The 118401-nt window shown below is 44.1% G+C and overlaps 5 protein-coding genes across 8 annotated transcripts in view; 1 reads left to right on the forward strand and 4 right to left on the reverse strand.

Annotated features, from left to right (window-relative positions):
- Positions 1–2887, reverse strand: part of srsf4 (serine and arginine rich splicing factor 4) — a 6131-nt gene extending 3244 nt beyond the window's left edge. Inside the window, exons 1-2 of the mRNA XM_062962319.1 lie at positions 2730–2887; positions 654–796 (exon numbers count right to left, since the gene is read on the reverse strand). Of these exons, the coding sequence (XP_062818389.1) occupies positions 654–796; positions 2730–2836 (250 nt within the window). The 5' untranslated portion in view covers positions 2837–2887. The remainder of the gene's footprint in view (positions 1–653; positions 797–2729) is intronic.
- A 1485-nt stretch (positions 2888–4372) lies between these two features.
- Positions 4373–11038, reverse strand: mecr (mitochondrial trans-2-enoyl-CoA reductase). The gene is made up of 10 exons (XM_008121490.3): positions 10845–11038; positions 10625–10722; positions 9816–9947; positions 9073–9216; positions 8222–8324; positions 7829–7931; positions 6912–6985; positions 6639–6699; positions 6310–6382; positions 4373–5161 (listed from the first exon to the last, which is right to left on the reverse strand). The coding sequence occupies exons 1-10, from the start codon at positions 11003–11005 to the stop codon at positions 4998–5000; spliced, it is 1113 nt and encodes a 370-aa protein (XP_008119697.2). The 5' UTR covers positions 11006–11038; the 3' UTR covers positions 4373–4997.
- A 5128-nt stretch (positions 11039–16166) lies between these two features.
- Positions 16167–62729, forward strand: ptpru (protein tyrosine phosphatase receptor type U). 4 transcript variants are annotated; one of them, XM_062962320.1, is made up of 31 exons: positions 16167–16424; positions 22222–22350; positions 27322–27593; positions 27936–28017; positions 29081–29196; positions 30608–30782; positions 31176–31469; positions 35561–35869; positions 38291–38400; positions 40681–40882; positions 42547–42649; positions 43343–43616; positions 44861–44897; positions 46522–46663; positions 49414–49571; positions 50494–50675; positions 50830–50902; positions 51573–51649; positions 52630–52647; positions 53243–53279; positions 53817–53914; positions 54026–54142; positions 54746–54900; positions 56305–56440; positions 56537–56686; positions 57338–57514; positions 57677–57817; positions 57902–58027; positions 58678–58838; positions 59120–59255; positions 59587–62729. In XM_062962320.1, the coding sequence occupies exons 1-31, from the start codon at positions 16337–16339 to the stop codon at positions 59647–59649; spliced, it is 4338 nt and encodes a 1445-aa protein (XP_062818390.1). In that variant the 5' UTR covers positions 16167–16336; the 3' UTR covers positions 59650–62729. The 4 variants fall into 4 exon arrangements, with proteins under 4 accessions (XP_062818390.1, XP_062818391.1, XP_062818393.1 ...); XM_062962321.1 differs by having other exon boundaries at positions 57341–57514; XM_062962323.1 differs by lacking the exon at positions 52630–52647.
- Positions 62730–63258: 529 nt separating this feature from the next.
- On the reverse strand, positions 63259–74100 carry matn1 (matrilin 1). Its single transcript, XM_003228025.4, has 8 exons — positions 73779–74100; positions 71727–72073; positions 70192–70414; positions 69694–69819; positions 67721–68128; positions 66403–66555; positions 66142–66222; positions 63259–64631 (listed from the first exon to the last, which is right to left on the reverse strand). The coding sequence occupies exons 1-8, from the start codon at positions 74080–74082 to the stop codon at positions 64579–64581; spliced, it is 1695 nt and encodes a 564-aa protein (XP_003228073.3). The 5' UTR covers positions 74083–74100; the 3' UTR covers positions 63259–64578.
- Positions 74101–85387: 11287 nt separating this feature from the next.
- On the reverse strand, positions 85388–114913 carry sdc3 (syndecan 3). The gene is made up of 5 exons (XM_008121494.3): positions 114503–114913; positions 98695–98821; positions 95879–96399; positions 93342–93609; positions 85388–91455 (listed from the first exon to the last, which is right to left on the reverse strand). The coding sequence occupies exons 1-5, from the start codon at positions 114620–114622 to the stop codon at positions 91289–91291; spliced, it is 1203 nt and encodes a 400-aa protein (XP_008119701.2). The 5' UTR covers positions 114623–114913; the 3' UTR covers positions 85388–91288.
- Between the last annotated feature and the right edge of the window lie 3488 nt (positions 114914–118401).

Raw genomic sequence — 118401 nt, forward strand, 5'->3', positions numbered from 1 at the left:
CAAATTATAAATTTATTTATTATTAAAACTGAGCATGCAACTATGTTAAAGTTACAACAAATTAGCAGTTCTGAAAAACATAAGAACAACCAAATCACTATTATCAGTTACTAATGTTACTTACATTGATTTAAACTTTTTCTGAATATCTGACATGAATAAAGGTTTTGCAGGCACCTATTTCAGTTTAATCACATCTGTCTCTAACCCTTGGGGTCCTCACCACCCAGGTCTAATGGGAAAAGGTTGCGATCGTCACATGGCTTCCTTTTTGGGTCAGCCAAGGGCCACAAAGGTCAAAGAGCCACTCATGGAAAGGCAACCCAGGGTCAGCAAATGGAACAGGCAGTCAGTCATCTTAGCCTCAAAGGACTCTTAATTAAAACATTGAGTCTTTGTTAAGTCTATGTTAAACAATCACATTGCAAATAAACCATTCATCATATATTTCCAAAACAAAATAATGAAAATTAAAGCTCAGTTAATTATGTTTTAAAATTCTGAATATAATTTAACAATGTTACTTTAAATTAAAAATAGCAGTAGTCACATTGCATGTACATACAATATATGCTTTTTCTTTAAATTACAGTTTAAAGTCATACATTTTATATAGACAAAAGTCACCGATAGAAGGGTATGTTAGTGCTTACTGCGTCCAGAACCATAACTGCTGTCGCGACGAGGGCCCCGGGCATGCTCAACAATTACACGCTCCCCACAAAGATCTTTGCCATTTAGCTCATAAACAGCATCATCAGCATCACGCACATCATCAAACTCAACAAAGCCATACCTAGAGGGAGACAAAAGCTGCTCGAGAATCAACTGCGTTAACAATCACCTCTGAAATTCACTCTTGGCAGCGGCATGTACCTTGGCAAACCAGACAGGGCAGAAATAAGTTACGACAATTATCTATTTTCATATGCAACTTCGGAAGATCCGTAACAACAAAACCGATACGGCAAAGGGGAATCTGCCACAGTTTCTCAAAAGTATTCGACATAGAATAGCAGGTTATTTATTAGTAGCTTAATAAATTAGTCACTCAAGCTGACCTACCTTCCAGTCCCCTTTGAGGAGATAAAGCAGGGTATAAATTATAATAATAATAGTATATTTTAAATGCTTATGCTAATGCTTTTACATCAAGTCCTTTGGGAGAGATAAAGCGGGGCATAAACAAATATTATTACAATAGTATATTTTAAATTGTATGCTGACTTAATAAATATAATAACAATAAGGGAGAGATAAAAGTAGGGTATAAATAAATATTATTATTACAATAGTAGATTTTAAATTGTATGCTGATGCTTTTATGTGAAGCCACTTAAGAAATATAACAACAACAATAATAATATTTGTATATTGTAAATTGGAAGCCAATGCTTTTGTCAAGCTGTTTTGCATCTCCTTTGGGAGAGATAAAGCGGGGTATAAGTAAGTATAATAACAATAACATACGTCAATAGTAATATTTTAAATTGTATGTTGATGTTTTTATGTCAAGCCATTTTGAGTGCCCTTTAGGAGAGATAAAGTGGGGTATAAATAAATATAATTATAATAAATATAATAATAAATATATTATAATAATATTTGAAATTGTATACTGATGCTTTTATGTCAACTCGCTTTGAGTCCCCTTTGGGGAGATGAAGTGGGATATAAATAAACACAATAAGATTATAAAATAGTATAATATAACATAATATATATAATAATCGTTTATTTATATTCCACCCAGTAATAATAATAATAATAATAATGTTGTATGCTGATGCTTTTTTGTCAAGCCGCTTTGTGTGCCCTTTGGAGGAGATGAAGCGAGGTGGGGTATAAATAAATACAATAAGATTTTAAAATAGAATAATATAACATAATATATATATATAATAATAGTTTATTTATATCCCGCCCAATAATAATAATAATAATAATAATAATAATAATAATAATAATAATAATGTTGTATGCTGATGCTTTTTTGTCAAGCCATTTTGAGTGTCCTTTGGAGATGAAGTGAGGTGGGGTATAAATAAATACAATAAGATTATAAAATAGAATAATATAACATAATATATATAATAATAGTTTATTTATATCCCGCCCAATAATAATAATAATAATAATAATAATAATAATAATAATAATAATAATAATAATGTTGTATGCTGATGCTTTTTTGTCAAGCCATTTTGAGTGTCCTTTGGAGATGAAGTGAGGTGGGGTATAAATAAATACAATAAGATTATAAAATAGAATAATATAACATAATATATATAATAATAGTTTATTTATATCCCGCCCAATATAATAATAATAATAATAAAAAATCACACAGTCCTAGACACTTGGGAAGTGTCCGACTTGTGATTTTGTGATATGAAATCCAGCATATCTATCTTGTTTGCTGTGTCATAATAAAATAATAATAATAATAATATGTTGTATGCTGATGCTTTTTTGGCAAGCCGCTTTGTGTGCCCTTTGGAGGAGATGAAGCGAGGTGTAAACAAATATAATAACAACGATATTTGCATATTCTAAATGGTAGGCTGATGATGCTTTCCTGTCAAGCCTCTTGGAGTGAGAAAGCGGGAAAGGCGTGCGTTCGCGCATGCGCGGTGGGGCGGGCGAGCGGGCCGCGCTGAGGGGAGGAAGCCGGGCCTAGCGGGCCTTTGCCGGGGAAGCGAGCGAGCGAGCGTGCGGGCGGGCCTCACCCGTTCTTGAGGTCGACCTCGACGATCTTCCCGTAGCCCTTGAAGAAGCGCTCCACGTCCCGCTCGCGGGCCTGGTAGCTGAGGCGCCCGATGTAGACGCGCGGCATCGCTCCCTCCCGCACAGACGCGCCGGCGCCCTGACGTCACGCGTCACGCCGAGGGGGCGGGGCCCCGCACGTCACGGGGCGGGCCTACTCGAGAGCGCCTCTGGGAAGGCCTAAAGAAGACTAGGCCTCAAGGCAGCCAAGGCAGGAGACTCCAATCCACATCAGCAGTGGAACTCCCTGCCTCAGAGTCTGGTGGAAGCTCTGAAACCAGGTATGGGCCAAGTTGGGCCTTCTCTTCAGGTGTTTTGGACTCCAACTCCCACCATTCCCAACAGCCTCAGGCCCCTTCCTTTTCCCCCTCAACCGCTTAAGCGGTTGAGGGGGAAAAGGAAAGGGCCTGAGGCTGTTGGGAATGGTGGGAGTTGGAGTCCAAAACACCTGAAGGGAGGGAAGGCCCAACTTGGTCTAGGCCTGCTTTAAACACAAGCTGAATGGCCATCTGTTGGGGGTGCTTTGATTGTGCTTCTCCTGCATGAAGGTAGCAGGTTGGACTACATTCCCCATATAGTCTCTTCCAAGTCAATTATTATTATTCATTAATATTATTGAGACTGGATGGCCATCTGTCAGGGGGGCTTTGATTGTGCTTTTCCTGCATGAAGACAGGTTGGACTAGATTCCCCATGTGGTCTCCAACTCTATTACTATTATTAATATTGAGACTGGATGGACATCTATCCTGGGGGCTTTGATTGTGCTTTTCCTGCATTTTGGGAAAAAGAGTTGGACTAGATTCCCCATGTGGTCTCTTCCAACTCTACTATTATTATCAATATTATTATTATTATATTATTATTATTTATTGTATTGTTAAATTATGTTATGATATGTTGTTTTATATTTTGTCATATTGTATGGTTTTGGGCATGGCCCCATGTAAGCTGCCCCGAGTCCCTGTTGGGGAGATGGTGGCGGGGTATAAATAAAGTATTATTATTATTATTATTATTGAGACTAAATGGCCATCGGTCGGGGGGCTTTGATTGTGCTTTTCCTGCATTTCAGCAGAAGGGGGTTGGACTAGATAATAATAATAATAATAATAATAATAATAATAATTTATTTTTCTACCCCGCCACCATCTCCCGGCAGGGACTCGGGGTGGCTACACGGGTCAGAAGCCCAAAATACAAAACAATAAATCAGTTAAAACACATTAAAATACAAAAACAGTTAAAACCAGCAGTTATACAAACAGTTACCTTAACCAAAACAATATAGTAAATCATAAAAACTCAACATATAAATCAGTTAAAAATTAAAACAGTTAAAATAAAGTAAGATAAAATGGACCATTAGGTTGGTGGAGGGGATGGCATGACGGAGCTACCTAAACTAAAGTGCAATGACATAGTTCTAAAGTGCTTTGGGTCAAAGGACAAAATGATGGCCCATGGGGTCTCTTCTAACTCTATTACCAAGTCGTCAGTGCTGGTTAGGATTAGATCTACAATAGTGGATCCCCATTATACCTTCAGTTCTGCGTTTTGTATATTTTCTGTTTCTTGTATACAGAGAGTCCTTGACATCAGCAACTTCCAAAAAAAGTATTTTAATGGAGGAATAAATAGCAACCCACTTCCAAACAATTCCTGAGATGTTTAACACCAAAAATGTGGAAACCCAATCACAACATTTAGTGGTAGGTACTTTGAATGCACACACGTTGCAAATCAGGGTGCAGAACTATTGGAAGTCGTTGTCCAAGGGCACATCGTCATTACCATTTTGACACAAGACTTATGAGTATTCCTTGATTGTGTAGAACAGAACTTTTCTCTCCAATACCATCAACTACTATTGAATAGGCACATTAATCTGGATTAGAGCAAAGAGATCTTATAACACCTTTGAGAGTAAACCTTTGTAGGCTGGCTCAACTTCATCTGTGCAATTACAATAATAGACCCAGTCAATGAAAGGTTATGCCAGGTCCCTTTCCACACTTTTAAACAGGATCATCATCATTATTGATAAGTTTACATATTCAAGGTCTACAGGCAAGATCATTTCTGTATCTGTAGTCCACCTCTCCCTCTCAAGCCACAGGCCACTCGGTCTGTGAAACAGTCCAGTTTTCTAGACTCAATAGCACTTAGGGCAGCGGGGATTGAATTCCATTGGAACCAGTTATGTATGTTTTTTTTCTGTAGCACACATTTCACAGACGGAGGATCTGCTTGGCTGATACATATGGCTCCATGGAGGCTTTCAAAGCTGCCTGGTAATCTTCCAGCGGGACCTCTTGGCAGGCTGGAGATGCAAGCTGACCCCTACGAATGAGCTTGCACAAATCTGTGATCATGCCTTCCAGTTTCTCCTTGTCTATATTGCAGGAAACAAAACAGAAGTGACAGGTGACACCTGTTCTCATTTATGAAATATTGAGCTTAGAAAAAAGAAGTTCTAATATGACTAAGAGAAGGAAACTGTGCCATAACAAGAAGGAAAGATATGATTTTGGCTATCTAGAAACATGCAAAAGTGACACAAGATGTTTAGAGCATGAAACCAGAGCTATGATATTCTAGTCAGTTTATATTTTGGTATAGGACAAATTGATGTACAGATCCCAAGCAGGTGAAATCAGCTCTATAGTTTTTGAACAACCTTATGTTCATGAACAATAATCAGATGCAAGGTAGTGGCTAGGAAAGTCAGAGCCAAATGCACGTAGGTGATGGAGCCAATAATAATAACAACAACAACAACAACAACAACAACAACTTTATTCTTATATCCTGCCACCATCTCCCCGAAGGGACTTGGGGAGGCTCACATGGGGACAAGCCCAACAATAACATAAGTTAAAACACAATCCATGAGTCAAAACAATATAAATATCAATAAAAACAACATAAAACACATCAATATTTTTTTAAAAAAACTGACCATAGATACTGCATATGCGGAGGGAGGCTTGTGCAAGACTCTTGAGCAGGGTTCGTGAATAGTATAGGGACATTACTTACTACAACCCATGATATTGCAGTACAGTGGTATAGCACAATATAGTAATATATAATGCTTATATTATGATATGCTAATAATATCATATATTGTATGTACATATAACTTGTAAGCCGCCCTGAGTCCCCTTCGGGGTGAGAAGGATGGGGTATGAATGTCGCAATTAAATAAATAAGGGGTTGGTTATCTGAATTTGCCCATTCCTGAACTATTACTGGGACAGCCTGCATGTAAAAGTACAACTTTATACATGCATTAATGCAGTCCAGGCTTTCTAATACAAACGTCTTAAGCAGAGACATGCAAAGATAAGATCACAGTCAACCAAATGCAGCCACTTGGAAGTGATTGAGCATCTCAGGCAGAGGTCTTACCCACTGACTGACTATGGGTATATCTGAAGAACTAAACCCAGGATCTTTTCCACGCATGGTCTTCCACTGCCCTCTTTCCTTTTCTTTTCTCCCCAACCCTTTCTTGCTGCTGCATGTGCTGTCACTTACTCGAGCTGTGATCTCTTTTCCACTGGGTCATCCAAAAGCCACAGAGTTTCACGTCCTTAAAGATCAACGAGCTCTGCAGAAATGCAAAGGGTTATAATTCATAAATGTTTGGCAATTCCTTTTTTATTAAAGATACTACAGCACAGATTTTAAGAGACTAGGTGCATCTCCACATAGGCTGCCCTAAGAATTGGCTATTTTACTAAGAAGAAAGATTGGTGACTGTCAGGAAAGCATAATGGATATATCTAACAGGAACTAGACTATTGACAAAAGGAAGCATTGAAAGGAAATAATTCAAGTAGACCAGAAGTCACACAACTACTCACCACAGGAACTGTCAGGGGCTGCTTTGACATCCCACCATAGGTAACCATAGTTCCTTTATGCCTATAGGAAGAAGCCATTATAGATCAGGAGGATCAACACTCCTGCTCAAGAATGAATAATACTTGTGCAGGGCAGCTCTTGTAGTCTCTATTTTACTTCTAACGGCAGCATGGCAGTTAAAGTTGTATCAGACTGCATTAATACTACAGTGCCTTGATTCTCAGAAAATGAAACTTAAAAATCTTTGAATACCCAACAAAATCTAAACTTACTGCAAATGACGCAGCAACTCAGTAGCACTTTTCCCTCCTACGCCATTCAAAGCCAAAACCGGCTTAGGAATTGTCTGGAGAAGCAAATGTACCCGTGTTAAGTCATGTTGCATAACCTCATTCAAAACCTTTGCTCAAACTTAATTTATTTACTAACATTTGCAAACTACTTGTATCCAAACTTAATTTATTTACTAACATTTATAAGCTACTTGTATTCAAATTTTATTTACTAACATTTATAAACTACTTGTATCCAAACTGAATTTATTTACTAACATTTATAGACTACTTGTATCCAATAATGTCAACATTGAATACAATCATCGCAAACCATACAATGGAAACAATATGTAGTGATAATACATTTGCATTGCAGTACTTTTACAAATAGAAAGTAAACCACACAAGGACTGATTAAAGCGCTGCCCACTGTTGTATTTACCAATATAGAATCATAGAGTTGGAAGGAACCTTGTGGGCTATCCAGTCCAACCCCATTCTGCCAAGAAGCAATAAAATCACATTCAAAGCACCCCCGACAGATGGCCATAAAGCCTCCAAAGAAGGAGCTTCCACACACTCTGGGGCAGAGAGCTGGCTGATAATAATAATATTAATAATAATAATAACTTTATTCTTGTATCTCGCCTCCATTTTCTCGAAGGGACTCGGGGCGGCTTACATAAGAAAAACAGTCCAAAATTAAAACATAACACAATAACAGATTATAAAACAACATAACATGACAATTATTATGTTAGTAATTGTGGGAGATGAAATCCAAAACACCTGGAGGGCCGAGGTTTGCCCATACCTGGGTATTTTTGGAAAGACGGTTACCCTATAACAATATGTAGCCCTTGTTTATATCCCTTCAATCTCTTAAACTACCAGAAAATAATAGTAATCTCTACCTTAAAGAGTTCTTTCATTTCTGGCTTTCTCAGCATGTCCTCTGTGATGACGTGGTCAGCTCCAAGGGACTTTAACCTGGTTACTAGTTCCTGGAGATTGGGCCTAGGAAGTAGGATGGGGCAGTATGGCAGAAATGAAAGGGATCAAGTCAAAAGGTGCATGCTGTATTACTGCAGAAGGCTGTTTGACACCGTTTGAACTGCCATGGTTCCATGCTATGGAATCCTGGGAGTTGTAGTTCTTCTTTGTAGTCTATGTCAATCACACAAATAACAACAACAACAACAATTTTATTTTTCTATCCCGCCTCCATCTCCCTGTAGGGACTCAGGGCAGCTAACAAAGGGCGAAGCCTGAAAGCAATAAAACAAAGTAAAACATTGTAAACTCACCTATCTCTGACCACATTTATTGTTTTGATACCTTTGGCTGCTGCAATCTGGATAACAGCCTGTCCCACTCCACTGTTGGCAGCATTTTGGATGACAGAGTCTCCTGCAGACAAACAGATGCATCTCGGGTTTTTTAATAGTCCTTATGTGCTAATCTGTTAGAAGATGCTGGATTTCATTCCTATCTGTTAGTCAAGACAGGCTACTCTGGGAGGTCTACAAAAGAAGAGTGTAAAGTGACATTTTGTTGGGAGAATGTCCAGCAAATATTTTAACGCCTCTTTCAGAAAGTCCTGCATTTTAGGCCAGTGTAAATGGCCATGCTGCTTCCCAAATAAGAAGTCTGGGACTCCGACATCCCGCTTTCCCAAGCCGTCTATGGACAGGATGGCACCGACTTTGCTCCATTGTTGTGGCCTTTGCAATACACCCCATGCATGAAAATGGTGCTGCTTGTTGCTTAGTTCCTGTAAGGATGACAGCTGGAACAATGAGGTGATTAGAAAATAGGGGCAGGGGGCTGATTCCTTCTTTCTCCCCTCTCTTGAATCACTGTTGCTCGATTTGTCATCACTACAGGCACCAAGCAGTGAACACCCATCTTTGTGCCATGTGAGCACTGCAAAGGCTAGAAGAACAGGGGCAAGGTAAGTGCGGCACCATATGGATGGCCATGTGAATGCCATCTGACTGGTTTGGGGGCATGTAATGTGGACAACTGCCAGCTCGACCAAGCTCAGCACAGCAAAAAAATATTTGTTATTTCAAGCACCACAGGTTGAGGACCATTAAACTAGAGGAAACAATCTTGTGGAGAATGCTGTTCTACTACCCTGGCAAACTGTACACACCTGGTTTTAAGACTTCGAAATCAGACAACATTCGATAAGCTGTGCAGGGGTTTACACTCAAGGTGGCTGCGCATGTCAGTGGGATATCGGGCGGTAATTTCAGCAATTTTTCTGCAACAAATACTGCCTCTGTTCGCCATGTTCCTAATTTGAGGGGAGGAGGGAAAAGATAGAATTCAGACTAAAAGTAGCTATAAACAGAAATATCAACTCAAGTAACAGAAATGGTCAGTAAACAAAAAACTAAACTTCCAGTAGAGTCAAAACTTTGTCCACTGTGTTTATGTCAATAAATATTGGAGCCCTTCCTGTTTGCTATGTTCTCAGCATTTTCCAAATTAGAGAAATAAGGTTGTCAGATGAGTTCTGTCACCTGATTGATTTTTTCTTTCTTTTCTACTGCAGTCTCTATGTTACAAGTTTTTAATTGTTGGTATTAATAAAAGGATTAGGAGCCCCTGATGGCGTAGTGTACTAAAGCCTCGTGACTTGAAGGTTGGGTTGCTGACCTGAAGGCTGCCAGGTTCGAATCCCAACCGGGGAGGGTGCGGATGAGCTCCCTCTATCAGCTCCAGCTCCATGCGGGGACATGAGAGAAGCCTCCCACAAGGATGGTAAAAGCATCAAAACATCCGGGCATCCCCTGGGCAACATCCTTGCAGACGGCCAATTCTCTCACTTCAGAAGCGACTCAAGTTGCTCCAAACACGAATAAATAAATAAATAAAATGATTCAGACTCACCAAGTCCTGCATCAGCTGGAATCACCAAGTCACCTGTCTTCAGAGATGTCACATTATGCCCCGTACTCATCACTTCTCCAACCCCTTCATTTCCACCCACGGCAGGCAAGTCAGCCAGGGTAGCATATGTTCCTGCAACGTCAACAGCAGGATGGCTGTCTTTCACTTAAAAGTTTTGAAAACAGCAAGTGCATGGCCGCTTTTGAGGATTTCTTTGGCAGTTGATTTTCTGCACGAGTGAGAGGCCAGACTAGATGGCTCTTGAGAAGCCAACCCCACAATTGTATAACCAGTCAGCTTTAGTTATAATGGTTTTGGGATGGTTGAGAATGAATTTAGCTGGAATAAGTAGTTTAGCTTTTTGTTCCTATCATTGCAAGTAGTTGATTTTGGCGTCAACAAGGAGAATGTCCATTTTTAAAGTAAAAAACATAAAGAAATTAAAGTGAAATTAATTAGCAGTATCTATTGCCATTGGATGAGTGTTTGACATGGATAATGTAGCTGACAGAACATCTGGTGCAGGAGGTGGAACAAAGAAGCAGTGTGCAATCTCAGGACACCCCTCCCCCACTTGTGGGTACCAAAATTCTGTTTATATTGTTTCATATTGGTTTAAATTATGTTTTAATGTATGTTGATGTTGGGCTTGTCCCCATGTAAGCCGCCCTGAGTCCCCTTGGGGAGATGGGAATGGGATATAGAAATAAAGTTGTTATTATTATTATTATTATTACTACTATTACTATTACTATTATTATAATAAAAGCCATGGTGTCCCTGATCTAAAATGGCAAAATTAAGATTACCTTGAATCATATTGATATCTGAGGGATTGATAGGAGCTGCAAGCATTTTCACATGGACCCCAAAATCTCCCACTTCTGGCAGGTCAAGGTCTCTCAGCCTGCAGTAAAAGGCACGCAAAATATAATATTACTCCTGAGGTTTTCTCCCTCTCAGCCCGACGGTAATTCCCAAAGTATCTCAGAGGAGGCAAGTCCGGCCGGGCCTCCTTGACCGACCTACCGCAGCACCCGCACCGGCTCCCCGTGCTCTTCGTAGACCAGGCCCCGCGGCCCTGCTTCCGCCGAAGAAGAAGGAGAAGAAGCAGCAGGACGAAGGCCGAGGAGCCGCAAACCAGGCCGGGCCCAGCGCCTCCGCAAGGCCCCGGCCGCCATCATTGCCATGGCAACCGGCACGGAGTTCTGCGGCGCCCTCTCGTCGCGGGCGATAGACGTCACTTCCAAGCCCCGCCCCCCATTCCATAGTCTGCCCTGGTTTGTTTGGATCAAAGCCACACTGAACCGGATTATAGGGCAGTGTGGACTCAGGGCCCTTCCACACAGCCATAGAACCCAGAATCACCCACACTCTCTGCTTTGATCTGGGTTACCTGAGTCCACACTGCCATAGGATCCGGTTCAAAGCAGACAATGTGCACTATACGGTGATGTAAACTCATATAATCCGGTTCAAAGCATATAATTGGATTATACGGTGATGTAAACTCATATAATCTGGTTTGAAGCAGATAATGAAGATTATATGGCAGTGTGGACCCATATAATCCGGTTCAAAGTGGATAATGTGGATTATACGGTGATGTAAACTCATATAATCCGGTTCAAAGCATATAATTGGATTATATGGTGATGTAAACTCATATAATCCGGTTCGAAGCAGATAATGAAGATTATATGGCAGTGTGGAGTCATATAATCCGGTTCAAATATGATAATGTGGATTATACGGTGATGTAAACTCATATAATCCGGTTCGAAGCAGATAATGAAGATTATATGGCAGTATGGAGTCATATAATCCGGTTCAAAGTGGATAATGTGGATTATACGGTGATGTAAACTCATATAGTCCGGTTCGAAGCAGATAATGAAGATTATATGGCAGTGTGGACTCATATAATCCGGTTCAAATATGATAATGTGGATTATATGGTAGTGTAGACCAGGCATGGACAAACTTCAGCCCTCCAGGTGTTTTGTTCTTCCAACTCCCACAATTCCTAAATTCAGAACTTCTGAAGATGCCATTAGCCACACATGCAGGCGAAACATCAGGAGAGAATGCTTCTGGAATGCCTTACAACCCGGAAAACTCACAGCAACTGCAACCCAATCAAGTGCCAGTGAACACCGCCCAAACCGAAGGTGCCTCCAGGCAACAGAGGCCAGGTCACCTCTATGAAGAGACCCTCACTGATTGACTTTGCAAACATCATGGCTACTCAATGCTATTCAAGCTTGCTCACTGCAACATCCACACTTGCTTTACACAGACAAGGGTTCTTTCTCCCACCCTGGGAGAAAGGTACGTATATATACACTCGACTACATATACACTCTGAGGATGCCATTGGTCACAGATGCAGGCGAAACGTCAGGAGAGAATGCTACTGGGCATGGCTATACAGCCCGGAAAAGTCACAGCAGCCCAGAAACCAGACCTATTCATACATTATCCCTTGTGTATATAGGACCCACCGTTGCCTCGTGATTGTCTGTGGCATGCAATCTTCAGGGACACAAAAAGGTTGCACGGCACATGTGACCGAGATCGATCGATCCATTGATTGAGAGAGAGAGAGAGAGAGAGAGAGAGAGAGCGTGCACGAGGGCCTATTTTTAAAGCATCAGACACCAAGAGCAGTTCAATCAAGTCCAAACTGGGTCCCAGAAGAGGTCATATGTTCATCAAAATATAGATCAACCCCACTTACCTCAAAAACTCTGAGGATGCCTGCCACAGCTGGGGGTGAGACATCAGTAGAGAGTGCTTCCGGAATGTGGCCACACAGCCCGGAAAACTCACAGCAACCCACTGTTGTTCTTTATTTACTGGTTTACTGGTTTCTTTATTTACTTTATTTACTGGTTTTAAGTTTCCCAACAAAGGATTCCCCTGCTGGCAGGAAGCAGCCAGGCTTTGCAGCTGCAAGGCCATTCAATGCTAATCAGGGTGGCCAATTGCAACATCCACACTTGCCTCAGGCAGGGAAGAGTTCTTTCTTTCTCGACAAAAATGACTTGGATAATCCAGAAGCTTGGGTAAGCGAGGCTTGGATAAGTGAGACTCTACTGTATGTGTGTATATGTACGTGTATATATACACATATAAATACATGTACATATACACACATATATACAGTAGAGTCTCACTTATCCAAGCCTCACTTATCCAAGGTTCTGCATTATCCAGGGCATTTTTGTAGTCAATGTTTTCAATGCATTGTGATATTTTGGTGATAAATTCATAAATACAGTAATTACAACATAACATTACTGCGTATTGAACTGCTTTATATATACACACTGAACTACTGTATATATATATATACACACACATACATATATATACATATACACACATCTATACAAACAGTAGAGTCTCACTTATCCAAGCTAAACGGACCGGCAGAACATTGGATAAGCGAATATGTTGGATAATAAGGAGAAATTAGGAAAAAGCCTATTAAACATCAAAATAGGTTATGATTTTACAAATTAAGCACCAAAACATGATGTTATACAACAAATTTGACAGAAAAAGTAGTTCATTGCGCATGAATGCTATGTAGTAATTACTGTATTTACGAATTTAGCACCAAAATATCACAATGCATTGAAAACATTGACTACAAAAATGTGTTGGATAATCCAGAAACTTGGATAAGCGAGACTCTACTGTATGTGTGTATATGTACGTATATATATATACACACACATATATATACACAGTACACACATATATATACATATATACATACATATAAATATACATATACACATTTATATACACACACATATATACAAACATACGTATATATAAATATACATTATATACATACACATAAACACACACATACTAGCTGTGCCCGGCCACGCATTGCTGTGGCGAAGTATGTGGCCCCTTCTTCACAGCTGTATAAAATGCACACTGAAGTGGATTAATTGGCGGTGTGGAATCAAGATAACCCAGTTCAAAGCAGATAATATAAGATTACAAATGGGTTATATAGCTGCGTGGAAGGGCTTTGAGTCTACACTGCCATATAATCCAGTGCAAATTAGATAATCTGTGGAAGAGGCTACGGCCTAAGTCTGCCTGTCCCCTGGGCTGAGTTGGTTGCTAGGAGACCAAGTGGGCAGAGATTAGTCCTCTAACTGGCAGCAATTGGATAAAAACAATTATTCCTCTCTCTCTAATTAGGACTTTATTTTTCTTTTCTTTTTGTTGTATGAACGTAGAGGCATGGATGAGGGGTTGTGCTGCCAAGTTTGAGACCAAGTGGGCAGAGCTTAGCCTTCTAACTGGCAGCAATTGAATAAAAGCAATTATTGCTCTCTCTCTAATTAGGACTTTATTTTTCTTTTCTTTTTGTTGTATCAACCTAGAGGCGTGGATGATGGGTTGTGTTGTCAAATTTCGAGGTTGGGGGGGGCTGTAGTTTTGTTGTTTTGTGGGTCGCCGTGATGCCATCACTCTTTTATATATATATATATATATATATATATATATATATATATATATATATATCTTTTATATATAGATATGAAAACATTGACTACAAAAATGCACTGGATAATCCAGAACGTTGGATAAGCGAGACTCTACTGTACACACATATATATACATATATACATACATATAAATATACATATACTGTATACATTTATATACACACACATATATACAAACATATATACATACATATAAATATACATATATACATACACATAAACACACACACATCTATATATATAAAAGAGTGATGGCATCACGGCGACCCACAAAACAACAAAACTACAGGCCCCCCAAACCTCGACATTTGACAGCACAACCCATCATCCACGCCTCTAGGTTGATACAACAAAAAGAAAAGAAAAATATAGTCCTAATTAGAGGGAGAGGAATAATTGCTTTTATCCAATTGCTGCCAGTTAGAAGGCTAAGCTCCTCCAACTTGGTCTCCTAGCAACCCAATAAAAAATAATAAAAAACACTAAAAAATAATTAAAAACACTAAAAGATTAATACAATAAAATACTATAATAACAGAAAATAACTACAAATAATACAAGAAAATAATAAAATATAATAAATAAAAAGATAACTTACAATAAAATATTAATACAATAAAATACTATAACAGAAAATAACTAAAAATAATACAAGAAAATAATAAAATATAATAAATAAAAAGATAACTTACAATAAAATTAATAAAAAATGCAAATAACGTCAAATAAAAATTACACAACCATTTTTAACCAATACCACCACCACTTTGCCACAGCAACGCGTGGCCGGGCACAGCTAGTATAATATATATGTGTGTGTTTATGTGTATGTATATGTGTATATTTATATGTATGTACAGTAGAGTCTCATTTATCCAAGCTAAACAGGCCGGCAGAAGCTTGGATAAGCGAATATCTTGGATAATAAGGAGGGATTAAGGAAAAGCCTATTAAACATCAAATTAGGTTATGATTTTACACATTAAGCACTAAAACATCATGTTTTACAGCAAATTTGACAGAAAAAGCCGTTCAAAACACAGTAATGTTATGTTGTAATTACTGTACTTACAAATTTAGCACCAAAATATCACGATATATTGAAAACATTGACTACAAAAATGGCTTGGATAATCCAGAAACTTGGATAAGCAAGGCTTGGATAAGTGAGACTCTACTGTATATAGAAGATAGATATACATACACATACATACAAACATATATACATTACATACATATAAATATACATATATACATACACATAAACACACACACATATATTATATACAGTAGAGTCTCACTTATCCAACACTCGCTTATCCAACGTTCTGGATTATCCAACACATTTTTGTAGTCAATGTTTTCAATACATCGTGATATTTTAGTGCTAAATTCGTAAATACAGTAATTACTACATAGCATTATTGCGTATTGAACTACTTTTTCTGTCAAATTTGTTGTATAACACGATGTTTTGGTGCTTAATTTGTAAAATCATAACCTAATTCGATGTTTAATAGGCTTTTCCTTAATGCCTCCTTATTATCCAACATATTCGCTTATCCAACATTCTGCCGGCCCGTTTATGTTGGATAAGTGAGACTCTACTGTATATAGTTTCCAGCAGACCTCCCAACCTCTGCCTGCCGCAGATGCGGGCGAAACGTCAGGAGAGCATGCTTCCGGGGCTGGGCCAGCAGGGGGCGCCTGGTCCCTCCTTCCCAGCCCTCCCCTCCCCTTCCCCAAAAAGGCTCGCCCACCCCTCCCTCCCCCCCCTCCCCTCCCTCCCCGCCCCTTTTGGCTTGGGAAGCCTGACGTCACTCCTCGGCTGGGTGTTGTGTTGTGTGGTGTTGTGTGGTGTGTTGTGTGCTCACGGAGAAGCCCGGCCCGCGTTTGTCCGCTTGGCTGGAGAGTCCGGAGAGGGTCCGAGAAGGAAGGAAGGAAGGAAGAACTTTCTTGGCGCTGAAGGGTGGGCTCGGCATGCCAAGCCAGACCCCCGCCCGCGCCCTGCTCCTGGTGGTCGCCTTCCTCCAGGTCTGCTCCTTGGAGACCGAGGCTCCTGCGGGAGGTCAGTCCGGCCTTGGGGAGGGGTCGCGGGGCTCGGGAAAGGGACTGGCCAGACTTCGGCCATCCTTCCAGGGGGTTTGGACTGCAACTCCCACCATTCCTCACAGCCTCAGGCCCCTTCCGCTTAAGCGGCTGAGGAATGGTGGGAGTTGCAGTCCAAAACCCCTGCAAGGAAGGAGGAGCCGTACCTATTGATCTACTCGCCCTCTCCTCCATCTATCGCCCTTTCCTTTTAAACCCGACCAAAGTCGGGTTTCCCACCCGCAAGCCCTACACGCGTGGATTCCCTTCCTTTGGCCCCCGAGTGGGGCTCGGGGTGGACGGCAAAGCCAAGCCCAGACCTGCCCCGACCCCCAGCCCCCTTTATTTGGACCCCTTTCCATCCCATCCCTGCCTCCCGCACCATTTGCATTGAGAGGAGGGGTCTTTCCAAGGCTCGCCCACACAGCCATATCAACCCAGAAGAGGTCAAGGTCCGTAGACACCTCCAAGGTTGTGTGGCGGCATGGAGCGCCGTTACCTTCCCGCCAGCAGGAGCCGTACCTATTGATCTACTCACATTTGCATGTTTTCCAAACTACTAGCTTGGTAGAAGCTGGGGCTAACAGCGGGAGCTCACTCCGCTCCTCGGATTAAAACCGCCAATTTTTTGGTCAGCAAGTTCAGCAGCTCATGCGCATGATGGTTACCTTCCCACAGGGGCGGTACCTATTGATCTACTCACATTTGCCTGTTTTCGAACTGCTAGGTTGGCAGAAGCTGGGGCTAACAGCGGGAGCTCACCCCACTCTCCAGATTAAAACCGCCAATTTTTTGGTCAGCAAGTTCAGCAGCTCATGCGCATGATGGTTACCTTCCCACAGGGGCGGGTACCTATTGATCTACTCACATTTGCATGTTTTCGAACTGCTATGTTGGCAGAAGCTGGGGCTAACAGCGGGAGCTCACCCCACTCTCCAGATTAAAACCGCCAATTTTTTGGTCAGCAAGTTCAGCAGCTCATGCGCATGATGGTTACCTTCCCACAGGAGCGGTACCCATTGATCTACTCACATTTGCCTGTTTTAAAATTTCTGGGTTGGCAGAAGCTGGGGCTAACAGTGGAAGCTCACCCCGCTCCCCGGGTTCGAACCACCAACTTTTCGGTCAGCAGGTTCAGCAGCTGAGCGGTTTTATCCGCTGCACCACCAGGGGCTCCAATGTTGACGCATACATGAGTCAATATGGACAAGTCTTGGGATGGAAGTCATAGAACCGTGAGCCCTGTTTGTCCTTCTGAAGAGCCAAAGGAAGAGCCTGGCAACCAGGGCAAACTTGGCCTCCCCAATAATAATAATAATAATAATAATAACTGGAATCACAGCATTGGGCGCTCAAACTCCTGTGGCGCTTGGGGCGAGAGCGGCCTTGCTGGGGGCGGCCGGTGTGAGTGGCATCGGTTCCCTTGGGATTAGAGCAGAGACCCAAATCTCGCCTGCTTTCCAGGCCACCAAAGCGTCACTAATGCCCATTGATGGGGGATCATGTTGTGTTTTCCCCTTGGCTGCCTCTTGGGCCAGGTCAGAGGCAAACGGTTTTCTTTCCCCAACGGCTGAGCCTCCTGCAGATCAGAACCTCCATCACAAAGGGAAGGAGCAAAGGGCAGCCCGCCCTCGCCCCCCCCCCCCGGCTCCCCACACGCAAAACAGGCCTGGAAGTGGCTTATTATTATTATTATCATTATTGTTATTATTATTGACACAAAGACAGAGTATGGCACAGCAAATGAAATATATATGCTGGATTTCATATTATTATTATTGACACAAAGACTGAGTATGGCACAGCAAATGAAATATATATGCTGGATTTCATATTATTATTACTGACACAAAGACTGAGTATGGCACAGCAAATGAAATATATATGCTGGATTTCATATTATTATTATTATTGACACAAAGACAGAGTATGGCACAGCAAATGAAATATATATGCTGGATTTCATATTATTATTATTATTATTATTGACACAAAGACAGAGTATGGCACAGCAAATGGGATATATATGCTGGATTTCTTCTTCTTCTTATTGACACAAAGACAGAGTAAGGCAATGCAAATGGGATATATATGCTGGATTTCATATTATTATTAGTATTATTATTGGCACAAAGACAGAGTATGGCACAGCAAATGAGATATATATGCTGGATTTCGTATTATTGTTATTATTATTATTGACACAAAAACAGTATGGCAACGCAAATGGGATATATATACTGGATTTCATATTATTATTGTTATTATTGACACAAAGACAGAGTATGGCACAGCAAATGAAATATATATGCTGAATTTCATATTATTATTATTATTATTATTATTAATTATTATTATTGACACAAAGACAGAGCATGACACAGCAAATGAGATATATATGCTGGATTTTGTATTATTATTATTATTGTTGTTATTATTATATTTATACCCCAAAGGGAACTCCAAGCTGCTTGACATGAAAGCATTAACACACAATTAAAAATATGCCAATATGCAGACATTAAAATAGTATTAAACACAAGCTGTGGCAGGCAAGCTGAGCAGCTTGGTTTTTATTTTATTTATCGTGGCAGAAGATGGAGGGGGATATAAAAATATAATAATAATAATAATAATAATAATAATAATAATAATAATAATAATAATGTGTTTTTAGCTGTGTTATAAACCCGACGAGCCATGAGGAGAGGTGGGAAAGAAATAAAATAATAATAATAATTTTATTTTAATGTAATAATATTTTATTATTATTATTATTATTTTATGACTATAGCTCCATTACTAGCTTGGGAACTGTGTGAGATATTTTCTGTGTCAGGAGTGACTTGAGAAACTGCAAGTCGCTTCTGGTGTGAGAGAATTGACCATCTGCAAGGACGTTGCCCAGGGGACGTTGCCCGGATGTTTGGATGTTTTTCCCATCCTTGTGGGAAGCTTCTCTCCAGCATGGGAAGCTAGAGCTGACAGAGGGAGCTCATCTGTGCTCTCCCTGGATTTGAACTGGCAACCTTCAGGTCAGCAGTCCTGCTGGCACAAGGGTTTAACCCACTGAGCCACCACACGGTGTGAGATGATGCACATCAAAGTAACTTTTCTAAGCTTTGTACAAGGGGAAATAATTAAACAATGGAACTGGGAAGAAATGCACTTAATAATCTTCAGGAAATCCTCTGTTCTGGGCCGAGCCCATTTGCATATTTAAATGATCAGGTCCCCAGGGATCGGTGACTTACTATGCAAATCCTTTGTCTTTAATTCTCCCAACGGGAATCAAATTGGCCGCACACTGTGCGCGCCTTGAAAGGGGAAATGCTTCCCAATTTGCTTCTTTGGCTTAACATGTGCTACTTCCAAGGAGCAAGTGGAGCATTAAATCCCGTATTTAAAAGGGCTTAGAAGTTGCCAAACAACTGATATTTTAAATATATCCCCATATTCAAGTTAGATCAGCTGCCGGAGACCGATGGATAATGGCTTTTAAGAGCCCTTTTCATTGGGGCCAACTTCGGCCCTCCCTCCCTCCGGGTGTTTGACTCCGACTCCCACCATCCCCGCCTCGGGCCCCTTCCGCACTTTCCGAACGTGGCAGCGATTCCGCGACAAGCGCAATGTGTGGAGACCGGCCTTTTCTCGCCCGCCCGCCCGCCCGCCCGGCCGGGGTGTCACGGCGGCTCAGCATCTCCGCTTCCCACAGCGGCCGATATGGCCAAATAATGACAATAATGGCCTTCAAGATTGACAGAATGAGGCTGAGTGCCCGCGTCCCCGTGTCCGGAAGCGACACGCATTGGTCAAGCTGGCCACGCTCTCCTTTGCCTTTCTATACAGGATCTTCTGGGATGTCTTCTATGGAGCTACCTACCTGGCATACCGTATATACTCGAGTATAAGCCGACCTGAATATAAGCCGAGGCACCTAATTTTATCACAAAACTGGGAAAACCTATTGACTCGAGTATAAGACGAGGGAGGGAAATGCAGCAGCTACTGGCAAATTTCAAAAATAAATATAAATATAGATACAGTAGAGTCTCACTTATCCAACATAAACGGGCCGGCAGAATGTTGGATAAGCGAATATGTTGGATAATAAGGAGGGATTAAGGAGAAGCCTATTAAACATCAAATTAGGTTATGATTTTACAAATTAAGCTCCAAAACATCATGATATACAACAAATTTGACAGAAAAAGTAGTTCAATATGCAGTAATGCTATGTACTAATTACTATATTTACGATTTTAGCACCAAAATATCACGATATATTGAAAACATTGACTACAAAAATGCATTGGATAATCCAGAACGTTGGATAAGCGAGTGTTGGATAAGTGAGACTCTACTGTACTAATAAAATTACATTATTTGAGACATCAATAGGTTAAATGGTTTTGAATGTTTACAAAAATTGTAATTTATGATGATAATAATAATGAGACTTTAATAAGATAAGACTGTCTGAGTCTGATTACCTATATACTTGGGTATAAGCCGACCCGAACATAAGCCAGCCAGGATCCTCACTCGAGTATAAGCCGAGGGGAGCTTTTTCAGCCCTAAGAAAGGGTTGAAAAACTAGGCTTATACTCGAGTATATACAGTATTTATTTATTTACTTATTTATTTACATTCCACCTTCTTTCTCTCCCCAAAGAGGACTCAGGGCGGATTACAATGCACATATATATGGCAAATATTCAATGCCATTATTAGACATACGATATATATAGACGGAAGCAATTTAACATTTTTCCAGCTTCCGGCTTCATGAGGGTATGCTCAATTCTGGACACAGGGGGCGCTGCCACTTCATCATTCACTGGTGACACCGAGTCCTTGATGGAGTACTTCCTCATTTCTTTTCACACGCTGCTGGCAGTTTTTTTATGGTGTCGTAAATTAGCAGTTCGAAAACATGCAAATGTGAGTAGACTAATAGGTACCGCTCCAGCGGGAAGGTAATGGCGCTCCATGCAGTCATGCCAGTGGCCACATGACCTTGGAGGTGTCTATGGACAACGCCGGCTCTTCGGCTTAGAAATGGAGATGAGCCCCAACCCCCAGAGTCAGACATGACTGGACTTAACGTCAGGGGAAACCTTTACCTTTACCTTAAATTAGTTATATTAGCCTCCCCTCATAAAGCGGTACCTATACTTTTCTGCTTGACAGATGCAACTGTTTTTCGAGCTGCTTAGGTGGGCAGCGAGCTAGGTTATTAACAGTTGGGAGCTCAATCCGACCCGAGCTTCAATTGGTCAGTAGTGATTTATTCCACAATTCCTAACAGCCTCAGGCCCCTTCCTTTTCTCCCTCAATCACTTAAGCCCGTGTCCCTTAGTGATGACCTATCAATGGGTGGCTACATAGATAAGGAGGACGAAAGCATCCATCTTCCTCTCTCCCGAGTGACTCAGTCCGAGCATTTGCCTGTGTTGTATGTGAGTATCTCATCACTTAATCATCTGAGGGGGAAAAGGAAGGGGCCTGAGGCTGTTGGGAATGATGGGAGTTGGAGTCCCAAACACCTGGAGGGCCGAAGTTCGCCCATGCCTTGTGTAGTCGATCATGTACGATGCCCTTTGACCATTGTGATCTGTGGCTCTAGGAGACGTTAGGAGAAGACTCAGAAACTGGCAAAAATGTTACGGGTTGCTTCCATGACATTGCTTTTTGCAAAACCTTTCCTGAATCCTGTTGGAATTCATTGACTTTTCAGGCAAAGATGTTGATGCTTCTTTCCTGTTTTTTCACAGTTGGCTGTACGTTTGAGGAAGACGAGGATTTGAATCGCTGCGAATACACCCAAAGCGTGGACGATGAGTTTGAATGGGAGCTGGTCCAGAGTCACCTTGTGCCGCACCTGACCCCTGATCTTCCTCATGGTGGGTATGAAACACAAATAACAACAACAACAACAATAACAATAACAATAATAATAATAATAATAATAATAATAGTGTTGTCGAAGGCTTTCATGGCCGGGATCACAGGGTTGTTGTATGTCTTTCGGGCTGTGTGGCCATGTTCCAGAAGTATTCTCTCCTGACGTTTCGCCCACATCTATGGCAGGCATCCTGAGGATGCCTGCCATAGATGTGGGCGAAACGTCAGGAGAGAATACTTCTGGAACATGGCCACACAGCCCGAAAGACATACAACAACCCAATAATAATTATTATATACCGCCCTATCATCTCAGGGGACTCAGGGCGGCTTCCAACATGATAAAAACAATACAATAAAATACACATACAGTAGAGTCTCGCTTATCCAACATAAATGGGCTGGCAGAACGTTGGATAAGCGAAAATGTTGGATAATAAGGTGGGATTATGGACAAGCCTATTAAATGTCAAATTACATTATAATTTTACAAATCATGTTTTACAACAAATCGACTGAAAAAAGCAGTTCAATACACGGTAACATTATATAGTAATTACTGTATTTACGAATTTAGCATCAAAACATTGCAATGTATTGAAAACATTGACTACAAAAACATTGACTACTAAAAGGCAGACTGTGTTGGATAATCCAGGAAGTTGGATAAGCAAGACTCTACTGTAATAAAAACAGAACCATACAACAATTTAAAAATAATACAAGTAATAAACATAAATACACAACATACAATCCAACAATGAAAAATAAAACTAGTAACAATATTCCATTTATGGGTGACCCAGAGTTAGAATGGCCAACTATAAAGTGCTTTTCAACCACAAAGAGTTGTTTTTATTGTGCAGACTGAGAAATGTATTTGTGGCACAAGCCTTGACTGTGATTTTGTTGCTTTGCACAGTGAGATTGTCATTTCAGACAACAGATGCTGGGCATCAGCAAGGTGTTATCGGAAGGAGATGCATATTACGTGGTTTATTCCGTGTCCATGAGTGTTGGGGAGGATTCTCTCCCAGTTGCCAGTCCAGTTGGTACCAGTCCATAGAACAAAAACATGACAACAGTGAATGCGCATCAAACCAACGAAGCAATGGATTGTAATTTGAACCAAGCAGAATTATTTCTATTACCTTGAATGTCTATACAATAGCAATGCCTGTCAACATAAGACCCGTCAGGTCTGGGGTTCTTGCCGGCCTCCTTCCTCGATCACCAAAGCAGGTGAAGGTGACCTTCTGCATGTTCTAATTGGAACCCGTTGCGGTTATTACACCGGGATCAGACCCGGGATTCTGGGTAACAGCGTGAATGTTCTTCCAGCACTTGCTTAGATGCAGAAAGTGTCGCATTTGAGCCAGGCTTGGCACGTGAACTCGTCTTGTCGGTGGGAAATCTCTGCCGCGTCGGCATCCTGAAGATTACGTTGTGCTCCTTCCGAGTCTTGACGAAGGAGACTTTTATGGTTCTAATTCCTTCCCTGAGAAGGAGAAAGAAACCCATCGGGAGAAGCTTCTCCATCAGGATAACCGGAGGAAGGGATTCTTTGCCCTTCACTAAGGCATCGTCTCACGCCGGGAGAGAAAAGCGGTACCTATTGAAACGTGTGCGGGAAGATAATTATGTTGCACAGCGTGATACGTTATTACACATTCATAATGAAATTGAGGAGGAGGAGGACACACTGGATTAAGTTCTTACTTGTCTGAAACTCTTAAAGGCTCAAGTACAGCTAGATATCCATAGCACTCGTTTAACAATGGCTGGGGATGATGGCATTGTGGCACAGCTGGCTAGTGGCGCAGCTGGCTAGTAACCAGCTGCTATAAATCACTACTGACTGAGAGGTCATGAGTTCGAAGCCCGGGTCGGGTTAAGCCTCCGACCATTAATAGCCCCGGCTTGCTGTTGACCTATGCAGCCCCGAAAGACAGTTGCACCTGTCAATTAGGGAAATTTAGGCACGCTTTATGCGGGAGGCTAATTTACAACACCATAAAACTGCCAGCAAAACACGAGGAAAGGAATGAGGAAGTACAGCCACTACTGGATGGTGAAGCAACAGCTCCCCTTGTGGCCGGAATCGTGAAGCTGGAAAAATGTTAAAAATGCCTCTGAGTCTGTCTAATGTATGTTGTTTGTCTGTTGGCATTGAATGTTTGCCATATATGTGTTCATTGTAATCCGCCCTGAGTCCCCTTCGGGGTGAGAAAGAAGGGCGGAAAATTAATACTGTAAATAAATAAATAAATTTATGGAGTCCGTTCACATCATGCAACTGATGCCATTGTGGTGTGAGCACCGATCTAGCTGTAACTGGAGCAAATCTGAAGATAGATAGTTGGACTTCTTGATGTCCTTCCAGATGAATGTTCCTTCGGTATAATTCAGGAGCAGTTTCTGTAGTTGGACTGCAATTCCCTTGACCTCACGCTATTGACTATGCTCGCTGGATGGGTACTACCGTGGTCTAATGCAAAAAATATATTAAAATGTCCACATCTGGTCTTGTTGCACACCAGGCCTGGAAACACCTATGACCACAGCACCACACAAGAGTCCAGGAATATAAGCAAACAGTTTATTGTAAAACAGATAAAAAGCAGGAATAAGAAAAGAAGATATATAATCTCAAAGGGTTCAGCAAGTTCCAGAGGTGACAAAATCCAAGGACAGTCATAAATCCCATGACCGGCGTAAGTCCACAAGCAAGAAGGTGTAACTAGTAAAAGCTTGAACAGAGGTACGTGAACAGGAACATGGAAAACTTCCAGGATATTCAAATCCAAAACCAAGGTTAGACTTGAACCAAGGACAAGAGGACGCAGGCTTAGCTTCTCACTCTTATGCAGCGTTGCCTGAACTGAGTTTAAGGTAAACGACTTGCTGTTTAATAGCCACCCATGAAAGCATGACGTCTCCCGTGAACATTCTCCTCAACTTTCCCAATTGAGGCAGGAACAGCCGTGTACTTGGAGCATGCTTCTTCTTGCCGCCTGGTTCCTGCCTCTGTCTTACGTTCTTTCCCCCAAATGTGCTTGAAGAGTTGATCCTCGAGATGTTTTGTGGAGGAAGCCCTTTGGCTTTGCGGCAGCTGCATCTCCTTTTGCTAAACCAAAATGCAGAGTCTGCATCGATATTTTTTTGCCGGTGAGGCAGGATATCATCGCTGTGGGATCCCCTGCCGCAGTTTAATTTTAGCCTCACCCATGATATTCCGAGAGAAGGTTAGGCAGTCTCTTTAGGGGTGACCTCTGGCAAATGGACTCGTGCAAAGTGACAAGAAACGTCTCTAAGGTCCATTCTACATAGTAGTAAAGTTAAAGGTTTTCCCCTGGCATGAAGTCTGTTCGTGTCCGACTCTGGGGGTTGGTGCTCATCTCCATTTCTAAGCCCAAGAGCCGGCGTTGAGCCTAGAAACCTCCAAGATCATGTGGCTGGCATGACTGCCCAGAGTGCTGTTACCTTCCCACCAGAGCAGTACCTATTGATCTACTCACATTTGTATGTTTTCAAACCGCTAGGTTGACAAAAACTGGGGCTAACACCACTCCCCGGATTTGAACTGCCGACCTTTCAGTTTGCAAGTTTAACTACTTGCAGTACCTATTGATCTACTCACATTTGCATGTTTCTGAACTGCTAGGTTGACAGAAGCTGGGGCTGACACTGGGAGCTCACCCCACTCCCCGGATTTGAACTGCTGACCTTTCGGTCTGCAAGTTCAACTACTTGCAGTACCTATTGATCTACTCACATTTGCATGTTTTCAAACTGCTAGGTTGTCAGAAGCTGGGACTAACACCGGGAGCTCACCCCTGCTCCCCAGATTCAAACCGCTGACCTTTCGGTCCGCAAATTCAGCATCTCAGCGGTTTAATCCGCTGCGCCACCAGGGTCTCCCTAAAATCCAGATGATCTGCTTGAACTGGGTAATGTGGCAGTATATGGAGATATGGAGTAGGTTAAGGAGATGCTATTGCTTGAAGACGAAATGCGCACGAGCGGCCATACATGTGCATGCGAATTATGTTTCCCAGTTTGCGAAGCCTCAGTGCACAAGGTACCTCTTGGGCAGAGCAGAGCGGGTGGTTGGTGAAGTATTAATAGTGCCGAGATTTCCTCCAAGACCACAACGAGCAGGGCTGTGCCGCCGTCAGAAAGTGCAGACAAAGAGCGGCTTTGTGTTACCAGGTCAGTGGATTCTCCCTTTAGTGCCAATGGGTGAGCCCACATAATGGGATGTTCGGATACGAAGTCTCCGTTTCCAGCTCTGAAAGGAAAGGAAAGCTTTCAGGTTCCATCCACCCCACAAGATAGGATTTGTGCCGGAATCCTGAGTCTCCTTTGTAGGCTGTATTTATTTTATGTTTTGCCAAACTATACCAAACAAAGTGTGTTTAATAATAATAATAATAATAATAATATTTTTCTATCCTGCCACCATCTCCCCGAAGGGACTCAGGACAGCTAACATCAGGCCAAGCCCAAAACAAAAACAATTATAACAGTTAATATCAATATAAGTAAGTAAAAACAATATCAACATAACATTCAGATATAATAAACAAATTAAAAACACCAAATACAACAAACAACCAATTTGGCCAAATAGGGAAGGTAATAATAGGGCTGCGGTGATGTTGTGATGCCATTTTATTATACAGCCCAGAAAACTCACAGCAACGCAATAATAATAATATTTCACATTATTTTCTGAGCCACTCTCCTTGTCCTGCAGGTGAAACATTTTCTGTTAAGCAGAGGTGCACTAATACGGATAAAGTGCAAGATACTTTGTGCTGCTTGAAACTGGAAAACTGAGCAGAATTGTTATGAAAAAGGGCTTTGTTTCCCAATGGGACCATGCGTGTTTAGCAATTCAGAAGGCCAGCTCTGTTGAGCATGCTTGGCCTTCTGCATCAAGTGCATTCTCCTTTTCTTGGCCGTAGGCTCCTACCTGATGGTCAACTCTTCCCAGCATGCCGAAGGGCAAAGAGCGCATCTGCTCTTCCAGGCGCTGAGCGAGAACGACACCCACTGCCTCCAGTTCAGCTTCTTCATGTTCAGCCGCGACGGCCACAGCCCCGGGACGCTGAACGCCTACGTGAAGGTGAACGGGGGCCCGCTGGGCAGCGTGGTCTGGAGCGCCTCCGGATCCCACGGGCGCCAGTGGCACCAAGTGGAGCTGGCCGTGAGCATGTTCTGGCCCAACGAGTATCAGGTGAGCAGTGGTGACGCCCAAGCTTAGGAAGGGAACAACGATAAAGAAAAGGGGCCGTACGTAAAGTTGTAGTACACAGAAAGGGAAGAAAGATACACATAGAGAGAGCTGGAAACGAAACTGAGCAAAACATTTCTAGACCTCAGGTCACGAGATCGGGAGAGGCTGCTTTGTGGGGCACAGTTGCTCTCCTGTTGCCAAGGCTGTTGTCGGAGATTCCAAGATCTTTGGGATTCCATTCTCCCCGCTGCTGTGAAAACACATTTCCAGGCATGCGAGGGATCTCACCTGGCGTGCAAAGTTATCCGAGGCATGACAAGACATGTGTCTGGATTCCCACAGGTGCTGTTTGAGGCTGTGGTTTCCAGCGAACGCCGAGGATACCTAGGAATGGATGACATTCTGCTCTTGAATTACCCCTGCTGTAAGTCTTCCACCGGTTCCTTAAGCAGTTCCCAAAATCCCTGGCTGTTGGCCAAGCTAGTTTTGTCCCCAGGCATTAAAATCCAAAGTTGGGGAACCACCGGAATAGAGGAACGTGTCCTATAAAGTAGGATAAATTGAGACATCACGAGTCAGGGTGCTTCCAGGCAGCACCAAAATCCACGTTTTATAGCTGAGTCCAATAATCCCGGGATCTGACACCGGGTTCCTACACAGACCCATCGGTCCCCGGATTGGGCCGTCCAAACAGGTTTCCTCTGTATTGGTAATAACTAAACACAGCTGTCTATTCTAAACAATATCTGAAAAATATGCACCATGATAAAGGTTCAAAACATAGAACACAATATGTATATTAGGGCATCATATACATAATAATGTTAACAATAATACAAATAATAATACAACTGATAACCAAATTCTGGCACACAGTCGTAACTTACTTATTTATAGACTGCAATATCCAGATTTAAATGCTACACAGAGCAGTTTTCAGTATAAAACATATACCAAACATATATCAACAAGACTCCAACTAAAGTTTGTTAGCGACACAGTATGTGTATATTCAGTCTCTCCAAAATGGCATGTAATATGCTGTAAAATTAAATATATCCGTGTGCAAATCAGTTGGCTCAAACCTGGCTTGGAGTCAAAACAAATCAAAGTCTCTGTAGTCTTGGAGCAGTTCTGTAGGACTCCTCAGGTTGTAAATGCAGTCAATTAGCCGTAACTTCAGTTTGTTGACAATAAATGGTCAAATAGATGTTATTCTATTTGACATTGGACGGAAGGTTGGTTTTTTAAAACTCACTCCGTTATGCGCTGGATCGTAGTTGTGCACATGCAAACGGGAACCGAGTTCTAAACAGTTGCCAGCTCATGTCTAGTTGAGTTAATGAGTTCAGAATTTTGGTCCCAAGGCCTGCTGTCACCATCCTTAACTTTTGTCCCAAACTTACACACAACGTTAACACTAACACGAGATATGCACTGTATATCAATGTGTGTTTATTTATTTATTTGGCTCCGTATTCCTGCAGCCAAAGCTCCTCATTTTTCCCGCCTGGGCGACGTGGAGGTGAATGCCGGGCAGAATGCCTCCTTCCTCTGCGTTGCTGCCGGAAAAGCTTCCGAAGCAGAGAAGTTCCTCATGCAGGTCGGTGTCGCATGGTCATGCCTCCTTAACTTAACGTGGTCACTCCTATTCCTCTGCCCAGGTGGTTTCTGCTCCAGTATGGACTCTATATTCCCCTATATGTCCTTTCAGCATGGCATTTGTTTCTCGAAACAATTACCGCATTTCTAAGGCTCACCTTTTGGGACTAAATTGCCTTCCCAAAAATTAGGGTGCGCATTAGATTCATGTAATATGGCAAATACTTTTTGGATTTCGGGGCTTTGAAATTTGATGTGCGCATTCGATTCAGGAAGAGGAGGAGGTGGCGGGAAGCAGCCAAATAAACCAGATGTTCTCTTACCACTTCATTCATAAGATTTTGGGAAATGGTTCCTGTGTTTTGTAATTTGTAGTCCAAAAGGCATTCGTAATTTGAAATCCGAAAGGCATTCGTAATTTGCAATCCGAAAGGCATTCGTAATATGTAAATGATAAAGACGACCCAGACTGTTATATGGATAAAGTAGGAGGATATTGGACGAAAGGATTTTAAGCATATGTTTTATGTTTTATATTTTATACAGTATTTAACTGGTTGTAATACATTTTTATATGTTGCTGTTTTAATGATGTGTCGGCATCAAATTGTTGCCAATTGTACGCCGCCCTGAGTCCCTTCGGGTGAGAAGGGCGGGATAGAAATATTGGAAATAAAATAAATAAAAATAAATAAATATGTAGTCCGAAAGGCATTCGTAATTTGAAATCCGAAAGGCATTAGTAATTTGCAATCCGAAAGGCATTTGTAATTTGTAGTCCGAAAAGCATTCGTAATATGTAGTCCGAAAAGCATTTGTAATTTGTAGTCCAAAAGGCATTCGTAATTTGAAATCCGAAAGGCATTCGTAATTTGTAGTCCGAAAAGCATTCGTAATTTGTAGTCCAAAAGGCATTCGTAATTTGAAATCCGAAAAGCATTCGTAATTTGTAGTCTGAAAGGCATTTGTAATTTGTAGTCCGAAAAGCATTTGTAATTTGTAGTCCGAAAAGCATTCGTAATATGTAGTCCGAAAGGCATTTGTAATTTGAAATCCGAAAAGCATTCGTAATTTGTAGTCCGAAAAGCATTTGTAATTTGTAGTCCGAAAAGCATTCGTAATTTGTAGTCTGAAAGGCATTCGTAATTTGAAATCCGAAAGGCATTCGTAATTTGTAGTCCGAAAAGCATTCGTAATTTGTAGTCCGAAAGGCATTTGTAATATGTAGTCCGAAAGGCATTCGTAATTTGTAGTCCGAAAGGCATCCGTAATTTGTAGTCTGAAAGGCATTCATAAGATTTTGGGAAATGGTTCCTGCGTTTTGTAATCCAAAGGGCACAATTACAGCCGTTTTATACTCGTCCCTTTCGTTAATCCTTCCCCGATAATAAACCCAACATTTGGGCCGGCAGAGGCAGAATGGAGAGCTGATCCTTGCTGCTTCCGTGAAGCCCATCAGCCACCGGAGATTCCTGGCGGCCTTCCAGCTGGAGGAGGTTTCCAAGGGAGAGCAGGGCTTCTACCGCTGCGTCACCCAGTCCGGCAAGGGATCCGGCGTCTCCAACTTTGCGGAACTGATCGTGAAAGGTATGACTCGGTGTTCATTGGGACTTGGTGTTGCCAAAGGCTTTCGTGGCCACAATCCCTGGGTGGCTGTGACCACCTTTCAAACAGAGGGGGTGCCTCCAGGCAACAGAGGCCAGGCTACATCTATGCAGATGCTCTCACTAATTGACTTTGCAGCTGCATGGCTACTCCATATACTCTGAAGGACTGTTATTTTGATGCAATGCCACAAACTTATTTTGCTATTTTGAACTCCACTGAACAAGAGTAAATTTACATTTACTTTTCCTATGTTGCTACAGTGTTTTTGATGAACAGGCTTCTATGTTAACCACAACAAACCTTGCCTCCGAATGCACTTTGTGATAAGATAACCCCTCCCGCTCATGGCTCGCCTGCCTTCTTCTTCCCCAGAGCCCCCCACGCCCATTGCCCCGCCGCAGCTCCTGAGAGCCGGCTCGACCTACCTGATCGTCCAGCTCAACACCAACTCCATCACGGGGGACGGGCCCATCGTAAGGAAGGAAATCGAGTACCGCATCACCTCCGGACCGTGGTCAGAAGTCCACGCGGTCAATATGCAGACCTACAAGTTGTGGCACCTGGATCCCGACACGGAATACGAAGTCAGCGTCCTGCTCACTCGTCCCGGGGAAGGCGGCACGGGCAAAGCGGGGCCGGCCCTCGTCAGCAGGACAAAGTGCGCAGGTAGGAGTGCCGGCATGGGCCAACCTTGGCCCTCCGGGTGTTTTGTGTTGGAAAAATGTCACCCTGTACTGCTAAAGTCTCTGTGGTTAGACAGGAAGCCTAGAAAAGAGTTAGGGACACCTCCCCCAGTTCCTTGCATGCTCTGATTAGGCTTTGCTATTGTTTCCTCCTCCCCGTCCTATTTAGGTCAGCCCACCCTTTGATGTTCCTAGAAATGTGATCTCTCCTAGGGCTTTGACGTAACTTCCCCAATTTGGTCCTTTGGAATGTTTATGGCCCTAGAGAAGAAGAGACCCATGAGGTCTGGTCGCCATTCCAATCTTCCTGCTTTGTTCCAGAGAGGACGCACCTCTATCCTCTATTAGTCAAGATGTAGCTATTTAGATCTTTGTTATTTTAATCCGTCTATGTGTATTAGAACAGGATAGATTAGCTAGTTAGCTCCAAACTTTTTCTATCCATCAATGGACTTCTTTTTACCTCAATAAATGCTTTTAAACTTTAAAAGCTAACTTTGCATCCCTTTTGCCTTCCTGAATACACAGAGGCCTTCCACTCACACCAAGTAAGTCTCACGCTGCTGCAATTCTTTACTTTGCTATTTTAATGGGAATTTGCCTCATAAAAGAGGGTGATTAGAGCTTAACGGCTCTTCCATTCCCAACATTTTGGACTTCATATTATAATAATAATAATAATAATACTAATAATAATAATAATAATAATAATAATAATAATCTGAGGATGCCTGCCATAGATGTAGGCAAAATGTCAGGCGAGAATCCTTCTGGAACATGGCCACACAGCCCAAAAGACATACAACAACCCAATAATAAGTTTATTTATATCCCGCCTCCATCTCCCCCGAAGGGGACTTGGGGTGGCTTACAGCAAAATCAGATACAAAACAATGATAAAATAAAATATGAAAAATCAAAGAACAATAACAAAAATCAGTAGTAATATACACAGCAACCGAAAAAATACAATGCGGTATTAAAACATCGAATTAAAAACTGAGGTTGCAATAGTGGATAAGCACAATGTTTACAACATTATTGTCTTCCTAGCAGCGTCTCAACATGGAAGGAAACACGCTGCGTTCAGAAGGCTTCCGTCCATCCTTTACCGTTGAGGACTTCATCAGACGGGCTTCAGGCTCCGTTTCTATGTGCTTTGGGAACGGAGCCCCACGGGAGCCGTCACACGACCCACATAAGGGCATTTCCAGTGGGACTCTGTTTCCGCAGCGCATGGAAAAGGAGCCAAAGTCCACCTTCAGGTGTCAGGTGCGACTCCAAAACTGAGAAAGCAGGTAAAAGGCAGGGAAAGGACTTGGGATGGCCGGCTATCTAGCTATATCGGATTCGTCCATCTGATGAAGTCCTAGGTGGAAAACACATTCGTGGCGTTGGGAAAGTGCACATCATTTTGTCCATTTGTTGTTCCAAAAAGCCAAGGCCTTCAAATGCATTAATGTTGTGATCCATGCTCGTATCCGCGAGTCTCCGCAGCTCAGAGACGTTCGTGCTCGGGTGGTTAATAATAGACTTTTGTGAGCTGATGATGATAGGCATGCTCTCCTCTTTCCTCAGGCCACACATTCCGGTTGCTTTGAGCAAAATATGCTCTCCGTTAGGTAGCTGTGTCAATGGGAGCCGAGAGATCTCTCTGCTGCACGCGATGGCAAATGCTGCCAGGGGTCCGGGGTGTTCGGTGGCCACAAACTGCATCAGATAAAGCCCTCTGTTAAAGTCTCCTCGTCCCAAATGCAGATCCAGCCACTTCCTTGTCCTTCCAGGCTCATCCATTCGTTTTGAGCCGGCCAATGTGAGTCCTCGTGCCCAACAAAAATGGAAGTGAAGCTTGTGTATTAATAGCTTTGAAAGGAACGATGTCTGGGCTGCTGGATTGCAAAAGGAGCCATCAAAATAGTCACTTATGAAAAGCAGTCTAACTGCAGAGATTGAATATTATAATTGCAAATGAGAGGCACAAATCTCTCTGAATTTGCATGTGGTGACTATATTATAGAGAAAGGGGCAAAATTAAACATTGTATTTATAATTTCATTTTACTTGCAAAGAAAAGAATGACCCAGCTCCACCTTCTCTTGCTCAACCTCTTGTCCATTGTTCCAAGACACCCGTGACATCATGCCTCTCACACCTGGATCTCTGGGCCTTATCTTGAAGCCTCCGAGAAAACCTAGTTTGGCGGCTTTTCACACCCTGCGTTCTCAGGCCTAATCTGTTCTCCCTTGAAAACTCCTCATCTTCCAAGGCCGTTTCTCAAGGGAACGGGTACTTTCATTTCCCCTGTTGCCTGGGAACGAGCTGAAGAACCCAAAACATCCGCCTCGTCTGCCCGCAATTCCCTCTGATCACTCCAGACTCTTCACTTTGAAACCCATCATCCCCGGCGGACTCATCCTCTGAACATTCAGAAAAATCCTCTGTTGCTTGCCCGATTACAACAGATCCTTCGCCATCAACTCTGCTGGACCGAAAGCAACGTTGTCTGAATGCCCAAAAATCACCATCTCCCAAAGCAACTCAAAAATGGAAAATGTCAGAGGACAGCAAAAATGATTTAAAGATGGGCTTAAATCTAAACTTTTAAAATGTGGTATGCGCATGGAGACCTGGGAAGACCTGACCTGGAGGTCAGCTGTCACCAAGAGTGCTGTGGATTTTGAAGAGGCACGAACCGAGGGCATCCGTCCGTCCGTCCGTCCATCCGTGCATGTGGGCCTCTCTCTGCCTGAATGGCTAACCTTAAGGGAAATGTGGGTGATTGCCTGACATAATGCATTGCCTCGCTGCTCCATGTGAACGTCGTGACAACATCCAGTGCTCCAAGGTCGCCCTAATTGCCTCTTTGGAGGTCAGGGATGCGCTCTGTGCGCTCCCTTTTGCTCCTTTCTTCCCGCGTGAACTAGTCGAGTGGCTAACAGAGGCAGCCCAGGTTATTTGCAGAGCCTGGAAATATTGCTCTGCTCCTTACAGTGATCAAATATCGCAGATTCTTTACAAAGGCGAGACTAAATGTTTTTTCCTCAGAGCTACGAAGAAGCAAACTGTCTGGAATCCCTTACTTCCAAAGACTATGTCCCTGTGAGGGAAAAGAAATAGAAACGATAGAACACATTTTATTGCAGTGTCGATATTACACAGTGCGACGTAACCAACTTCTGTTTCCAGTTTTGTCTAGTATGACCAACCATCCTCCATATGCAGGGGATTGTGGGATATGTTTTACAGGACATGTGCCACAGCGTGACCCTCATAGCGGCAGCATTCCTCGCAGTAGCAGCAAGGATGAGAAAGAAACTATCACGTGAAACCATGTATATTAATTAATCTTGGACTTCTCCTGAGATGGGAGGATTTATAAATGGGAGGAAATATAAATACTGCAAATAAATAAATAAATAAATAAATAAATAAATAAATAAATAAATGTATTATTAATAATAAAAATAGAGTAAAATAAATGTAAAAGTTACAACAGTAATAGAGTAAAATAATAAATGTAATAATAATAATAATAATTAATAGAGTAAAATAATAAATGTAACAATACCAATAATAATAGAGAAAAATAATAAATATACCATATATACTTGAGTATAAGCCGACCTGAATATAAGCCGACCAGGACCCTCACCCGAATATAAGCCCTAAAAAAGGGCTGAAAAACTAGGCTTATACTCAAGTATATACAGTATATTAATTAATCTTGGACTTCTGAGATGGGAGGATTTATTCATGACCGTTTGTTGAAGACTTCCATGGCCGGAATCACTGGGTTGTTGTGTACTTTCCATGCTCCCGAAGCATTCTCTCCTGATGTTTCGCCCACATCTATGGCAGGCATCCTCAGAGGTTGTGAGGTTGTTTGTTCACTGGTGGGTCTATGGACTGTGATAAAACTGCATATGTATTGTGATGCTCATGGCCAGAACCTTTGGGCTGGAAATGTGAGTGATGGCCAGTGTTCCCGTCCGGACCGTGCTTGACCCGTCCGAGTGAGTGATGTTTGCGTGGTCGTTGTTCTGATGGTTCTGTTGTCTTTCCGCCCCGCGACAGAGCCCGTGAGGGCCCCGCAAGGGCTGGCCTTTGCCGAGATCCAGTCCCGGCAGCTGACGCTCCAGTGGGAGCCCCTGGGCTACAACGTGACTCGCTGCCACACGTTCACCGTCACCCTCTGCTACCGCTGTGCGGCCAGGGCCGGCCTCAACCAGACGCGGCGGGAGTGCGCGGAGGTGGCGCGCGGGGCCCACCGGCACACCATCGAGGGGCTCCAGCCGTACGGGAAGGTCCACGTCAAGCTCATCCTCGGGAACCCCGAGGGCCGGAAGGAGGGCAAAGAGGTGACCTTCCAGACCAGCGAGGAGAGTGAGTCCTGGGAAAGCGCGGGGCTGCTGCTAGGAATTGTGGGACTTGAAGTCCAAAACTCCTGGAAGGGACAAAGTTAAACCAACCTCTTCTAAAAGTTCCATAAGCTGAACTGGTACTGCTTTATGCGGGGAGGCTAATTTAACTACTGTATATACTCGAGTATAAGCCAACCCAAATATAAGCCGAGGCACTTAATTTAACCACACAAAAAAACTGGGAAAACATTGACTCCAGTATAAGCCGTGATACCAATAAAATTACTGTATATACTCGAGTATAAGCCGACCCGAATATAAGCCGAGGCACTTAATTTAACCAAAAAAACCTGGGAAAACATTGACTCCAGTATAAGCCGTGATACCAATAAAATTACTGTATATACTCGAGTATAAGCCGACCCGAAAATAAGCCGAGGCACTTAATTTAACCAAAAAAACCTGGGAAAACATTGACTCCAGTATAAGCCGTGATACCAATAAAATTACTGTATATACTCGAGTATAAGCCGACCCGAAAATAAGCCGAGGCATCTCATTTTACCACAGAAAAACTGGGAAAACATTGACTCCAGTATAAGCCGTGATACCAATAAAATTACTGTATATACTCGAGTATAAGCCGACCCAAAAATAAGCCGAGGCACTTAATTTAACCAAAAAAAACCTGGGAAAACATTGACTCCAGTATAAGCCATGATACCAATAAAATTACTGTATATACTCGAGTATAAGCCGCCCCGAAAATAAGCCGAGGCACTTAATTTAACCAAAAAAACCTGGGAAAACATTGACTCCAGTATAAGCCGTGATACCAATAAAATTACTGTGTATACTCGAGTATAAGCCGACCCGAATATAACCCGAGGCACTTAATTTAACCACAAAAAAAAAAAAATCTGGGAAAACATTGACTCCAGTATAAGCCGTGATACCAATAAAATTACTGTATATACTCGAGTATAAGCCGACCCGAATATAACCCGAGGCACTTAATTTAACCACAAAAAAAAAAAAAAACTGGGAAAACATTGACTCCAGTATAAGCCGAGGGTGGTAAATTTCAGAAATAATAATAATAATAATAATAATAATAATAATAATAATAATAATAATACTTTATTTATACCCCGCCACCATCTCCCTGTGGGGACTCAGGGCGGCTTACATGGGGCAGAGGCCCAAACAACACAAAAACAAAATATAAGCAACATAATACAATCACAATATAAAACAGATAAAACAGCAATGCAATATATCAATTAAAACAACAATACAGGATAAAAAATTATATTAAAAACACATAAAAGGCAAGACCGTAATAAAAACAGGATAGATTATTAAAAACCCTCTGGGGCTGATTAATTAATGACTGTATCTCCGAAAGCCTGCTGAAATAAAAATACTGTAAATACCAATAACATTACATTAATTGAGGCATCAGTAGATTAAATGTTTTCGAATATTTACATAAAGCTCAAATTTAAGATAAGACTGTCCAACTCTGATCAAATCATTATTCTCATCTTCTTCAATGTAAATGGGCTTATGTATCCTTTTAATAATAGTAGAGTAAAATAATACATGTAATAATAATAACTGCAAAAGGCCACCCTACTGGGATCTGCACGCATCATCTGAAAATATATCACACAGTCCTAGACACTTGGGAAATGTTCGACTTGTGATTTTGTGATATGAAATCCAGCATGTCTATCTTGTTTGCTGTGTCATACAATATAATAATAATAGTAATAATAATAATAATGGAAAATAATACATGTAATAATAAATAGAGTAAAATAATAAATGCAATAATAATAATAATAATAAGATCAGAGTGAAATAATAAATGTATTAATAATAATAAAAATAGGGTAAAATAAATGTAGTAGTAGCAACAATAATAGAGAAAAATAATAAATGTAATAATACCAATAATAATAGAGAAAAATAATAAATGTACCATATATTCTCGAGTATAAGCTGACCCAAATATAAGCCAACCAGGACCCTCACCCGAGTATAAGCCGAGGGGGGCTTTTTCAATCTTAAAAACAGTGCTGAAAAACTATGCTTATACGCGAGTATAGACAGTAATTTAAAACTCCATTTTAAAAAAGTACAGAAGCATTCAGAAAAATGAGGAAATACTCCATCAAGGACTTGGTGTCACAGTGGATGATGAAACGGCCGCTCCCCCTGTGGCCGGAATCGACCATAACCCTCGTGAAGCCGGAAGCTGGAAAATGCTAAATGGCCTCTGTGTCTGTCTATATATGGCGTATGTCTAATAATGGCATTGAACGTTTGCCATGTCTATGTGCATTGTGATCCGCCTTGAGAAAGAAGGGCGGAATAGAAATACTGTAAATAAATAGAGAAATAAATACATTTTCTCCCCCGTCTTTTCCCATTCCAGTCCCTGGAGGCATTGCTACGGAGTCGCTCATATTCACGCTGCTGGAAGACGTGGTTTTCCTGAAATGGGAGGAACCAGCGGAGCCCAACGGGATCATCACTCAGTACGAGGTGCGTCGCTCGGCCTCGTGTCGGGTGGGAGAGGGTTCTGGTCGGGAAAGACCAGAGTGGGGCCTTTGGTTTGCTCCCTTCCATCATCATCATCACCATCATCATCTAATTACTTATTAATCGCCCTCCATCCAAGATGCTCTAGGCGATTTACAAGATAAAATTGTAAAGGATAAAAATACATACATGCAAATACAGTAGAGTCTCACTTATCCAACACTCACTTATACAACGTTCTGGATTATCCAACGCATTTTTGTAGTCAATGTTTTCAATGCATTGTGATATTTTGGTGATAAATTCATAAATACAGTAATTACTACATAGCATTAATGCGTAATGAACTACTTTTTCTGTCAAATTTGTTGTATAACATGATGTTTTGGTGCTTAATTTGTAAAATCATAACCTATTTTGATGTTTAATAGGCTTTTTCTTAATCTCTCCTTATTATCCAACATATTCGCTTATCCAACATTCTGCCGGCCCGTTTATGTTGGATAAGTGAGACTCTACTGTATTGATAGAATTAACATAGATTGAAAGCTCTAGTAAAGAGCCAGGTCTTGAGTGCGAGGGTCACAGGCCCTAACTCACGCATGGCTCTCATATGAATCACTCTGACCAGGAGGTCATGAGTTCGAGGCCCGCTCGGAGCCATGTTTGTCATTAAAAGGCGTTGAATGTTTGCCTATATGTGTCATGTGATCTGCCCTGAGTCCTCTTCGGGGTGAGAAAGAAGGGCGGAATAGAAATGCTGTAAATAAATAAAATAAATATAGGGCGGCAAGGCGTTCCATAAGGCAGGGGCAGAAATAGAAAAAGCTCTTCCAAAGAATATATTGTAATGGCAATAACCTGTGTGTGTTTTGCACACGTGTTTATGGTTTCTGCCGCACCTTTTCTCCCAAGCGAACGAGCAGAGACCTCTCTTGCCTTGTTCCTCTCCTCACTCACCCGTGGTGTCAAATGCAAAAATGGCCAGACGAGAGGCCGGATTTGATCCGTCAGGCTGAGAGCCGACGGCTGCCTCCCAGAAAGAGACATTATAATTCCAGAGACAGCGTTTGGCGCTCGAGGAGATTAAGGGTGACTTCAGACTTCCTCCAAACTCACGCCTGGAATGCAAAATCCGGGCTGCTTTTCATCTCTTATATAAAAATCCTCAGGTTGGCACAGTTTCCAAATGGGCGCCTGCCTGAACCAAATGTAACACTGACAATCTATATCTATATAGAAAAGGGTAATGAAATTTCGGCCTTGGATAAAACAACAAAACTACACACCCCAGAAACACTAAACTTGGCAGCACAACCCCTCACCCATGCCTCTATGTTCAAACAACAAAAAGAAAAGAAAAAAAAAGTCATAATTAGAGGGAGAGGAATAATTGTTTTTATCCAATTGCTGCCCGTTAGAAGGCTAAGCTCTGCCCACTTGGTCTCCTAGCAACCCACTCAGCCCAGGGCACAGGCAGAGTTAGGCCTCACTTAGACCTCTTCCACACTGCCTATAAAATACAGATTATCTGATTTGAACTGGATTATATGGCAGTGTAGACTCAAGGCCCTTCCGCACAGCTAATAAGTAATTAAATGATGATGATGATGATGATGATGTACTAGAGCTTTTAATCTATATTAATTTAATCACTATTTGTATGTATATATTTTTATCCTTTACAGTTTTATCTTGTAAATCGCCTAGAGCATCGTGGATGGAGGGCGATTAATAAGTAATTAAATCATGATGATGATGAAATGATGATATAACCCATTTATAATGGACTTAATGTAAGGTAAAACCTTTACCCTTTACCTTAACTACCACCAATTCCTCAAAACTTTATTTCCCAGACCACCAGACTTTGCCACAGCAACGCGTGGCCGGGCACAGCTAGTATAAAAGGGTAATGAAATTTCGGCCTAGGACAAAACAACAAAACTACACATCCCAGAAACACTAAACTTGGCAACACAACCCCTCATCCATGCCTCTACATTCATACAACAAACAGCTCCAGCTACTCCAGAAAACAGCCAGGCTTTGAGGCTGCAAGGCTATTCACTGCTATTCCACCTGGCCAACAAAAGATTCCCATAAGCCACAGCAACGCGTGGCCGGGCAAAGCTAGTTGGCTATATATAATTGTAACTGATTCATTTCCCAAATGCTGACACAATTTCATATCTTCAATATAGATCCTTCCATGTTCTGAAAAACAACCTATTACAGAATCCATTTCCTATCTGTTCCTAACACGCCTGATCCTTTTTCCAGATCAGCTACCAGAGCATTGAATCTTCCGACCCTGCCGTCAACGTGCCGGGCCCTCGGCGCACCGTCTCCAAGCTCCGGAACGAGACCTACCACGTCTTCTCCAACCTGCATCCGGGCACAACGTACCTCTTCTCGGTCCGGGCACGCAACGGCAAGGGCTTCGGCCAGACGGCCATGACCGAGATCACCACCAACATCTCAGGTGGGCCTGGGGGGCGAAGAGGCAGAACGCTGGGGCCCTTTTGTGGATGATTTTGGCCCCGGAGTCTTGGGAGGTTTCTGGCTGCGTGGCCATGTTCTAGCCCAGGCATGGGCAGACTTTGGCCCTCCCTCCAGATGTTATGCACTTCGACTCCTACCATTCCTAACACACAATGCAGTCGCTGTTGCCCGTTTTGGGTCTAAAACTATTTAGCAGCTTGTGATCCCTTTGATTTTATCAGTTTTAAATGTATCTATTTATTAAATGCTTTTGACACAAAGTCAATAAAATAATAATATAGTAATATAATATAATAATATCAAAACAATAATAATATGATACTCTGGGGGGTGGGGCTCATCTGCATTTCTAAGCCCAAGAGCTGGAATTATCCGTAGACACCTCCAATAATAATAATAATAATAATAATAATAATAATAATAAAAATAAAAAAATAAAACTTTATTTATATACCGTCCTATCTCCCGGATGGGACTCAGGGCGGTTTCCAATCATAAAAACAACACATACATTACATAGCAACATAATAACACATTATTAAGCAAGGTAAAACAATACAATTATATAGCAATAAATAACACGTACACAACCTGATCAAGGGGACAGGAACCATAAACCCAGTATATTAAAGTGTATCATTTTAGGCTAGATAAATCTTTTGCAATATATTCAGGCCCAGAGATCGGCGGTATTCCAATGTAATCCAAGGTCATGTGGCCACTGGCATGACTGCATGGAGAGACGTTACCTTCCTGCCGGAGGAGCAGTACCTATTGATCTACTCACATTTGCATGTTTTCGAACTGCTAGGTTGGCAGAAGCTGGGGCTAACGATGGGAGCTCACCCTGCTCCCTGGATTCAAACCGCCAACCATTTGGTCAGCAACCTCATCAGCTCAGCAGTTTAACCCACTGCACTACTGGGGGCAACTGGTTAAGCTATTTGGCCAGAAATGGAAAAAGAAAGCACAAGATCATATACGAGGGCTATCCACAAAGTAGGTTACGTTTTGGATTTTAAAAAGGACAAAGTATAGGAGAAATCATTTACCATATGCAACTGAAAGACACATTCCAATACTACAATCTCACGTAATCCCCATTGAAATCTAGGCACGTCTCAGATAGATAAATGAGTTTGAAAAGGTCTGCCCCAATAAATTTGCAGCCTCTCTCCGTTTCCAGCAATGGGGGCATGGCTGGCAGCGCGGCGATTTGGCCGTGGAGAAGGGGGAAGAGCTGAGGACAGAAGCAGGGAATTTACTGGAGCAGTACTTTTCAAACTCATTTATCTATATGAGACGTACCTAGATTTCAGTGGGAATTACGTGAGATTGTAGTATTGGAATGTGTCTTTCAGCTGCATATGGTAAATGGTTTCTCCTATACTTTGTCCTTTCTAAAATCCAAAACGTAACCTACTTTGTGGATAGCCCTTGTATATTTGGCAAAGGGTAGATTTACGTGAAGCCCAAAGGAGTGGATCAATGACAAGCTGGATAGGATAAGAATCTAATATATAAGCATCTGAAAAAGGTTGACAAGCCCTGATCTCTCCGATTCGGGGTCCTCACAGCCGGATGGGTCTTCAGTGCTTTGTAAATCTGTCCCGTTTGACCGCTGCTCGTTGGGTTTGCTTCCAGCTCCCAGTTTCCATTACGGAGACCTGCCGTCCCCTCTTGAAGAGTCCGAGACCACCATCACCGTCCTGCTGAAGCCGGCACAAGGCAGAGGAGCCCCAATCAGGTGCGAGAAACCTCCGCTAGGATCAATACTCGATGTGTTTATTCTCTTTCCTGTTTTACAAATACGGATTGTGGTTGTGGGAGTGGGAGGAACTGAGGTTGGAACTGCATACATAGCAAGTCACCCATTTGCCTTCCTTGTGTCGTTGTTCTGCGGAGGAAAGTATTTTCATTTTGGAACACCTTTTCTCCATTAGTTCTCACCCTGGTGCTATCAAATACAAGGAGTGTGTGTTAATTAATCTATTGGAAAAATAGCATGAAGTGTAAATTAAAGTGTCAACCTTCTGTGCTCCCCTAAAAACCAGCTCACCCTTTAAGAAGATGGGAAATAATTCATGAGTTTGGGGCTCAGATCTTTCATGGCCGGAATCACTGGGTGGCTGTGATTTTTTTCACGATGCATGACCATGTTCCAGCAGCATTCTCTCCTGATGTTTCACCTACATCTAATGGCATCTTTAGAGGTTCTGTTGGAAGTGAGGCAAGCGGAGTGTATATATCCTTGTGGAATGATGTCCAAAGTGCAGGTGAAACATCAGGAGAGAGTGCTGCTGGAGCATGGCCATATAGCCTGAAAAGACTCACAGTAACCCAGGGATTCTGGCCACGAAAGCCTTGTGCAGCACAATAGCTCTGATATTTTTTTTCCTCTTCCTTCCTTTCCCCCAACCCGTTGCTGTCGTCTTCCCAGCGCGTACCAAGTGATCGTGGAGGAAGACCGACCCAAGAAGCTCAAGCGGGACGCGGGGGTCCCTGAGTGCTTCCCGGTGCCGCTCACCTTCTCCGAGGCCTCGTCTCGCGGCTCCGTCCACTACTTCGGGGCTGAGCTCCTGCCCGGCAGCCTCCCGGATGCCAAACCCTTCACGGTCGGCGACAACCAAACCTACGGTGGTTACTGGAACCCCCCTCTGGACCCCAAGAAGGCCTTTCTCATCCACCTCCAGGCCGTGAGCAGGCTCCAGGGAGTGAGTGCTCGCCCCTCGCCTCGCGGGGGGATCCTGGGAGTTGTCGTTCTCTCGTAGTAGTAGTAATAATAATAATAATAATAATAATAATAATAATAATAATAATAATAATGATGCCTCTAATATCCCAGTCCATTGGGAAGAGCTTAGTGTTCAGAGATGGACCCCAGACACTTGGACCTCATGTGCATATGTGTTGTGTTGTTATGCACATAGAAAACAACAACAACAACAAGAACAATAATATATCTCTAATAATAATACACCACACAGCCCTAGACACTTGGGAGTGTCCGGCGTGTGATCCAGTACAACAGCCAGCAGAGTGTCTGCTGTGGACTCATCTTGTTGTGTTTCTAATAATAATAATAATAATAATAATAATAATAATAATAATAATAATACCTCTAATATCCCAGGCCATTGAGAAGAGCTCAGTATTCAGAGACAGACCCCAGACACTTGGACCTCATGTGCATGTGTGTTGTGTTGTTATGTACATAGAAAACAACAACAACAACAATAATATATCTCTAATAATACAGTAGAGTCTCACTAATCCAAACCTCGCTTATCCAAGCCTCTGGATAATCCAAGCCATTTTTGTAGTCAATGTTTCCAATATATCGTGATATTTTGGTGCTAAATTCGTAAATACAGTAATTACAACATAACATTACTGCATATTGAACTACTTTTTCTGTCAAATTTGTTGTATAACATGAAGTTTTGGTGCTTAATTTGTAAAATCATAACCTAATTTGATGTTTAATAGGCTTCTCCTTAATCCCTCCTTATTATCCAAGATATTCGCTTATCCAAGCTTCTGCCGGCCCGTTTAGCTTGGATTAGTGAGACTCTACTGTAATAATAATAATAATAGCTCTAATATCCCAGGCCATTGGGAAGAGCTCGATATTCAGAGACAGACCCCTGACACTTGGACCTCATGTGCATGTGTGCTGTGTTGTTATGCACATAGAAAATGACAACGACAACAATAACAATAATATATCTTTAATAATAATAATGATAATGATAATAATAATACCGCTAATATCCCAGGCCCTTGGGAAGAGCTCGGCATTCAGAAACGGACCCCAGACACTTGGGCCTCATGTGCATGTGTGCTGTGTTGTTATGTTCAGGCAAAATAAATAATAACAACTATTGTTTTCCCCTCCTGCTTTTGCAATATATCCCCTTGCCATGTAAACCTGACAGTCTGTTTTCTTCTCTGTTAGGAAACAAGGCTGAATTGTATCCGGATAGCCCGGAAAGGTAAACCGTCTTCTTTTTTGAACTTGCTTGTCACTGCTTTTGCTGCAATTTGTGGAAGGAGCCGAAATGCCCCGTTTTGAGAAGCTCTGTCGTTGTTATTACCTTTTCCTCGCTTTCTTACTAATTGGGCCACATCTCTGGACAACTCCAAAGATGAAGGTGGAATGCTCAGAACGATAAAAATCATGAATCCATAAGGTTTTTTTAAACAAGAGAGAGAAGAAGGAATTGTTTCTATGCCGGAAAGAAATGAGCTGAGTTGCACTTTTTGCTTTCCGGTTCGAACTTGGGAGGAATGTGTTGTGGAAATTTCATGGCGTTCTGACCTCTAGCGGTGAAAGGGGAGTTGTGCCCACTTTCTCTCCTCTTGCATTTTGCTCATTGCATGTCATACGAATTGATATCAGAACCAACAGCAGTCCAAAAGTGGCATCCATCTTCTTCCATCATTATTTTGCTGTTTCTCCTTCGTGGTGTCTGATGAAATGCGCACGTGTGGTCGTTGATGCACCTGTGCAGCAACTACCACGTGTGCTCATTTCACTAATCACCATGCGAAGAAACATGGTTACAGGTAAGCAACCATCATTTATGGAAAAAAGAATACCAAAAGATGTCAAACAAAAGGTATCACGTGAATGCTTATGAGATGGATAAAGTGACCCAGATTTCCCTGTTGTAATTGCAATTCAAGGGAGAACTGTATCACATGGCAAGGAGAATTAAACAAGGCTGAACTGGGGCACAGCTGGTTAGTAGACAGCTGCAATAAATCAGTACTAATCGAGAGGCCATGAGATCGAAGGCCAGGTCAGATTGAGTTCCTGACCGTTAATAGCCTAGCTCACTGTTGACCTAAGCAGCTCAATAGACAGTTGCATCTGTCAAGTAGAAAATTTAGGTACCACTTTATGCGGGGAGGCTAATTTAACTAATTTACTACACCATAAAAACTGCCAAGGGGCCCCTGGTGGCACAGTGTGTTAAAGCGCTGAGCTGCTGAACTTTTGGACCAAAAGATCGCAGGTTCAAATCCCGGGAGCGGAATGAGTGCCCACTGTTAGCCTCAGCTCCTGCCAACCAAGCAGTTTGAAAACATGCAAATGTGAGTAGATAAATAGGTATTGCTCCAGCGGGAAGGTAACGGCGCTCCATGCAGTCATGCCAGTGGTCACATGACCTTGGAGGTGTCTACGGCTCTTCGGCTTAGAAATGGAGATGAGCACCAACCCCCAGAGTCGGTTATGACTGGACTTAACGTCAGGGGAAACTTTTACCTTTACCTTAAAAACTGCCAGCAGCGTGTGGAAAGGAATGAGGAAGTAGTCCATCAAGGACTTGGTGTCACAAGTGGACGGTGAAGCAACAGCTCCTCTTGTGGCCAGAATCAAGCATACCGTCATGAAGCTGGAAGCTGGAAAATCTTAAATTGCCTCTGTGTCTGTCTATATATGTTGTATGTCTAATAATGGCCTTGAATGTTTTCCATGTCTATGTGCATGGTGATCCGCCCATAAATAAACAAAGCAAGGCCTTCAAGCCCACCCTTCGGAGGAGGTCGGCCACGGTATCGGTCGGAGCTCTGCCTGGGCTGACGGGTCCCTTCTGCCTCTGTCTCCTCCAGCCGCCTGCAAAGAGAGCAAGCGTCCTGCGCTGGAGGTGTCCCAGCCGTCGGAGGAGATGGGCCTCATCCTGGGCGTCTGCGCCGGAGGCCTCCTGGCCCTGATCCTCCTCCTGGGCGCCGTCATTGTCGTCCTTCAGAAGGGGTAAGGAGACATGGCTCTCCCTGTGCACTTGCAACACGTTTTAAACTTTTCACGGTGATAAGATCGTCCTCTTTTATTGTATGTAAATACAATAATATTATTATATATTGTTGTATATTATATTATGCTAGCTGTGCCCAGCCACGCGTTGCTGTGGCGTTGTCTGGTGGTGTTGGTGAGAACTTGTTGAGGCTGGATGGCCATCTGTCAGGAGTGCTTGGATTGTGTCCTCCTGTGTGGTAGAAGGAAGTTGATCTGGATGATCCTTAGGGGTCACTCTAAACCTTAGGATTGTATGATGATGATGATGTTGTTATTATTATTATTATTATTATTATTATTATTAGTAGTAGTAGTAGTAGTAGTAGTATTGAGAGGCTGGTGGCCATCTGTTGGGAGTGCTTGGATTGTGTCCTGCATGGCAAAATTGGGTTGGACTGGATGGCCTTTAGGGGTGTCTTCTAACTGTCTGATGCTATGATTCAATGTGTATTATTATTGTGCAGATATTGGATGGCCATCTGTGAGGAGTGGTTGGATTGTGTCCTCCTGCATAAGGAAGTTGAACTGGATGATCCTTAGGGGTATCTGCTAACCTTAAGATTGTATTATTAATTATTATTATTATTATCATTATTATTATTATTATTGAGAGGCTGGGTGGCCTGAGTTGGGCTGAGTAGGTTGCTAGGAGACCAAGTGGGCGGAGCTTAGCCTTCTAACTGGCAGCAATTGGATAAAAACAATTATTCCTCTCCCTCTAATTAGGAGTTTATTTTTCTTTTCTTTTTGTTGTATGAACGTAGAGGCATGGATGAAGGGTTGTGTTGCCAAGTTTAGTGTTTCTGGGATGTGTAGTTTTGTTGTTTTGTCCTAGGCCGAAATTTCATTACCCTTTTATATCTATAGATAATGGCCTGAGAGCATCAGTTGGTAGAGAATTGTGTAGAACTCTGCATAGGGCTCCTACTGTAGGAGGCATCAGGTCTTATGCAATGTTTTCCCTTTGTTTGCCTGTTTGCCGGGAGGAACTGCTCTTCCTCTTACCCGTGAGTAATCCCCATTCACTCGTTCTCGCTCGGCTGCACCGTGTTCCCAGTGGGTTCTTTTCCTCGTCGCATAAATGTTCCCTTTCTGAGTGTTTCTCGGAGGCAGTGCTGCTTCAGACAAACGAAGAGACCTCAGAACAAAAGGTGGGAACGTTCGGCTTAGAGCTGCAGGGGACCGGCCACCCAAATCCTCTTTAGAGCACCCGGATACATCCACAGTCAACACAACACACTCGGGGACTGTTCCTAAGCTGGCCTTAAGAAACAAACCCCGGAGACCTGCTGCCCGTCAGTTATTCTTTTCTGCCTTGGATCGTAATCCAAGCTCGAAAGGCTCACCTTCCTTTTGGGGCCACGTTTTGTGAGCTTCTTACATTCTTCTCCGAGGCCACAAAAGGATAAGAAGAAAAAGGAACTCCAGCAAGAAGATTGCTCCTGAGCCAAATGCCGTCGATTTTCAGAGGTTTAGATATACCAAATATAAGCCGAGGCACCTAATTTTACCACAAAAACTGGGAAAACTTATTGACGCGAGTATAAGACGAGGGTGGGAAACGCAGCAGCTACGGGTCAGTTTCAAAAATAAAAATAGATATTAATAACATTGCATTATTTGAGGCATGAGTAGGTTAAATGTTTTTGAATATTGATATATAAAACTGTAATTTAAGATAATAATAAGACTTTAATAAGATAAGACTGTCTAAGTCTGATTACCTATATAATTGGATATAAGCCGACCTGAACATAAGCCGGCCAGGACCCTCACTCGAGTATAAGCCGAGGGGAGCTTTTTCAGCCCTAAAAAAGGGCTGAAAAACTAGGCTTATACTCGAGTATATACAGTATTTGGTGCAGAATGACAAACCTCTGGTTTTTCTTTGGGCTTTGGATATAATCAGAGCAGTTTTTTCACCAGGATGATGAGAACAGGGCATGGACATGTATGTGTAAGACAAAGAGCAGAGTACGAGTCAAACAGATAAAGGCTGTAGACCAATCAAGACAAAAACCAAATGTAAACTCCCAAAAACACGGCAGAGCATCTGAAATATGCAAAAGCTGGATACTTTTGGTTGAGGATTCAGCTCACAGCAAGCAGAGCGTGAAGTGCCATGTGGCTGTAAAGAATTTGGAGCTTAGGAGGCAAACATCCAGACTCCAATATTTAAAATCACGAAAGGTTTATTTACATTTCATAATGGTAAATAACTAGGTCTGAGCGACACTAACTAACCCCATCTCTTCTAAAGTTTGAAAGACTGGAAAAAATCTCCAAGCACACATCTCTCCTGACACACAAGCAGAGAGAGATCTCAGTACACACAGGAGACACACAGACTGGGCCCATAACCCTTTGTTAGGATTTTCTGTTAGGGAAAACTCCCCAAAACACGGCAGAACATCCAAAATATGCAAAAGCTGGATACTTTTGGTTGAGCATTCAGCTCACAGCAAGCAGAGCATGAAGTGCCATGTGGCTGTAAAGAATCTGGAGCTTAAGAGGCAAAGATCCAGAGTTCAATCTACCTATTTCATTTCAGCTTACTGTAATATACAAATTCATGACAGGAGAAAAAATTTTACTAAATATGCCTCTGAGTTTAGCTTCATTTGTTTTCTTTCTCTTATTCTTGCAGGGATGCCCCAAAGTTAATGACTTGCTGTAACGTATTCCCGTTGTGTGTCATTTTGCACTAGGAAACCGGTCAACATGGCCAAAGCTACAATCAACTACCACAATGAGAAGACGCACATGATGAGTGCGAACGAGAGGAGCTTCACCGATCAGAGCACGCTGCAGGAAGACGAACGGCTGGGCTTGTCCTTCATGGATGCACACAAGTACGGCCACAGAGGTAACTTTGAACAGGTTTCAATGGTTTTTAACTGGGAATGGTTTTTAATGCTGTTTATATTTAATTCTGTTTGAATGTTTGCATATTCGTATGCAAACGAGGTCAGTGGGAATCCTATTGCAAGGGGTCTTTTAGGGGTCAGGTTCTGACTTAGACTTAGAACCATTGTCTAAGCAAAGTTCTTCCACAACTTATAATAATAATTTATAATAATAATAATTTTATTCTTATACCCCGCCCCATCTCCCCGAAGGGACTCGGGGCGGCTTACATGGGGCCAAGCCCGGACACAATATAAAAGCAAAACAATAATACAGATCAATCAACAATAAAAACATCAATCAGCAGTAAAAACAGTCATAAAAACTTATGCTGGTGAGCCTGGTTTGACTGACTTCTCCTCCAAATCTGTTCACTGGAAGCTCAAGGTTGGTGGTCACGACCATTCAGGAGCTGAATCTAGTGAAAGCGTTTTGGAGCATTTCGCTCCCATCCAAGTTGTTTTCTCTAACATATGCAGTGCTTTATTTTTCTGGATTCCCAGCCCAGGTGTCCATCATGCCAGTCTGAGCCTGGTCGGCCTGACCCTGAACCTGCAGACATTGTGCATACCGGGGAAAGTGAAACTGGACTTTCCCTGGATAATAGACCTTGGGTGGGCGCAGAGGTCTCAAGGGAGTGTAGATTAGATCTCAGGACTCAAGGTGTGAAAAGCAGGCAATTAAGACATTCCCTGAGAATTAGAGAGAGGGATTTCAGGTCCAGGTGCAGCAAGGATGATGCCATGAGTTCCTTGGTGGGTTTAAATTAGGTGTTTGATTCTCAGCAATTCAGAGAAGACAACTCTTCTGCTCACGTTACCAAGTTTCTAATAGTGCAACACCTTCTTTCTTTCTATCACATGTAATTCTGCCATTCCCAGGTGAGCAGCATAACAGTGTCGTCAGTGAGTCAAGCAGCTTGTTAGGAGGTTCTCCTCGGAGGCGCAAAGGCTCTCCCTACCACACCGGGCAGCTCCACCCGGCCGTCCGAGTGGCCGACCTCCTCCAGCACATCAACCAGATGAAGACCGCGGAAGGCTATGGTTTCAAGCAGGAATATGAGGTGAGAACATCAGCCTGGTAGTGGTGCGGGAGGCCCACTGGCTCCCTGTTCGTCTCAGACTGTGCTCGTCAAAGGCCATGGCAAAGAGCCATGAAATGTGCAGATTCTCCAGATATTCCTCATACACATAAAAGATGTCTTTTCTTCTCCCCAGAGTTTCTTTGACTGTTGGGATGCTTCAAAGAAGAAAGACAAGGCCAAGGGGAGACAGGATCACGTTCCAACCTGTAAGTTTCTTTCAGAAGTTTTCATTAAAAATAAATATATATCCCTTTCTTTTGTTCTTTGGGTTTCAGAATGTCTTGGAAACTCTCATTGCCCATAAAATACGTGCATTTGCAAAGCAGTTTTTGAGTTGGTCAACGTGGTGTAGAGGGTCTTCCACTTTCAATATTTTTTGAACATCCTTTCTGCGTTCAGAGAGACATCCCAATGAACCGTCTTTTGAGGGAGGCATGCGCGACCTGTAGTTGTTCCGAGAGAGGCTTCGTCATTGTCCACGTCTCCGCATGTGCCATAGCATAGGGCAGGTAGGACAATTGCCCTCGTAGAGATGGACTTCCATTGAGTCCGAATTGTAAGCAGCCCATCCTGCTTTCCTGACTCTGTTCAGTTTCAGTTCATTCTTTGATGTTAACAGCCTTTCCATGTAGACATATTCTACACTTTCGAGGTCGGAGTCATCTACGGTCACTGCAATATCATCTGCGAAGCTGTTTCTAAACAAATGTGAAACTATTTCTCCTTCTCTCTCAAGCATATCCAAACACTGTTGTTGAGCTATTTCAATATTAAGTCCTCCTCCTTCTCTCGTTGCAGGTGTTCCTCCCAGTATCTTTGTTTGTCTGCATTTGCATGTGCTGTGAACTCACGGTTGTGTCGCATTTTTCTCCCCAGACGACCGGCACCGAGTGAAGTTGCATCCGCTTCTTGGCGACCCTAACTCGGACTATATCAATGCCAACTACATCGACGTAAGTGCATCTGTGCCGGGAACCATTCCCCTGTTTGACCTCACGTCATGAGGTCCAACCCTTTCATTTTCGGTTTGCTTTTGTCTCTTCTGTGCCTTCTTGGTTTGTGATGCACTCTTTGTGTCTTTGCATCTCTCTTGCAACATCTCCCAATTTCTGTCCCTTGCTCTTCCAAATGTCACACGCTTTATTTTCTCTTTGCAATTCTCCTCGGCTCCATAGGCTAACATTTCCCTGCATTTTCCGTGTTCCTAGTCCAGTCACAGAGCATAACATTATGTTTTTGTTTACTCTATTTTAATTGTGTCGTTGGGCTTGGCCCCATGTAAGCCGTCCCGAGTCCCTGCGGGACAAAAATAAAGTAGTTGTTGTTGTTGTTGTTGTTGTTGATAATAATAATAATAATAATAATAATAATAATATAACAATGAAAAAGTAGCTCAGGATTGGAATAGCCTAAATTTTGCAAAACTGTATGCAACGTCCCGGCAATCGGTCCTACATACTACATTGGTTTCCATATTTTGTCATGTTATTCTGAGACCAGGGCAATGAACTAAAATTATTGGAAAATATTGGAAACCGATTTGACTAGTCCAGAAGGCTGCCCAGGCCAAAGCCATGAAGCAATAAAGAAACAAGGCAAAGCACTTGCCTCTCACATAGAGAGATACCTGAATGCGTTGATCTCTGCAAATGATGCCACAAAGTGAGCTACTCTCCTTAGTATGCAGATCAGAACATGATTCTCAGTCCAGGGCTGGAGTTCTCCAAATACTTGTAATTTCTGCCCAAGGAGATATTAAAGGCTTGCTTCAGTGTCCTTTGCTGCTTTGTTTCTGCTTATCTGTGTTTGCTTGTTCCTCTCTAATTTCCTCTCTCTACTATATATGGTCTAGTCTTTCTTGGATTATGTTTCAATAATCTGTCTGTCTCTGATCTTTCCTTCTCTTCAACTTATGTCCACTTGGACTTCTAAGATTCGGATAAACCGAGAAGTAAGTATCCGTCGCATCCCTCGTTTCTTCCGGCTTTGCTCCATTTATGACTCTAAGTCAGGCACGGGCCAACTTGCGTCTTCTGTCCAGGTGTTTTGGACTCCAACTCCCACCATTCCCAGTAGCCTCAGGCCCCTTCCTTTCCCCCTCAGCCGCTTAAGTGATCAGATAATCACATACGACACAGGCAGATGCTCGGACTGAGTCACACAGGAGAGAGGAAGATGGATTCTTTCATCCTCCTTATATATGTAGCCACCTGCTGATAGCTCATCAGTAAGAGATTCTAGGATGCCAATGATGTTAAGACGAGTCTAAGCGCATCTTAGAATGGTTGAAATATGGTTATCATGGGAAGACTTGGGATGAAATTAAAACTGACTTCCAAAGTTGTCCATGTTGGGAAAGACTGCAGTGAGAAAAATCCATGTTCTATTAAGAATTGTGTTTTTTGTTTCAGGCAACTTCATGAATGATATATGATTTAAAGTTTGTGCCCAAAGCACTCATCTGTTTTGTATTATTTAGGACTAATTGTTGAACCGAGCAGTTTTTCTTTCATAGGTCCATAACACACCATCTTCTTATTTCACAGGGTTATCACCGATCTAACCACTTCATCGCAACACAAGGTAAATCATTGCCATCGTATTTATTTATTTACAGCATTTATATTCCGCCCTTCTCACCCCGAAGGGGACTCAGGGCGGATCGCAGAACATGTACACGGCAAACATTCAGTGCCATTAGACATATAGAACAGGCAACAGATAAAGGTATTGTGTTGGCATTTTTCCAACTTCGGCATCTTGGAGGTTGTGCTCGTTTCCGGCCACAAGGGGGCGCTGTCGCTCCATCCGTTGATCATAAACATTTCCTCCTTGTTCTTTGATCGCCGGCATTTCTGGTATTTCCTTTTATGGTGCCGTAAAATACCTCTCCGCTTAAGCAGTGTCTAATTTCTCTACTCACCGCTGTTTTCGAACTGCTTAGGTGGACAGTGAGCTGGGCTAGAGGTTGGGTGCTCACCCCGACCCAGGCTTCGAACTGCCAACATTTTAGTCGGTAGAGATCTGTTGCTGCTGGTGATTAGCCAGCTGTGCTCAAGCCCCCTCCTGCCCTTGCCCATCACATGCCCTTGACCTTCTCTCTCCCATTTCTTTCTTCAGGCCCCAAACAGGAGATGGTTTACGATTTTTGGAGGATGGTATGGCAAGAGCACTGTTGTAGCATCGTAATGATAACAAAGCTGGTGGAAGTGGGAAGGGTAAGAGATTTGTTCTGCTCTCTTCTTTAATAAGTGGCTTCAGACGCTTCTTCTTGTCTCTTGACCACAACGCACACAGATCATGATATGTTTTCTTGTTATGTTATGCAGGTAAAGTGCTCCAAATACTGGCCGGATGACTCAGAGATGTACGGAGACATTAAAATTGTCCAGGTGAAGTCAGAAACACTGGCGGAATATGTGGTGAGGACGTTCACTCTGGAGCGGGTAAGCACTCCACGCTTCCAATTAGGGACCATTGCTGTGACTATATTGTCATCCGTGTTATACGTATAAGTCTTGTTTATAAAATATTATATTATAAAAATTAACACACAGAACACCCCTGCTAGGTAGGTACGTGAATCAACCCTCTCACGTTCTCCTTAAGCTGCCCATGGGACTGAATGTCTCAAGGCAAGCAGTTAATTCTGATCCAAAACACTGCAGAGTCTTTATCACAGTCGGCAGAGATTTATAGTACAGCCTCTGACCTTGTTTTGTAGCTCACTGTCTTAACAAGCACACTTGAGCTGTGGCTTTCATCCAAACTCCTTTGGAGGTTTTATTCTTTAGTCATCGCTCTATGTACAGCTATGGACAGGCCTGTCTGTTATCAGTATATATGGAGATATACTCACAACCATAGCAAGATGACCATAGCAAGACAGCACATGGCATGATGACAACGGATTACCGATACAACAATCCAAAGAGTTCTAGATGGCAAGAATGTCTCGTAGCAAAGAGAAAACGCTGGTGTCTGCCACCCTGCAGAAATGGGTGCTGGCTACGCAACGTCTTTCCCACCCACTCCCCATATTTTTTCAGAGGGGCTACTCGGCAAGGCACGAGGTCCAGCAGTTCCACTTCACGTCCTGGCCTGAACACGGGGTGCCTCACCATGCGACGGGGCTCCTGGCATTCATTCGCAGGGTGAAGGCTTCTACACCTCCGGATGCAGGACCCATTGTTATTCACTGCAGGTAACCATCGAGCATACGATCCCACTATTTGTTGTAATGGTAGTTAATAAGCATCACTTTTTCATTAAAGCTATGACAAAAATATCCGTAAATAGGCATGTCCGATCGATGAAAAAAATGTTTCAATTCTCGTTTCTAAAGTAGGGGGCACTGGCACTTCAACATAGAAAGTATTTCTGATTTTTTCACCCAAAAATTTCAGATATTTCCAAAATTTCGTAATGATTCTAAATGTTTCTAAAATGGCGGACGCGCATCCGCAGTCGCTACACACCAGGCTTGTATGGCAATCTTCCATGTGAACGCAGAGGATGTTAGCCCCCACCTTTGCGTCCATCATGGAAGCTTCTCATTGGCCGGGGAGCGGCAGCCATGTTAGGCTGCGCTAAGCTCCCATTCAAGGTAGGTTGCAGAAACAATTTTTTAAAAATATTTTTAAAAATATATTTAAAAAAATTAGGGGGGGGGGAATTAACGAACCATTAAGAGACAATTAGAGAATGGGCCAACAATGGTTCGAATTACATTGCTGGTTGCGTTGTGAGACAATGTCTCGGAATGCGTATCAAAAAGTGAGAACAATCCGAAATAATTCCGATATACGATTCAAAACAATTTTTTGGACATGTCTAGTAAATAGGATCAAAATCCTCAGCCAATGGTAGAAATTTCTTAATCATAGTATCATAGAAAGATAAAGTTGGAAGAAAACACATGGGCCATCTAGTCCAACCCTTGTTCAGTATCTGAGAGGAGAAAGAAGGAGCCTGAGGCTGTTAGGAATGGTGGGAGTTGAAGTCCACAACACCTGGAGGGAGAGCTCAAGTTTGCCCATGCCTGAGCTAGATCCATGTTCAGGAGGACAGGTAGATGAAGAAGCAGCACTTGGGGATTTGGGGCTAAGTGGTGAGGAAGAAGAAGAAGGAGGAGGAGAGATGGCAGACATATCACAGATACCTACATTTCAGGAATGTCAAAGGGAGGAAGAAGTCAGAAGATCAGCTAAGTGAAAATGCTGAGCAATCAGACCGTGCCCTAGAGACAGCTTTGCTGGGAGCTCAGGGCTATAAATTGGCAGCAAAGTCTGGGGCCCGGTGCTGGCAGCAACTGTTCCAAACAAGGTGTTTCCGTTCCAGTGTCGGATCTTGCTGAAGGCTCTTGTCTATTGACGTTTGCTTTTGCAACCTGTAAGCCTGTTTATCAAAGACTCTAGTTTCTGTCTGATATGAAGACTTCTGTTTCACCTTTGCTTGAAGACCTTTCCATTGGGATTGAACTTTCTGTTTCGCTTCTTGCATTGTATCTTTATTTTGGCTGAAGTAAAGCCTTTTTATTTACTTTCACAATGAATAAAACTCAAGGGTTACTTGCCCTTCTTTCCCTTTTACCTCTACGTGTCCGTAGTGCCGGGACCGGGAGGACAGGCTGCTATATTGTTCTGGATGTGATGCTGGACATGGCCGAGTGTGAGGGCGTTGTGGACATTTACAATTGTGTGAAGACGCTGTGCTCAAGGAGAATCAACATGATTCAGACTGAGGTAACGTGTATTATGGATTATGGTGACTTTTTTGGGAAACTAAATATTGTAAATACATCATGCGTTGATATGTTTTTTCCTCCACTTCTGGTAAAGGAGCAATATGTCTTCATCCATGACGCCATCTTGGAGGCTTGCCTGTGTGGAGAAACCAGCATCCCAATTGGTGAATTCAGATCCACATTCAAAGAAATGGTGAGGATCGATCCACAGAGCAACTCGTCACAGCTGCGGGAAGAGTTCCAGGTGAGGGAACGAAAGATGGGAGTTCTTCTAAACCTAGGAAATAATCTCAAAGCATACGTTTAAGATGAGCCCGTTGAGCCAAAATAAAAATGGAAAAGGCCTAATATGGTAATTGGCATATGGTTTAAACCAGGCAAACTTTGACCCTCCAGGTGTAAACAGTGATATTATTGCAGGTAGATTTTTAACTGATTGATGGATTAAACCCAAAGAGTGGGTTACTCTTCATCTTTTATGCTCAGAGGCATACAGAGAGTACATATAAACCAAGAATTAAAAACCTGGAATACCTTGTGTGCAAAACGTAATCTGCCACCTCTGTTGTCTGTTGTAGCTCAGACTGAGGATTTCTCTAATTTTTCTGACCTGTCGGAGGACAAGGGACTGGCTGGATTTCAAAGCGCCGAGTCTGTTAGTGCTAGGAGATATGATGTTTTGCATTCCTGTGATCATTCCCAAATAATCGGGGATAGTGAAACCAGTTCCCTTGGGAATCGACTTTCAGCCAATGGGGAGTTTTCCTGAGAAGCCAGATTAGGTTTGAGAACGGAGGGAGTGAAAAATAGACTAACGTGACCAATTTATATGAATCTCTCCTCTCCATGGGATTATGAAATGCTGCCTATTCTAACCTGGTTTCTTTGTGTCCAGCAGACTCTGAATTCTGTGACACCCCACCTGGATTTGGAGGAGTACAGCATCGCCCTTTTGCCACGCAACCGGGAAAAGAATCGCAGCATGGATGTGTTGCCTCCCGACCGGTGCCTCCCCTTCTTGATCTCTATGGACGGGGAGAGCAACAATTACATCAATGCAGCCTTAATTGATGTAAGTGTATTCTTTAAGGCTGGCATGGGTGAAACTTCGGCCCTCCCTCCAGGTGGTTTGGACCTCAGCGTTGCTTTAAATCCCATCCATGGGAGAAACGCAGAATATAAATAAATGAATAAATAATGCCTCTAATGTGCTGCTCTTTTTGTTTTCCTTCAGAGCTACACAAAGAGTGCTGCCTTCATCGTGACCTTGCACCCACTTCAGAGCACAACCACAGACTTCTGGAGGCTGGTGTACGACTATGGCTGCACCTCCATCGTGATGCTCAACCAGCTCAACCAGTCCAATTCTGCCTGGGTGAGTGACAAGGAGCCCAACTCTTGTAGTGGAATCAGTTAACTGTATTCTAGTTCCCATAATGCTTTGTTTCTCTCCTTGCAGCCTTGTGTGCAGTATTGGCCCGAGTCAGGGCTGGAACAGTACGGACCAATGGAAGTGGAGTACGTTTCTAGAGCAGTTGATGAAGATGTTATAACTCGTCTTTTCCGAGTACAAAACGTAACACGGGTGAGAAACTCTTGTACCCTTCTCCATTCCTCATATATTGTGCAGTAAAAAAATAGGTTGGGGGGGAGATAGAGAAAAGGAAGCAGTGTTTATCTTCCTAGATACTGAAAAAGCCTTTGATAAATTGAACTGGAGATTCTTTATATCCATAATCTGATCTGATGATAATCTTGGAACAGTATAGAACCATTATTGATAGTTACAAGAATATGCTGGTAGAGAAGTGGCAGTATTCAAAATAAACAAACAAAAGCAAGGATAATAACTAAAAACAGTAGGAAGGAAGGAAAAGCAAAACTGACAATTATCAGGGTTTGTAGTAGAGAATGAAACATATTTTGCCACTTACTGTCTCACTTGGATAAAGGATTGGATAATGTTGAAAGAAAAAACAATGAAAAGTTGTTAAATTTAGAGGGACATAATCTGAGATTTGGCTGGCACGCATACCCATGGTATGACAAAGCTAAAATAAATGCAGACTTTGCAAATCATTATGATAGGAAAGCTTTGATGAGACTCTAGAGTAACTTCTGCATTTTGTTGTATAACCAGACACCTGACATATGCCTTACTTGTATCCTACACAGTTCTCGTTTCTGTTTCTTTAAGCAAACTTCTGAAAAGAAATCATTATGGGATTTGTTTAGTTACAGGAAGGCCATCTGATGATCCGACACTTTCAGTACCTGCGGTGGTCTGCCTACCGAGACACTCCTGACTCCAAGGAATCCTTCCTGCATTTATTGGCCCAAGTGGAGAAATGGCAGGAGAAGAGTGCCGGCGGCGGAAGGACAATCGTGCATTGCTTGTAAGTGTCGCCTGCCCAATACCTGGCCTTTTCAGGCAAAGAGGTGCTATTCTCCTTTCCTTCAACCAACAATATCGTTTATCATGAGAATTCAATCCAAAGACTTTGAGATTTAAGTATGTGTAAAAAATGAGGATGTGAAAATCTTTCAGTTTTGATTTTGTAACATTTCTCTAGATTCCATCATGTCCTGTCTTTGGTTCATATCAGGAGGGAAGGCTTATGAGAGACGGGACGTTTCTGTGTGTTGATAATCCCCACGCATTTTGTCTTCCCTGCAGAAACGGGGGCGGCCGGAGCGGCACTTTCTGCGCCTGCACCATGATCCTCGAAATGATCAAGTGCCACAAACTGGTGGACGTTTTCTTTTCTGCAAAGATCCTGAGAAACTACAAGCCAAACATGGTGGAGACTTTTGTAAGTGGCTGTGTTTCTCTGGTCTGATCTTGAAAATGCCCCGAACAAGTATAATTCAGTTAACACGAAACCCATAAGCAATGTACCTGTATGCTAAATACATGAAGTTTGTGAGTACATCAACTATGTTCACTTCTTTTCCAATAACCCAGGCATCGCTGGCTACCCAAGCTAGTTTTAAATAATACAAAAAATAAGACCCTTGATTTCATTTATTATTTATTATTTACTTCTTTATTTGCTGTTAATTTCTTTATTTACGTTCTACTAATTTGGAGGAACACGAAATCAACCGTTTACCTGTCTTTCCTTTCTCCTCCTCCTTTTTTAGGAACAGTACCACTTCTGCTATGAGATCGCCTTGGAATATCTGGACTCCTTGGAGACAAGATAGCAATTCACCGAGAACACGGAAGAAGGCCGTGCATTTGTTGCAGAGTTTGGGGTCAATATGCTGTAACCCCCCCCCCCCCCCAGATGTTCTCATATGAGCAAGAGAAAGGGGGGAAACAAAAGAAAGAAGAAAAGGGAAAGAACGAGAAATCCATAAGCAAGGCATTGGGCGTGTCAACCATCTCTTCCCTTCGTTTTTTCCTTGGCTTCCTTTGCTCTCCAGAACCTACACAAGCTCATCCCAAATGTATCTTGGTGTGTATCTCCTGGCCAGGAGTTTGGCCAACTCTACGATTCTATGATTCTATGATTTGTATGTTATTGTATGGGTGCCGGTGTGCGGGAAGAGCGCCAAGCTCCTTGTGAGATACCACAACCTGAAATGGCACAGTCCATGGACCAAAGAACATGAGCAGAAAGACCACGATCTTTTCAAGTGACTGACGGGGTCTTTCGGTGTTCGAAAAGTGAAGCTTTATGAAGAGAGAGAGAGAGACTCTACGAACTTCATAGTCATCTTCATTTGGGAAATTATACGCACTTAGAAGCACAGAATGGGTCTTGTACATTTCTCTCTCTCTATATATATATATCCATATGTTTCCTGTTTCTAGACTTCTTGTCTACCTCTCAAGAGAGTTTTTGATTTTTTTACTTGCACCAATTGCTGTCACCAACATTGATGCAATCCTGGTGGTCTCCTAATAGGTAGGAACTAAAGCATGCTTGCTGGAAGGGTGTATTTACAGATTGGATTTTCCTAGAAACCATTATATTTTTCTATATGTATTTTCCACTCTAAACTTCCGTTGTTTAGATAGCGGCTGCTTTTTCATAGTGCGGGCTGAAGCCTTCCATCTTTTCCAGCCACTTTCTAATGGACTTCCCAAACAGTAAAGCATCCTGAGTGTCATACTTCTCTTCGAAATTTTAGCTGCTAAAGCAGGCATGGGCAAACTTAGGCCCTCAAGGTGTTTTGGACTCCCACTATTCCTAACAGCCTCAGGCCCCTTCCTTTTACCCTTCTCAGCCGCTTAAGGACCATCGTCGGGCTTTGCTTTTTTGTACTTTTAATTTTCTCATCTGCATTTTTTCTCTTTTTTCTGTATTTTTGAATACAAACTATTTCCAAAAAAAAGGGAAGAGAGAGACCACGAGGACTATCCAGTCCAGTCCCCCGCAAAGCAGGAATACACAATCAAAGCACTCCTGACTGATGGCCACCCAACTTCCCCAAAGAAGAAGACTCCGCCTCACTTCTGAGGCATCGTATTGCACTGCCTAAACAACTCTCAATGCCAGAAAGTTCTTCCTGGTGTTTAACTGGAATCCCCTTTCCTGTCATTTGCCTTGAATTACTCAAAGAGGTAATGTTTGTTACAAAAACAATGGCTGCCCATAAGATATTGTGTCTGATCGAGGGTATGTGTTTGCGACTAAATTTTGGGAAACCTTTAACCGATTGTTGGGAGGAAAACAAGCCCTCAGTTACAGCCCAACATCCTCAGGCTGACGGGAAGTTGGAATCCAGTTAATTAGGGTTTGGAGCAATATTTGTGGTGCTATGTTAATTTTCAGCAGGATGACTGGTTAGAGTTGTTACCATTTGCAGAAATGGCCTACAAGAACTCTGTACGCACAAGCACCGGTCACTTGCCTTTTGAGATTGTATATGGACAGAATATCCATTCCTTGCAGACTTCTAAGATCATCAGCCTCATGCCTTTGATAGAATGGATGGCTTGGATCAAAGATGTTTGGCTGGTGATTTACCAGGGAATTAAAGACGCCAAAGCCTCTTATTTTAAAAAAATAGGCAAAAAACAGGGCTACTGGTTGGGATATTAAACCCAGGAGAAAGATTGTATCCAGCCACAAAATATATTAAAAGTAGATAGCCTGCTCAAAAAATTAGCACCAACATATATTGTCCCCAAAGACTGATACATGAAGTAATGGCTGGACTGGACTTACCTAAGACTTAGAAGAAGTTGCACCTAACTTTCCATTTCAGTTTACTAATGCTAGCACCCGAGGATAATCTGTGGCAGTCCCACCAAACCGACACTGACAATAGATGGACGCCAGCATTTTGTGGCGCATGATATTTTGGACTTAAGAATTCATCAAAAGTCTTGTAAAATGGAAACATTTTTCCTTTCAGTGTCAATGGGTCAATACCAATGATATTAAGGTGCCTATGTTAATTGGGGCTTTTCATGCCAAATACCCAGATAAGCCCAAACTATAACAAGTATTGATAACTGGGTTTTTTTTAGGGGGGGGGGATGTTCTGATTATGTGGGAATGTAATGCCATGACTCCTTAGAACAGTGGTTCCCAATCTGTGGTCCGTGGAGCATCAGTGGTCCGCAATAACAAAAACATGGTCCATGGCATCACCATTACTACACTGTTGCCTCGAAACCACGTGGCAACGAGAGTGACTGGTCTTGTGAAACCCTCTTATAGTGCCGGGGATGTCGGGAGCCTGGCTACCCGCAAAAGATTACAAATACCACATCAACTCTAGATGATTAAATACGGTTTTTTGTGGGCGAGCAGATGGCAACTACTGGATGGCATATGTTCTGTATCAGAAACTGGAGCTGATGTGACCAAAAACTGATTCGTAACCCTTTGGGTACTTAAGTTGGAGAGTGGTCCCTGATCAAAAAAAGGTTGGGAACCACTGCCTTAGAAGTTATGTCATCAACATGGACATACAACCATTGTGTATAAAGTATATAGAAACGTAGAGGAGATCATTTGACCAAAACATGTTGGCTGGAACTATCAAAGAATGAGGGTAGCAATAAAAGACTGTTTATATTTAGGGCGGATGAGCTCAAGGAGGTGGAATATTTTATTATAGATAGGCATTAGAATAAAGGACAGAGATCTATGAGTGATGAAACAACAAACAGGTTGTGTTTCTTTTTCTTTTTTACCTGAACGGGAATTTTGCATGCGGGACTTTTATAAAACTAGTACTGTCTACATTGCTCGGTTCTCACAACGAATGTCATATGTAGGTTGTTTTTAGTGTCTGTTGACAAATAAAGTGCTATCTGCAAGATAGTGAGATTTTTCTTTGGAAGTAATGTTTAGGCTACAATAAAATCTGATATATGTATATATGCACGCATCTATATATATAAAAGGGTAATGACGTTTCGGCCTAGGACAAAACAAAACTACATATCCCAGAAACACTAAACTTGGCAGCACAACCCCTCGTCCATGCCTCTACGTTCATACAACAAACAGCTCCAGCTACTCCAGAAAATGGCCAGGCTTTGAGGCTGCAAGGCTATTCACTGCTATTCCACCTGGCCAACAAAGGATTCCCATAAGCCATAGCAACGCGTGGCTGGGCAAAGCTAGTATATATATAAGAAAACATTAGTGGCAATGCAATATTGAATGCAAAGATATTAATTTCATGGTCATTGAAGACTGAAGAGATATTGGTTCCTTTTATTGGTTCCATGTTCAGGTGTTGCTGTGTTGGCCCTGCGGCAAAATACAACAATATCCAAAGTCCACGAAACAGTGTTATGGAAATTCGTTTGGACATGGGTGAAGGAAACAGACGGACATCAGAAGCTGATTTCAAGATAGTTTACTATTGGCCAAGAGCAGGTGACAGTCCAGCTGCGACAGAGAATAAACTGCCACGCGTTCCTGTTGGGGTGGTCCTCCAATTATAGCATTTTACAAGCATGCGCAGAAGGCTAACAAACAATGAGATTTTACTGATTAATTCAATCTTTCCACATGCACAGTTTCCTCCAACTTACATAAATCATTAGTCATTAAATCAGTTAAACAGTCCACATCATGTAAATGCTAGCCAAATGCCATAGCTGTTATTTTTATTGAACTTTATTTCTTCTACGCACAAAAATATATATTTTACTATGGAATTTTTGAATATTCTGCTATTCCAAAAACTCCTTTACATATTTGCAAGTATAAATAGTCTGTTATAAACCCTTACCAAATGAAGCAAAGGCGAACGGCGTATGACGACGTCTTGAGGGTTGTTCCCCACAATCAGGGGATTTTCATTGTGAATGTTGGAGATCCTGGATTGTGTCTATGCTGACCCAGGACTTCAGTATAATCTAAATACAGACGGCCTTAATCTATGACCAAAAAAGGATGTATCTGTGGTTCCATTCTAAGGACGACGACCAGAGTCTCCTTCACTAGTCGGTAGTGACCTGCACTGTGTGTCTTGTTTACGAAGCCTTTGGTCATTTTAGATTTGGTTGCTGATAACATTGGGCACGGATTTAAAAAGGAATGAAATCCCAAGAGTCCATGAGTATGTTCATTGTACAAAACCCGACTTGAGCCTTGTTGATGAGCAGAAAACTTGACCATGATTTTTGGAGATATACGCACCTCTTACCCTGTACGCGGCACTTGTTTTATTCTACTTATTGACAAAATTATCCATAATTATTTGATCTACTTATTGATAAATGCTCTAGCATAAATTATATATTGTGTTGATCTTAGGAAAGAAATATTCACTTCTAAGTCATATGAGTCCAATTCAGTTCCTTAAAAAAAACAATGAGGGTATACACGGAAAAATGCAAAAGAACCGAGCGAACATTCATAGAACTCACAAAAAGACGTTATTGAAACATTCTCGGTCTCTATGTGAGGTTTTACTTTAAACCCATTCTCCGGGCATTTAACATATGCATATCCTATGATGCAAAGTATTTTCAGTATAGTTTGGTACACAACCTCTAGTGCTTTACTGTTACATTACTACTATTATACATTTCCCCCTCGCAAAACAACGGCGGTTGGAACAGCCAAGGGTAACAGCACCGAAGAAGAGCTGCCACAGTCAGAGTCTCCTGGTCGGTGTATTTTAGGTGGCAAAGGAATCAAAGTGTCCTGTGTTTCAGACCGTGATCCTGTTTTCTAATGCCGCAAGCTTTTTTGTCACAGCTTCCAGTGAGCAAGGATTAAGGAAAATACTGGACAACATCGGAGCAGAGAGGCGAAAGTTGAGAGCTGAGTCCATCTTGGGAGAATCTGAAAGAAGCCTTGAGACCCACACAGACACACACACAAACACACACACGTGGCTTTAGTACTGCGAGCTGCAGAAAAAGTTTGCCTATCGAAAGGTTGGCAGTTCGAGCCTGAGTCGGGGTGAGCACCCACCATTAGCCCCAGCTCCCTGCCCATATAGCAGATTGAATGCAGAAATGTGAGTAGATAAATTGGTACTGCTTTTGGCAGGGAGGTAATAAAGGTGCCCTTAAGGATATCGATTGAGTGGGATGTCTAAGGATGACAAAGCTCCTCGGCATGGAAAATGGAGTGACAGCAACCTACCCCCCGACTGTGGCCGGAGTCGAGCACAGCCTCCAAGGTGCCGGAAATAAGATGGGAAAAGCCTTTACCTCTGTCTATATTGTCTGTCCTTGTTAATTGTATAACGGCATTAAATGCTTGCTGTATGTGTGTTCTGTAATCCGCCCTCAGGGAGATAGAGTAGAATATAAATAAACATTATTATTATTATTGACACAACGACATTGTATGACACAGCAAACAAGATAGATATGCTGGATTTCATATCACAAAATCACAAGTCGAACACTTCCCAAGTGTCTAGGACTGTGTGATGTTGTTGTTGTTGTTGTTGTTGTTGTTATTATTATTGTTATTATTATTATTATTATTATTATTATGTCACAGCAAACAAGATAGACATGCTGGATTTCATATCACAAAATCACAAGTCGAACATTTCCCAAGTGTCTAGGACTGTGTGATTTATTATTATTATTATTATTATTATTATTATTATTATTATTATTATTATTATTATTGTATGACACAGCAAACAAGATAGACATGCTGGATTTCGTATCACAAAATCACAAGTCGAACACTTCCAAGTGTCTAGGACTGTGTGAAGTATTTTCGGATGATGCGTGCAGATCCCAGTCGGGTGGCCTTTTGCATATTATTATTATTATTATTATTATTATTATTATTATTATTATTATTATTATCAACCAGTGTATCTTACTGATGAGGTATCAGCAGGTAAAAAGGGGGATGCAAAGTTCCACCTTCCTCTCTCCTGTGTGACTCAGTCCGAGTATCTGCCTGTTCTGTATATGACTATCTGATGACTCCGATTGTTTGCAAGTACAAGGAATGAGGATCTGCGAATCCTGATTGTATGTTTGTATATATTGCAACGGTGAAGATTAAAGCCTCTGGATATTTTGGATGAACCTGAATCCGTGAGTTTACTAAACCGTGTGGCGAACATGCAGGCGAGCCTGGCCAGACAGCCTGGAAAACTCACAGCAACCCAATGATATCTTTGTTTCTTTGCATTTGCTTTCCAAACATACTGGACAAATCACTCATCCCGTCAAGTGTTTCCTTCTAACCCTACATTCTCTCTCACACATCATTTCAAATACTTCCCAAAGGATATATTTCCGTGTCAGTGCCTTTATGAGGTTGTCTACCTTCGTCTGGAACTTCACAATGGCTTTGCATTCACAGGGATCTTCTTCTGTGGAGGGAAACACAAGGCGCCATACACTGAGAAATATCCTTTGCAGTCCGGCCTGTCCCACCCACGTATGATATGAATTTGCAAGATTACTAAATTGCAATGGAGGTAATATTTGTCTTAGCAGCAGATAATACAGGCTGTGCAACTTAAACACCCCAAGCTATTCGTATTACTCACCAACACAGATCTTATTTTGTAGTTTCTTCCCAATTTGGTTGATGGTTCTGAAATCAGCGGTGTAGAAATAATGCTCTGCCACCGGTTCGGAGGCAATTTCTTTAAGCTCATCCTCGACCGCATTGCCTACTCCGACAGCAAACATTTTGTAACCTGAAAACAAACAAAAATTGCTAATCTGCCTGTTACCATTTCTACCCTCTTTACACTAAGATATGACTGGGAAATAAATGCTGTGTACAACACTCCTGTTATGTGTTCCAGGCATCTGATCCTACATTACTGAGCCTTTTCATCCAGTTTTCTACCCGACACCCTCACCCACAACTACTTTATTAACATCCTATAACCAATGTGTATGTTCAGTTCTCATGTTCCCTCTACATATAAGGCTGGGCTGTGGTGCAGCTGGTTAGTAGCCAGCTGCAATAAATCACTACTGACCGAGAGGTCATGAGTTTGAAGCCAGCCCAGGTTGTATTGAGCTCCCGACCATTAACTAGCCTAGTTTGCTGTTGACCTAACCAACCCGAAAGACAGTTGCATCTGTCGAGTAGGAAATTTAGGTACCGCTTTATGTGAGGAGGCTAATTTAACTAATTTACGAGAACATAAAAAAGTCTAGCAGGGTGCAGAAGAAGGAGGAAGTAATCCATCAAGGACTTATGGGCCGGGCTGTGGTGCAGCTGGCTAGTAACCAGCTGCAATAAATCACTACTGACCGGGAGGTCATGAATTCGAAGCCCGGGTTGGGTTAATTAAATAGCCTGGCTTGCTGTTGACCTATGCAGCCCCAAAGGACAGTTGCATCTGTCAAGTAGGGAAATTTAGGTATGCTTTATGCGGGAGGCTAATTTAACTAATTTACAACATCATAAAACTGCCAGCAAAACACGAGGAAAGGAATGAGGAAGTACAGCCACTAGTGGACGGTGAAGCAACAGCTCCCCCTGTGGCCGGAATCATGAAGCTGGAAAAAAAGATTAAATGCCTCTGTATCTGTCTATATATGTTGTTTGTTGGCATTGAATGTTTGCCATATATGTGTTCATTGTAATCCGCCCTGAGTCCCCTTCGGGGTGAGAAAGAAGGGCGGAATGTAAATACTGTAAATAAATATGGCCGGTTCACGTGTCCTCGGAGCATCCTGTCCTCCCTTTTGCCCATAGTTGCATAGCAGGAGTCACCATGGATCACAGAATCATAGAATCAGAATAGTAGAGTTGGAAGAGACCTCATGGGCCATCCAGTCCAACCCCATTCTGCTAAGAAGCAGGACTCTAATACGACGGGATAACACTGAGTTCTGCAAGCCTACCTAGTTCCTTGGCTTTCTTGGCAGAGTCATTGATGTAATCTTGAGACCGCCCGTCGGTGAACACAATGGCGACCTTGGGGACCCCGGGCCTGGCTCCGCTGGAGATGGCAAAGGAGCTGTCCACCAGGTACTGCAGGGCCTGCCCGGTCATGGTGCCCTTCTCCATGTAGGACATCCTCCTCACGGCCGCCTTGATGTCCTTCTTGTCCTTATACTGCCCGAGGGGGAACTCTTGCCTGACGGAGCTAGAATACTGGACCAGGCCCACGTGCGCATTTCTGTCCGACACGTCCAGAGAATCCACAATCTGGTTGATGAACTTCTTCACCAGCTCAAAGTTCTCCGGCCTCACGCTCTTCGATCCGTCAATCAGGAACACAAGGTCGGTGGGAGCCCCTCCGCTGCAGGCTGAACACGAGCAAGGCAAACAAACATCAGCACGAATTGAGGCAATCCCCTCTTTACAATAATAATAAGAATAATTTTGGAAAGACTATAGTTAGCACACATCTGGATTTAGTTTTACAGAGAGGTCTTGACTTGAAGGTCTCTCACGGATGAGGTTACCATAGGTCAAGGCCACCAACAAATTCCGATCAGTAAAATTGGAACTTCTAGGTCACCCAATAATCAGAGTTTTCTAAGTAGCAAAACATCCATCTATATACAGTAGAGTCTCACTTATCCAACACTCGCTTATCCAACGTTCTGGATTATCCAACGCATTTTTGTAGTCAATGTTTTCAATACATCGTGATATTTTGGTGCTAAATTCATAAGTACAGTAATTACTATGTAACATTACTGCATATTGAACTACTTTTTCTGTCAAATTTGTTGTATAACATGATGTTTTGGTGCTTAATTTATAAAATCATAACCTAATTTGATGTTTAATAGGCTTCTCCTTAATCTCTCCTTATTATCCAACAAATTCGCTTATCCAACGTTCTGCTGGCCCGTTTATGTTGGATAAGTGAGACTCTACTGTATATATAAATGAGTGATGGCATAATGGCAACCGACAAAACAACAAAACTACAGGCCCCCCAACCTCGAAAATTGACAACACAACCCATCACACATGCCTCTAGGTTGATACAACAAAAAGAAAAGAAAAATAAAGTCCTAATTAGAGGGAGAGCGATAATTGTTTTTATCCAATTGCTGCCAGTTTAGAGGGCTAATCTTTGCCCACTTGGTCTCCTAGCAACCAACTCAGCCAAGGGACAGCCAGGGTTCAGTTAGGGGACAGGCAGACTAAGGCGTCACTTAGGCCTCTTCCACAGATTATCTAGTACACAATAAAAGCATTCCTGACAAATTGTCATCTAAAGAATGAGATCCCACCACACTCTGAAGCAGCATATTTCACTGTCAAACAACTCATAAAGTTTTTCCTAATGCTTAGGTACAATTTCTTTCCCTGTAGGATGAATACGTTGCTCCATGTTCTAGTTAAAATATAAAAATGCAGAAAACGGGGAGAGTGTAATGCCAGCATGTAATGAAACCCACAGAAAACCAACAGCAGAGAGTAAAAATATTACTGCACATAAAACCATAGTCAAGGTAAGTGTGACTGGATAGCAAACATTTCAACAGATGCTCTTATTAGAGAGTGGAACAACTGGTCTGTGCCCCGTTTCTTCATATTGTTCATAATCATATGCATTTCTATCAAGTCCCCCTCTCCTTGTAGTTTTCTTTCTCACCAGAACAAGAAGATCTCAATGTGTTAGTGTTTTCTTCACATTTTTATGATTTATATTTTTTGTTGTTGCCTTGAATCTTCAACAACCAAAAAATTCCATATTTCATCACATAATAGTCGCCATTGCATAACAGTCACACCGTTATTTTGGGTGTCCTAGTTTGGGCATGTATGTTTTCTTCACATAATAGTCGCACACCCTGCCCATGCGCCAGCCCCGTGGAGCATGATTTGGAGCAAGCCTTCCTCATGCGCTTACCATTGCAGGTCTTCCCGTCACTGTTGAGCGTGAACCCCTCTCTGCAAGCACAGCTGTACGAAGCCCCGGCACTGACACAGACTTGTGCGCAGTCGTGATCTCCAGTGGCACACAGGTCCGAGACAGCTGGAAATAACAACAAATAATACATCCCATATTGTAAAGGATCCCATGACAACTTTCCTTTTTCAGGTCTCAAAGGGATACAACAACATTTTCCTAGCTCAGGCCTGGGCAAACTGCGGCCCTCCTTCCTGGTGTTTTGGACATGCCTAGCTTCCAACAGACCTCACAATCTCTGAGGATGCCTGGCACAGATGTGGGTGAAACGTCAGGAGAGAATGCTTCTGGAACATGGCCAGTAAACCCACAGCACCTCAGTGATTTCGGCCATGAAGCCTTCAACCACACGTTATACTGATGCCTTTGCCTCACTGCGACCACTTTTGAATCACCCGGCCAAGGCCCCGATCCATTGAATTTCCCTTGAGGTCTTACCGCAGAAGGCTTCTTGGAATTTTTTGGTCAGCTTCTCAATGACGCTGTAGCTTTCCACGTAGTCCACGTGCTCCTCCAGAGGTGGGCTGGCTATCAGCCGCAAAGTGTGCATATCCACACGGCCCACGCCGATCGCAAAGATTTCGATTCCAAGAGCCCTCGCCCGTGCCGCGACGTCCTTCACCGCATCCTGGGGACGCCCGTCCGTCACGATGATAGCCACCTAAGCACAAGAGAGACAAGACTCAGAGGACCGACACATCCCGTGTCGTTTTCCAATTCCACTTTCACTCCATTCGTGTCCAACATTATTATTATTATTATTATTATTATTATTATTATTATTATTATTATTATTCAAACTTATATGCCGCCACTCCCCTAGGGCTCGGAGCGGCTTACAAGAACCTGCTAAAATCTACAATTTAAAGAACATCTTTAAAACATCTTTAAAAACATCTTAAAAACATCCTAAAAGCACCTTTTAAAACATCAACAACAGAACTCAAAAGCCTAACAAAAAGCATTAATATGATATTAGAGGAGGCCTGCTGTTACTTATTCATCACATAAACGTGTCATTTTTGCCTTTTTTGTTAGGAAAGGGGGTGCGACTATTACATGATGAAAAAAATTATTCCTATTTGTATGGAATTGATCATTTATATAAATGTTGGTACTAGACAAAATTCTATAAATGTTGTGCAAGCCCATACTACTACTGGTAGGAATCATTAGTACTGTTGATAATAATAAATAAGATACTTTATTTATATTCTGTTCTATCTCCCCAAGGGAACTCAGAGTGGATTACAGAATACATACAAGGCAAGCATTCAATACTGTCAGTTAATAACACGGACAAACAATACATAGAGGCAAATCTTATCTCTTTTTTTATCTCCGGCATCTGAAGGCTGTGCTCGACTCAGTCATGGGGAGGTGCTATTATTCCATTTTTCCATTCCATTCCATTATTCTATTATTCCATTCTCCGTGCCAAGGACGCTGATGTCCACAGACACCTTCCTGGTTGAATTTTGCCGGCATGTTTTCAGGGGCAACTTCTACCTCCCCGCCGAAGCGGTACCTATTTATCTACTCACATTGCTGTTTTCAATCTGCTAGGTACGCAGAGGCTAGGGCTATGGCAGGAGCTCACCCCGACCCATGGCTCGAACTGCTGACCATCAGGTCGATGAGATTTTCAGCAGCTTGGCAGTTTAACCCGCTGTGAAGTTTAGCTGCAGCCTTGAGATGTCCTCAAGGTAGAATCCTTTAATTGGAGCATTTACTGAGATTCTGCATTGGGCATGGGCAAATTTGAGCCCTCCCTCCAGGTGTTTTGGACTTCAACTCCCACAATTCCTAACAGAAGACTAATATCATAGAATTGTAGAGTTCAAAGAGACCCCAAGGGCCATCCAGTCCAACCTGCCTGCCATGCAAAACACGCCGCCAAAGCCCTCCGACTGGGCCTCTGCTTGGAAACCACCAGAGAAGGAGTAAGCCGGCCCCCCAAGTCCTCCTCCTACCTTGTTAATCTCCGGCACTCGCACCCGGGCTCCTTCGCCCTCGCTGAAGGCCCTGTTGATGGCAAACTGGATGGCCAGGCCGGTCATGGTGCCGGTGGAGAGGGGCTCGATCCGGCGCACGGCTTGCAGGAGGGAGGCCTTTGTCCGGTGCGTCTTGAGGGAGAATTCGCTCTTGACCGCACTGGCGTAGTTGACCACGCCCACGCGAGTGGCGTTCGGACCCACGTCCAGGGACTCGATGACCTGGGACAAGAAGACCTTGACTTGCTCGAACTCGTTGGGGCGCACGCTCCGGGAGCTGTCGATGAGGAACACCAGGTCCGTGGGTCTGGTCCTGCAGTGGACGCCTGGCCGAGACACAAGAGAAGAAGAGCATCCCCCAAATTTCAGAACAGCTACGATACTATTCACACGTACAAAGACCCATTCGTGACTATTTAGCATCCTGCATACGACCCTTTGGGAAAATGGACATCTACATAACCTTTTGGAGATTTTGTGACCTTTGGAAAAGCATGACCTTGTTAGAAGTCACCATCTTCTGAAAAAAGTGATGCCATAACCTTTTGGGAAAATGGCTTATTCATGCAAGGCAATTAGGTTTCTCATTTGTTAAAATGATGCACCTACCTAGATATCTCTTTGAACTGTTAGGGACAAAGATATGCCAATGTACAAAACACACACACATATCTCTATCATATTCACATATATATATATATATATATATATATATATATATATATATATATAGATATCTATATATATATATATATATATATATATATATATATATATAGATATATATATATATATATATAGATATATATATATATATATATAGATAGATAGATAGATAGATAGATATAGATAGATAGATAGATAGATAGATAGATATATATATATATATATATATATATATATATATATATATATATACACACACACACACACACACACACACACACACACACACATACATACATACACATACACACATACACTAGCTGTGTCCAACCACACGTTGCTGTGGCTAGGACTTTATTTTTGTTTTCTTTTTGTTGTATGAACGTAGAAGCGTGGATGAGAGGTTGTGCTGTCAATTTTCAAGGTTTTGGGGCATTTAGTTTAGTTGTTTTGTCCGGTGCCATGATTCCATTACCCATATACACACACACACACACACACACATACAAACAGTAGAGTCTCACTTATCCAACATAAACGGGCTAGCAGAACGTTGGATAAGCGAATATGTTGGATAATAAGGAGGGGTTAAGGAAAAGCCTATTAAACATCAAATTAGGTTATGATTTTACAAATTAAGCACCAAAACATCATGTTTTACAACAAATTTGACAGAAAAAGTAGTTCAATACGTAGTAATGTTATGTAGTAATTACTGTTTTTACGAATTTAGCACTAAAATGTCATGATGTATTGAAAACATTGACTACAAAAATGCGTTGGATAATCCGGAACGTCGGATAAGTGAGTGTTGGATAAGTGAGACTCTACTGTACGTATGTATGTGTGTATATATATATATACACACATACACACACACACACACACACACACACACACAAGGAAATCTGTGTAATTCCCATGGAGTAAACAACAAAACCACTGGACCAAATCACACCATATTTGCCCACAAAAGACATGGTCAAAGTGGTCCCTGGTCAAAAAAAGAAAGGCTGGGAATGGGATCCACGATTGTAGAGAATCAGCAAAATAGAGGAGATGGCTACAAATACGTTATCCCTTTGAGAGACTGAATCCATTCCAAAGCAAAGGTTACCGGAGCTGTTGAAGAATGAAGCCCTTGTTCGAGGATGCTGAAGCCGGAACATTGAGATCCAGGTGTACGTACATGCTAATAAGAGGTATTAGTATGTAGGTACACCTTGATCTCAACTGCTGTTCCTTGGTTTTGCACCAACGATTTACGATTTCCTCCCAGTTATCATTCCCTCTGGTTTCTTTGCAATGTTATCCCAGCACGTGGGCCCGAATGGAGGGCAGAGGCGGATGTACCTCTCCACTTACCCCTCTGCTGTGGGGAGGCCCCGTCCACCGCGTGTCCCTGAACGAGGAGCATCACCGAGAGCAGCATCAGCGGCATCAGCGGCGCAGAGGAGGGAATCGTTGCCATGTTTGCCGGGATGGAGTGGTCCTCTCTGGCCTTGCCTTGGGGCATGAATGGGTCACTCCTTAGGAAAGCAACCGGCCAGCCTATAACAGGGGTGCCCGGTGGGGTGGAGTCGGAGGGAGGAGACTGGGCCAAAGCGGGACATTGACCAGGAAGGTCCCCTGGCCTTTCCGTTGCCTGGATCTGGGACAAGACTTCCATTGCGGGCCGAGGAAGTGGGAAGTAGTAAAAAGTGACCCGCAAGAGCCTGGAATGCCAGGCATTTCTGATCTGAACAGGGAGCCAGTCATGTCAAGCGGAGAAAGGAGCCTACCTGCCACTCAGGAGCTTTCATCTGGCCTGGGTCTGCCCCACTCAGTCAACACCCCCCCCCCCCCCGGCGTCCCCTCCCCACCTGGGACCCCCAGGGTATCGGGACAGGAGGCTTTGGGTTGGGCTGTGTCAACAAGCTCACCAGGCATTTAAAAATAGCAGGTTTCTTATGGATTTAGTTGGGTCGATTGCCACCAGTGGCCTTAGAGCAGGCATGGGCAAACTTGGGCCCTCCCTCCAGATGTTTTGGACTGCAACGCCCACAATTCCTATCAGCCTACCCACCTTACAGAGAGATATAAACCCCTCTTGCCAAGTTTCCATCAGACCTCACAACCTCTGAGGATGCCTGCCACAGATGTGGGCGAAACGTTAGGAGGGAATGCTTCTGGAACATGGCCACACAGCCTGAAAGACTGTATATATGTTTGTGTGTGCGTAAATACATATATATATACTAGCTGTGCCCGGCCACGCGTTGCTGTGGCATTGTCTGGTGGTGTCTGTATTTTATAGGCAGTGTGGAAGAGGCCTAAGTGAGGCCTAACTCTGCCTGTCCCCTGGGCTGAGTGGGTTGCTAGGAGACCAAGTGGGCAGAGCTTAGCCTTCTAACTGGCAGCAATTGGATAAAAATAATTATTCCTCTCCCTCTAATTAGGACTTTCTTTTTCTTTTCTTTTTGTTGTATCAACCTAGAGGCATGGATGAGGGGTTGTGCTGCCAAGTTTAGTGTTTCTGGGATGTGTAGTTTTGTTGTTTTGTCCTAGGCTGAAATTTCATTACCCTTTTATATATATACTAGCTATGCCCGGCCACGCGTTGCTGTGGCTTATGGGAATCTTAGGAGTTTATTTTTCTTTTCTTTTTGTTGTATCAACCTAGAGGCTTGGATGAGGGGTTGTGCTGTCAATTTTCGAGGTTGGGGGGCCTGTAGTTTTGTTGTTTTGTGGGTCGCTGTGATGCCATCACTCTCATATATATATATATATATATATATATATATATATATATATATATATATATATATATTGAATATTTGGTGAATTCCCAGTGTCCTGTCCTGGTACCAAGAGTACTCCCTTGCTAGTACAACCTCTTACCCCTTTGCTAGTACATACTCTGCCTTTCAGATCAGGGGACAAAGTGATCTCCCAACGTACACAACGGCCCTTATTCCAAAGTCGCGAGGATCCCCCCCCCCCCCCCCCCCGGCCACGGCCGCCACGCACAGAAAGCCCTTTGGGTGCGGATAGGACGCGTGGCCATGAAAAGGGTCCATTCACGTCCTGCTATAAATGAAGTCTCTATGGCTGTTCTTACTGTGAAAAACCCCCCTGCGTTTCCTGTGTCATTTTTCTGCAAACGAGGAAAGAAAGATAAATACCTTTCTGGGAGCGGGGATGGGTTTTTCTTCTCCTCTGAAACGCCGTTTGTCATGTGGAAGAAACTTTGAAGGTTTTGACAACAGGTCCATCCAAGAGCCGAGAAGGAGCAGGAGAGGCCCCAGTTGTGTGCGTCTGTATTGACAGCTGTGTAAAGGGAAAACACAGGCTTGCTTAAGCATCAAAATAGAAAACATGATTTCCCACAAGGCTTCAAAGAGAAGGGACATTATGTTCAATGTACTTTATGAAGGCATGTTTGGGGGCTGGCGGCGAAAGAACAGGCCTCGCCGTCCTGCAGGAAGGAAAGTGGGCCCCTGAGAACGTCACCCCACGAGCCCCTTCACCTGGCATGCGCCCCAAGACGGGTCTCGGGCATGGCTTAACATGCGTGTTCCAGTTTGGGACCTGGAAGCGCCTCCAGAAGACCATGACTGATGCCAGCGGAAAACAAGAGAACGGCACGGAATTTTCCTTGACGGACTTTTCTTTAATGCACAGCAAACATCTGCATCCAGTCCAGGTTACTATGCCCAACACCATGACCATATATCTATATCTATATCTATCTATCTATCTATCTATCTATCTATCTATCTATCTATCTATCTATCCACACATATATACACATACATACATATATATATACACACATACACACACACATACAGTAGAGTCTCACTTATCCAAGCCTTGGTTATCCAAACCTCTGGATAATCCAAGCCATTTTTGTCGTCAATGTTTTCAATATATCGTGATATTTTGGTGCTAAATTCCTAAATACGGTAATTACAACATAACATTACTGTGTATTGAATTGCTTTTTCTGTAAAACATGATGTTTTGGTGCTTAATTTGTAAAAACATAATGTAATTTTATGTTTAATAGGCTTTTTTCTTAATCCCTCCTTATTATCCAAGATATTCACTTATCCAAGCTTCTGCCGGCCCGTTTAGCTTGGATCAGTGAGACCCTACTGTATATATAAAATCCAGATTATCTGCTTTGAACTAGACTATATATTAGTGTAGACTCATATAATCCACTTCGAAGAAGATAACGTGGATCATCCTCTTTGATAATCTGGACTATCTGGCAGTGTAAAACGGTTTCATAGGATACTATTGTCACGATATCATCTTTGTATGACCGGCAAGTCATCATATGTGCAAATAAACTAACGGATACAATCGTAACATCATAATCATATTTTGAGCGCATGGACTACCTATCCTAAGCAATCCTAAAAACACTTAAGTAGGTAAGATATGTTTACCCAGAACACAATTCTAGGTAAACATCTCTAGGCTCTGCATTCATTAGACTACTTCATGGATCCATCACTTTGTAAGGCATCCATCATTAACTATCTACTAGGCTTACGCTTTCGGGATAAACTTTGACCTCTTTCATGTCCTGGCTTTCAGTGGGGGCCCCAATCTGTTTTTTGGGAGTCTCCCAAAATCAGGAGGGCACTCTGGGGTGCAGAAAGATCAGCTCTCCTTCCCATCATTTTAGACATTGAAGCTGTTTTGCTCTAGAGGAGAGGCGCTCAGCAGTAGGCAGGCAGGCGCTTTAAGCAGATTTCTTACCGGTTTACTCTAGAGGAGAGGCGCTCGGCTGCACTGCCTGGATCTGCATGCCACACACACACACTCTCTCTCTTTCCTAGGCAAGGAGGCAAGTTCCCATTAGAGGAGGTGCTTGGCTGCAGGTAGGCATTCACATTTCTGGGCCTGAACACCACACACACACACTCTACCAGGCAAGGAGGCAAGTTCCCATTCTTACTCTAGAGGAGGTGCTCGGCTGCAGGTAGGCATGCACATTTCTGGGTCTGAGCACCACACACACACTCTCCCAGGCAAGGAGGCAAGTTCCCATTCTTACTCTAGAGGAGGTGCTCGGCTGCAGGTAGGCATGCACATTTCTGGGCCTGAGCACCACACACACACTCTCTCTTTCCCAGGCAAGGAGGCAAGTTCCCATTAGAGGAGGTGCTCGGCTGCAGGTAGGCATTCACATTTCTGGGCCTGAACACCACACACACACACTCTCCCAGGCAAGGAGGCAAGTTCCCATTCTTACTCTAGAGGAGGTGCTCGGCTGCAGGTAGGCATGCACATTTCTGGGCCTGAGCACCACACACACACTCTCCCAGGCAAGGAGGCAAGTTCTCATTCTTATTCTAGAGGAGGTGCTCGGCTGCAGGTAGGCATGCACATTTCTGGGCCTGAGCACCACACACACACTCTCCCAGGCAAGGAGGCAAGTTCCCATTCTTACTCTAGAGGAGGTGCTCGGCTGCAGGTAGGCATGCACATTTCTGGGCCTGAGCACCACACACACACTCTCTCTTTCCCAGGCAAGGAGGCAAGTTCCCATTAGAGGAGGTGCTCGGCTGCAGGTAGACATTCACATTTCTGGGCCTGAACACCACACACACACACTCTCCCAGGCAAGGAGGCAAGTTCCCATTCTTACTCTAGAGGAGGTGCTCGGCTGCAGGAAGGCATGCACATTTCTGGGCCTGAACACCACACACACACACTCTCCCAGGCAAGGAGGCAAGTTCCCATTCTTACTCTAGAGGAGGTGCTCGGCTGCAGGTAGGCATGCACATTTCTGGGCCTGAGCACCACACACACACTCTCCCAGGCAAGGAGGCAAGTTCCCATTCTTACTCTAGAGGAGGTGTTCGGCTGCAGGAAGGCATGCACATTTCTGGGCCTGCACACCACTCTCTCTCTCTCTCTCTCTCTCTCTCTCTCTCTCTCTCTCTCTCTCTCTCTCTCTTCCAAGGCAAGGAGGCATGGAGTGCCGTGCATGCGCGAAAAGCAGGCGAGGAGCCGGGACCTGCTCCCACTTGCTTTCATGTCGAGCTGATTTTCCTACCGGGAGGGGGCTTCCCGTTACGTGGCCCCCAGGGGGGGGGGATTGAGGGGCTTCGCCCCCCCCCCCAAAATTCTCAGGGTGGTCCACGAGAAGGCCTTTCATTTATTATTTAAACTGGTGAAACAAAGGAAGACGGTTCTGTGCACAACTCTACTATCTACATTGTTGATCTGAACATTTAAAAAGTCACAACGCTGTTCTTTTCCAAAGATTTGGGATGAATCAATAACCAGACAGGTAACAGGAAGGCCCTTCAAAGCGACTTTCCTCCACTTTTTCTGAATCTGACTTGAGTTTTTCTAAGTGTCACCACTGCAAATGGGACTGAGCGATGACCTTTGAAGCCTGAAGCTGTTAATTTTATGTCCCGACTCATCTCTCGCAGGACATACCACGGCCTGTGCCTTCAGCCAAGCAAAATAAATACCTTTGAAGAGGAATGCCGAGATGTGGTCGGGTCATGCTAATTGGCCACCAAGGTGGAATAGAAATAATTGATTCTCCGCAGCTGAATCAACGCTTGTTTGCTTTTATAGATATAGATATATATATATAAATTTATAGCGGCATTACCAAATAGTAAACATAGTTTCCTTTCCCTCAAACCGCTCCGAGTCTTTCAAGATTTGGCAGAATGTGTAACATTTTCTCCAACGCTTGAATTCGGAAGGATTCCTAAATTCCTATTGTGATGACAACATTGTGTGTGCAGAGTGAGTTGCTCCATGCAAACAACCACACGGCATGAGAACACTGGACTAACAATGGCCATGCATTGGCGCTATTGATTGGCTCCTGTCATGGATGGGAAATTTAATAAATTGTCATTGTTCAATTTGAAGTGTAGTGGCTGTTGTTGGGAAAGGTGTGTGGAGGAACTGAATGGGGCTGCGTCAGGGCATAATGGGATTACATAGCCCTGTTCTTGTCCAGCTGGAAAATGACAATGGGTTTTGATTGGCTATACAATGGGTGCTAAGGGTGTTGGCACGTTCTGAATGGGATCCCAAGAGAGAGGGTCCGATTTGACAATCGGCATGAGGAAATGTTCCAAGGAATATATTAAGACAAAATCTGGAATTAACCCCATGGCTCTCATTATGTGTGTATCTCATTGTGACGGGAATAGGGTTATTCCTGAACCAAATGTTGGACCATACTCTGAGGTATGGGGTTCCCTGAAACTGGGGGAAAGATCATTGCAGGTTTCATTGCTGGCACTTGTGGGACCGCAAATTATGGGGTCCAGTTTGGGGTCCTGGTGTTTTATTTATTTATTTTATTTATTTCTCACATTTATATCCTGCCCTTCTCACTCAAAGGGACTCAAGGCGGCTTACAACAGTGGCAACAATTAGATGCCCATACAAACCAATATGTTTTGGTAACAGTGAGATGCTATGCTCAAAGAGATTATTTTTTCTTTGCCATTTCAGCTTGTTTTTGCTTGATATCTATAGTTTCTTAGAAAATCAATTGTATACTTTCTTTCTGATTTCATTTTCGAAGCTGAAGGTGCAATGATATCCCATAGCGGGCTATTCCCTCTTTTATTTTCTGCCTTATTGGAGAACCGGATAGCTCTGCTACAAGCTGTCCCTTCAGTAAATCAGATCCGAAAGCAAAATAGCTCAACTGTAGCGCTCTGGAGAGGGACCTTTTTATCAAGCTGAAAAAGAGCATTGATACTGCCGTCGTTTGACTTACTATTAGCAGATGCATGTCAGCTTGCTTTTAGTTTGGATTGGCCAAACCATCCAACCTTTCGTGAAACCAAAGTCATTTCCTGCCTCGCATTAATCCCCTGACCCAACGGGAGAATGTACAATACATCCATACATTTCTGAGACAGCTGTGTATGAGGAACTATTTTCAGTCCCGGGTCTAAAATAATATTAGGCGTGAAGCAATCACAGGGATTCATAAGTCCACAGAACATGAAGTCCATTTATAAAGCCAAATGTACAGGGCGGAACTACTGCGCAATCTTAGGCTCAGAAACCCCAAATGCATCTTTGTGCATAGGGTGCCGCTTAATTCTCCATGGCATATTAATTCGATAAAGGATTCAATATCTGAAATAGCTGGTTAAGTTCAATTAGTATATGAAATTAATTCTATCGGCCTCACCAGACATGGTTGTTTAAAGGCTGGGTACTTGTTTATAAGATGGTGAGAGAGTTGTTAAGGCTTTGTGGTTGTTCCGGTGTCTAAGGAACTAATATCTGTGCTTGAGGCCGCATGTCTGAGGCTGCACACCTGATGCTGCATGTCTGAGGCTGCATGCCTGAGGCTGCATGTCTGAGGCCGCATGTCTGAGGCTGCACACCTGAAGCTGTGTGCCTGAGGCTGCATGTCTGAGGCTGCACACCTGAAGCTGTGTGCCTGAGGCTGCATGTCTGAGGCCGCATGTCTGAGGCTGCACACCTGAAGCTGTGTGCCTGAGGCTGCATGTCTGAGGCCGCATGTCTGAGGCTGCATGCCTGAAGCTGTGTGCCTGAGGCTGCATGTCTGAGGCCGCATGTCTGAGGCTGCACGCCTGAAGCTGTGTGCCTGATGCTGCATGTCTGAGGCTGCATGCCTGAGGCTGCATGTCTGAGGCCGCATGTCTGAGGCTGCACACCTGAAGCTGCATGTCTGAGGCTGCATGTCTGAGGCCATGCACCAGAGTGGGGTGGAGATTAGGCTCTGCACTTGAGAAGTGGAGCTTCTGCCATGTGATCAAGGGGCAGCTAGACCAGGCATGGGCAAGCAGCTGAGGGGGAAAAGGAAGGGGCCTAAAGCTGTTAGAAATTGGAGTCCAAAAATTGGAAAATTGGGCTTGAAGCTGTTCGAAATTGGAGTTGGAGTCCAAAACACCTGGAGGGAGGGTCGAAGGTTGCCCTTGCCTGATCTAGACACTATACTTTCTTTGATGCGGCCCAACATTCCATTGGCCTTTTGTGCTGCTGCATCACGTTCTTGGCTCATGTTGAACTTGAAGATGTCCTTCTCCGGAGGTTGACCAGCCACCTACCTGCTGGGGATGCTCTAGCTGACTGTTCTGCATTTAGCCAGAGGTTCAACTCAATGCCCTATGAGCAATTGCCTGTTCCAACTCTGTGATTCTATTATATGCCAGTAGAACTGTTAATGCAACTCATAACATAGAGAGACTATTAACAAAACATTTGCTCAACTTGAAAAAATCAGCGGGGTTCAGTTAAGCACTGTTTCCCTCTGCTAACATTACATTGGATCCAAGCCACTGTGATGTTGACCAACAGATCATAAAAACGTCCTTGTTTGCATGGCGTTAATATTGTGTCGTCTATGGAAGTACCTTGCGCAACATTTCATCCATCAGGAAACTGATCTTGGCCGGGGCTGTCTTGTCCTCACTTCAACTGAGCATGCCATCACAGATATATGCAAACGAGCGCTGAAGCTCCGAGGGGAAAGCGAAGCTTTGATAGCCTTCTGCCAGACCAAACATTCTGGCAATGCTTAGCTGGTGTGTGTTGCCCTCTTTCCAACCACAGAGAGCAGGCTGGGTAAATACAAACGCCTCACCAAGAATGTTGGAGGTTGAGTCACACCAGTGAAGAGGGTGGAAATACACCAAGGAGTTCATTAAATGAAGGAGTGGTGAGGGATCAGTCCCACCTCCCTTGGGTTTTGGCCCAGGATTGTGGGAAGTTTCTTTAGTCTAGGGCAGCTCTTGCTGCTCCTGCTATCGTTATCCTGCTCTATCATTATTATTATTATTATTATTATTATATTATGACTCAGCAAACAAGATAGATATGCTGGATTTCATATCACAAAATCACAAGTCAAACACTTCCCAAGTGTCTAGGACTGTGTGATGTATTTTCGGATATTATTATTATTATTATTATTATTATTATTATTATTATTATTATTATTACTACTACTACTACTATTATTATTTTATTATGACACAGCAAACAATGCTGGATTTCGTATCACAAAATCATAAGTCGAACACTTCCCAAGTGTCTAGGACTGTGTGATGTATTTTCGGATGATGCGTGCAAATCCCAGTAGGGTGGCCTTTTGCAGTTGGCAGATCGTAATTTTGTCAATGTCTATTGTTTCCAAATGCCGGCTGAGATCTTTCGGCACGGCACCCAATGTGCCGATCACCACCGGGACCACCTGTACTTGTTTCTGCCAGAGTCTTTGCAGTTCGATCTTGAGGTCCTGATATCGGCTGAGTATTATTATTATTATTATTATTATTATTATTATTATTATTATATTATGACACAGCAAACAAGATAGATATGCTGGATTTCGTATCACAAAATCACAAGTCGAACACTTCCCAAGTGTCTAGGACTGTGTGATGTATTTTCGGATGATGCATGCAGATCCCAATAGGGTGGCCTTTTGCAATTGGATTATTATTATTATTGTTATTATTATTGACACAAAGACATAGTATGACACAGCATGTGGTTGATATATATATAGCCAATAATAATAATAATAATAATAATAATAATAATAATAATAATAATAATAATAGGCATAAAACTATTTCCCATCAGCTGCTGGACTTTAATATGCTTACCTGTGCATTTCCGAACTACCCGTTGATTATAAATAGTAGGCACATCAAGCCTTTGCTTTTCCTTTTGCGACACTCCTCCAACCATTTGCATTTCAAAGAATCGACTGAATAAATTTCAGACAAAATGTAAATAAGGCACCTGGATTCCAATCAAGCGAGTCAACAGCAATCCGATTCTTCGCGGACAGAGCGGCATTTTCGGGGATCCTGGCAGGACTTCCCGAGGAGTGGGCAACCTCACAGGGCTCTTTCATGCGCACGATGCCTCCTGAAGCAGAAGGACAAAAAGGGACAGAAAGGAACCCGGCACCTTTGAGGCTCCTTAGGAATAATGCATTGCTGACTTTGGAGGACACCAAAGCCCACTCTGGACACGAAAGACGCCTTCTTCCCACTCAGTCTCATATATATGTGTGTGTGTATATATATATACAGTAGAGTCTCAGTTATCCAACAGAAACGGGCCGGCGGAATGTTGGATAAGCAAATATGTTGGATAATAAGGAGGCATTAAGGAAAAGCCTATTAAACATCAAATTAGGTTATGATTTTACAAATTAAGCACCAAAACATCATGTTATACAACAAATTTGACAGAAAAAGTAGTTCAATATGCAGTAATGTTATGTAGTAATTACTGTGTTTACAAATTTAGCACTAAAATATGACGACATATTGAAAACATTGACTACAAAAATGCGTTGGATTATCCAGAACGTTGGATAAGTGAGACTCTACTGTATATACATATATATATATACATATATATAAAACTAGCATAGCATGTTATTGCGGGGAGGGGCCTCCAGCTGATGATTATCTGCTTTGAACTGGATTATTTGGCAATGTAGATGCATATAATCCAGTTCAAAGCAGAGAACGTGGTCTATCTGCTTTGATAATCTGGATTATAGGGCAGTGTAGAAGGGGCCTCAGTGGTTTCACAGATTTCCAGAAGGAACAGTTCAACCCAAACTTTGTCACCCGCTTATTCCAATTCCTAAGATTTCCAGTCACTTGTATCGGTGGCTAAACTGTTCCCTCTGCTGATGGAACCAAGGAATGGCTGTCATTCCCCAACAGAACGGTTTTGGGTGACACAGGATTGGAATTCTTCAGCAGAGAAGGCTAAGGTCCCTGCCTTGTGTGGATGGAACACGGTGCTTCTTGTCTACAGCAAGAACATCAGAGGCAAGAATGTTTTGAGACTAGAATGTTTGACATGGAACAAACTAAATTCTTAAGTCAAGGTGTCACGGGATTTCTACTCGCGTGGAATGAAGTGACCAGTCCAAGAGGCCACAATTGTGTTTGACTCTCTGAACCTTCAACCAACATATTAACCAACCTCTTTCACTGGTTTTACATGGCAAGAAACCTGCGTCTTTCGGACTCAGACCCTTGGACTCAGTGTGCAGAAGGCGAGAACAGTGAGGGCGAGACGGCAGGGCCGAGAGGAACAAGCATGGCCGTGCTCTCCTCCTCCTCCTCCTCCTCCTCCTCCTCCTCCTCCTCCTCCTCCTCCTCCTCCTCCTGACACGGCTGGAACTGCGTGAAGAACGAGGCTCCAGGAAGGGAGCACATTCTGCTTCCTCCTATTTCCAGAAAGAGCGGCTAAGATACTACGATGTAAGAGGCAAAAACTGGAATAGCACTCAACAGGGGATACTTGTTTATAAGGGGCTGGGCGAACACAGGAGTTTAAACAGCCTGCTATAGAAGATCCTGTTCAAGCCTGGGTCGGGGTGATGTCCCGCCGTCAGCCCAGCTTCTGTTCACCTAGCAGTTCGAAAACAACAATGTAAGTAGATAAATAGGTACCACTTTGGCAGGGAGGTAACAGACTCCCCATGGACAACAGGCTCCTCGATGTGGAAAATGAAACAACAGCACCTCCCCATGGCCGCGTCGAGCACAGCCGGATGCCGGAGATGGAAAGAGGGAAGCCTTGCCTCTGTTTGTGTTACTGTCTGTCTCTGTCAATTGTATAACGCCATTGAATGCTTGCCATATATATACCCTGTAATCTGCTCTGAGTCCCCTCGGGGAGGCAGAGCGGAATATAAATGGATTTTAATCATATGTTTTATATTTTTATATTGTTTTAATTGTTTTAATTGGATTTTCATTGCTGTTTTAATTATGTGTAAGCATTGAATTGTTGCCAATTTTGTACGCCGCCCTGAGTCCCTTCGGGTGAGAAGGGCGGGATATAAATGTTGGAAATAAATAAATAAATAAATAAATAAAGCATATTATATTATTATTGTTGTTGGAAAACCCAGTGAATCGTCTTTGCCGTCCCCTGAAGCAATCTACAAAATGCTCGAGCAACACTTCCGATGTCAACATTTGCGTTTATTCTGTTCCTTCTTATAAATGAGCACAACACAGCAGGAATAAAAAAAAAAATAGACGTTAACATTACAATGCTACACGGGCAAAAGGTTTCTTTAAAAACATGATATGAACCTTTTGTCCGTGGACAAAAAAAACAAAACCCAAAAAACATTTGTTAAAAACCTTTGACCTCCGACTTCCATTTTTCGACACACTAAATAGCAATTTGGGTACTAATTTCTAGAAGAGTTATATACACATACCAAAAAGGACTGTTTGAAGACACATTTAAAAATATGTACATGCATCGCTCTCCTGTGTTTGCAGAACAGGATCCCGCTTAATACTTAACTAACCTAACAGGTTTCCCATCGTCCTGGCGGTTTTTCAAATAACTTTCACCATGTATGTACATTTCGCGATTAAAATTATTCTAGTTCCTTGGTTTTTCTGAAGTTATATATATATATATATTTATATGATATTCTTATTTACAAAAAAATGGTTATATTTTTGCTTTGGAGGTACAAAAGCAGCGAAGTTGTTCAAGTGACAGGGTTTTTGTTGTTGGTGCGTGTTTAGAAATCAGTTTTATAAAACAGTGTAAACAAGTGGATTTGGGGAGGGTTATTTTTTTGCTTCTCATGTGAATTGATTGTCGGTTGTAAATATGATGATCCACACATATTGAGGCAATGGGACCTGAATGGTGGAGGCCTTCAGAAGAATGTGTGGAAGTGCGCAACGGATCTCAGGGCAATGCAAACATCGGAAAGAGTCAGCGTCAAGTTCACTAGCTCTGCGTTGTGTTCAAAATGTGTGTCCTGACAGGAGGGATATTTAAGTTGCAATTCCTTTCTCATATGGAAGAACAATTCCAGCAAAGCAAAGAGAATGAGATACTGGTCAGAAGGACATAGTCAGAAGGACCTTCCCTGGATTCCAAAACTTGTGACGATGGCTGCACTGACACTCGTGTATAATGAAGTATAGGAATTGCATTAACCTGAGGCATCCAAATAACACACCAAGCTGGGCTGATAAATCACCAGCAGTCGTAAGATCTACCAACTGAAAGGTGGCCAGTTCGAAGCCCGGCCGGGGTGAGCACTCAACCATCAAGCCCAGCTCACAGTTTACCTAAGCAGTTCGAAAACAGCTTATAAGCTGTAAGTAGAGATATTAGGTACCACTAAAAAGAGGGGGAGGCATTTTACGACGCCATAAAGAACAAGACCAGAAATGCCGGCGACCAAAAGGAAAGCGGAAGGAGGAAGTCCTGAAGGTTCTTCGTCATAGAGAATGAGCAACAGCACCCCCTGTGGCTGAATCTGAGCACAACCTCAACCTCCAAAGCACCAAAAACACTGGACTTCAAGACTACATGCCTCCTTCTGTCTGTCTTGTTCTGTCCTGTCTCCAAACGACACTGAATGTTTGCCGTGTATGTGTACTGTGATAGGCCATGAGTCCCCTTGGAGAGATAGGGCAAAATATAAATAAAGTGGTGTTAATAATAACAATAATAATAATAATCTGAGGTCAACCTTTCAAGCCAGTTTGACCACAGGTTAAACCAGGCATGGTCAAACCTCAGCCCTCCAGGTGTTCTGGACTTCAACTCCCACAATTCCTAACAGCCCACAATAAGGATCATCGGTCTCATTTATGTACATGTTAAAATCGATATTGAATGCACATACATGTCCCAATCTATGCATGTTGTCTCCAAACAGACCTTGTTCTTATACATTCTGCAAGCTGTAGTTCACTCCAACACACGCCAAAAATGTATAGTAGGGACCTTTCTCTAGAAACCAAAAGCCTTTTGAACTCTCATGTTGGAAAAATCTAATGTTGTTGAGTCAAGCAACATTTCTAAATAGCTTTCACTAGGAAGTGAGAGGAGATCACACGTTTGGGAAGAAGAGGAATGACAGAAAAGGAGAGAAGAAATGACAACATGGCAGCCATGTTGACAGGATACATCACCTTGTGAGAATCTGTTAGAACCAACAAGAGCAGTGCAAAAGTGGTAAGTCTGTCCTTACGTAAATGCCATTGGTTCAACTGGTGTACTTAAATGGAGACTACCAATTGGATTGAAGCCTAGCTTGCTAGCACAGTGGAGCAGTGGTTCTCAATCTTTAGTCCTCCGGGTGTTTCGGACTTCAGCTCCCACAATTCCTAACAGCTAGTAAGTTGGCCGGGACTTCTGGCTGCGGGTCGGGGTGAGCCTTAGCTTCTGCTTACCTAGCAGTCTGAAAATAGCAATGTGAGTAGATCAATAGGTACCGTTTCAGCGGAAAGGTAAAAAGCGCCCCTGAAAAAACATGTGGCAGATTCGATCAGGAAAGTATCAATGAGGAAAGTGGAACAAGAGCACCTCCTCATGGCCGAGTCAAGCACAGCCTCCAGATGCCAGAGATGAAAAAGTGAGAAGCCTTGCCTCTGTTTGTGTATTGTCTGTCTTTGTTATTCATTGTGTAGTGGCATTGCATTTTTGCCACATACAACAACAATAACATTCATTACGGCCCACAGACTCATTGGTTTGCCATGTATGTATTCTGTAATCTGCTCTGAGTCCCCCCGGAGAGATAGAGCGGACTATAAATGAAGTTTATTATTATATATTATTATTCTGGGAGTTGGAGTACAAAACACCTGGAGGACCAAAGGTTGAGAACAACTGCAATGGAGAGCTTATTGCCAAGAATAATGTAGTTGCTTTACCACCAGGCATGGGCCAACTTCGGCCCTCCCTCCAGGTGTTTTGGACTTCAACTCACACAATTCCGAACAGCCGGTAGGCTGTTCGGAATTGTGCGAGTTGAAGTCCAAAACACCTGGAGGGAGGGCCGAAGTTGGCCCATGCCTACTTTACAACCTCAAGGAAGCAGCAAGACTCCTTGCATGGAGAATTAGCAGGTCAAGGCAGAGAAGAGAACTTCAGGCACCGGCTGTGGAGCACCGTTGAATGAGACACTCAATAGGCTGATCTCTGAGGGAAAACATTGCTAGAAATCAGGGGTAAAAGGGGTCGATATGGCCTACATATGTGGCTATTTTCACCCCTCTAGCCCTAAAACTGAGGGGGGGGGGAGCCTCGGAAGCCCTCCCATTGCTGCCAATGGTTAAAAAAAAATCAGTTTTTTTCGGACATGAGACAAAAATCCCATTCGGGTAGGCGCCCCGTTTTCAGAAGCGGAGACGAAAACAAAAACGGGCCGAAATGAATAGAACAAAATGAAATGAATTGCGATGCCATACGAATGCACAAGACTAATTTCTAGTCTCTGCCGTCAGGCCATTCCCTGGACCCGGCAGGGAAGAAACTTCTAAACACAATTAAAAACAAAGATCTTTTGTCGAGGCCAACTCCTTCCGCCTCGCCTTTCAATCCATTGGTCTGTCTTTGAAAAACATGAACATGGCTTGTCTGCACATTCCCTCCTCCTCCTCCTTCTGAGTTAACTAAGGTCCCGAGCTCCCCATTGTGCATCATGTGTGCCAAGCTCATTACCTCCTTTCGAATTCAACACCCAACCCTCTCCCAGTTGTTGACACGCCATTGAAATGTGACCAGAGAGGGTCAACAGCACTCTAACCAGACGTTACGCATACAGTGCTCAGCCGTTGCTGATGAATAGACATTTGCCAGGAGCAACAGATGCTTCGCAACAGCGTCCGACTAGGAGGCATTCCATAAAACATGATTGTTTTTTCATAAGTTAGCCAATTTCTTTTCTCATGCTGCATTTCCTTTGTGTTGTTTTTGGTTCTACGCTTGGCATGACTGTAAGATAATTCATAGTTACGGTAACGGCACATAGCATGACTTTAACACATGTCACAGTTACGTAACTGCGCATAACATGAATTTAAGATATGTCATAGTTACGGCAACTGCGCATAACATGACTTTAAGATATGTCACACTTACAGTAACTGCGCATAGCATGACTTTAAGATATGTCACAGTTACGGTAACTGCGCATAACATGAATTTAAGATATGTTATAGTTACGACAACTGCACATAGCATGACTTTAAGATATTTCACAGTTACAGTAACTGCGCATAACATGACTGTAAAATATGTCACAGTTACGGTAACTGCGCATAACATGACTTTAAGATATGTCACACGGTAACTGCGCATAGCATGACTTTAACATATGTCACAGTTACGGTAACTGAACATAATATGACTTTAAGATATGTCACAGTTACGGGTACTGCGCATAACATGAATTTAAGATATGTCATAGTTACGGCAAGTGCGCATAGCATGACTTTAAGATATGTCACAGTTATGTAACTGCGCATAACATGAATTTAAGATATGTCATAATTACAGCAACAGCGCATAGCATGACTTTAAGATATGTCAAGTTATGGTAACTGCGCATAACATGACTTTAAGACATGCCACACTTACGGTAACTGCACATAGCATGACTTTAAGATATGTCATAATTAACTGCACACAATCCAATGTTCCAATTGATCCAATCCTTTCTTTGGGGCTTAATATACTGCCTGCAAATCCGCCCGTCAGCCTCATCCATTGCTCACCCAAGTTACCAACAAAAATGCTAATTTGCTTAAATAAAAGTTTGAAAGCCCTGTTAGTCACGTAAATATTTAATCACCTTCTGGGCACTAATTTCTTTTTGCAATCATATAGGATCAAACATTTGTAGAAGTGAGTTGCTGTGGGTTTTGCGGGCTGCCTGGCCATGTTCCAGAGGCATTCTCTCCTGACGTTTCGCCCACATCTATGGCAGGCGTCCTCAGATTCTGGTACGAATAGATGCAGGCGAAACGTCAGGAGAGAATGCTTCTGGAACATGGCCAGACAGCAAACAAAACTCACAGCAACCCAGTGATTGAACACATTTGCAGAAGTGCTTTGCACCACTTTGTCCTCACTCCCTGGCGAAGAAGGAAAGGACTTGTTGATATGTACGTAGTTACGAACTATTTGTACAGATTGAGAAGACAGCTGGCCCTCCTCCCGCCCACACATCGATCCCCGTACTCCTATTAGTAACAGCCTAGAAAAGTGTCCCTTAATCAACTTCCTTCCAATACGACTGAGTTTCCAATGTTGAGGCACGGCTGGACAAAATACCAAACGAGAGACTGCGGGAAGCCCGGGACAATCCTGCCATAGACCTCACAACCTCTGAGGATGCCTGCCATAGATGTGGGCGGAACGTCAGGAGAGAATGCTCCTGGAAGATGGCCACACAGCCCAGAAAACACATAACAACCCTATGATTCTGGCCATGAATGCCTTCGACAACAAATCCTGCAATGCCCGGTGGTGAGCAGGAAGTGCCACCCGAGAGAGAGCCATGCGCAATGCTCACATGTTCGCTCTCTGGTGCAGCAACGCAAGGCTCGGTTCGATTTGGGAGCCGGTGTTGGAAGGCTTTGACTCCTCCTTGCCCTCGAAATCCAAACCTTGTTACAAAGAGTAGTAGTCCTACAAAGTGCCGGAAAAAGCAAAAGTGTCCGTCGCGGTAAAAAACAAAACCAAGACCAAGTCTCTAGTCCTGAGCGTGATCTGAATCCAGGACGTTTCTGGCAAACTTACCAGTTCAGACATTCATCCAAGGAAGCGGGACGGAATCGGCCACAGGAAGGCCAGCGCTCCTTCTTTTCCATGCTTTCTCCTCCGGAACAATGTTTACCTTTTAAAGACGTGCAATACTTTTTTGAAAAACGGCCTCTTTCTTGCAAAGAACGATGGAAAGCCTCCTTCTCTCCTCCTGGTGAAAGTTCACACGCCTGGTTGGAACGAGTCTGCGCAAACAGCGAGGGAGAGCCTTTAAAAAAGGGCGGCATCGAGACAGGAAGGGAAAGTGAGGCACGCGAGGCTCCAGTCTACGCATAGAACTCCTCCTGCTTGTCGGGTTTTTGGTACGTGACGCTGGCCTGCTTGGGCTCCTCCAGCGTGTAGCTCCCCTCGTCCTTCTTCTTCATCCGGTAGATGAGCAGCATCACCAGGAAGGCCGCAAACAGGGCGCCGACCACCCCGCCCACGATCACCGCTGCAGGACGAGAGAAGAGGGGGCGACAGTCAGCAACAAGGCCCCAGGGGTGGGGGCAAATGGGAGGTTTTGTGATCTTTGGAAAGGCATGGCCTTGTTAGAAGCCACAACAACCTTTTGGAAAATGTTTCCATAACCTCTTGGTAAAAAGCATGACCCATTAGAGTCATAACCTTTTGGGAAAATGCTATTCATGCAAGGCAACTAGGTTTCTCAGTTGTTAGACTGATGAACCTACCCAGTTTCCCCGAAAATAAGACATACCCAGAAAATAAGCCCTAGTAGAGGTTTTGCTGAATTGCTAAGTATAAGGCCTCCCCCTAAAATAAGACATACCCAGAAAATAAGACCTAGTAGAGGTTTTGCTGAATTGCTAAATATAAGGCCTCCCCTTAAAATAAGACATACCCAGAAAATAAGACCTAGTAGAGGTTTTTTAGCTGAATTGCTAAATATAAGGCCTCCCCCTAAAATAAGACCTAGCAAAGTTTGTGTTTGGAAGCATGCCCGCCGAACAGAACACCAGAGCATACAGGATCCGTAAATGTACATACCATAGAGTGTTGTACATGGAAATAATGGTAGTAACAAGAAATTCTTGATAGGATTCACAGTTTGTCTGGTTATGCTGGTTTATGATGACAACTACTGTACAGTATATAATAAATGTTCATTTTTTTGTTCAACAATAAATGTGAATTCTTCATGGAAAAATAAGACATCCCCTGAAAATAAGACCTAGAGCATCTTTGGCAGCAAAAATTAATATAAGACACTGTTTTATTTTCGGGGAAACATGGAAGATATCGCTTTGAACTGTTAGGGACAAAGATATGCCAATGCACAAAAAAACACACACACACACACACACACACACACATATATACAGTATACACACACACACAGAGTAGAGTCTCACTTATCCAACCTTTGCTCATCCAACATTCTGTATTATCCAACGCAATCTGCCTCCCGCCAGAATATGCAGCCGTTTCTCTAGGCAGCAATACGCAGCAGGACAACACACCCAACAACAACACAAGTGCAACCACACTCCCAAACAAGTGGCAGACTCGTTGTAAACCATTATGTTTTGGTGCTTAATTTCTAAAATCATATGTAATTTGACGTTTAATAGGCTCTTACTTAATTCTTCCTTATTATCCAACATTTTCGCTTATCCAACATTCTGCCGGCCCGTTTATATTGGATAAGTGAGACTCTACTATATGTGTGTAACACAGCAGAGTTTCAGAAGCCCAAAAAAGCATCTACTCTCCCTTAAAATAAATTTGCCTTTAAATCATGTTCTCAATAATAATAATAATAATAATAATAATTAATATTAATATTATTATTATTATTATTGACACAATGACATAGTCTGACATAGCAGCATATCTATCTTGTTTGCTGTGTCAGACTATGTGGTTGTGTCAATAATAATAATAATCATTATCATCATCATCATCATCTTTATTTGTACCGCACCACCATCTCTCCAAGGGGACTTGGGGTGGCTCAACAATACACAAGTATAAAATACATGACAAAAGCATAAAAACAACAAATGATGTAAAATCCCAGTAAAATTAGAAGAATGATAAAACTTCCTAAAATGCAGTAGAATCTGCGAATAAGCTGGCTATGTACAATAACAAAGTCAAGAGACAAAAATAAGCAGACTTCTTCAAAAGTAACATGGTTGGTTTACTCACAAACTTCATCTATTCAGCATATAAGTATTTTACTTATCAACCCAGTTACAAATAGGATTTGAAGTAGTGTATGCAACACGGGGCATAATTTTTGTAATCCATAGTCTAAAGCACTATACACACTGTCACACACACGCCTATTATTCCCACGCCCTGCACATGGCTCACCTATGAGGACTTCTTTTCTCTCGAGGATATTTTTCTGGGGAAGCTGCGCAGCCGAGTTTCCAGACTCGATGGTATTGTCGATGAGCCCCGTCTCCACGTTCTTCCTCAGCACCGGTCCGGCCGCCGGAGTGACCAGGGGGGCCACTTCATTGCTGAGCTCGGTTGGAGCCACGTCCTCCTCCTCGCGGATTTCAAAGTCCCCGCTGACGGGCGGCTCTGGGTCGCGACTCGTTATTGCTGTGGAAAGGCCCACATCGAGGGGGTCCGTCTGCGGAAGAGAACGGGGAGGGTTCAGAGAGCAGGAAGGAGAAAGGAGTATCTATAGAGGCATGAAGACCAACAAGGAGCGATGATGTTCTTGGATGCAGAGAAGGCATTTGATAACCTTCATTGGACTTTTATCGATAAGCTATTAGGAATGGTGGGAGTTAGAGTCCAAAACACCTGGAGGGAAGGCCTAAGTTGGCCCTTACTGGATGCTACAGAATATCTATAGAGGCATGAAGACCAACAAGGAGCGATGATGTTCTTGGATGCAGAGAAGGCATTTGATAACCTCCATTGGACTTTTATAGCTAGTTTCCCCATGCCTGGTCTAGACAGTCAATAAATAGCTAGCCTTTGAGATAATAATGCTAACTTTCTGTGCTAATTTTAAGGGCTCGGTTCTGTGGTTCCGTGAGAAAGTATCCCAAGGAAGGTAACATTGGATAACACGGAATTCCCTTTCCATGGGGAGAGAGTATCCATGACAATCTGTACCAAAGCTGCTCTTATGCCGTGAGGACCTCAGGTAATGAAAAGAGGCATATTATCTAGCTCAGTGGTCCTCAACCTGTGGGTCCCTCCCCAGATGTTTTTGGACTTCAACTCCCAGAAATCCTAACAGCTGGTAAACTGGGATTTCTGGGAGTTGTAGGCTCCCATACGGGTTGAGAACCACTGACCTAGTTGATCCAAAACCAAATAAGTACCAGACATGGAGGGAGAACAAGACTCCTTCAGAGCTCTCCTGCTTGACATTCTCTGGACTGAGAAGATCATATATCAACCACACTACTGTTTATGGGTCAGATTCCACACTCTGGAGAAAGCAGTTTCACGTTCTTTATCCCAATCCCGATCCCTTTCTTCTGATTTATTCGCTTGGCCAACGCAGGCCATGCATGGTCGTGGAAGAGACACCCATCACGGGGAACATTATCTTCTGACCGGCCTTGTGCAGCAACTCTTTTGCCTGTTAGGTCAACTGGCCAGGAGAGGGAGGCAGAGACTAGGACGCATTGTGATGTCCACCCACACAGCCCTGAATCGGGTCTGGACAGGACTCCAGAATCCCCAGTGAGAAAGGAAGCTGCTCCGTGGGATTGTCTGGGAGCAGAGAGAATGTGAGCACGACAGCAGAGGGGGAAAAATAAACAGTATTAAAAGTATGTTGTCAAAGGCTTTCATGGCCGGGATCACTGGGTTGCTGTGAGCTTTCTGGGCTGTTCCAGAAGCATTCTCTCCTGACGTTTCGCCCACATCTATGGAAGGCAACCTCAGAGGTGTGAAGTCTGTTGGAAACTAGGCAAGTGGGGTTTATATCCCTGTGGAATGATGCCCACGGTGGGAGAAAGAAAGAACTCTTGTCTGTTTGAGGGAAGTGTGAATGTTGCAATTGGTTAGCACTGCGTAGCTTTGGACTGGATGGCCCATGAGGTCTCTTCCAACTCTATGATTCTATAATAATAATAATAATAATAATAATAATAATAATAATAATAATAATAACAACAACAACTTTATTTTTATACCTCGCCTCTATCTCCCCAAAGGGGACTCAGGGCGGCTTACATGGGGCCAAGCCCAAATAAAAGCCATAAGAATATAAAACACAACAATAGACAAGAAACATGCACAATTAAAAATTTAAACATTAACCAATAAAGTAAATGACAAAAACTTAATAAAAACATGGATTAAAAAGGAGAGGATGTAAAATTGACTGGATAAAGTAAACCACATAAATATTGTAAACGCGAGGTAACTGATAAAGTGCTGCAAATTCTTGGAAGTGCAAATTGGGATGGGAGTAGACCCTGTGTTTATGATTCAAAGCCTGTCTGCTTGCTACCTGGGGGAATCCTTTGTTGGGAGGCATTAGCTCCAAAATGGTGTCCAACAAAGGATTCCCCCAGGCAGGAAGCAGCCAGGCTTTGAAGCAAGGCCATTCGATGCTAATAGTAACATTCACGCTTGCCTCCAACAGACAAGAGCACCATGTGATAAGAGTCAGGATACAGCACTTGCATTGACCCGTGGATAAGCCTACCCAAGTTGGTTGGGTTGATTTTGCAACTAGAATGGTCTAGACTTAGATACAAGTACTGTACATGCAGTGATGCAATTCCAGCCTCGTGTAATTCCTTCTGCATGTATTAGACTCAATGAGCTATGATGTCAGCTCGGCTGTACCTGATGCAGGTTAGCACAGAGAGGCAAACGTTTTGATGGAAATGCTAAATAAACCCTCTTCTGCGGATACATTTCCTCACCTGGACGGATTCGGTGGATGCCGTGGGGCTCAAAGGCGGCAGCGGCGTGGTGCTTTCCTCGCTGACCTCTGGCTCCTGTGATGTGCTGAGTGTTGGCATCAGTCTGACCTTTGTGACGCTGGTGGTCACTGGAAGAGACGTGGTGGCTTCCGTCTTAGTGACGACAACAGCCGTTGGTGTTTCGAGTGTGACGGGTTGCGTTGTGGCGAGGACGGTGATGAAGGGCACCAAGACCCTGGACACCGTTGTGGGCTTGGTGCTGGCCGGGGTCGTGGGGGCCATGGTGGGAGCGCCACTTGCTTTCTGGACGGTGACCGCCGGCGCCTCGGACATCCTGGGGGTCAAGGGGTCGCCTGTGGTTGGCCCGGCGGTGGCTTCCTCCGTGGGGAAGGGCACAAAGGGGATGCCGACCGGCTGCACCGACGTGACGGGCAGGACTGCGGCCGTTGTCGTCGTGAGGACGATGGGCACCTCCGTGGTGACCGGCAAGACGGCCTTGATGCCAGAGTCCTGCTCAAAATCTGCAAGAGAAGTCAAGGCATCAATTGTGAGCATTCCTGAAGAAAACAGCAGACTGACCCATTTGGCTCCAAGACAACTAGAGCTCAGAAGTAACTGGTTACATCAAAGCCAGATGATAAAATACAACACTAAATGCACCAATAATAATAATAATAATAATAATAATAATAATAATAATAATAATAATCTTTATTTATACCCTGCCACCATCTCTCCATGGGGACTCAGGGTGGCTCACAATGTTACAAAAGCAACAGCGCAAATACATTAACAATATACACAGTTTAAAACACAAGAAGATGATAAAACGGAAGTTAAAACAAACGTCTATACAACAGTAATAATATCAAACAACCACCAATGCAATTCAGTCAACTTCAAAGGTGGGGGGGACTATAGCAGCAATATAAGATAAAATCATTAGATTAAAATATCCCAATGAAAGGAACCTAATAACATTCAAAATAGAATTATAATAAATTAAATTATAAATTATATAATTAAAATATTACCTAAGCCATTAAGGTGCTACATAAATCAATGGCGAGATGCCCTCTTAGAATACTACATAAAATGCTTATGTAGAACAGTAAGGTTCTCCAACCCAACATACAAATCTATGGATGACTGTTTCTCATCCATAGAGAATGGAAACATTCTTTCCCAGCTGAAATGTTGACATGAATTTATCTTTTTTTTTTTTTTTTTTGCTCCACTATATAATGAACCGAAACAGAGTTGCATTTTGATATCTGTACTGTTGCAAATTTTGCAATGTATTTGCCAAGCAAACAAGGAAATGTACACAGATACATATGTTACCAAAAACCGCGTACAAAACTGTGTGTGCTAGTGAAAATAACCAACAAAAATGCACTACTTGCAAGTAAAATCCTTGCAAAAGTGCATTGATGGGACCCACACATGGAAACGCATAATATTTCCATGCATGTTTTTAACATCCTCAGGTTGCCCTCCAGGCATAAGTACGGGGCTGCCCCAATGCTCCTCCCCAAGCCTCATGCTGTCCTCTTACCATCATGCCAGGAGGAGGGCGGGACAGGCAGCTGAGAGCGCTCTGGAGGGCTCTCAGCTGCCACGTGCCTTCCTTGAGCTGTCCTCCCCACATAAGGATGGGGTTGTTTGCACCATCCTTATGCTGGGAGGAGGACAAGACAGGCAGCTGAGCGCTCTGGAGGGCTCTCAGCTGCCACGTGCCTTCCTTGGGCTGTCCTCCCTGCATAAGGATGACACTGCTCACACTGGTCCTTATGTCAGAAGGAGGACGAAACATACAGTGGCTGAGAGCGCTCCATAGGGCTCTCAGCTGCCAAGTGCCTTCCTTGGGCTGTCCTCCCTGCATAAGGATGACACTGCTCACACTGGTCCTTATGTCAGAAGGAGGACGAAACATACAGTGGCTGAGAGCGCTCCATAGGGCTCTCAGCTGCCAAGTGCCTTCCTTGGGCTGTCCTCCCTGCATAAGGATGACGCTGCTCACACTTGTCCTTATGTCAGAAGGAGGATGAAACATACAGTGGCTGAGAGCGCTCCATAGGGCTCTCAGCTGCCAAGTGCCTTCCTTGGGCTGTCCTCCCTGCATAAGGATGACACTGCTCACACTGGTCCTTATGTCAGAAGGAGGACGAAACATACAGTGGCTGAGAGCGCTCCATAGGGCTCTCAGCTGCCAAGTGCCTTCCTTGGGCTGTCCTCCCTGCATAAGGATGACGCTGCTCACACTTGTCCTTATGTCAGAAGGAGGATGAAACATACAGTGGCTGAGAGCGCTCCATAGGGCTCTCAGCTGCCACGTGCCTTCCTTGGGCTGTCCTCCCTGCATAAGGATGACACTGCTCACACTGGTCCTTATGTCAGAAGGAGGACGAAACATACAGTGGCTGAGAGCGCTCCATAGGGCTCTCAGCTGCCAAGTGCCTTCCTTGGGCTGTCCTCCCTGCATAAGGATGACGCTGCTCACACTTGTCCTTATGTCAGAAGGAGGATGAAACATACAGTGGCTGAGAGCACTCCAGAGAGCTCTCAGCTGCTGCGTGTCTTCCTCCCACATCTTTTTGGCATAAAGACACATCGAGCCGCCATGTCCTTATGCCAAGAGGATGGGGAAAATTAGGGGAGGGCCTGAGGTACGCACCTAGGGGTCTGCATCTGGCCCCAGGGCCTCAGTTTGCCCACGCCTGTACTAAGAGTTCTGGGGCTCTTTTCTACCCGGTCACATTCCGTGCATCAGGCTTCTTCTTCCGCCTTAAGTGCTTAGATGCCTGCATACTCACACCCTGAGCCAGAGCCTGAATATAGATCCTCCGTTTCTTCCATTTCTTCATCTTCAAAGGAGTCGTCATCTCCAGAGGCTTCTAGGTCAATGGGCCGCTCAAAATTTTCATTCCGCCAGTTTTGAGCCTGAGAAGAAAGGTTTGGGAAAAGACATTTACTACTCATGAGGACTCTGGAGCTAGAATAAGTGCGCACGGGGTGGATTCATCCAAAAATGTGCGCAGTTTTCAGGAAGTTTCCGCTCTTTGGAGATCAAAATGGCCCCAAATTGGTCTCCAAATTGAGAAACAATTGATTGGGCCGGAGCAGGAATGGGCGAATGTTGGTCCTCCAGGTGTTTTGGACTCCAACTCCCACCACTCCTAACAGCCCCAGGCCCCTTCCTTTCCCCCCTGATCAGCTGCTTTGGGATTTTAAAATGCGGGCATGCCCTGGAGCAGTCCGCACTGGTGTATAGGAATGAATGCAGCGATATACAGCCATGCGAATATGCAATTTTCAGCTGAAATCGTGTTTTAAGAGCACCTTTTAAACACGTGTTTTCCAGCTGTTAATCCAAATCAGCACACATTTTCTTTAAATGTCATTTAGCCACACACATCCCTTTTATCCCGGTTTCTTCTGCATTTTAGGGCCTGCGTAGAAGGGCCCTAAGATACATACAAGGATTTCTGACATGAAATTCCACCACACCCAATGATGTGCTAGATCTAGACTTATCTGTGCTTTGGTGGGATACAGAGAAATCAATGAGATGTCATGGCTGGAATTCTATTGGTGATGCAGATGTATGTAACTTAAGGTATGTCTTCCTTCCGGACAGTTTGCAAGGAGGCATTCCTTCAAGATTGGCACCCCACCCCAACCCAAGCATGCTCCGTCCCAGCAATGCCATGCTTTGGGATGAGGCACTGCAACAGCCGTTCACTGGCTGGGGAAACTGAGTCAGGGACTCAGGCAACTAAGGATAATAATAATAATAATAATAATAATAATAATAATAATAATAATAATAATAACTTTATTTTTATATCCCGCCCCATCTCCCCAGAGGGACTCGGAGCGGCTTACATGGGGCCATGCCCGACAACAATACAATAACAGCAATAAAACAATAAAACAAGATCGGCAATAAAACAATGTCGCATCAATAAAAACATAACATCAATAAAAGTCAGCACACGGCATAAAATGGTTAAAAACAGGGCTAAAAACACAGAGCTGGGCCACGGGGAAAAACTTCAGCGTGGTAGAGGTAGTTTCACAGTTTAAAAATCAATAAAGTGCAAAATAATCGTGGCCAGGCAACCTATTATTAGGTGGGCAGGAAAATCGACCCTATAATAATTAACCCTCAAAGGCTTTTTGGAAGAGCCAGGTCTTAAGGCTCTTCCGAAAGGAGAGTAGGGTAGGATGACCGCTGAACGGCTATAATGGCAACGACGTGGGCCTACTTTCAACCATTCACAGCCATTAAATCAAAAGGCTACAGGGGTGGACGTAGCAACGGAAATCGGATTGGTGGAGTTTGCATGAAACCAGGCTTCGAAACACAGGTAGATACGGACTGAAGAATCCTCCCAGGATGTCGTCCTTAGTAGTCGCTGACGTGAGGACAGTAACCATGGAAACCACCTTCTCCATTCCCAGTGGCGATGAGCTCACATCTCTTTGGGAGGCTTCAGAGGAAAGCCAGCCAGGAAGAGCGCATCATTCTGAAGTCGGGAGATGTCCCGGAATGCTTTGATGCCTTTGCATTATGACCTTGGCTTTCCTTTGTAAGAGCTTCTCTGGGCTCCATTCAGACAGCCTTTGCTTGAGACGAAGCATTCCCATAAACGCCTCCAACTGAGGATGTTCTGAGTTTTAAGAGCAGTGCAGATATCCATGATGCTCAGGGATTCTTCAAAGCCACAAAAGTCATCTACGGACCAAGAAATCATGGCATACACTCTCTACACTATTCGCGTTTCCCTTTTTTGGTATGGAGATATACATTGATTTTTTCCAAACTTATGGCCATTCTTGTGTTTTCCATATTTGCTGGCATATGGCGTGCATCACCTTGACAGCATCATCTTTCAAGTTTTTAAACAGTTCAGCTGGGATCCCAGCATCTCCTGCTGCCTTGTTAGTAGCAATGCTTCTTAAGGCTTGTTCAACCTCACTCCTCAGGATGTCGGTTCTAATTCACTCACCACTCCGTCAAAGCTATCCTTGATATTATTATCTTTCCTATACTGATCTTCTGTATAGTCTCGTCACCTTCTCTCGATCTCTTCAGCTTGATCTCTTCAGCTGGGATCCCGGCATCTCCTGCTGCCTTGTTATTAGCAATGCTTCTTAAGGCCCATTCAACCTCACTCCTCAGGATGTCGGTTCTAATTCACTCACCACTCCGTCAAAGCTATCCTTGATATTATTATCTTTCCTATACTGATCTTCTGTATAGTCTCGCCACCTTCTCTCGATCTCTTCAGCTTGATCTCTTCAGCTGGGATCCCGGCGTCTCCTGCTGCCTTGTTATTAGCAATGCTTCTTAAGGCTCGTTCAACCTCACTCCTCAGGATGTCTGGTTTTAATTCACTCACCACTCCATCAAAGCTATCCTTGATATTATTATCTTTCCTATACTGATCTTCTGTATAGTCTCGCCACCTTCTCTCGATCTCTTCAGCTTGATTTCTTCAGCTGGGATCCCAGCATCTCCTGCTGCCTTGTTATTAGCAATGCTTCTTAAGGCCCATTCAACCTCACTCCTCAGGATGTCGGTTCTAATTCACTCACCACTCCGTCAAAGCTATCCTTGATATTATTATCTTTCCTATACTGATCTTCTGTATAGTCTCGCCACCTTCTCTTGATCTCTTCAGCTTGATCTCGTCAGCTGGGATCCCGGCATCTCCTGCTGCCTTGTTATTAGCAATGCTTCTTAAGGCCCGTTCAACCTCACTCCTCAGGATGTCTGGTTCTAATTCACTCACCACACCGGCAAAGCTATCCTTTAAACTATTCAAAACAAAGATAACAGTAGATGCTAACATCCAATTGCCTTCCTCTCTAATTCAGCTGGGTATGGGGTTAATGAGAGTTGTACTTCATTAACAAATGAGCTCCTAAATGGCCAACACAGAACGTAATGGTGAAGTGTGCATGTTTCTGCCACTCTCCAGCAGTTGTGCCAAGCCTTGTATAATTAACAATGAATGAGGATTGTTGTTGTTGTGTGCCTGCAAGTCACTTCAGACTAAGGGTGACCCCCTCACAGACTTTTCATGTCAAGATTTAATCCAAGGCGATGTGTCTTTGGCTTCCTCCGAGACTGAAGTTTTGATTGGCACCTGTCACTATTACTTTACTAGTACGAAGTTATGATTGACATTCGTTACACGTCCTGTAATGTAGTCGTCTTGCCCCGATTCCTAACCAAGTTAATGCTTATGTGAAGCAGCAACTGAGCACGGCAACCTTGAAAACGATGCCTAGCCCACACAAAGAAATGTTGACTGCACTAGGGAGGTATATAACAAACAGGTGTCAACGTATATTACGGACTCAGAAATGAACTCTGTGGCATTAAACGGGACTGACAGCTGCAATCCAATTAAGGCAGCACAGCTTAATTAAACCATTGTAAATGGAAACTTTGGTATTAGCAGGCGACTGGCAGTCTCAAGAACCACCTACACCACTAAAATAGCTTTAATCCAAAGAGGCCCGGCAGGCCCAAAGGCTCTGAGACACACCGTGTGAAGGAGACCGGGGTTTGCTATTCTTTGAAGTCTAGACCTTCCACTATTCTTCTCTTTCTTGAACGGGAAGGAGAGGCGAAGGGATGACCCGGCCATCAAGGCCCTTTAGCCTCCTGCCCACAGCTTTCTAATCCCGTGTGATCTCCTGAAGGTGATGCCTTGCGCCGGCCTTGCTTCCCACGGGACCGACAGGCAGCTAGCGGTCCGTGGGCTCCACACGCCTGGTCAGCCTGTCTGATGCATCTTAGATCAAGCACGGGCAAACTCTTTTGTCTTGGGGCCACATTGTGGGCTCAACCCGGAGGGCACACGCTGGTTGGGGGCGGGGCAGGGCCAGGTCACCCTCAGGTTGTCCTCCTGCTCACCCCATCCTTATGCGGGAAGAAAACGAGATGTGATGATTGCCCCAATCCTGCTCCCTCGATCTTTGGACTGACCTCTCGGCATTGTGCTGGGAGGGAGGCGAAACATCCTTAAGATCATCTGGTGAGGCCCTGCTCTCGATCCCACCTGCCTCACAAGGGCGGCTGGTGGGGACAAGAGACAGGGCCTTCTCAGTGGTGGCTCCTCGGCTGTGGAACTCCCTCCCAGTGACATCCGGCAGGCTCCATCTCTTCTGGGGTTTAGAAAGAAGTTGAAGACCTGGCTATGTGCGCAAGTGTTTAATGAATGAACTCAGCGTTGACATGGATTGGATTAAGGCTCTTGCACAAGGTCTGATGGATGATTGGCACAAATACTCTGTGCTGCACTGTGTTAAATCTTTTATATATTGTATATTACTATGTTATTTAACTATTTACCTGTTTATTCTTATTTTATGGTATTATGATATACTAGTAGTGATCCTGCCAGTTGTGTAAGCCGCCCTGAGTCCCCTCGGTGAGATGGGCGGGGTAGAAATATCGGAAATAAATAAATAAACAGGTGACGCCAGATGTGATGTCTCATGGGCCATGTAGTCCCGTTCCCAGTACTTTTGTGGCAGACGAAGAGGAAAACTTTGGTTTCCCACCGTTTCAGCCAGAATTGGAGCCCTTGTACCTGAAGGATGTTTGCCCTCCAGAAGCCAGCCAAACAAGCCTTGGGCAGAATTCTCCCCCATACTCTCGTAAGGATAATTATAATCGAGATAGAGGCGCTAGGGAGGCGAATCGCCGAAGCGCCAGAATCGCTGCCAGACAATTAGCTGATTAAGCCTGTTTCCCTTGGGAAATCTTAAGGAGTCATGCATCTGGATATAGTATGGGTTTCACTTCTTGTTCCCCAGGGAAAGTGTTCCATGGCGGGAAAACAAGATCCTATATAGGTGTTTACCCGCAAGGAGATCCTTGCGGAGTCAATTCGTCAGCTTCAGGAGTGAGATCGTGTGTGGACTACGTTACTCCAGTTTCCTTGTCTCCAGGACCTTGCCACAGACCTTGTTCTAGTTCCAAGCCTGCCTTGTTCCCCGGACCTCGCCTCAGACCTTGTTCTTGCTTCTTGCTTCTTGTTGCCTCGTATCAAGCCTTGTTTTGCCAAGAATCTAGTTTGCTTCCAGCCTTGTTGCCAAGTTCTATGGACTAAAGGACCTTGTCATTTCCCCGCACTTTGCTTGGCAAAGTGTGTGTTTCGGTTATTGGATTATAACTTTGGACCTTAATATCCCATATTGGACATTGATTTCCTGGACTATATTTGACCTTTCCTGAAAGGTCTACTTCTGAACTTTATTCTTCACTTGTTTTTATTGACTTTATATATTTCCTTAATAAAGATATTAGATAGAATCTGGTCTCTGCGCATGGTTATTGGTGCTCTGCAGCCTGGGTCCTGACACCCGAGAGCACACCGGAGGGCTCTCAACCACTGTGTGCCTTCCTCAAGTCATCCTCCTCCCGGCATAAGGACAGGGCTGCTCACACGGTTGCTGAGAACACATTGGAGGGCTCTCAACTACTGTGTGCCTTCCTTGAGTCATCCTCCTCCCGGCATAAGGACAGGGCTGCTCGCACTATCCTTATGCCGTGAGGAGGGTGAGACACACGGTTGCTGAGAGCACACTGGAGGGCTCTCAACCACTGTGTGCCTTCCTCAAGTCATCCTCCTCCCGGCATAAGGACAGGGCCACTCACACGGTTGCTGAGAACACATTGGAGGGCTCTCAACTACTGTGTGCCTTCCTTGAGTCATCCTCCTCCTGGCATAAGGACAGGGCTGCTCGCACTATCCTTATGCCGTGAGGAGGGTGAGACACACGGTTGCTGAGAGCACACTGGAGGGCTCTCAACCACTGTGTGCCTTCCTCAAGTCATCCTCCTCCCGGCATAAGGACAGGGCCACTCACACGGTTGCTGAGAACACATTGGAGGGCTCTCAACTACTGTGTGCCTTCCTTGAGTCATCCTCCTCCTGGCATAAGGACAGGGCTGCTCGCACTATCCTTATGCCGTGAGGAGGGTGAGACACACGGTTGCTGAGAGCACACTGGAGGGCTCTCAACCACTGTGTGCCTTCCTCAAGTCATCCTCCTCCCGGCATAAGGACAGGGCCACTCACACGGTTGCTGAGAACACATTGGAGGGCTCTCAACTACTGTGTGCCTTCCTTGAGTCATCCTCCTCCTGGCATAAGGACAGGGCTGCTCGCACTATCCTTATGCCGTGAGGAGGGTGAGACACACGGTTGCTGAGAGCACACTGGAGGGCTCTCAACCACTGTGTGCCTTCCTCAAGTCATCCTCCTCCCGGCATAAGGACAGGGCCGCTCACGCTGTTCTTATGCCGGGAGGAGGGCGAGACATGCTGCGGCTGAGAGCGCTCCAGAGGGATCTTAGCTGCTCCGTGCCTCCCTCCCCCGTCCTTTCTATATAAGGATTGGCAGGCATCCTTATGCCAGGAGAGCATGGCCTGCCTTAGATGTGTTGCTCCAGGGAGACTGCACATCTGTAAGCCACCCTGAGTCCCTTTGGGAAATGGTGACTGGATATAAGAATAATGTTATTACTATTATTATTGTTATAATATATCATTATTATTATTATTATTATTATTATTATTATTATTATTATTATTATTATTATTATTATAGCATCTATGTCCTTTTAAATGTCTCCTTCCTTCCTTTCTTTACAGACCAGTCTTAGGAAAATATTTTCTAAATCTACTTGTTCGTATGTTAGTTTGAAGGAACCTCCTTTTAATGCAGTGAGAGACTAATGCTGATATTTCTGTGACAACGACCACTAATTACGGGTTTGAGGATGAGGACTGGGCCCATTTTGAGCATTGTTCTGTAAAGTGCTTTTGCTGTTTTATTCACAGTTATTTCAAACTTAAGTAAAAACACAGCTTCCCCGTCTGTGAAGGAGCCCTTCTTGCTTCACGGGCATAACAACCGAAACCCTTCTGGGATAAGGATCTGTTTTGCTCCATATATTTTCTGTACAACGTCTCTTGGAAATAGCCTGGGACAGGAAGACAAACAAACACAGCCTTACACTCCCTCCGCGCTGACCAATACGAGCAGCAGAAGGAGCTTTTGGAAACCAACAGAAACCAAAACTATGGCAGAGTCTGCCAACACATCTATCCCTGAGCCAAACACTCCTTGTATACAGGGCTGATTCATTTCCCAAGGATCTTTTTGGCCGATACCATCACAAAAGGTATACAGCTCTGCAATCTGCTCACTTCCTCGGCCCATTGCGTTTTGCAATGCGACTGATAAGATGGTGGGCCATTACTATGCGGGAAGCGCAGCCACGTTGCCAGTAAAAGCGCTGAACTAAACACAATGCCAGGAACGATGCGCAGCGCACAGGCTGCCCTCCCTGCGCAAGGCACTGATGCTCCGGAGAGGAGGCCTGTGGCCAAGGTCCCTCCCAGGGACGCTCTCCCCGGGGTTGAGATCCACCCAGCTCAGCAGGGAAGAAGTCCGCCGCCCATTGAGATGCATGCATGCACCCGGATCCTGCAGCATTCTGGGGAGCATCAGCAGAGCATTGCCCTGTTCCCAAGGCAACGGTTCCCATGGCAACCTATCTGCTGCACTTGAAGAAAGAGGATTCGGAAGGAAAGGGGATAAAAGAAGCGGCTCTGGCCTTCTCGGGGCAAATGGATGCTCGGAAGGAACGCTTGCAGAGCCCCGAGGAGGAAACGTCCCTGGGTTTGTGTCCATCGGGAGGAACAGAAGGCTGGCTCTGTACTCTACCCGCGCGTCCTGTTTGTTTATTTATACCTGGCCTTTCCCCCGAGGGAGGGCTTAGAGTGGCTTGCAGGTAAAAGTAAGGCAAGCCTTAAAGAACACGGAGATGAAAACAGAGATAGATAGATAGATACATAGATGGACGGACGGACGGACAGATAGACAGAAATACAGATATATGGATGGATGGATAGATACACACATATATAAACAGATGGATGGACTGATGGATGGACAGACAGACGGATATATGGATGAATGGATAGATACATACATAAATACATACATACATACATACATACATACATGGATGGATGGAAAGACAGACAGACAGATATATGGATGGATGGATGGATAGATAGATACATACATACATACATGGATGGATGGACAGACAGACAAATATATGGATGGATGGATACATGGATGGATGGATGGACAGACAGATAGATATATAGATAGACAGACAGACAGACACATACATGGATGGACAGACAGATGGACGGACAGACAGATAGCTACCGTGTTTCCCCGAAAATAAGACAGTGTCTTATATTATTTTTTACTCCCAAAGATGCGCTAGGTCTTACTTTCAGGGGATGTCTTATTTTTCCATGAAGAAGAATTTGTATTCATTGTTGAACAAAAACAAACAAACATTTATTCTATACTGTACAGTAGTTGTCATCACAAACCAACATAACTAAACCAGACAAACTGTGACTTCTGTCAAGAATTTCTTGTTACTACCATTATTTACATATACAACTGGTATGTAAGCCGCCCTAGTTCCCTCTGGGGAGATGGAGGCGGGGTATAAAAATAAAATTATTATTATTATTATTATTATTATTATTATTATTATTATTATTATTATTTACATTTACCGATCCTGCATGCTCTGGTGTTGTTCATTGGGCATGCTTCCAAACAAAAACTTTGCTAGATCTTACTTTCAGGGGAGGCCTTATATTTAGCAATTCAGCAAAACCTCTACTAGATCTTATTTTTTGGGGATGTCTTACTTTCAGGGAAACAGGGTATATGAATAGATGGATGGATGGATTGGTAGACATTTGACTTGACACTTTTTGACCATGTGCCAAATGATGACATCCGTCAAAGACTAGGAATGAAAGCGATCGGCAAGAAAATGCAGGAAAGGAAGCACGATGATGGTGGTCCGGCCACGTCATGAGAAGAGAACCGACACCAGGAGCCCAGGATGGCGGTCAAGACAGCCGCGGCCCCACCACCAAGTCAGCTCAAACGGGAGGAGAATCCCACTGAGCGGCTTCCCACGGGTCAATTCGGACCAGGCCGACGTGGCCTTGAGCCAGGGTGGGGCTGGCTGGACCCGGCCCCAAGCGAAGTGGTCCGTGTGGGTGACTTGTTCTCCAGCCTCTCCAGCCCAGGCTGCTGAGAAATAACGGCGGCGAGGGCGTGGGTTCGGGGCAGGGACGGCTTGGCCTTCCTCCAGCAGCCAGAGAGACGGAGAATGAATGCCGGCATTGTCAGCCTCTCCCGGCCTCCTAATTGCTGCTTAGCAGGCAACTGAATTACGGCTTTGAACCCAAAACAATTATCTTCAGATAGACAGAAAGAAGAAGCTCGCTTTCAGTTTTACACCAAACCAAAAACAACCAATTAAAGTGATTAGGCGCCGAGGCAGCCCGTTATTGAGAAGGCGAGGGGATCGGGGTCTTCCCTTGGCAGGAATCCCATTGGGAGCAGACACAAGCGCAGAAGAGGAATCGGGGAACAGAAAGAAAGAGAGAGAGAGAGAGATTCTACAGCTCACTCCAAGATGAAGACCACGTTTATCCTCAGGCAGCTATTCCGGGAACCACACCCTCCCCAGACAATGCGCGGCTATCACTCAAAACACGGGACTGCTCTCAATGAAGAACGGGAGGCCAATGGGACTCTGTGCAGAACGACACAACAGTTGACTTTCTCATCTCTACACAAACACAAAGAGCCCAAGCCTGTGGGCATTTTCCACGCAACAATCAAGATCTCCCAGGAAGCAAGATCTAGTCCAAAGGTCCACAAACTCAGGCCCATGGGCCAGATGTGGCCCTCCAAGTACTTTACACGGCCCTTGCCCTGAACTTTAGACGGAGGGTCACCCAACGTCTGAAACAACTTGAAGGCACACAACAACTACAACAACAACAATCCTAATTAACTTGACATTTTGAATAAATGTATTATCATCAACAAATCAGACAAAACAAATAATAATAATAATAATAATAATAATAATAATAATAATACAGTAGAGTCTCACTTATCCAACACTCGCTTATCCAACGTTCTGGATCATCCAACACATTTTTGTAGTCAATGTTTTCAATACATCATGATATTTTGGTGCTAAATTTGTAAATACAGTAATTACTACATAGCATTACTGTGTATTGAACTACTTTTTCTGTCAAATTTGTTGTATAACATGATGTCTTGGTGCTTCATTTGTAAAATCATAACCTAATTTGATTTTTCATAGGCTTTTCCTTATTCCCTCCTTATTATCCAACATATTCGCTTATCCAACATTCTGCCGGCCCGTTTATGTTGGATAAGTGAGACTCTACTGTAATAATAATTTCCTGACAACAGGAAAAACTCAGCCGCTCTCAGGACCTCAAGATTGAACTTCAAAGACTCTGGCAGAAACCAGTGCAGGTGGTCCCGGTGGTGATGGGCACACTGGGTGCCGTGCCAAAAGATCTCAGCCACCGGCATTTGGAAACAATAGACATTGAGAAAATCACGATCTGCCAACTGCAAAAGGCCACCCGACTGGGATCTGCAGCAACATCCGAAAATACATCACACAGTCCTAGACACTTGGGAAGTGTTCGACTTGTGATTTTGTGATACGAAATCCAGTATGTCTATCTTGTTTGCTGTGTCATAATAAAATAATAATAATTTTATTTTTGTACCCCGCCTCCATCTCCCTGGGGGGACTCGGGGCGGCTTGCAAATACAAAACGAAAGTACAATAATGTCAAGTACCGAACGACACGCAAATGAAAATTAAAAAGACATAAAATAAAATGACAACCATTAATAAAACACAAGTTAAAACACAGCAAAAAAAATCATAAAAATGAACTGGGAAAAAGTGCACTAAGTCAGACTTGTAAAGAAACAATATCTTTCAAACTATCATAGAGTCCAATATATTAATTTGTTGTGACTGTTTATTGTATTTTGTTGTATTTTCTATTGTATTTTATTGTATATTGTTGGGCCTGGTCCCCATGTGAGCCGCCCCAAGTCCCCTCAGGGAGATGGGGCAGGATACAAAAATAAAGTTATTATTATTGTTATATATTATTATTACTATATATTATTATAGTCCGTCCCCCCAACGGTCTGAGGGAGCGTGAGCCGGCCCTGGTCTTAAAAGTCCTCCAGACCCCACGGAGAGAGGCTGCCTGTGCTGTGATCGGGGCCGGGCCTGCCCCACGGTTGGGAAACGCCACGGCCAGTTAGCAATAATCCCTGTGATGGATTCTCCCGAGAGTTGCCTGCAGATGCTCCACTAACCCAGTTTCTGTAATTCTAATACAATGTCAGGGAACGAGGCCCGTCCCTCCAAACTGCCACCGTTTCCAAATCGGCTGCGTCATCAGTTTCGTACGAGCAGAGCCGGGAAGGAAGGAAGGACCAAAACGTTGCAGGAAGGCTCAGGTCTGTGGGGTGGAGGAGTGGGGCGGGCGAGAAAGCGGGAAGAATGCCCTGGAGACTGGGACTCAGTGGAGACACGGATTCGAATCCCAGGAAAGGAGACTCCACCTGAACATTAGGAAGAACTTCCTGACCGTAAGAGCAGTTCAGCAGTGGAACTCTCTGCCTCGGTGTCTGGTGGAAACTCCTTCCTTGGAAGCTTGGAAAGAGACAGGATGGCCATCTGTCAGGGGGGCTTAGATGGTGCTTTTCCTGCATGAGGGCAGAATAAGGTTGGACTAGATGGACCAGGTGGTCTCTTCCAGCTCCATCATTTCCAGGAGAGGTCCACGTTGCTTTGGAAGCTCAGGGAAGCCAAGCGCCGGGAACTGTCCAGGGTCCTGATTGGACCGAAGCTAAGCTTACAACCAGGACCGGTTGCAGCAGTTTCATTTTGCCTAAGTCTCACAAGAGAGGCCAGTCCACAATTCTCACCCCAGTTATTTTCTATTACACATGTTTTATTTTATATGTTTGCATTTTAAAAGACGTACACAAACATGGCTCACACAATGGGAGACAATGAGAGCTCTTTTCACATTTTGTGTACATTCGGGAAAAGACCGGCCACAAAGCAAACACACACACCTGTGTCGGGAACAAAACGAAAGGTTGCACAACCTGGTCCAGAATCACAGGGTTGTTGTGTTTTCTGGGCTGTATGGCCATGTTCCAGAAGAACATGGAACTTGTCCATACAGCCCGGAAAACACACAACAACCCAATAATAATAATAATAATAATAATAATAATAATAATAATAATAATGTGTTGTCGAAGGCTTTCATGGCTGGAATCACAGGGTTGTTGTGTGTTTTCCGGGCTCTATTATTGGAAAATAAACAACAACCCAATAATAATAATAATAATAATAATAATAATAATAATAATACAGTAGAGTCTCGCTTATCCAACGTAAACGGGCCGGCAGAACGTTGGATAAGCGAATATGTTGGATAATAAGGAGAGATTAAGGAAAAGCCTATGAAACATCAAATTAGGTTATGATTTTACAAATTAAGCACCAAAACATCATGTTATACAACAAATTTGATAGAAAAAGTAGTTCAATACGCAGTAATGCTATGTAGTAATTACTGTATTTACGAATTTAGCACCAAAATATCACGATGTATTGAAAACATTGACTACAAAAATGCGTTGGATAATCCAGAACATTGGATAAGCGAGTGTTGGATAAGTGAGACGCTACTGTAATACCAACTTTATTCTTCTATCCCACCCCATCTCCACAAAGGGATTCGGGGTGGCTCATATGGGGACCAAGCCCAGTAATACACAATAATACACAGTCACATAAATACATTTAAAACATAAAAACATTAAACATATAATACATTAAAACATACTCAAATAATAGCTACAATTTAAACTGATTGGGAAAGAGGGAGTTGTTCCTTTACATTGGCGACAATGGAGTATATTTTCTAAAGTTTCTTACAACTCCGCGTTGTGTGTGTGTGTTTGTAGATGTGTGTCTTGGAGTGACTCGTGTTTGCCCCACTTCCAGCCCAAATCCGGCTTCCTTCTGTATTCAAACTCTATGGGTTTCATTGATTTCATACAAATTCCAGTCGAGTCCAGTGTTGCCCACAGGCATCGAGATACTGGTGACGATTAGCGTGAGCCTAGCATTGACTTCAGAAATGATGATCCTACCGGACCTCTACGTATCCCGGTTCACGCTCAACTGAACGAGGCGGAATGTGCTCCATTCATTCTGCTCAGCAGGAGGAGGGTCTGCCATTTCCAGACCTTTGCCTCGGGGCACCATTTGTGCCAGCCTTTTAAGTTCACAGATTGACCATGAAGAAGAGTAATGTCTCGTGTCAGATGGCTGCTTGGTAAATTTAACTCAATAGGATACCACTTTGCAACCTTTGGCTGGTACCAGCACTTTGCCAGATTGGGGCAAATTCCCTTAGTTGCTTTTCTGTCATTCGCTGAGAGAAGAAGATGCGAGCCAACTTTTCCATATAAGACACTCTTGCTTTCTTAAAAATCGCCAGGATCCTGTCTCAACCTCATTATATTTTTGTTTCTGCTTAAATCGTGTTAAAGTTCAACATTTGGGTGTATTGCTTTAAGTATTTCTCAGAGGACGAGGGGGACGGTGGGTTTCCCACTGAGGAGACTGTGCGTGATAAGAGTGAATGGCAAGACTTAGATCAGAGAAGGGCCGGCCGTTGCAGTTCACACAGAGGATGTTTGGGATTCCAATGTTCCTTCCTTAGCAACTGGTGGGAATTGACCTTCAGCAGAAGATGGGGAGTTTTCCCTTGATATCAGATTAGGCCTCTGCACAGAGGGAGAAACATTCCGTGAGAAGTCCTTGAGATCCAGGTGTCAAAGGCACGACTTCATGGCTCCTTGGTCAGGCCTGAGTTTAAATTGATATTTACTGGGTGCCTTCCCAGTAAATAGATTCAAGTTCCTGTTTCAGCTCTCATGCTCATGATTCAAGTCTCCTGTGTTTGCCTAGGTTCCTGAAAGAGTTTTGACGTGGAAAAGCTCTTGTCTTTATGCTTATGGATTCCATGTCCCTTGCTATTTTGGACCACTGAATTTGGTATATATGGACTACTGCTATTTCATAACACCTTTTTGGTATGAAAGGTTACAGGCCAGGTATGCCTGCTTGGCTATTTCCCCCTACCTCTCCAGTTTCAATGGAAACCCACAGGATTACTTTTAATTCTCGGCAACCATTTAAGGAGACGGGGCCTCAGAAGCTGCTTATGGAGAGAAATGAGAGGAACGCTCAACTCACCGGCTGGCAGTGAGTCATGGCAAAAACATGTCGCTGCCGAGAGGAAGCAGCCCCATCCATTATTGAGCAGCCCACCTGGATCCATGCGCGATGTGCACCCAGAGCCAAGGGGACCCCCGCCTTTGAGGGACAAACAGGAGTCCCAAGGCGGCTCCACACGCAAAAGGGAGTAGGATACACACTGGAAACTGACTCGGTTTAGAATACTCTGAGTAAACATGTCCTGGACTGGGAGGACTATCCAGACGTGAGTGATGGGAGGAAGGGGAGGAAAGCCTATAAAAGGAGCCATTCAGTGTTAATCACAGCTTATTCCACAAAGAGGGGGAGGGAAAGGAAACCATCCCCACCGGACTCTTGTTTGGGTTATTATTGGCGTTGCCGGATCTCAGGGCTTGGCCCGGACATTGCAGTTCTCGTAGGCAAAAACGAGGATACACATTCTCCAGCTTGTGGGGTTCAGTTTGGACAAAAGCAAAAAGCAGGCTGATAGGAATGGTGGGAGTTGGAGTCCAAAACACCCGGAGGGAGGGCCGGAGTTGGCCCAGGCCTGGAATCTATGATATGGAATGCTATGGGATATCTACAGGGACAGGAGGCCCAGCAAGGAGCGTTGAGGTTCCTGGATGTAGAGAAAGCACTTGATAACATTCATTGGAGTCCTATAGACAGGCTGTGACGAATGGTGGGAGTGGGAGCCCAAAATACCTGGAGAGAGGGCCGGAGTTGGCCCAGGCCTGGCGTAAACCCTTTACCCTGACATATGTTCAATAATAGACAATGATTGGCACCTGGAAGGGCTGTCAATGCGAAAGGAAGGGAAGGGAAGGGTGCGGTGAGAATCTCAAAGGGGAAGCAAAGGCCCTTTCGGGAGTCAGTGGCCGATCACAGCCCCTGAGGACCCCGTGAAGCCCCCAGGCATCATCATCATCACCATCATGATCAGCGTCATCATCACCACCACCACCACCATCATCATCATCCCCTCTTCTCCTCACCCAGGGAAGGAAGGCACGCCCACCTCCTCCCAATTCCAGGCCAAGGTGGGGGGGGGGCGCAGGGAAGGCCCTCCTCTGCTGGGGGGAGGGGGCTCTTCTGGACCCTGAGGGGAGGGGGAGGGAGGGAAGGAGGAGGGAAGGGAAGAACGGGTGGAGGAAGGAAGGATGGAAATAAAGACGGGAAGGAGGAGGGAAGGAAGGAGGGAGAAAAGGAAGGAAGACGGGAGGAAGGAAAGGAGAAGGAGGGGGGAGGGAGGGAGGGGATGAGTGCGGGGGGGGAGGGGGAGGGATGGCCTGGGCGGGGGGGGGTCTTTTCCCGGGCGGGCGGGTGACTCACCCTGGCGGCGTGTCCGTGGCCCCCGAGCAGGAGGAGCGCGAGGGGCGCGAGGAGCAGGATCCGGAGCCGGGCGGGCGGAGCGGGCCTTTCCCGTCCCGGGAGCGGCAGGAGCCGAGGCATCTTGGTCCGGAGGGCGGGAGGGAGGGAGGGAGGGAGGGAGGGGCCCCCTTGCCTGCCTGCCTGCCTGCCTGCCTTCCTTTGTTCGGCGCCCACCCGGGAAGGGGAGGGGAGACGCCGGGCCAGGCCGAGTCCCGCCCCCGGCAGCCCTCCCTCCCGCCCTCCCTCCCGCCCGGGATCACGGGGTGGACGGAGGGAGAGAGAGAGACGGGCGGGCGGAGGAGGAGGCAGGCGGGCAGGCGGGCGGGCAGGCGGGCAGGGCAGGCTGAGAATCCCGGCGCCGCCGCCGACCCTTCTCTCGCTTCAGGAGGGAAAAGGAGGGGGAGGGAAGGAGGGGCCGCAGCGCCCCCTGGTGGCGCCCCGCCGGGATGCAGGAGGGCGGGGCCTCAGGGCTGGGCCCCCTCCCCACCCAAAAGCAGGCCCGCCCACCCCTTCCCACGCCTCCCCACTCACCCACCCACCTCCCCGTTGGATCCCCCCGGCTCACTCTGGTGCCCGATCCACACTGCACTCGAGGAGGGGTGTGTGGGAAGGAAGGCCTTTCTGGGCTGGGGTCCACGTGGAGGGAGGGGGGCCAGGCACACGCCGGGTGGGAAAGGGCCTGGGTCCTCCTCACGTGGTCCTCCGGGCTTAAGGACGGGGCCATCCATCTTCTCTTCTATGTGGCTTTTATGACTTGCTTTTATTGTCTGATTATTGGTTGTATTGTTTTGTTTTTATTGTTCTGTTCGGCCTTGGCCCCATGTAAGCCGCCCCGAGTCCCTTCGGGGAGATGGGGCGGGGTATAAAAATAAAGTTATTATTATTATTATATTATCCTTGTCTCGGCACAAGGACGGGGCCATTCACACCACCCTGATGCCGGGAGGAGGATGAGACATGAGGTGGCTGAGAGCGCGCATGAGGACTCTCGGCTGCTGCGTGCCTTCCTCCTTCCTGCATAAGGACACGAAGGGCCACGGTGTCTTCATGCGCAGAGGACAGGGAAAGTGGGGAGGGCCTGAGGGAAGCATTCAGGGGACGCATCCAGCCCCTGGGCCTTCGTTTTCCCATGGTTGCACTAGATTATATGGCAGTGTGGACCGGGTTCTATGTCTGTGTGGAGGGTGTGGGGCCACATCTACACTGCCATATAAAATCCAGAGGATCTGCCTTGACCTGGATTATCTGGCAGCATGGGCTCAGGCCCTTCCACACTCCTGGATCAAACCCACATCTTGCCACAGTTGCCCGTGAAGTAATATTACACGTCTTACTTGACGTGACCGTTCCAACCTTCCCTGTTTTGGAGGATCCTTCACGAAAGGAGACGCCTAAGGCTTCGGACACAAGGATGGCAGAGGAAGGAAAGAAAGGAAGCAACCCAGAGGTGGAATGAGAAGGAATGGTCGATGGTTGAGTGCTCAACGGTTCCAGGGGGGAGGAGACCCGCAGCGGGTGGTGGGCCTTCCCAGGAGGAGACCCGGCTGCGCTCCCCATCCGTCGGCCTTCCAGGGGCTACTCCCACTCGGGCTGATGGAGCGGCACCGTCTGCCTGTTCAGCCTGTACCAGGTGGGGGCCTGGGCAGGACCCCCCTCGCTTTTCTCCTTCTCGTTTTTGGGTGCGCTGGCAGTTGCTGAGGGTTGCCACGGCTGGGAGAAATCCGACAGATATCCACTTGGGGGAACGGTCATGAGTGGCGCCTGCAGCAGCGGAGCGAAGTCCGCGGGGCTTTCCTCCCAGACGGTTTCGTGGAGCGGGCCCAGCTGCGCGCCCTTCCACCTCTGACTGCTTTGGGGTGCAACGGCCTCTGGCGGCATCGGTTGTGGCTGAACGGAATACGATGCCCGTTCGCACAAGCTGGGGCCATGAATGTCCTCCTTGTGCCCTCTGGCAGCTGGAAGGACCACTGATGGTGGAGCCTGGCCCCGGGAGGAGAAGCCACCGCACGGCTGCTGGTCCCAACCGGGCCCGTGGGGAGCATCAGGGCTCCTGGCATCCTTCTGACAGCTTCCAGGTGCAGAGGGGACCTGCTCCGGCCTTAAGGAATGGGATTCATAGAGAGCCTTCTTATTCCCAGGTGCCACGAAGACCAAGGGAGTCTCCTTCCACAAGGGAGGCTCGCTTGAGAAGTCCTCCCAGGGGGGTTCGTGAAGCGGGCCCAGGTTTCTCACCCTCTGCTTCGGGAGGCCTCCGGGTCCCGAGGCTCCCGGCAAAGCCTCTCCTGCTTGGGAGGAGCCCGGGGACTGATGGTCCATCCGCTTCCCTCTTTCCTTCTGGTAAAGAGAGGGTGGGCTTCGTGTTATGGCTTCAAGACAAGAGGAGTCCGAGAATGGCTGCTCCCAATTGGCCTCGTGGAGGGCACCGGGCTCTCTGATGACCACCCTTGGACCGCCGCGCGGGGGGACGATCACGGGTGGGACGCCTCCCAAAGGCAAGGAGCCTGGCTCTTCATCCCAGGGAGGTTCATGGAGATGACCTTGGTGTCTCCTCATCGCCTTCTAGGAAATGTCAGGGGGACATTGGGTGTCTATTTCGGTAGGGAATCAACACTCCAGGCTCAGGAAGAAGTCATACTGGCCTCGGTCTCCCTCTGAAATGGCTATGCTGCACAGTTGCCACCAGTGGTGTCTGTGGTGGGGTGTTTGGTGGCCCTCTAGGCAAGTTCTGAAACTGCCAACAGACCGGATGTTGTGCCAGTTGGTATGTGAGATAGATTTGGACTATAGTTGAGTAACATGGGTCAGTTTTGCATGGGGAGCTGTGTTGTCATGGAGTCCTTTGTTGTGATGCCACACCTGGGAAGAACAAGCACATGGCCATGCTTGGATATTGGGGGGTGGGGTGGGTGGATCAGAGCCAGCGCTACCCATAGGCAGATGAGACACCTGGTCCAAATCCATCTCACTTATCAACTGGCACAACATTCAGTCTGTTGGCAGCTTCAAAACCTCAAGTACATGTTGTCAATACTCACCAGACTTGACATGCTCAAATCATGACAGGTTTCTGCTGCAATGGGTAGCAACCTAGGAGAAGTGCAAGAAAAAGCAAGGGTGGTGGCAAAAAGAAGACAACACACAGGTCCAAGCCCAGTTATGTTTTAAGAGTAGACGTGCTGCAATGGTTCCCTGTCAGGTTCAAGAGGAACGCCTATCCAGGTATCTCCCGCTGCTCTTGGAATTGCCCAGGTAGGGCATCTGCGCTAAGAAGGAAGGGTGCCGAGCTGGTCATTCCCAAAAGGGCTGGTGGAGAGGGCCCAAGGCTCTCCCTCCTACTTCCTGGCCTTGGCCAGGTAAGACCCCCATGGAGGACACCCGGCCCAGGCGCGAGGAACCCAATGGCAGTTGGTCCCAGGCAGGTTCACAGTGAGGGCCGAGGGGGTGGCTTCTGGGTGGAGTGGCCGCTGGTCCTGTTCGTTCTGGCTGGGAGGAACCATGTCCATGCGGAAGACCAGGCTCTTTCTTCAAGTCGTTGCTACAACTGTCAAATTCAATGGGTTCTGGTAGGCATTGCAGGAGAAGGGAAGAACCCAATGGTGGTTGATCCCACAGAGGCTCATGAAGCGGCCCTAGCCACTTCTCTCTCCCCATCTGAGAGCTTCTAGGAGGTGCCACGGCCACTGGTGGAAGCTCTTCTGCTTGGGAGGAACCGGATGCTTCTCTCTCCGCTCCTTGCAGAGAATGGCCAGATGTTACGTCCAGTCGTGATGCAACCCGTTGCAGAAAGTAAGATACAAAGGGCAGTTGGTACCAGACGGGCTCGTGAAGAGGACCCAATGGCTTCTCCTTCCTTCTCTCGC

This window comes from Anolis carolinensis, unplaced genomic scaffold (genome assembly GCF_035594765.1).
Source record: "Anolis carolinensis isolate JA03-04 unplaced genomic scaffold, rAnoCar3.1.pri scaffold_10, whole genome shotgun sequence".
Taxonomy (NCBI): Eukaryota; Metazoa; Chordata; class Lepidosauria; order Squamata; family Dactyloidae; genus Anolis; species Anolis carolinensis.

Bases quoted from the DNA above. Each gene is read 5' to 3' on its own strand.
- sdc3 (XM_008121494.3), bottom strand. From the start codon at position 114,622: ATGCCTCGGCTCCTGCCGCTCCCGGGACGGGAAAGGCCCGCTCCGCCC. The intron at 98,822-114,502 runs GTGAGTCACCCG...CTTTCTTCTCAG, and splicing joins GCCACGGACACGCCGCCAGG to GCTCAAAACTGGCGGAATGA. The intron at 93,610-95,878 runs GTGAGGAAATGT...TCTCTTCCGCAG, and splicing joins CATCCACCGAATCCGTCCAG to ACGGACCCCCTCGATGTGGG.
- ptpru (XM_062962320.1), top strand. From the start codon at position 16,337: ATGCCAAGCCAGACCCCCGCCCGCGCCCTGCTCCTGGTGGTCGCCTTC. The intron at 50,676-50,829 runs GTGAGAACATCA...TCTTCTCCCCAG, and splicing joins GTTTCAAGCAGGAATATGAG to AGTTTCTTTGACTGTTGGGA. The intron at 50,903-51,572 runs GTAAGTTTCTTT...TTTTCTCCCCAG, and splicing joins ACAGGATCACGTTCCAACCT to ACGACCGGCACCGAGTGAAG.
- matn1 (XM_003228025.4), bottom strand. From the start codon at position 74,082: ATGGAAGTCTTGTCCCAGATCCAGGCAACGGAAAGGCCAGGGGACCTT. The intron at 69,820-70,191 runs GTAAGACCTCAA...TGTTATTTCCAG, and splicing joins ATTCCAAGAAGCCTTCTGCG to CTGTCTCGGACCTGTGTGCC. The intron at 66,223-66,402 runs GTGAGTAATACG...TTCCCTCCACAG, and splicing joins ACAAAATAAGATCTGTGTTG to AAGAAGATCCCTGTGAATGC.
- mecr (XM_008121490.3), bottom strand. From the start codon at position 11,005: ATGGCAATGATGGCGGCCGGGGCCTTGCGGAGGCGCTGGGCCCGGCCT. The intron at 6,383-6,638 runs GTGAGTAGTTGT...GCATTTCTGCAG, and splicing joins AGCCCCTGACAGTTCCTGTG to AGCTCGTTGATCTTTAAGGA. The intron at 5,162-6,309 runs GTAAGTGACAGC...CCTGCAATATAG, and splicing joins GAAAAGAGATCACAGCTCGA to ACAAGGAGAAACTGGAAGGC.